A 118254-nucleotide genomic window follows, 5' to 3' on the forward strand; every position below is an offset into this window, starting at 1 on the left:
CTAAAACTCCTCAGCAGAACGGTGTGGCAGAAAGGATGAACAGAACCATTGAAGAAAGGATTAGGTGTATGCTTTCCCATGCCAAGTTACCAAAGTCATTTTGGGGGGAGGCTATGAGAACTACAGTTGATCTGATAAATCTTTCTCCATCAGTTCCTCTGCAAGGTGATGTTCCAGAGAGAGTATGGAGAGGAAAAGATATATCTTATAATCATTTGAGAGTCTTTGGGTGTAAAGCATTTGTTCATATTCCCAAAGATGAGAGGTCCAAGCTTGATAATAAGGCAAAAGCATGTATCTTCTTGGGATATGGTCATGAAGAGTTTGGGTACAGATTATGGGATCCAGTGAACAAGAAGATTATTAGAAGCAGAGATGTTGTGTTTCTTGAAGACCAATTGTTTGATGATGGTGATAATGTTGAGAAGCCAGAAACCTCTGTTTATATTCCTTGGAGTTTGGGTCCAGTTCCTTCACCTGTAGTTCATGATGATCATGGGGGAGATGAACAAGAAGATAGTGGTGAGAATACCAGTGATGATACACCTACAGTTGATGATGCTGAACCAACTGAACAGGCACCTCCACCACCAGTTGAGATTCCATTAAGAAGATCCACTAGAGAGCGACAACCCTCTACCAGATATCCTCCACATGAGTATGTTATGCTTACTGACGGGGGAGAGCCAGAAACTTACCAAGAAGCTATTCTACATGAGAATAAGAATGAGTGGGTTAATGCCATGCAAGAAGAGATGAGATCCTTGCTTGAGAACCACACCTATGACTTGGTAAAGTTGCCTAAAGAGAAGAAAGCTCTCAAGAATAAGTGGGTTTACAAATTGAAGACTGAAAGCAATAGCTCACAACAGAGATACAAGGCACGACTAGTTGTGAAAGGATTCAGTCAGAAGAAAGGTATTGACTTTGAAGAAATATTTTCTCCGGTTGTGAAAATGTCCTCTATCCGAGTTGTTCTTGGTTTGGCTGCCCGCTTGAATTTAGAAGTTGAGCAACTTGATGTAAAAACAGCATTTCTTCATGGTGACTTAGAAGAAGAAATTTACATGGAACAACCAGAAGGTTTCAAAGTCAAGGGAAAAGAAAATCTGGTATGTAAGCTTAGGAAAAGCTTATATGGACTCAAACAGGCACCTAGACAGTGGTACAAGAAGTTTGATTCCTTTATGATGAGCCAAGGGTATGATAGAACCACATCTGATCATTGTGTGTTTATGAAGAAATTTTCAGATGATGATTTTATTATTTTACTGCTATATGTTGATGATATGTTGATTGTTGGTCATGATGTTGGAAAAATTGAAAAGTTGAAAAGAGAGCTAAGTAAGTCTTTTGCGATGAAAGACTTGGGATCGGTGAGACAAATACTTGGCATGAAGATTCTTCGTGATAGGAAGAAAAGGAAGATTTGGCTATCTCAGGAGACTTACATTGAAAAGGTTCTTGAAAGATTCAACATGAGTAAAGCCAAAGCAGTTTGTTCTCCACTTGCAGGTCATTTCAAGCTGAGTTCAAAACAATGTCCTACAAGTGAGAAAGAAAAAGAAGAAATATCCAGAGTGCCTTACTCATCTGCAGTAGGCAGTTTGATGTATGCTATGGTTTGTACTAGGCCAGATATAGCTCATGCAGTTGGAGTTGTTAGCCGATTTCTCTCAAATCCTGGAAAGGAACATTGGGCAGCAGTGAAATGGATATTAAGATATCTAAGAGGTACTTCCAGGTTGTGTTTATGTTTTGGCAGTGATGAACCTGTGTTAGAAGGGTACACAGATGCAGACATGGCAGGTGATACTGATTCCAGGAAGTCCACTTCGGGATTCTTGATGACATTTGCAGGAGGAGCAGTCTCTTGGCAGTCTAAGTTACAGAAGTGTGTTGCTCTATCAACCACAGAAGCAGAATACATAGCAGTTACTGAAGCCTGTAAGGAAACTTTATGGATGAAAAAGTTTCTACAGGAATTGGGCTTGAAACAGGAAGTATATACTGTTTACTGTGACAGTCAGAGCGCCATTCACCTCTCCAAGAATTCAACATACCATTCTAGATCCAAGCATATTGATGTGAGATATCACTGGATTCGTGATGTGCTTGAGATGAAAGAATTACAGTTGGAAAAAGTACATACCAGTGAGAATGGTTCAGATATGTTGACAAAGTCTTTGCCTAAGAAGAAGCTTGAAACATGTAGGCGAAGAGCGGGCTTGGTACAGCCCACCATATGAGCTGGAGGGGGAGAATTGTTGGGTCCAGCCCATATGTGGGCTTGGACAAATTGGGCCTATTGAGCCCAAATCACTAATTAAGGTGAAGTAAGGCAAATTAGGGCATGCAGAAAAATGCAGAGCAGCGTGCAGCGTGCAGCGTATGTGCACAGTGAACAGCGACGACGTGCAGAGAGAAAAAAGAGGAGAGAGAAATAGAGAGAAAGTAAGGTTTCTGAGTTTTCTGCTTGACGATCGGTGGCCAAACGTTGTCAGTTTCGGCCCAAATTTTATGTGGAGAATCCTTGCAGCAAACTCTACAATCCTAACGGTGTTGATCTGCGGTTTACCCTCTCTAAGGTACTTTCCTGCGATATCCACTCTGTGAGACCTAGAATTCTCTTTGGAGGAGATTCACCTATGTGATGAAGATATGGTATTCTTGAGCCAAGATCTATGTTCTTGATATTATTCTGATCCTCTAGTTATTCTAGAGAAGACCTACTGTAAACCTGTTATCATCATTATTGATAGTGGAAGTTTGAGGTGGACTACGGTCCCGTGGTTTTTCCCACATTGGGTTTTCCACGTTAAAAAGATTTGGTCTCACTGTGTGATTGATTTATTGCTCTATTGTTTATGCTGTGCTGATTGATATTTTCATTTGGATATCAAGTTGGTATTTTGATGAGGAACCTATTTTGATACACAAAGAGGGAAAGAATTATTCCGCATTAACAGGTTTCTTCCCAACAGTATATTATAAGAAACCTTTCCTGATTAAAAATTTATAAGACTATTTAATTTATTTAGGGAGATTTCTTAGAGATCTTCTGTGAAATATGGAGAATCTAATCACAAATCTTTAAAATGACAACCAAGATTGTCATCTTTTAATTACTATACTATTTTCAAACCACAAAGACAAACTTAAAGTCCAAAGCTAGGAAGATTTGGGTGGCATCTCTCAAATCAGTCATTTAAATAAGGTGAAATAGAATTGTGCATGTTGTCCTCTATGACTTGACCTCTTTCCTTGGCTCAACTTCTCTCACCTCTCATGTGAAACTTGAACCAGTTTGGTTGGTCCTCCTTGAGGTGGCTAAGTCACTTTAATCACCTACATTGACAAGGAATTCCATGTACACCCACTATGATGAAGGATGGCATGATGCTATTGATTTGAAGTTGGTGTTGGAGCTGAGCCTTATTTGGGTTGGGGAAGGTGGAAGAGCACAAAGTGGCTTACTTGCAAGGATAGAGACTGCCTCACAAATTATATTAATTTTTTTTTATTGCTCTCTCTCTCTCTCTCTCTCTGTTGGAGCTGAGCCTTATTTGGGTTGGGGAAGGTGGAAGAGCACAAAGTGGCTTACTTGCAAGGATAGAGACTGCCTCACAAATTATATTATTTTTTTTATTGCTCTCTCTCTCTCTTTGGGTTTGGTGGAAGTGCACAAAGTGGCTTACTTGCAAGGATAGAGAGTGTACAAAGTGGCTTGTTAGAATGTTCACAAAATAAAGTAGAAGAATGTGTATAAGAATTATAAACCTGAAATAAAAAAGAATCAAACAATTTTTTTTTCAAATTTAAATTCTCTGAGTTTGTTGATCAAAAGAGAGAATCTAAATCTCTTTCATTTCCACGTATTCCCTTTTTCTCTTACTATTTATCTCCTCTCATTTTTCTACCTTTTCACAGTAAAAACTTCAAACCCTTAATGCAAATGATAAATAAGTATATAACATAGGTCGACACTACAACTCCTCGTTTTTATTGAGTCTTCGATATTCTACTCTAGCTGCAATGCATCTCTTGGCTCTCAACTGCTCTCTGCTGCTGTTATTGAGTAGTCGAACTTTTGATCCGTCATGCTGCTTCAACTCGCCAATGACTTTGACTCTAATGTGGGGTTGGTTGAGTTGTGTTTATCCTTATTGGTTCCTGCAGATCCTTCAGATGAAGGAAAAGACCATCCTTTCTATGCGCCAGTCTCTCAAATGCCTCATGCTGCTTGAACGGGGTGGATGTTTGTTAGAGCTTTAACAAGCATCACCTCGTAAATTTTTTAAAGTTTTTGGGTCATTCCTCCATAAAATTTGCCCATCGACTCTTCTTTCACTTAGTGGTGACTTCTAAGTAGGTTCGCACCACTTCCGCTTTCGATTGACATTTTCTTGGGAAATAAAGCGGGTAATCTACTCTCAGTAGCACTAATCACCATTGGTGAGGATTTGACAACTATTGTCTTCCATTTAGTTTCTTCAAATGGTCTTTAAACATTTACAGAGCCCCTTTGCTTGATAGACAAGAGAATTGGGATACTCGGTTTCACCCATTCTTTTAAGGGTTTAGAAGACAAAGGTTGCTTGACTTCTCTACCTCCTTGAAGGTTATACTTCATGCATCGAGGTGGTTACTAGCCTTCGCTTAGTCTTTGCTCACTTCTAAAGTACTTGAAGTGTTTGCACTCCTTGTATTGAGTTAGTTACTATGATTCACCTTCTCAATGTCATCGAACTTATGGAATGCAGGAAGTTTTCACCCCAACTTTGAGCAAGTCTATTGTAGTTTTGGTCGCCTCTAGAATTGTATCATCTTCTCCATCAACCCTACCGCCTACTCCATTGAGTAGCAAAGGTACACCATCGCATACTGCCTACTTCATTCCTTGGTCATGCACTCTTGCACGACTCGAAGTCCTTTACTTTCGACTATCTTGATGAGAAACTCATTGACACTAGTCTAACGAAGTTCCTTGGCCTCTGCCCTTCAGCCTTGTCTCGATACTTAGAGTTTATCTCTGCATGCTTTACCTCCTTGGCCCTTTTCACAACTAAGCGCTCTCCTTCCATGAGAGCAAGGGATCGATGACTTCACGGAAGTTCCGCCTCTATGGTACCATGGTGCTGTCATGCCCATGGCCCTACTATCATTCGCCTCGCATTTGCATCCCTTTTTTCCACGATCAATAAATCTATCTCTGTGGCACTCCTTCGAGACCACCTTCATTCTAACCGATGCTTGGTTTTGGGTAGTTAAGTCCCTCTGGACTCATCGTCGCTTCCTCGCCCCTTTTGACCCCTTGCTTCAACACCTTTGTATTCTCCAAGCAGTTCCCCTTAGTCTATTCTCCTTAGCTTCCTTGGTAGTAACGTTCGCTTAATTGATCATGTCCTCTAACTTGCCATGCTCCTTTAAGCGAATATAGGCTCTGGAGCAGTCCAACTCTCTAGTCGCTTTAATCATATCTCTACATGATTAAGTTTCTTCTATGGGACTCGTTGGTATTTGCATTCAAATTTTTCCCTCGGTGGTACACAACCCTCATATGCTAATGACCAAAGCTTTTATCTGATGCAAAATTCGATGCACGCACGGAAGACCCGTCTCTGCGATACCATGGCCTTCACTCCTTGAATCCATAGCCCTTCTTACCGTTGTGTTGTTCATCGAAGTGGAGCTCCCAATAGCTCCCGATCATACTTCCGTATGATATAGTCTCTCACGGGACTATATTCGTGTGTATCGCATTATCACGAATTGTTCCACCACGATATGCTGCACCATGTCACCTCCTGGTGACATCTCCATTGCATTCTGATATTTGTGGGATGAACTCGAATTGTGATCCTTCCATATGTGTGGCCTTTGCTAACATATCATAGGGTCTCTTCTACCTTCGATTTTATTCGCTTCTTTGACAATCGACCTTCATCCACCCGCTCTCGGGTCACACTCAAATGAAACACAACTCTAGGATAGTTCGTCGCCTAGTAGCTCCCGAAGTCCACCGACTTCGCTGAAATTGGTGGACCATTGTTTATATCCTGGGCCTTTGCCCCTAACAGCATAATCTCCGCTACACACCGCTTCCTTCATGACAACTTGAATGGCAGCACTGTGACATATTCTTCAAGAGTACTTGTCTCCACGTTCTCTTGCCTCGTGCCAAGGCCTTCTGAATCCAACTTTGCCTCCATAAGTTGAGTCTCCTTAGTTCGTTCATCAAATGTTTTTCCGAGATAAGGTGCATGTGCCCAGAAGCTCTCTTCGTTGGTACCATGTAAGATGAGTCTGCTTCATCAGAATGAAAGACCTATGGAACGACATGATCCCGCTCTTGCCTTTGCAAGAGTTCATATCCTTGACCTATATCTAAGGAAAGCTCTGTGCTTCCATTCGATGTTCCATCTTCTATACTGGCTCCCTTCATGCGGCTTGGGTACTTCGCTAAGTTACACCCAAGTTGCTCCGCTTCTCGTTTTACATTGAGTTGAAGGTGGCCCTCGCGCCCACCATTCCACGAGTTAGCCCTCCATTGACTCCGATCTCTATATTGACTCCAAGTGTGCATTCATTTGTGTTGCTTTGGGTCGCTCTCCCACTTGATCTCGTAATGCATCCACCAATGTTTTCTCTCAAGCGAGATCATGCGACGACTCCTCGCTGCTCGCTCGATTCATTGAGTTTCGTAGAGTTGTTATTTTTGAGGTACTCCTCATCAACATATGTGATCTGTTGCACATGATTTTCCCTCTAGAGAATTGAGACTTATCTCTCCTATATATCTATCCTATTAGAGCAACATCTCTCTTCATTTCCTTCCTTCTAAAAGTTTCGGAGACCACCATCCCCTTGGACTACTCCGACTTGTTGAAAAACTATGCATTGTTCTGCCTCATGTAAATACACTTACTAAATTGTGACTCCAAGTCAATACAGCCCCCACTGCACCACTCAAGGCCTAGCAATATGTTAAACTCGTTGCACACTTCGGCCTCCTACGGACGTATCCTTCTCATGCCAAAGAGAAAGTTTCAATGCTCCATGACGCCGAGTTTTGGTCGTCTTGGGATGGCCACAAATATTCTATCATCCGCATACAAGCCCTTGCATGAGTACCGTATTCTTTGAGTTAGTAATTCCCCTCACCTATGTGAGTTTTGCATAACTCTTTCGGTCGCTAAGCAATCAATTCCACCTTGCATGGTTTCATCCTTTACCAAGCACTTCGCTTGCCTTGAGCACCATCAAGTATCGTTATCAACGTCGAGCCGTAGCTCGAACTCAGCCATCCCAATCTTTGTGCGCTACGCATTCTTTCAAGCTTGCATGTTCTCGTGGTGCCTCTTGCGCGAAAGGTTGGCTATTCATCTGAATGTCAATCTCAGATGTCCGCTCCTCCGAGCAACTCCTTTTCCCTACATTTTTATGCATGTTTTCCCCCAAACGGTGCATGTGATGGCTGCCCTCAACGCAGTCCAACTAGGTCTTCTACATTTGTATGCCAAGTGTTTCTATGAGGGCTTGTCCCGCTCTGATATCATTTGTCACAGACTTAGTTGATTTTGCCTAAGTTATGCGGCACCCTTGCGTGTCCGTCCGTAAATATCAACCTTCCCGAAACCTCCTATGATCCTTAGGACATACAAAAGAGAAATCGGGTTAGAGAAAACGCCTCACTCGGGATCCACAAGCAATCATTTCAGAAAACACTTCATAGCCAATGCAAATTACAAACAGACTTTACAAGCTCTAGACAATTACACAATAAAAGTACAGACCGAATATCTCTCGTAAGTGTCCACATGACAACCTTTATTTATGACCATCAAACCTAACTAAAATGGGACAGTTAAGCCTTCGACCGTCTCTCTACATGTTGTACAAAGCATGAACATACTAAAAGATACCGACATACATAAGCATTTCATCAAATATCCTGTTTAGACTATTAATCATGTTTAAACCATAAAGATCTAACTTGCACTATTAATCTCATTTTCATAATTAATATTTATATGATATTCCAGGCTCAGTTTCACATATCAAATATAATCTAATTTAATTGACATGTGAGAAGAAATGTTAGAATTTAATTACACTGATGATATATATATATATATATATATATATATATATATATATATATATATATATAACTCTCCCCAAACCATTATGTCATGATGGAAAGTTGCTTCCATAATGTTTCCACGTCATTATCCTCAGCTCCCAATTCCTTATCATCATCTTATCTTGATTGGGTACTGCACCCCAAGCTTGGCACTCACTTGCTCCTGTCATCGAGGATAAAGTTGTGGTGCCCTCTGGTGAAGCTTTGCTGCCCATAGGTCTTGAGGATGGCCATCTTTCATGAGAAGGTAACAACAATTCTCTCTGAGTAAAGCTTTGATGTTCAAATCGTCAACTAAACTTGAATTGAATTTGATGGCCTTTTTGATTGGTTTAGCCAATGAAAATGAAGAAGGACGATGATGGTTGGAGAGAGCAAGGAGGCCGCAACTTTTGAGATGACCCCTACTAGTTATCCTCCTTCCCCTCTCGCGGCTCTACCCCCGCCATGTGCGCCACCGCCAACGTCTTTCTTGCCGGGAAGATCCTTACCTTCGATGCACCTTCCCTCAGACGAGCCAAAACCCCAGCAGGCTCCCACCGGCGCTGCCGGTTCTGGGGCGAAGTATCAGAGGCAGAACAGGGTTCATGAAATAAAAATATTATTAATAATTAAAGGATTGTAAGTATAATAATAATAATAATAATAATAAAATCATAAATTATTTAGAATCGACTGAATAAATCTTTCACCATCGTTGATATATAAAAACTCATATTTAATTAAGTTTAAAATACTTAAATTTTTATTTATAATTTTTACTAAAATATTTTTAAATTTTTTAATTTCATATATTAATATTAATTATTTCACCTTTTTCAATGATTCTCTTAAACACATGTTCATATCATTTTAAATAATTTTATTTTTTATCTATCTTCTATCGAAATAATACTTTTATATGTTATCTTTTAATGCCTAACACTCAGATCCATAAAATATTATTGATTTTATAATTATCTTATAAAAAATTAATCAAAATATTATAAATAATAATTATTTTATTATATTATCTTTATAAAAATATTATGAATAATAATTTGCTAATAACAAGTTTCTTTTTCTCTTTGGAATACCCAAAATGCTTTCTCATTGAAACATGTACTTTTGTTTTTCATTTCTTTTTTTTTTCTTCCTAATAACATTTCATAATCTCATTAAAGATAATAACGTAAGGCTATTTTTTATTGGCACAGAGAAAGAGCAGAAGAGTTGACCAAAAACAAAGGAATAAAACAGAACAATGAGGTCCGCTCATTTCTGAGGTGTCTTGTTGATGTAGTTTTAGGCTTTATATAGAGATGGAACGGAGAGAAAAGAACAGCAAGAGAGAATGGGAAGCAAGCTTTGGGATTAGACAAGTCGGGATAAAAGAAAACCTCTGAGAGCAGACAGATTCTCTTTCTGTGACTTCCTCGTAGACCACCTTCAAATTAATAGAAATTTGAGAATGGAATTACCCGCTTCTTCTGAATATGATCGTCCACATAGGGCTGGAAACAGGCAAACATTTAGGCGAAGTTAGATAAGAACCCATTTATAGCTACAACTCCCTTAAACCAGAAAAAATTAAGTTAAAACATTTATATAGGAAGATTTGAACTTGAACTTTGTATAACAGTACTAAGGACATAACATCAAGGAAACTGTAGATATGCTTTAACATGAAAACTAAAATACTGAAATCTTTAGGCAAACAAAATCTTCCATAGGTAGCTTCTGAATAAAGTTAATTACCTGTCATCCCTTTCACTTCTTCACACAATATTTTGGCGGCAACATAAGAATAGTTCAACATAATCCACTAATATTTATCACTGCATCTGTTTGTGACAAGCATTTGTCTTCTACGAATGGAAGAGTCTTCCAGACCTTTAACTTAAGGAATTCTTGTTCTGTGCCTGCGGCAAACCAATGACGTAATAAAAATGAAGGTAATTTTGACTTAATTAAGGTGCTTCAATCTCGCATTTACCTGGCATATTTTCATCCTTTTCCATGCAAATTGCAGCTAGATGAGAACCACAGAGTTCAACCAGTGCAAATTGCCAGTTAGCAGTGAGGTTTACAGAATCAGAAGCTGTGTCAATCATTATTCTGAATTCCTGATGTCATAAATGGAGAAAGCATAGATTGCTCAGTAATGGGAATTTTTTCTTTTATAATAACTAAGAAATGCAATTGCAAATAACAAAAAGAAATTATGCATTTTTCAGATTATTTTTGTTACATAATTAATATTTGCCCCACAGAGGATTTGAATAGGATTTAATTGCATTCTTTTGGGGTTTCTAGAGGTATTACTGTGCATAGAAGCATGCATAGGAGCACACATATATGCACAAGAGCACTTATATCCTATGGCTTTGAAGCATTTGATGCTGTGGTGACTCTCTTCCTTCCCTGCCTGCATGAATGCCACATAGTAAGACCTCCAGAAACCTCAAAAGTACATGTTTCAAGCCCTGTTCAAACCCCTTATTCCTAAATAATCATCATACAGTAGAACTCCCAAAAGAAATGCACAAAATCCAAGTTTCTGTTATCCTCACTAATAAAGCAATCGATGCATATGAACAAAAATAGATACAATACTAAAGGTTAATGAAGAAAATTATAACATACTTCTGATTTTGGTCGCTCAGGAACTACTGAGTCTGTGCTTTTTTCAAACCGAATTGTAAAATCCCTGAAGGGTGCACCAGAAAAGCCCCTTCCAAGAGCTTTAACATAGGCTTCCTGCAAGTAAACATGACAAAATTTATAGCTTAAATATGCAGCAAGCTCCGTTTTCTCTCCATGTTCTTTTTCTGTTCTTTCTAAATTCATTTATATTTTTATCAGAATTTTATTGTAGCTTTTATTAACAGAAAATGGCAAGGAGGATCACCAAGGCAGATTCTTTTTGCTCCAATAAGCTTGCTGTAGTACATGTTTTATCTTTCATATGAATTATTTTTCTTATTATTTTGGTTTCAATTCCAACCTTAAAAGAAGCTAAAAAATCAAAAGAATAGTAGTAAATACTAAAAAGCAGAATTAACTACAAACAAAAGTAAAAGACTGAAATATGATAAAAGCACATTAGTTTTACAAAACACATATCAGGCATATTAGCTACAACCAAAACAATTGTCACAAGTATGGATTCGATACCAATCTGTTTGATGCATACAAATTGGTATCTAACGATAATAATTGTTTATTATTTTTTCAGGTCATGTCGGGCATAGATTGATATACGAGTACCATACCAGACCTGTTATTAACAAAACTGGTATTGAACTGAGAACCAAAACAACAATACATCTCTCAGTGAGCAATCGCATTGAAAACTCACCAGACAGCTGTAGCTACAATTCTCGAAGACAAATTTAATGCATAAGCCACAGAAGAAACAAGTTTAATTAAAAAGTCAGATAGCATTGTGGATTGGATGACTAACTAGGATTGGGCATATGAAATACTAGATTTTTAGCATGCGCCACAAGACGGATAAATCTAACAAAATAAAGCATCAAGCCTTTTAGTGAACAGCAGAATTTGCACTTTGATTGCTTGAGGCAGTGTATCAAAATGCCAATATGCTCTCAGAGAGAATCTCAAGTGTCATCTTATCTCAAACTTTAAATTAAAGATTGGTGAAAACATCATCTCTAATAATAAAAAAAAAGATCAAAAGCAGCGTTGTAGCAAACCACCTGAACTACCAACCAAATTTAACCATATGGAAGTACAAATCCGTGAGCAGGAACCATTTATACTATCTTTAAACAGTGGCAAGTAAAAATACTGCCTATCTCCATATTAGTTGTGAAACAAAACTGGCACAACTGAAAATATCAGATACACTTGGATCTTGTTTCTTGCCCTTCTTTTAACATATAATTTCTTCTGTTTGCGCTAGTGTATGGCTAACTTTTGGGCTATTGTAGAAACCTATGTTGCCCTTTGTTATTAACGGATTATTCATCTTCCTTTTGATCACTAATAGAAGTAAAAGCCTCTGCTTCTTTTGTCCCCATCGCAGGACAGATTTAATCAAATTCAGCATCTTAAGATTCTTTTGATAAGATTTTTTAAAGTACATAATGAATCTGAAAGTGTTTCACCATTATCAATTGAGGAAATGACAAACTGATTCTGACCAATTTACTCAAGGAAAAAACAACCCTTGACCGTTGAACAAAAACGAAGGAGGCTTCCAGTTGCTATATGCTCATTTCAGTTGTAGATTAAAAAAATGTCAAATTTGTCAGGGTCTTCTCTTTGAAGATAGGATTTCCTCACAGGCACGATAACAAATCCAATAATACCATTATGCTGGTCAACATAAGAAGTTTTGTATGGTAGGAAACTAGCTGCTAAGATAGCACTCGATAACAATGTGCGGAAACAAATATGTTGTATAAATGTGAAAAACAAGAATAGTCAAACATTTAAGGTCACAGAAGATAGGATTACAGAAGTCTTACTTACCTTAAGGGTCCACAGTCTAAGAAACTCACTTTGCCGACTCTCAGGGTCCATAAAAGAAGCCAAATATTGAACTTCATAAGGGGAAAAATAACGGTGAGCTAGAGACAATATGTTATTCACTGGTTTCCTTCGTTTTTCTTCGATGTCAATGCCAATCTGTAATACAGAAGAAACCAACATCCAAATTTGTCATCTATGACACTACAGAGTAACACAACATATGGAAGTTCCAATAGCAAACTATGGTAAGTGAAAGGGATCAGAAGTTACAGGCACATCTACTGTGACGCCACAAGCAATCATGGAGGATGTATGTGAAATATTAAATTGCAAGGATGGTGGAACCCAGAGACAACCATTTTGATGTTCTACCTGTTTGAGATATTTTTAGTTATGTCAACAACTTAACAATAGTCCACTATAACTAGAATTCTGTTATCACAAAAAAAAAATCAATAAAAATGTTCATGCAGAAATGGCCATAACTTGGCTTACCTCAGGCTTTCCAAATCTGTTCTTCCTGAACTTGAACAATCTTGGATTCACTTTACAATCAGTATCTAATCTAACATCAAAAAGACTTCCCTCTTTAGTGATTGAAAATATATTTATGTTTCTAAATCTGCATATAAAATAAAAGCAATAATGGTTTTCCCTAGAAGCATGCTACAGATTTTCAGATTTAAACAATATAAAATCATAAGAGGTAAAAAGAAGAGCACATAAAAAAGTTCTTGATTTTGTTAATTATAGAGTGTCATGCCAGACACAAAAATAATTGCAAGACAAAGTGAGGAGTTCATTTTTAATTATTCAGTTCATACAGGAACCATGGCATAAAATACAATTTGTGCAATATACATAGAGTAAGGAAGACAAGAGACAGAGCTGTTAAGGAATGTAAACGAAGGTTGTATCGACCACTTAATTGCATAAATTTGTAAATTAGATCAACAGAATAGAATCCAGGACAGAACATGTTCAAGAATGAACAACTTCACAATTGGCATGGTTGATATTTTGATACTAAATAGTGTAATCTCATTTACTTTTTAAACAATAACCAATATACAAGTCAAATATAAGTGACATGGAGTTACTTGAAATCACCAACTGAACAGCTTAACTGAAAATTGAAGTCTTTTACAGATAAAACAATTAGCTCCATGGTACATTGGTCAGTTTACTAATGTCATCATTTGTTGACAGAAAAATGGTTAAAAGATTGGCCTCACCATTCACCGACATAAATATGATCAAATGAGTAAGTAATAAAGCTATGCATTTTTGTTTTATTTTACATCAGTTGGACTGCACCAGAGAACTAAACATATGGAGTATCTCCAGTTTCCCCCTCTTACTTTGAGACATTGACAAATTTATATTTGAGAAGAAATTACATGTAAGTTGTAACTACTCAACATCTCCTACTAGTTAGGCCTCTACTGGTCAAGACTTGAAGAGAGCATGAAAGCATCGAAATCAACAGATTGGAATGACTTCTCAAAATGTCTATCATTTTCATCTTTAATAATTATGTCAAAATATTCCCTTCATGAATCTATGAGTTCTAATTCCTAAACAGGCAACATATGATTATATATATATATATATATATATATATATATATATATATATATAATGAGAAGGTAAGTGACTGAATTAGCACCTTATAGACCTATAACAAGACCAGAATATATTTAGCTCATAACTGAAAGACCCTTAAAAGAATAGAAATGGCTCAAACAGGTGCATTTTTCCCAGGTAAAAAACAATAATTTTATGGAAGAAAAAGGGCATATACATCTTGAAAGAGTGGTCCTGACCAACACACGAGATAGTATAGCACATTTTTTAAGTGCTTCTCCTTTGATAGATAGAACATTTTCTTTTTCACAAGGAGATAGAAGCTCCATATAATCTTGCAGTAAGGAAGTATCCTCTAGCTCATTAGGCACTATATACCAAAGATGTGCCTCCCTGCAAAGTAATGTAAAAAATACATTTCAATGAAGCACGTCCATCGAACTCAACAACATCACTAAATCATTCTCAAAACTGCAATTGCTCATTTTATATTGTATTGATCTCTCTCACTGCCAAAACCACGCTAATGTGAAAATTGAGGGGATAGATATTTCTATGTGCAAATGCATTAATGCAAAAAAAAAATTACCACCAAGCCATCAGAATATCTATTGTGCAAGCCTACATATTTATAAAAATGAATGAAAATCAGCTCATTCACAACTTTTTCCATCTAACCCATCCTAGAGGTTTGAACTTTCATCATACAAATTACTGATAAAAAAGGAGAGTTTTGACCTGATTTCTTCCTGTCTGCATCCTCTTGAACACAATTTAGACTAGCTAACCCCAATAATTTCAGACCTAGTTTCCATCAAAAGAATACTCAAAATCATATTTTCTAATCAGGCACAAATCAATAAATTTGATCAGAATCCATTGTATAGAGAGATCAACTCAAAAATCACCCCAATATACAGACTTATAGAAACCTAAAGCAAGCACAGGTTCAAGCTCATAACTTCCGACGCTTTCAGAGACCAACGATTCTTTCCCTGGAAATTGATAGAGTTTAGACTTTTGAACCGAGCTCATAGAAAGATGCAACAACAAGAGACAAAATTAAAAGAGTGTTGAGCACCTCCGCAATGGAAGCGGCGCCGGCGGCAAAGAAGGCAGAGACGAGACCACGAGATGGCGAGAAACCAAGTTAGACGGTAGGGGCAACATATCCCCGCGGAGCAACCGGCGCATGCACACTACTCCTTATCCTCCTCTCCTTCTGCAACCAATCCCTTCTCGAAAGCAGCGATCGCGGCAGACGAAGAAAGAAGAGGAAAAATCACAGAGAATCCAGAGCAGATCTCAACTTTCCTCGTTGCAATGGAAGAATGGCGAGACAATCGAAGCAAGAATTAGCAACAAAAGTCGAGACTAGGGTTTCGATTTTGATCCGGAGCGGCAACTCGCGCGATCGACATCCGTTGAGCCCAACGAGGGTGAAGTCGAAATTTTTTGATGCGGTTAATAAGTAAGACTCGTATTAGTTTAGGGCTAATCTCGATCCCCTTTATATTTTTAAAAATTATATTTATATTTTCTGTATTTATAAAAAATATTTATTTTTTCTATTTTATTATTAAAAATATCATATGATTTTTATATGACATTTTTATAACAAATAAAAATAATAAAATTAAATATTTTATTGTCATAAATATATAAATCTTAATATATTTTTTAAAAAATAATTAATTATAAGAAGTAATATATAATTAATAAGATTTATATTAGTTTGCGACAAATATAAATGAAATATGCTTCCTCTTTTTCTTTATAAATGTCGGTTGTGTTATCCAATTACACCAACAACATCATCAAATACTATAAAAATTAATTACGAGGAATAAATATGTCTGAAGAATAAGATTAAAAAATAAAAAATAAAGAAAAACTTTTGTTTGAAGATCATGAAATAAATAAGTTATGTGGTCATATGATTATTATATATTATGATGAATTAAAAAAAAATTCCTTAGGACTTTTGAGAATTCTATATATTTTTTAGTAATATCTGGAATATGCTTAACTTGACAACTAATTAATTATATATATATATATATATATATTCATGAATTGGTTCAGTGCTATAATATTTTTAATAATATTAAAAATATTATAATATAAATAAAATTATAATATTTTTATATAATTTTAATAAAAAAATATTATAACTGAATTGATTCACCCTATAAATAGATCCAGAAAAAAAAAAGATAAATAACGAAAGGTATTTCAGGTACTAAAAAGTTTTCAAAATATGATGACAAAAATATTTTTTTTAAATTCACCCTATATTATTTATTTTCATTAATACTTTACTCATACCTCACTATTTTTTTTATAACTCACTTTTTTATTATGAAAACACATATTTAGATATTACTCACCTTCTTTGATAAACCAGCAAAGTTGAATCATTAAACTAATAATTATCTTGAAATATACTCCTCTAACAGCCATCAAAGATTTCTTTCCTCTTTACTTGGAATGAAAAATCTCTCCAAGATATCAAAAGGATGGAAATAAATGCATGGAATGAACATGGATTGCAGTATCTGCTACAGAAAGCACCTGCAAGTTGCAGTGACAGACTAATAAGACAAGCTTTGTTGTTGCAGTGCAGTCATTTTATCATCTTCAAGCCAACTATTTCTTATCATTATCTTCTCCCCACATGCAAGAAGAATCTGTGGACAATGGTGGGTGGCTTCTCTCCCTCCTCTCCCTTTTTCCTTTAATTATGGATATGGAAATGGAAATGGAAATGGTGAGGATTTTGGGGAAGGGGCAGACAGAGACAGGTAGGGGTGATATTTGTATGGTTGGATGATGGTTCCTGGGAGACATGGACATCCACCCTCCCCTCCTCTGCTCCCCTTTAGTGCACAGCCAATAAGCCTGAGCAAAGAGGTGTAGAGCTTCAAAGGTAGTGTCTTGCGGGGTTACCGAGCTGCTGGTTCTCTTATTCTTCTTAAACAAGAGGAGGAACGATGGCGGTCGCCGTGGCTTCTGGGATCCTGCGACTGATCCCGAGCACGAGGGCGGTAGAGTGCGGCTTGCCGGTCCCTCGGTGCTGTTCCCTCCGCTGCTCCCTCTTCGCGGCTCCAATCCCCTCAAAGATCAGGTTTTTCCTCGGTTTCTGTTGCAGTCAGTGGCGTAAAACCTTCTTGCTGTGATTATTAGGATCGAAAGTTATGTTTTTGTTTGATGATTCATGCAAATATCACGGTGAATGTAGCGCTCCTTGATTCCAATTTTTAAGAGAATTGCTTTTGTGCATGACTGCTGGTTATTTGACATCTACTGTTCTATTGGTTGCATCTTTGGCTTCAATTTGTAAGCATCAAGTCTATTCTTCTTGCCTTTTGAGCTATATGGTGTTTGGTACTTTATAAGTGTCTACTTTTGGCTCTAAGCATTAAATGTAATAACTTTGGAATTTTACTGCTAAAATTGTTCCAGATTAGATTCTGATTCAATGCTGCTGATTTTGATATTTTGGATTTCTAGATATCATTCTGATGCTGCTATAACTGCTCCTAGAGCAGCATCTCCAAAAACTGTTGAGGTAAGAAATCTCAGTTCAGTTCAATTATCAAATTGCATCTGCGATCACATAATTTTTGGGTTAACAGGATGGGAATTCTAATGAGACCGACACAGTTCCTACTCCCAAAGTTATCATAGATCAGGACTCAGATCCGGATGCAACTATTGTTGAGATAACCTTTGGCGACCGACTCGGGTCTCTTCTTGACACTGTATGTTACTGTATCCGCTTTGCCCTTAAATAATCAGGACATAGCTGCAGGCATTGGATAGGCAGTATCATTCTTCTTTGTGTTATTTAACGGAAAGCTGACATTTTTTTTTTTCCATCTATCGTGAAGATGAAGTCCCTTAAGAATCTAGGACTAAATGTTGTCAAGGCTAACGTATATTTGGATTCTTCCGGGAAGCACAACAAGTTTGCGATAACTAGAGCGTAAGCTTTCTCATATACCATTATCATTTTGTATTTGAGATTGTGTTCTGAATATTGTTAGATTATTTCTATGCTTTCTTTGCCATTGTTTGCAAACTACAATAGCTGTGGTTGATGAAGCATTGCTGTTGGTCGCAGATCAACATTAGCTTTGGTTCTTGCAGTAGTTTATATGCATCAGTGATGCTAAGTTCAGTGCATGGGGGCTATGTAGGTCTACCGGCCGCAAAGTCGATGATCCAGAGTTGCTAGAAGCAATACGCTTGACAATTATAAACAATATGCTTGAGTATCACCCGGTAACCATTAATTGGTGCTTTGCACTATAATTTTCATCTTCGATTAGTCGAGTGAAATATATCGAAATAATTTCCCTGTTTCGTCTGATGGATACTTCTATTGGTTCTTTCAGGAGTCTAGCAGCCAATTGGCAATGGGAGCAGCATTTGGAGTTGAGCCTCCTGGACAAGAGGTACTCTCATTTCATATGTAAAATTATGGATTCTATGTAGATGGACCAAAAAACATTATTTTCTATCGTTGTGCCAAGTGGCTATATATTCTGGAAAATTTTCACTCTCTTTTTGTTTGTTGTGCTCTCTGACCATGCAAAGAGGATGTTTACACTACTCATGACTAATTTGAACTGTTCATTCAAGTTCTTCACTTATGGTTTGCAGTTCTCCTGTCTAGCATTACACACCCAACTTCCTCTTTTTTGTCTGAATAGCACAATCACACAATTTCATCTTCTGCCATGCTTCCCCAGAGATATTGTTTATTATCATGATCCATTTGTTGTGTCCTTGCTGACTATTAGAGGCAAACAAAGGGTTGAGTTAAGCTGCATAATTATATTCTGTAGCATATATCATGGTCCTAATGGTAACTTGTATTTTGTCAATGAGATACTGAGTCTCTCATTATTTATTTTCCGAGTTTCTGGTTCTCAAAAACCACAATTCTTATGCTTGCTTTACGTGTTCAGGTTGATGTGGATATTGCTACCCATATCGATGTTTATGATGATGGACCTGATCGAAGGTATGCATATTTGAGTTACTGTTTCATTGGATTTGTGATGCATAGAGACACTAGTTTGCGCTCTTATGGTAAAGGAAGACATACGTCCATGTTGTGATACTAGGTTGCTAATATTTTGGATTATCTAATTTTCGTCTCCTTAGTCCTATTAATTTTCACAACAATATCAACAACAAATCGTAATATTCCAACTACTTGTGGTCAATTTCATGGATTATTTCCCGCCGCTAAAGTCTGTTCTGGGCACTAACAATGGCCAACCAAGAACAGTCATATATCTTATTGTTTTCAAGGCCAAATTACATAAAATTCATGATATCTAACTCCAATTTAACCACAAATATCACTTGTTATCTGTATGGAAGCATCTTCGATCCATTTCTTCAATATTAGCTCATTTCTTTTGGTTAGTAGCGGATATTTCATCGACATGCAAAAATTACTTCAGACTACATTTTGAGAAATTTAACTTGTTTTATCTTGTTTTTGCATGCCTTAAAAGTGAAATACATTACTTCTTTGATAGTAGATTGTATCCCATAGGAGTGTTTCGAAGAATGTGACCAAACAATGTTTAAAGCAGAATTGTCATGAGTGTAATTTTGCTTTACTTCTGTGAAGTGAGGTCGTAAGAAACTTTGTTTGAGTATCAGTTATTTGGCCAAATCCTAAAGAGAGAAGAGAACCGAGAATAAACATGATATCTCACTTTGTTTAGCACCTTAATTTGCATTGTTTGACACTGCATAATTGAAGGATCAACTTAACTTTTAGTCATTATACCAAAACAAAGCAAATCATAGTATGAAGCACACTTTGTGATGCATGTGAAGAATACAATAAGCATTTGAAGTCTCTTCATAGGCTATGAAAGATTAAACTAGAAAGCTATCTCCAAGAAAACACTCCATAATTGATGTGCATTCACTACTTTCCATTCAGCTTACTTGTTGTCGAGACAGCCGACTATCCTGGGTTGCTGGTTGATCTCGTCAAGATCATCACAGACATAGACATCGCAGTCCAGTCTGGAGAGTTCGACACTGAGGTATAATCTTTTCAGTTCAAATAATTGTATTCACATACCATGTACTCTATGATATGAACTCTCTTTCTCTCACTAGGGACTGTTGGCTAAAGCAAAGTTCCATATCAGCTACAAAGGGAAACCAATCATTAAGCCTTTGCAACTGGTGATCTTCTCTAATGTTATGTTTCTACTCCATATTTTCCGATACATGTCTAATACAGAATTCACTACTTAGCTGACATCTGCATTTCTACAGTGTTGTCACAATTTGAGAGCTGAACTGATGGCAATCTCCTCTTTGATGTGTTAAATAGGTTCTCTCAAACAGCTTGCGTTATTTCTTGAGGAGGCCTACGACAGAGGAAGCAAGCTTTTAGGCATTTTCAGAGTTTACAGATATATATATATCGCAAATGGAACACCTCTTTCCATACCCAAACAGTTGGTGTCAATGCAGGAGGCTTACAAATCCTATATCGAATCCATCTGTTTTCTCAATCTGCAGCCAATCTTTTCAAGAAGAAGCATAGATCAATGCCATCCTTCCAATGGATCATTGGGAACAAACATCATTTTCTTCTTGAGTTGTTGCAGTAATTCTTCAAGGAGTGATAATTCATCTGTTCGATCTTGTTGTGACATTATTTTTTAAGAAAGCTAATTAACAACGAGATGGTGATCGTAATCAGAAACAATGGTTGAACTGCTGGTTTAGATCTCAGAGAAATGCAGATTGCAGCTGAGAAAAGCACTTCTTTGTTCTTGTATCACATGGTGAAAGCCAGGGAACTGATTGATCACTTGCATAAGTGACATCTTCTTCCTATAAAGCCATTGCAATCTCAAATTTTCTCAAACTAGGAGTTGACTGAGGAAGGTTTATCTGATGACCAGATGATGATCAAGAAAACCTCTCTCTCTCTCTCTCTCTCTCTCTCTCTCTCTCTCTCTCACACACACACACACACACACACACACAATGGGAGTCACAAGAATGCATCAAGAGAGAGCTCTCGAAACCTTCTGGTCTGATTTAGCTGAAGTATCATGACAATGGTGAGATATGTTCCCTTCAATCTCCTGACATGTTAAAGCCGCCAACAAAGAAAAGCTCGAGACCAGATGTTGATCTGGTTGGTCTTGGTATAGTCTTAGAAATCTTTCCTTCTTTTTCCGCCATTAACTTTGGTGAAGAATTGAGATCAAAAACTCCAAACCGATCCTTTTCTGGTTGTGAAAGTTAGCGTGCGTTCTTCGTCCAACTTCCACGAGATTAATCCAAGCTCTGTCCCTGCAGTCAATGTCCCGGAGGCTGCTTCAAGTGCAGATATCCTGAGCGCATCTAAAGCTACATCCAAAACTCCTTGGCGTGCAAAAGTCAACTCAGCAAGATGATGTGCCAGTTCAGCTCAGACTACATCAAATCAACTCGGTCGCAGTTCCAGAATTCTTACTCCTCCTCCTTCACCATACAAATACCCCCCATTGAAATGGTGGCTGTATCTCATCCGTCTCGATCAAAAGCGGACACAATTCACATGTCTCGATCCAGCAGCAACCAAACGCATCCTATCTCGGTAGAACGGCGAAGAGTATCTTAATTACACGCATCTGTTCCATAGAGAAACGTGAACTTTTACATCAAATCACATCATGGATAGTCTCAATCAAACGCAGTTTGAAGTATTTGGAACTCCACTGGGATACGCATCTTGTGCGTAGCTATACCTCGCAGTTTAAGTATTGCCATTGAATTAGAATGAACGGTCCGTCTCAAGCATTGTCACAACTTTCTTTACAAGCATTTGACTTGTAAGGATCACTAGCAGATTTAGTATAAAGACTTGTTCCAAATACAGAATAGTCTATCATATTCAACTCTTTTTTGGTAAGGATATAATTATACTCACATAAAATAATTTAGATAGTAAAGATCTTAGTAATTTAATTGTAAAATTGAGCTTAAATCTCACATTCATCACTTACCTTTGTATAGTTGAGACATTATACAAAAAATTCTTAAAATTATAGGTTCTTTTTGAGAATTTATCCAATAAAAATTAGGAGATAATTATTTATAACCACCTCTAAAAAATTTTAAATTATTTTTTTTATAAATAAATATAAATATCTTTTTTTTTCCTCGAGAGATGATGCATAGAGAGAGATGAAATTAGAGGTTATGAGCAAAACAAAATCCATAATATTGAGATTACAAATAATAAAATAAAATAAAAATAATATATATATATATATATATATATTTTAAGGGATTATAAATAATAGGGATGGTGACTAGTAAATAAGGTGATGTGAATAGTAGGTTTCTAATATATATATATATATATAATAATAATAATAATAATAATAATAATAATAATAATAATAATAATAAAAGCGGGGAGGGAGGCAGAATCGACGGTAGAAAATATCTCGTGTTGGCGCCTAGAAAGAGGCGGTGGTTCTCCGTAGATCCAAGCAAGAGCTCTACCTAGGTTGGCCGTGGAGTGGACGGCGACGGCGACGGCGACGGCGATGGATTCGCTTCTTCTCCGGCCTTTCTCCTCCCCTCCTCGCCTCTCCTTGCCGGCTCCTCGCGCAGGTATGCCTTTGTGACCCGTCGATCTTGGTGGAAATCTCGATGTTTCTCTCAAAGAATGAGTTTTACGACGAGAAAGTCTTGTGGGGAACGGTAAACGAAGGAATGAGGCGTCTAGCAACTGTAATCACTCTCGTTGTGTTTTTTCTTCTTTTTTGAGGGAATGTCTGTGGAGCGCGTTTTCGGCTTGATTCTTTATGAGTGCGTTATTGTCTCTAAAAAGAACTCTTTTTTCTTTTGTTTTCGCGTTCTTCTTTGGTAGAGCATTAGCACTTGACCAGAGATGAAGTCGGGATGATGCTTCTCTACCTTAGATTCACGAATCTGTTGAATGGCTCCCAATGGTCCCGTTACTACGGAATCACTTCAGTGTCCCTTTACTAAAGGTTGACAAATGGTGGTAACTTATATGTTACATCTAACCCTAGCATGACTGCAAAGAGTACCTCTCGATTTACATGGTATGCTGTGCTTTTGTGTGGTCCAGTTGGATGCCCGTGCTACAGAGAACTTGTTTGTGCTGTAGGAAGTCTGACTCTTGGGAGTTCACGAAAGAGAGTTTGGAAACAGGATCAGGTTAGGTTAGTTAATCAGCAAGAGGATACAGGATTTACGTTGCTGGGAGGGCAAAAATACTTAAAGAGTGATAGATCATTGACATGAAAACCTGTTTATCAAACATGTTGAAGGGGTTAAGAGCCAGCTTTCAGATCCATACTGGTGTTTCGACCTAGGCTCGGTACGGTACGGTACGGTGTACCGAGCTGTCACGGACAAATTTCGAAACAGGATGTTTGATGTAATGCTTATGTATGTCCGTGTCTTTTGGTATGTTCATGTTTTGTACAGCATGTAGAGGGACAATCGAAGGCTTAATAGTCCCATTTTAGTTGGGTTGGTGGCCGCTTTAAGCTTGTAAATAAATATTGTGTCATGTGGACACTTGTGAGAGATTTTCTGTCTGTAATGGACTATTTTGACCCTTTGTTGTGTAACTGTTCAGAGCTTGTAAAGTCTGTTTGTAATTTGTATTGTCTATGAAGTGTTTCTTGGAATGTTTGCTTGTGGATCTCGAGTGAGGCATTTTCTCGCACCCGTTTTTTCTTTTGTGGGTCCTAAGGGACCATGGGAGGCTTCGAGGAGGCTGACCTTTGCGGACGGACGCGTAAGGGTGCCGCACGACTTAGGCAAAACCAGTTAAGTCCGTGACAAATGGTATCAGAGCAGGACAAGCACTCATAGAAACACTTAGCATGCAAACATGGGGGACCTAGCGGGGTTGCGTTGAGGGTAGTCAGCATACGCCCGACCGTTTGAGAGAAAACAAGCATGGAGATGTAGGGAAAAGGAGTCGCTCGGAGAAGCGAGCATTTGAGATTGACATTTAGAGGAATGGCCAACCGTTTGCGCAAGAGGCACCACGAGAACAGGTAAGCTTGGAAGAATGCGGAGCGCTCAAAGGTTGGGATGGGTGAGTTTGAGCTATGGCTCAACGTTGACAACTATACTTGATGGTGCTCAAGGCAAGTGAGGCGCTTGGCAAAGGATGAGACCATGCAAGGTGGAATGAGTTGCTCAATGATCGAAACAGTTGTGCAAAGCTCACAGAAGTGAGGGGAATTGTTAACTCAAAGAATTCGATACTCATGCATGGGCTTGTATGCGGACGATGGAATGTTCGCGGCCATCCTAAGGCGACCGAAACTCGGCGCCATGGAGCATTGAAACTTTCTCTTCTACATGTGAAGGATACGTCTGTAGGACGCTGAAGTATGCAACAAGTTTAGCATGTTGCTAGGCCTTGAGAGGTGCAGCGGGGGTTGTATTGATGTGGAGTCGCAATCTAACAAGTGCGTTTGCAGGAGGCAGAATAATGCACAGTTTGTTTAGCATATCGGAGTAGTCCGAAGGGGATGGTAGTCTCCGAAACAAAGAGAGATGTTGCTCCAACGGGACAGTTATCCAGGAGGGATAAGTCCCGGCTCTTCAGAGGGAGAATCATGTGGGACGGACCGCACATGTTGAGGAGTACCTCAACAAACAACAACTCCACGAAGCTCAATGGACCAAGCAAGCGGCGAAGAGTCGTCGCATGATCTCGCTTGAGAGAATGCATTGGTAAATGCATTGCGAGATCAAGTGGGGGAGCGACCCAAAGCAACACAAATGAAGGCACACTTGGAGTCGATATGGAGATCGGACTCAAGGGAGGGTTGACCCGTGGAATGGTGGGCGCGAGGGCCACCATCAACTCAATGCAAAACGAGGAGCGGAGCAACTTGGGTGTAACTTGGTGAAGTACCCAAGCCGCATGAAGAGAGCCAACATAGAAGATGGAACATGGAGCGGAGGCACAAAGCTTTCCTTGGACAGAGGTCAAGGACATGAACTCTTGCAGAGGCAAGAGTAGGATCATGTTGTTCCATGGATCCTTCATTCTGACTGAGCGGACTCATCTTGTATGGTGCCAAAGACGAAGGGAGCTTCTGGGCACATGCACCTTATCTCTGAGAAGCATTTGATGGAGGAACTAAGGCGACTTAACTTGCGGAGGCGAAGTTGGGTTCAGAAGGCCTTGGCACGGGGCAAGAGGACGCGGAGGCGGGTACTCTTGAAGAATATGCCACAGTGTTGCCATTCAAGTTGCCATGAAGGAAGCGGTGCGCAGCGAAGATTGTGCTGGTAGGGGCAGAGGCCTAGGATCTAGACAATGGTGCACTAATTGCAGCGAAGCCGGGGGACTTCGGGAGCTACTAGGCGACGGACTGTCCTAGAACGGTGCTTCATCTAGGTGTGACCCAAGAGTGGGTGGATGAAGGTCGATTGCCAAAGGAGCGAACAAAATCGAAAGTGGAAGAGACCCTGCGATGTATTGGCAGAGGCCACATATGGAGGGATCACAATTCGAGTTCATCCCACAAGGATCAGAATGCAATAGAGATGTCACCAGGAGGCGACATGTTGCAGCGGATTGTGGTGGAACAGTTCGTGGCAATGCGAGACACACGACAACTAGTCCCGTGAGGGATTAGATCATACAGAGGTATGATCGGGAGCTACTGGAAGCTCCACTTCGGTGAACAACACGACGGTAAGAAGGGCTATGGATTCAAGGAGTGAAGGCCATGGTACCGCAGAGGCGGGTCTTCCGTGCGTGCATCGAATTTTGCATCGAATGAAAGCCTTGGTAATCAGCATATGGGGGCTGTGTTCCACCAATGGAAAAAGTTCGAATGCAAGTACCAGTAAATCCCATGGGAGGGACTTGATCATGCAGAGGTATGATCGAAGTAGCTGGAGAGTTGGACTGCTCCAGAGCTCATATTTGCTTAAGGGAGCCCGATAAGTTAGAGGACAAGGTCGAGTAAGCGAACGTTGCTACCAAGGAAGCTAAGGAGAACAGAATCGGTGCAAACCCTACAACGTGATGGCAGAGGCCATGCATGGGAGTTGCAGTCTGTCTTTTCATCGACCAAAAGGAGCTGCTTGGAGAACACAGAGGTGTTGAAGCAGGGGGTCGAAAGGGGCGAGGAAGCGACGACGAGTCTAGAGGGACTTAGCTACCCAAAATCAAGCATCAGTTAGAATGGAGGTGGACTCGGAGGAGTGCCACAGAGACATATCTACTGATTGTGACAAAAAAGGGATGCAGATGCGAGGCGACGGATAGTAGTGCCATGGGCATGGCAGCGTCATGGTACCGCAGAGGCGGGACTTCCGTGAAAGTCATTGATCCCTTGCTCTCATGGAGGGAGAGCGCTTGGTCGTGAGAGGGGCCGAGGAGGTGGAGCATGCAGAGGCAAACTCCAAGTACCGAGACAAGACTGAAGGGCAGAGGCCAAGGAACTTCGTAAGACCAGTGTCAACGAGCTTCTCATCAAGATAGCCGAAAGTGAAGGACTTCGGGTCAGGCAAGAGTGCATGACCAAGGAACGAAGCAGGCAGTACGCGGTGCTGTACCTTTGCTACTCAGTGGAGTAGGCGGCAGAGTTGATGGAGAAGACGGTACAATCCCAGAGGCGACCAAACCTATGAGAGAATTACTCTAAGTTGGGGTGAAAACTTCCTGCATTCCAGAAGTTCGATGGCATTGAGAAGGTGAATCACAGTAACTTACTCAACGCAAGAAGTGCAAACACTTCAAGTGCTTCAGAAGTGTGAGCAAAGAGCAGACGAAGACCAGTAACCAGCTCGATGCATGGAGTACAACCTCGAGGAGGCGGGCGAAGTTAAGTAACCTTTGCCTTCTCAACTCTTAAGAGAATGGGCGAAACCGAGTATCCCAATTCTCTTATCTACCCAGCAGAGGAGCTCTGCACATGTTCAAAGACCCTTCAAAGATAATGGATGACAATAGTTGTCAAATCCTCACCAACGGTGATCAGTGTTACTGAGAGTAGATTGTCCGCTTCATTTCCCAACGAAATGCCAATCGAAAGCGGAAGTGATGCGAACCTACTTGGAAGCGACAACTAAGTGAAAGAAGAGTCAATGAGCAAATTTTGTGGAGGAAGGACCCAAAACTTCAGAAGTCTGCGAGACGATGCTCGTTAAAACTCCAACAAGCATCCACCCAGTTCAAGCAGCATGAGGCATTTGAGAGACTGGCGTAGTAAGGATGGTCTTTTCTTTCATACGGAGGATCCGCAGGAATCAACAAGGATCAATACAACTCAGCCAACCCCACACCAGAGTCAGAGTCATTGGTGAGTTGAAGCAGCATGGCGGATCAAATGTTCAACTACTAAAAAACAGCAGTGGAGAGCAGCTGGGAGCCAGGAGGCACATTGCAGTTGGAGCAGAAGATTGAAGACTCAGCAAAGGCAAGGAGTTGCAGTGTCGGCAAAGGCTTCGACGAGGACGTCGAAGGAATAAGTTGGGGAGAATGTTACGGACAAACTTCGAAACAGAATGTTTGATGTAATGTTTATGTATGTCTGTGTCTTTTGGTATGTTCATGTTTTGTATAGCATGTAGAGGGACAACCGAATGCTTAATAGTCCCATTTTAGTTGGGTTGGTGGCCGCTTTAGGCTTGTAAATAAAGGTTGTGTCATGTGGACACTTTTGAGAGATTTTCGGTTTGTAATGGACCATTTTGACCCTTTGTTGTGCAACTGTTCAGAGCTTGTAAAGTCTGTTTGTAATTTGCATTGTCTATGAAGTATTTCCTGGAATGCTTGCTTGTGGATCCCGAGTGAGGCATTTTCTCTCACCCGTTTTCTCTTTTGTGGGTCCTAAGGGACCATGGGAGGCTTCGGGGAGGCTGACCTTTGCGGACGGACACGCAATGTTGCCGTACGACTTAGGCAAAACCAGCTAAGTCCGTGACTGAGCTGCTATAAGTTTCTGAGCTGGCTATAAGTTTCAGACAATGCACACTTATAATCTATGAATAAAAAGTTTCCTCTTAGAACAGAGAATCTGAGGTGTACCTGGTTTCTGAGAAGAGGCATGCATCTCAAAGTATGTTTATGCATGGGAAACTAACTACGCTTGATCTTTTTATTCGGTCAGTTAGCTTTGTGTACTGGGACTTAGTTTGTTGAATATGAATGTGTCAGCTCATATCAGTTTCACACACACTATCACACAATGAGTAGATGCTGGCTATATAGTCAAAGTAAAGCAGCTTGGGAGACGGATGAATGAATTCGATCAAGGCATAGTTCCACAAGATGAGTTGCCTAAGTAGTAACTTCTAGTGACAGGGGTTTGATCATGTGCAAATCTTGCTGGCAGAGATGGTCTTGTATTTTGTTTTAATTGTAGATAGTCAGTCAGTGGCAATACAAAAGGGGATAACTATAATTTGCAAATAACTCGAGTTTGTCAGTGATATCCGGGATGGTTTTCAGGCTCTGTCATCGTGTTATTTCATTTTAAACCATTAGCTTGTTCATAGGACTGGAGTATCAGTGTTTCATACTCAACCTGTGTGGTTCCCTAGTCATAATATATTGACAGTTCAGGATGGTTAAATTTGCTTTTGTGTTTCAAACTCTGATTGCCAAGTTTATGCAAATAAGGGTACTTTCTTAATTTCTTTGCCCATTTAAGGAATTCAAAATATCATAGAAAATTTAAATGGATGATCTTGTTAATACATACTTTTGAAATTAAAGGATGTATGCAGTGCACGAAGCTCCTGCTAATGCATCTTTCAATGCATGCAAGGCTTACCTCTATATTTAGAGAGGTTGTTTTTGTGAACTCGTCCTTTAGGTCATAAAGGAGCAATCATACCATTGTACCAAGGCAAGGCTAGCTCTTCGCTTCCTGTCCCACTTAAGTGTGCATTGCCTCAGCTATAAGTTTCATCACAATCAGCAGCCTGACTGAGCTGCTGTCTTCTGGTGTTTAACTCCTGAAAGAACATTAACAAAATAGGTTATAAGTGTACATCTTTTGCTGAGGTCTGCCTTTTGGTTCCTTTTAGGGAAGCATGTTATAATAATAATAGATCAGACATCCTGCTTGATCAATGATTGATTTTGTTCTTATTATGTCTGACACACACAATTTCTCTTGACAGGTTGTTGTGTCCCAAGCCAGCACTTTATCCAAAAAACACGCAACATCACGGTTAGATGTAATGTTGGAGGAGTTAAATGGGATCCCAGTGACCATCATCTTAGACACAGTGACAGAAAGTTTGTGCCTGGAACTAGTTATCCATGTCATGTTAATGCCACATCAGGGCACCCGTTTGGATCCCAGCCTGAAGCTTATAATCCTACAAATAGTTGGAAATCAGCATTGGCTTCGGTAGATGCTTTCTACAGATTTTCACGCCCCCACACAGTCATAGGAACAGTTAAGTCACATTCTTTGAGGTGATCTACCGGCTGAGTTTTGTATGCATCCTTGCAATTATCTTGTTTTTAATCTTGTCAATTCACAACTTGTTCTGTTTCTATATGATGGTAGTTGACGAGCATTTATGCCTTAACAGATAATGAGTATAATCTCAGTATCTTTGTTGTGTGTTGAGAGCTCATCCGATATTTCTCCTGTGTTTCTGACTGGATTATTGCAGGTAATAGTGTGAACAACTTGTTAGTTCATTATTTAGTATGTGCTCTCATTGTACCATATAAGTTTGCTGTCTCACTCTTCATCTCTTACATGCAGGCAGTTGTTGCTGCACTTTTTATGAATATTTACATTGTTGGACTAAATCAAGTCTTTGACATAGAAATAGACAAGGTAACCCTCATTCTCTTGAACTTTATCCTTTGTCCCCGGAGGACAATGAAACACCATGTTATGCTGATTTTCCATTAAAATATAACTCAGATGAATTGAAAATTTTATTTGTTATGCTTTTTTTCAGGTTAATAAGCCAAATCTCCCTCTAGCATCTGGGGAATATTCCTTGAGGACTGGAGTTGCAATTATTTGGACTTTTGCTGCCATGGTAGATCCTTCAGTACTTCATATGGTTTAGACTTTAGAGAACCACCTTCTTTCTCTTTTTAATTTAAACCTGAAGGATATAAGTCATGGGAAGTGATTTTAACAGCCAGATACATTGATCTCATTGAAACCTTTAGATTTTTTTTTGTAATATATTTGAATTTCTTCGTCTAGATTTAAACAAATTTAGTGATAATTTTTTTATAAGTATGAAGCCATGGTGATGAAGTCATCAAGTGTTTTCTAATATGACTATTTATGTTCAGCTTGTAGATATCACATCCCAATATATCTTTCAACTCAATCAACGAAAGAGATGCTTCTTTTATTTATATTAGATAGAAATATGTTGATATCTTTTACTTAGATCTTTCCTGATAAAATATTGGCTGACAATTGAGTAAGATCAAAATTGACACTACTCTCAGAACTTGTTATGGACACCAAAGTGCATCCGATATAATGTCCAAGAAGAAGTTGGTATCTTATTTGTGGAATTGTTTTTAAAAGACACAATGGAAAATGTATCTATATAATCTTCAAGCACCAAAAAAAGTTGCTAATTTTCACTATCTTGTTTCAGAGCTTTGGCGTTGCGTGGATTGTTGGTTCCTTGCCATTGTTTTGGGCTCTCTTTGTCAGCTTTATCCTTGGAACTGCATATTCAATCAACGTAAGTTTGTTTTCTTTTATGAACTTGCCTTTTCAGAACTGGAACTATGGGGATGCTTGATGAATTTCTTGCCATGATCTTCAATTACTAGAAATTTATAGCTTAGTGTTGCTTCTGATAAGCAATGGGAATGAGGTAACATCATATATGGGGTTGCAGTAAAATTTGTAATAGTTAAGCAAGTCTGAACAGATTTATTGTTTTTAGCCAAATAAAGACTTCATAGTATATTTGAAAACAGAAATAAATGCTAGAAGCTAGCTTCTCTAATCCTTGATTGAGGCCAATCTAAGTTGTGTCCAAAAACCTTTCTTGATAGGAAAATAATCACAAGGATCTCTAGATGTTTTGATTTTCCAGTGGAAGAAGTAAACTGAAAAATTAGGCTGCCTTAGATTGGTCCTAGTGATTACAAGACTCTTATTGGCCTATGACAAAAACAAGTATTCAAGGCCATCTTAAAGTAGGACACAAATTAAAGAGTCAGAACCAATTCTTATGTAAATCAGCCTCAATTATACCAACTAGTTTGACCTAACTATTGTACAACTTGAATGAATGGTTGCATGATCATATATTTGAATAAACTGATCCTACTTAATAATCTATCTAAGGATTTACTAGAGAAAAATATGACACCTAACGAGTATGGTCTCTAATTTAAGATCGAAAGAACTGTGACTGACACTTTAAAATAGATCACATATTGTATTGCATCTTCTTTGAGAATAATATGCTAAGTTCTTTTGCATCAGGGATCTAATGATTGATCATAATAATTACATGTCTGAGCTCTGCAAATAAGTTTTTAAGTTATTTCTATTTTCTAGTCATTCTGGTAGATAGTGAACCGTTACTGTCAGTCTTACCTTTGGACTCTATTATGTCTGACATTAGAATTTTATCTTTTTGATTTCCCCTGCAATCTTAGGAAATAGAATTTTTTGAAATCATGTAGCTTCTTTACATGCCTATTATAGAAAGAAAAGACTTCTTGCAACTTGTCAGTTATTCATGCCTGTAAAAATATGGCCCGAAACAATTTGTAGTAGATCATAGGCTCCCTAGGTCACGTTTAACCTCTTCGTTTCATATCAGTGTATGTAGTTAATAAATCCTTCTTTCTCATCCTACACTGTGTGATAAAATGTCACTGTGTCCTTACAAGAGGCAAATCCTTTTGGAACTGAATATATTGTTTATTCATTATTATTATTATTATATTATTATTATTATTATTTTGCATATGTAATAAATTTGGCTATTTGAGAAATGACACTTATGAATGAAGTATGGGACAGATCACTGTCTTTGCTTCCTTTTCTTTTCGGAAGTCTGTTGTCCAAACTTTGTTGTGTATATCTACATTCTATGGTGGCCTGACTAGATAGTCAATTTCCATTATGTGGCTCTGACTGTGACTCGACGTGCTGTTCATGCCCTGTAATAGCTATCATGTTAGCATATGTGCGTGGAACTGCCAATGGAATGTGATTTGTGTTGGTATTGGCATAGTAGATGCATGCTGGCACAGACTGACACATCAACATGTGCAAATGTTACTCCTGACTAAATAAATCAGGAGGGTGCTAAAGCAAAAGGATTCTATCAAGCATGTGAAACTTGATAAGGTTGAGTAAATGGAAACAGAAAATGGGCAACGAGGGCATGAGGAGTGTTGTCTCCAATAATCTCAGTGGAAGTCAGAGGAAAAGTGGCTTCAGAGGAATGAAGACTGCAGAATGAGATTGGGAAACATAGTGGACCTCTGGGTTCTTCAGAGGCCAAAAATGTGAATATGAACAATAGGATTTGCAGTTTTTGTCATTTGAATGATCTACATAGGGAAGTTGACTTTCAAAGATTATTTGAAGTTCAGTAGTTCTCAGTGATAGTCTTCACAAGGTAATTTGACATTGGACAAACAAATGTGTGGTCATCCGAACAACTGGGCACCCTCTTAGACAAATTCAGTCGAAAAAATGCTCTTATCATTTTGACCATATAAAATAGTCTTTAGTGAGTTGCCAGACAATTTTTTACCATTATGTGATAAGGGCAACTACTAGTCAGGTGAATTAGCCTCACATGAAGTGAACCTCGACCCATCAGTTTGGTCAGTTTTCCAACTTGAACCTAAGAGTCTTTTACCAAAAGTTGTATGTATCAGTACTTGGATTCTAAAATATAACTTTTGGTTCTGGTTTGACTCTATAGAAAGGTTGCATTTTGTGGCTAAATCTTTATTTTTATTTCTCACTTTTCGCATGCTTTATTTTATGCCAGGGATCAGGTGGAGCTTACTGCTTTTTTTAAAGAAGGTTTTGTATTATGTATGATAGCTCTTCTCATTATTATGTTTCTCATACTTCATGTTTTTGTAATTATGCAACTAATTTATGCTTAATGCATGATTGTATACTCTTTTGCACAAATAGATTCACAAGCACATTGAATGATTGAGGGCAAACTCCGAATGCACAATGTTTCTAATGGGATTGATTCTTGCTGGTTAAGAAACATTATGGCATTACTTCTTAAAGTTTGAATGTGCAAGACAGATACATGGTGTTTGCTAATGATATAGTTATTTTTTTTCCTTGATGGTCTTGATTCTGATTGTTACAGCTGCCTTTTTTAAGATGGAAGAGATTTGCTGTTATTGCAGCACTCTGCATTCTGGCAGTGCGTGCTGTGGTTGTTCAACTGGCATTTTTCCTTCACATGCAGGTAGGCATCAATAGCTTCTTTTGGCATTTTTTGCATAAACTATCATGCATATAATCTGGGCATGTTTATACATGTTGATCCTTTACTTCTTAGTGGTGCTATGTCTTTTCACTGTCAAAAGGTTCAGCACTTATTTCATCTTGTTGATGTATACTGGATCTTGATAAATGTTCCAGACGTTTGTTTTCGGAAGATCAGCCAATCTTTCCAGGCCGCTGATATTTGCAACTGCATTCATGAGCTTCTTCTCTGTTGTTATTGCACTGTTCAAGGTAATTACAAGTTTGAGTGGCTGAAGTTTTTTGAATTTGGACGAGTGCCAGTATTTTGGTAATAGTTTCATTTGTAAGTTACACTATAAAAGATCATATGTGCATTTACATCTGAGGAAGCTCTCTCCTGCTACATACACCCATGCTCTCTTCTCTTACTGAATCAGAAAATCATATGTGCATTTAGATCTGAATGTACCTTCGGAAGGCATTTAAACATGTACTTTTCATGGTAATTCAGATAAATGTGAAAATATGAAACTTCTTTTGGTAACCTCTAATACATTTTTTATGGTATCTTTAGATAAATGCTCCAGATTGTGATCGTGTATATATCAACTTTACTAGTAAAGTTGAGATGTTTATAATGGTTGCCTGAGCAGTGGCATCCTAGTACACTAAAATTATTGAAAGAAATGGAGGCACACAACATCAATTATAAATTTTAGGTTTTTTAGATGAAGATGAGTTGAACAAGTTTTACCAAGTATGATATAACTCCAACAAAATGCAGCTTGAGCTGCTTGTGGCATCTTACTGAGAATATCTTTGCCGAAGTCAAAATTTTCAGCTTCTCATCAACAACCACAGCAATATGCCATGGACTAATGTCAAATTTAAGTGAAGCAATATAATGTACCATAAGGCATGACTAATACACAGTAAAAAGAATTTGTTATTCTGATATCATATAGGAGACCACTTGGGTTAACCTCTGAAACTGAATATGAAAAAAATGTTTCTGCTTGCTGTCAACTATTGTATATTTAATGTAAAGGCTATTTAAAAAAGTCAGAGGATAAGGAGCTGGTGGACCATCTGTTTCCCAGGATTACCGCATGCTCTCCGTGCAACATGCTATAACAGATAAATGTTACAAAAAAATATATGCTCTTGATTATTGTTGATCATTGATTTTCATTGGCAAACCTAGATGGAACTTCTAATGTAATTACCTTCAAATACTGTTAGAACTTAGAACAGTCCATTTCTTGAGTGTACTACTGATCTTATGCAGGATATACCTGATATTGAAGGTGATCGTATATTTGGCATTCGGTCTTTCAGTGTTCGTCTGGGTCAAAGACGGGTATCCTACGAAAGAATACTGATCGGTCCTTTAATTTTAGATTATCTTGTTCATTATCCTGATGACATTGTTTTTGAGCAGGTGTTTTGGATTTGTGTCTATCTCCTTGAGATGGCATACAGTGTTGCCGTGGCCATTGGAGCCACTTCTTCCTGCCTATGGAGCAAGTTTATAACTGTATGTGACCAACTTTTATTCTTCATAATTGGTTTAGCTTCAATTTTGTTCAAATTAAGTTTCAGGTATTAAAAAAAAGACGATACAACTGGTTAATCCCAATTCTATCAAACAAGTTATATTTAAATTGAAATAATCAGATTATCCTCCAAGATAGCTATTTAAATGGACAATCTCTTGCATTATTCTTCCTGCAATCATCAATAAAAAAGAGCTAACTATTATTCCTTTTAAGGAAAAAAATGGAATTTGCAATCTTTTATGATATTGTTTCTGAATGTTGCTGACATTCTGACTGCAAATGCTAGCATATGGGCAGGACTGTTATTGTTCTTTTGATTGCATCTTGCAAATGGTAATTCAATTTTCTTTTGCTTCACACATGCACATCCCCAAGATAAAGAGGGGATATGCGGTAACGATAACAGCAGACACTGGTCACTTCTGGGTTCTAATGAACGTAAAGGTCTGCTTGAAAATTTTTATTTTAGTTAATAGGAATGCTGTCCTTTGCAGATTTTGGGCCATGCCATCCTTGCTTCAATCCTCTGGAATCGTGCTAGAACTCTTGACCTCATGAATAAAGCTGCAATAACATCTTTTTACATGTTTATTTGGAAGGTAAACTATTAGATGTATGGGAACTGTTATGTGACATGAATTTAGAATTTTTTATTGGTAGAGATTTTGGAATAGATGAATTGCATTAGAAAATGTGTTTCTCATGATGCTTTAGATCTAAACCATCACCATCGAGTTTCTGCAGTTCAATGACACGTGTACTTTTTGTCTTCAGCTGTTTTATGCGGAGTACTTGCTCATTCCACTTGTGAGATGATTTTGGGGGTAAACTGGAAGAACAACAAGCTGCTTTTAGGTAAAAGTGATTGGAAGTATAGGATTATGTTCTTATTAATCTCAATTTAATATCCCAAGTTCTTTGGTTTTTATTCTGATTTGTATTCTTTCGTGTTCATTGTCTATCAACTTGGTCCCTTCTTGTTATTACCAAAAGTAATTAATTGAACTACAGGTTCTTTGGAGCAGCTTCCAGGGTATGTGAACTCTGTATAGATTAGGAACAACCTTACTGGGCTTTCGAGTGACATGATTGTAATTTCAGAATTTTGTCTAGTAAGGTACATTTGTATAAAAAACACAATGTAATTCAATAATTCTATTTCCTTGCAATTTAATAAAAATATGTTCATGCGAAGGATGTGAATTTCCTCTCCCATCTTTTTGCCATTGCAAAATCTTCTCTTGTGATTTTCTGTATTTTTGTTGTCTTTATTAATCATCACAACTAAGTTTGAACAGCTCCATCATGTGCTGGAAAAAGTTTCTCTAGTGAAGGGCAGACTTTTCTTATTGAACATATTTTGAGTTCAAGGATTAAGCCTGTGACCATAATTTAGCTTACCATGATCTCCACCTCCAAGTAAAAGTTTCATAGCACTAGCATTTTCTTTTTGTTTCTTCCTTTCATTGTAGTAGGAGAAAGAAATCATAAAGTATTTCTTATTATAAATATTTCAGTTTCACGTATTCTGCACAACTTAGCAACAATTTACATTAACCTTAAGATGAGGGGGATTGTTTTCAGTCATATTCCAAGAAAAATGAACAGCTGGGTTGTCAATGACAGACTGAAGGAATTGGATGATTGCTGGTAGTGGACTTAATGAAATCTTAGGTTTGGCTCTCTAGTCAATGATACATTGAATCAACCTTGGCAATGCCATCTCCGTTAGCATTCATCCATTCTTATAGGTCTTTTAGAATTTTGACTGAGCCATCTTTGCATATTGCTTATGGTCCTTTCACAGTAAAATACAATGTTTTTTTAGCTTCTGGTATCCGAACTATTGATTCAATGATCATATTCAATTCTTACATTGATGAAGAAATACCATATCAGCCTTTCATGATTCATTCATCAGGTCATTTGGAACAATCCTGGATTGTCTTGTAGTCACAAAAGTTCAGCAGGAATATATAGGGACAGGTAGCTAGTAGTCATGTAGTTTTGTTGTCCAGGACCATCCAAGCTTTGTTAAAATGAATGATCCTTTCAATTAGTTCTTGAGAGAAACATGTGTACTACTAATGCTTTAACTCTGAAGCTATATATATATATATATATATATATATATATATATATATATATATATATATATATATATATATATACATAATTTTTCTGAGGAATACTCTAAATCTCTTAGCCTTGAGGGGTGAGCATTTTCCACCATGGCCTGTTCTTGATGGAGACTTCACCTCCCAAGTTGCTCTGCTCTCTTGGCATGCAGGAAACTCATTATTTCTCTTGGACTAATAATGAACCAGCACTGGACTGCAACAGATTCTCCACTTCCACAAAATGGCAAAAAAGACAGGGGGAAAGGTATGAGCAACCAAGTATGAAACATATTATTTTACTACTCTCTAGTGCTATCATTGGAGCCACTACTCTACAGGTCTTAAAGATGCATGGACCTGGAAAAAGGCAGGGAAGATATGTGTGTTCTATATCTAAAGTTGAGCCATCTTTTAGTTTATATGTGTTTGGGAATTCAACAATTGGTGTCTAGTCATACAATGCCTGCCACCACCATTTCCTGTCTTTCTTTGTGACTCTCCAGATTGCCAATAATTTCTTGTGACACTACTAATGCATGTGAAGACCTCTGATGAGTTTGTCCATAGCTTCTCTTTAGCTGAATCATTCCCTTCCCTGCTGATATGTTCTCAGGGTTGAACTGTCATATACATTTGATTGATCACTGCCTTATATTTTTCTTCCACAACATTTCCTATAGAAATCTTATGAGAATTTGGAACTCAGCAACAAATGATCTTGCTAAACAAAACATAACACAAGTTTCTGCTTAACCTGTCAACTTCTTGCAGCAAGAAATGTGGGACTTGAATCTCCATTACCTGTCAACTTCAAGTTGAAGTGTACACTTATGGAGGTTAGCCAACATAGATTAGAACAAAAAGTCCCAGCCAGTGGATACCAACAGTACAGTGATTCTACATCTGGTCCTCAACAAAAGTTCTCTTTGCCACTAAATAGACCAGATAACAATAGTCTTGATTCCATGAACATGAATAGTTATCTCCAGGTCAGTTATTGGTTCTAGGTCATATTCTACCTATTGTTATGATGTTTAACATAAATCATGGAATTCTAGCAGACAGTGGAGCTACAAGATGTGTGTGCACTAAGACTGGAGAGATTTTTCCATAGACATCACTTAGTCCTTAACAATACCAAATATCTCTCCGAGTAAAATTGGGAAGATAGCAATTATTGGGAACACCAGTGTTGCTGTTGTCTAGAATACTAGTAATATCATAAAACAGGATGGCAGTAAAATAGATCATAAAGATCATCTTGGCATTATTGTGGATGCAAATTTAAGCATCAGTGTATTATGCATCCCATATATATCTGCATATTTCTATTTGTCCTCCAAATAGGACATGATCTAAACCTCTTCTTGGTTGGAATCTAATATCATGGCTCTGAACATCTGTCACTCACTGGCCAAGAAATTAATAGAAAAACCATCTGCTAGAGAGAGAGAGAGAGAGAGAATTAAACTACAATAGAAATCATTGGCTAGGCATAATATTCTCTTTTGTCCCTCAAAGATCTCATCCTTGCATCTCCCATACTTCTGGCCTTCCATCAAGTCAAAAGATGGTGAAGAGAGATGAGTGCCATTGGGTGGTACAGGAAAGAAGGGTTTCATCTTGTACTATACATTATGCACCACTCATTCTGCTTCAGTGCTTCAGGCATCTTTGAGACACATAGCACATACCAGCTCATGAAAGTAACTGCTCCTGGAGAACACATCCCTCATTCATTTCTTTGAGTGAACTATGGAATCATATCTGGGAACCATTTATGATCATCTTGCAAAGTACACAGTAGGATAACAACCAATAATGCAAAGGTTGGACTTTGTTGCAAGGCACCAAATATGTAACTCCATCAAAGCTTGCACTAAATACCATTCTTATTTAAGAACACACACACACACACATACACACACATACTCTTATTTCTTTGGCAAAATTTCATATATATTATATTGATTTTTTAACTGTAGATTTAACTTTAATCCCTGTTATGTGTAAAAGCATGATATAAACTAACTAAAATATCCCATGCTTGGTATGACAGCATACTCTGCTACTTTAGGTTAGCTGAAGACAGACAACTGAAGCATTCATCTTTAGTCATCTTTCTTGTTCTTTGGTGACACAAACTCCTTATTGAATTCAGAAGATGATGGTCCAAAGAGGGCCAAAGCTTTTTTGCATGATTGGTAAAGGCCATTCCATGTTCTTGATGCTCTGCAGATTTCTTAGCTTTGTTATCTGCATGCCTCACCACAATATTTTTCATGCAATGGTTGTAGATTTAATTGCACAGTTGACTTGATGCTGCCTGATTGGTGCTGACAGGAACAAATCATATCCTCCTCATTTTGGTACTCAATCTTCCTTTTCATCAATATTTCTGAGATATCTTATTTTCTCAACATTCTCAAATTATTTCTTGGTGTTTTTCCTAATAAATTACATATATTTATAAATAAAGGAAGAATGCTTTATGTCATGTCCTGCCGGGATTTAAGAAAAATAATATTGGAACATATTTTATTTACAAATGTGCTTTTTTTTTTTGTTAACTGAAGAATATATACACATACATATATATATATATATATATATATATATATATATATATATGTGTATATATATATATATATGTATGTATGTATGTATGTATATATTATCATTTTTATGCCAACCCAACCTAATATCATAATTTGCCGGTAGAAATAAAAGAAAAAAATATTGAAATCATGGTAAAGAAGCGAAGGGAAGATGATGAGGAATTGCCAATCAGTCAAAATAGGAATTGTAATGATTCTGATTGAAATCGTGGGTGAAAAAAAGTGTCTCTGTTCTCCTTTCTCTGGATTTGCTGTTTACTTTCATGTCATCTAAGACTTTGTGAGGAAAACTAATGAGACATTTGACTTGGCAACAGGGTGGAGATAGAGAGATCTTCCTCAATTATTTGGCACTCTTCAACACCACACTACATGAAGAAACGCATGCATTGACTAACCACCCCTCATCTTCTTGTTCTTCTGACGCAGACTGTGCCGGCGGTGCTTCCCGTTGACTCTCCGATCGTCCACCGTGGACTCTGAATGCGTTGATGGGAACGGTAGTTCTCATCAGATGGAGAGGGAGGCATTCCCAAGAGTTCGTCAGATACATTATTATCAAGCTAATATTTTAAGTATAGACATATATCAGATAAGTTTTAAATCTTTAACTTTTGATAAATAGATTTAGGACATCACAATTTGAAGATCGACATATGATAATCACATCATAAAAAAAAGATAAAAATCTTAATTGATTGATAAATATGTCATGATAGTAAAATCATGATCGTAAACCTAAGGATTGTCTATAAAAATTAAATATGTGATATACTTTCGAGCTCGAATAGTTTAAATTTACTTTCGGAGTTTAACTCAGTATCGATTAAACTACGTTGGGAGCGTTCTTTCGACACTACACTTGGTGTTTTAAGTACATCGAGAAGTTTTTGACGCAGATCAAATTTGAACTAAGTGGAGCTAATCAATTCTCTTAAATCTGTCACTCATATCAAGTATTAACAGTTATAAAATATGATAAATAAAATTTTAAATCCTCCAATCTTTACTAAAACCTAAATTAGTTACTTTGAATTTTGATTAGCATTAATCTACTTGAGTTGACTATCTTTACTCTGTGTGAACTCTAATAAGTTGGTATTTGGATTAGAAAAACATTTATTTTAACATACATAGGAAAAACATATTTGGATTAGCATATTTTAGATAATTATGATCAGTAATACTTAATTTTAGTTTGGTTTGTTTCATGTAATATGAGAGATATATATGAAGCATTTTAATATTCAGAGGGATATATATAATAATATACTAAAAAATAATAGGGATAAAAATTGATAGTGATAATGGACGGACTAGAGTTAAACTGGGAAGGTCACAGTTCCAACACATCTTGGAGAGGATCCTGTACGCAATCAAATATTGCCATTAATTAATTAGGCAATTTTTTATTTCGTTTTAAATGGGGGCGACATTCCGGCCAATTGCAGGATGCCACGACACGGTAAAAAAAAGATGGGCCCCGCTCGACCTCTCTTTCTTTCACTCTGCGGTCTTTCTCATAGAAGACCAGCATGAACGCTTGCGGGTGTCCGCATCGCAGCACGCATCTCCAGGTGACCGATCATATGCCAGCGTGCCTCTCAAAGCGGGACGGATGCAGATATACGCGATCGTCGTGCGCGCGCGTAGGATCGACTATGCGTACTTGTTTGAGCAGTCGGGGAGGTGAAGAGGCCGGTGGGGCCGCCAAGATGGGCGACGGGGTATTGTGGCGGGGTACAAATATGGAGCGAGGAGGCGCGTCTTCCTCCATTGCCCGCTTCCGGTGATCTTCTGTTCTCGCAGCTCTCCGCTCTTCTCCTTCTCCATTAAGACCAATCTCTTCCTCTCCTCCAAGCGAATATATAGAGTCCGGTGAGATAGTCGCTTCCTCTGAGGCGCGGGTCGGAACTGGAGGGTTCCCTCTCTTCCGCCCGGATTCATCTTTCTTCGTCGTCAGTGTTGTTTGATCTCCGTCGGAGATGGCCGGCAACAAAGCGATCAGCTTGGAAGAGATCAAGAACGAGAACGTCGATCTTGTAAATGACTCCTCGCCCCTACTGAATCTTCCCTTCTAATTTTCTTTCTTTCTTCGTCATTTGCCTGATGATTTTGGCGTTACTCTACTAAAAATCCTCCCTTTTCTCCCCTTTTTGGCTGCTGAAGTGAGGATCCTGAGATGGACTTACATTAAGAACTCAAATTGCACATAGAAGAAAGATTTTTCTACGAATGGATATTCTCTACAATCTAAATTTTCTGTTTGTTTTTTATTTATTTTCTCCTGTATTATGGGATGATGATGATGGAATTAGGATTCGCCTAGGTTTTGATCTTCATTTCCTTCTATTCAATTGGCGAGTCCAATTAAAGGAGGAGTCGAAGAGGAAAGAAACGCAAATAAGAATCATAAATTTTAATTCTCCTAATGCGCTGCTTGCTATTATAGTATTCCCGACATTTCTCCTAATTTTAAGCTCCCTCTTGTCGTCTTCTCTTTCTGTTCTTCTCCAGCGGAAGAATAGAACAGAAAAAGACTCCTTGCGGTCTCGTGATATCAACGACTTCCGTAAGTACTCGTCCGTACCGAAAGATAAAGTCTTTCCCCTTCTCGACCTCTTAATTGTCCCGCCGTAAGCGCAGAGTAACCCAAAGAAATCCTTCAAATCTCTTTTATTTTACGCGTGCGAGGAACAGTGCGAATCACTATATGGCTACCAAGTTCTATGCTCGTTGCACGGCTTCCACTATTTGGCGTGGAATCTGTTCCTGCACGCGATGTCATTACTGGAATCTGTCACCAACATGTCATGAAAAGTTGAAGCTTTATATGTTTTGTCGTGTTGCGGTTTGGACCATTTATTTAATGTTTTCATTTGACATCTTGGTTTTGCTTTCAGGAACGGGTTCCGATCGAAGAGGTGTTTGAGCAACTGAAATGCACCAGAGAAGGCCTGACATCCCAAGAAGGAGCCAATCGGCTCCAAATCTTTGGCCCAAACAAGCTCGAAGAGAAAAAAGTCATATTCTTTGAACTCTTCTCGAAAGATTTCAGTTTTTGGAGTCGATTGCTTGTTCTTTTGCCTGTTTGCTTTGATGAAATCTTCTTGGGCTGAGGAATGGATGGGTTTGGGATCCGCAGGAGAGCAAGGTTCTCAAGTTTCTGGGCTTCATGTGGAACCCCCTCTCATGGGTCATGGAGATGGCCGCTGTCATGGCCATCGCTTTGGCCAACGGCGGCGGCAAGCCGCCCGACTGGCAAGACTTCGTCGGTATCATCGTGCTGCTCGTCATCAACTCCACCATCAGCTTCATCGAAGAAAACAACGCGGGCAATGCCGCGGCCGCCCTGATGGCAGGCCTTGCTCCCAAGACAAAGGTACGTAGTTGTCATTCTGTTCGAGACTTACGTTGAATTCATCCTTGATGCTGTAGAGACATCAATGGTTTAGTCGTTGGTGGTTACAGGTGCTTAGAGATGGCCGCTGGAGCGAGCAGGACGCAGCAATTCTCGTGCCAGGTGATATTATCAGCATAAAACTGGGTGACATCGTCCCTGCCGATGCCCGTCTTCTCGAAGGAGATCCACTGAAGATTGATCAGTCTGCCTTGACCGGAGAATCGCTTCCTGTCACCAAGAATCCCGGAGACGAAGTGTTCTCTGGCTCCACCTGCAAGCAGGGTGAGATCGAGGCTGTCGTTATTGCCACCGGTGTCCACACCTTCTTCGGGAAAGCAGCTCATCTTGTGGACAGCACGAACCAAGTCGGGCACTTCCAGAAGGTCCTTACGGCCATTGGCAACTTCTGCATCTGCTCCATTGCAGTTGGTATGATCGTCGAGATCATCGTCATGTATCCGATACAACACAGAAGGTACAGGGATGGGATCGACAACCTGTTGGTGCTCTTGATTGGAGGTATCCCAATTGCCATGCCTACTGTCCTGTCAGTGACAATGGCCATTGGCTCACACCGGCTGTCGGAACAAGGCGCTATCACGAAGAGAATGACTGCCATTGAGGAGATGGCCGGCATGGATGTACTGTGCAGTGATAAAACAGGGACTCTGACCCTTAACAAATTGAGTGTGGACAAGAACCTGATCGAGGTTTTTGCAAAGGGTGTGGATAAGGAGCATGTTATCCTATTGGCAGCAAGAGCATCAAGGACGGAGAACCAGGATGCCATCGACGCCGCAATGGTGGGGATGCTTGCAGACCCAAAGGAGGTATGCCTAATAAGCTGTTGTTGATGACCCCGTTGGTAATATGCTTTCATTTCTTGCAAGGTCTGATCAACATTTTGTTTCTGTTGGACAGGCTAGAGCGGGTATTAGGGAGTTACATTTCCTCCCCTTCAACCCTGTTGACAAAAGAACTGCTCTTACCTACATCGATGCCACTGGCAACTGGCATCGTGCAAGTAAAGGTGCACCGGAGCAGGTAAATTTAGTCCCTTGAATTTCTTTTCTTTTTTCTTAAGCATACTTTTAATCATTTTTCTACTGTTTGCTGTGCCTCTTAATTTATTCGGCTTCGAGGACAGATTTTGAGCCTTTGCAACTGCAAAGAAGATGTCAGGAATAAGGTTCATTCTGTAATTGATAAATATGCTGAACGTGGACTTCGATCACTCGCTGTAGCAAGACAGGTTTGCTCTCTCTGTCCTCAGTTGGTTTAATTGCAACTATATGAGTGTTCTTTTCGGCTTTTCCTCTGAACAATAGTTTCCTCTCTTTTTGCAGGAAGTTCCAGAAAAGTCCAGAGAGAGCTCAGGGGGGCCATGGCAATTTGTCGGTCTGTTACCTTTATTTGATCCCCCAAGGCATGATAGTGCTGAAACTATCCGCAGGGCCCTCAATCTTGGTGTCAACGTAAAAATGATTACAGGTAAGTCATCTCTGCATTTAGTTCTTAGGTTGCAATTTTGTTGGTTGGTCATCATTTCCTAACAAACATGCCCAGTTCAGGTGACCAGCTTGCCATTGCTAAGGAAACAGGCAGGAGACTTGGAATGGGAACTAACATGTATCCTTCCTCTTCATTGCTTGGCCAAAATAAGGATGCATCAATGGCAGCACTACCTGTTGATGAACTGATAGAGAAGGCTGATGGATTTGCCGGAGTATTCCCAGGTGGCCTATGAACTTACACTCATTCGATAAGTGATGTGATCTCAGATTCGATACTTTGATTTCTTATGGATGACTATCTCCTGGAGCAGAACACAAGTATGAGATTGTGAAGAAGTTACAAGAGAGGAAGCACATTTGTGGAATGACAGGAGATGGAGTTAATGATGCTCCTGCTTTGAAGAAGGCTGATATTGGTATTGCAGTTGCTGATGCAACAGATGCTGCTAGAGGTGCCTCCGACATAGTCCTTACTGAGCCTGGTCTTAGTGTCATCATTAGTGCTGTCCTTACTAGCAGAGCTATATTCCAAAGGATGAAGAACTACACTGTATGAGATAAAATCACAACTATGCTTTTTTCAATTTTCTCACTTCTCTACTGTTGTCACTGAGTATCCTTTATGATGTTTTGTTGCAGATATATGCTGTCTCTATCACCATCCGTATTGTTGTAAGTTTCAATTTAAACCTCAAACCTTCATTACTTGCATGTAAAAATTTTATGCCTATCATTACCATTTCTCTGGAAAAAGTTTATTATTTGCTTTATCTTTTTCAGCTTGGTTTTATGCTGATTGCACTGATATGGAAGTTTGACTTCTCACCCTTCATGGTTTTAATTATTGCTATTCTAAATGATGGTAAGTTCAGTTAACAAACAAATGGTGATTTCATGTTGTTTCTGTTTCTAGTCTCCATCCTGTTCATTCTGACATCTGGGTGTTTCCCTATTGATCTTTGGTAACTGAAGGTACAATTATGACAATTTCAAAGGACCGGGTGAAGCCATCTCCATTGCCTGACAGTTGGAAGTTGAAAGAAATATTTGCTACAGGCGTTGTGTTTGGGAGTTATTTGGCATTGATGACTGTTATCTTCTTCTGGGCCATGAAAGACACTGACTTCTTCTCGGTGAGTTTTCTTATCCTCTTTTTATGCAAAAGGAGAATTTCAAGGAATTCAATCAGATTGGTTATCCATTTTCTCTTCGCATTAACGTATCACCTTGCTTGTTAAAATTTGTTGGTCTATATCATATGTTTCAATGATCATGTCGTGCGCTTTTCTACATGAGAGTAGTTTCCCACCCTTGTCATTTGGTAAATTTGTGAACATGCCATGCCAATATTTAATTGACTCCACAGAAATAAATGGAAACTTAACATAGTTTCTTGTGATTTTTTTGCAGGACAAATTTAAAGTTAGATCATTGAGGCACAGTGAGGATGAAATGATGGCTGCTTTGTACCTGCAAGTTAGCATCGTTAGTCAGGCTCTTATATTTGTCACGCGATCACGCAGCTGGTGCTTTGTTGAGCGCCCTGGACTTCTCTTAGTCACTGCATTTGTCATCGCACAGCTTGTAAGTATTTTTCTTTCCTCACATCTCTTCTCCAGAATTTGACTACCTCTATGTAAGTTTCATGTTCATACACGTATTAAGGGCACATGATAAGTGAAAACCATTAAACTGCTTGAGATTAGTTTTAACTGTTTAGCACAAGATGTCACAAGAATGAGTAAGTCTCAACTATTTTGTCTAGGTCTCAGTTGATACATAGACATTTTCTTCTAGGATGAAGTTGTCTTACACGCACATCCAATTGAAAATTTATTTTTGCCTTGATGAAGCTGGCTTATTTAGTCATTCTGCTCACAAAATCGTGAACTTCCGATAATCTTCTTTGGTGAAGAAGGTTGTATATTTCTCGTGTGTATTTGTAACACTATAATATGTGTATATTTCTCTTGTGTTTTTTCTCAGATTGTTACCCGAACAAGAATGTGTTTCTACATGGAAGATTGCACTTGTAGTGCTCTTATCTCCTATCATTCTTTATTAATGAAGATATCATGTGTTTCTTGCAGGTTGCAACGGTTATAGCTGTCTATGCTAACTGGGGTTTTGCACGAATAAAAGGCATAGGCTGGGGCTGGGCTGGTGTTATCTGGCTTTACAGCATTGTTTTCTTCTTCCCTCTGGATTGTTTCAAATTTGCCATCCGGTACATTCTTAGTGGGAAGGCATGGGATAATCTTCTTGAGAATAAGGTAATCCTATCTATACTTAGCTTAAATTTGATAACCTGTTTTTGGTGTTTAATTAACTGATTTTACTAATTCCTCGAATCTGCAATTCTATCTTTTTAAATTTCAGACTGCTTTCACTACCAAGAAAGATTATGGTAGGGAAGAAAGGGAAGCTCAGTGGGCTATGGCTCAGAGAACTCTGCATGGACTCCAACCCCCCGAGACCGCTAACCTTTTCTCTGACAAGAACAGCTATAGAGAACTTTCAGAAATCGCTGAGCAAGCCAAAAGGCGAGCTGAAATTGCAAGGTATGTCTTCTGGTAGCAATCACACACCATATTCTTCAATGATCATTGCTCTGATATCTTATTAGAATCATTCAAAATTTCAAAATCTTTTTTCTTTTAAACATATTTCAAGGTCCTGAGTTTGTCATGCCCTGATCATCCACAGGCTCCGCGAACTGCACACTCTGAAGGGACATGTCGAATCAGTGGTGAAACTCAAAGGGCTTGATATCGACACCATCCAGCAACATTACACCGTATGACAGCCACTTCGATCAAGGAGTCTAGCATGAAGCAAAGTGGATCGTAATAACCAACACAATGCTTAAGGAGTGATTTGAGACGAAATCGCATCTGCTATCACCCTAAGTATAGTGTCTTCTAGTTTTGAGTCATGTCATATGCCATTTTATGCCTCTTTCTTGTTTTATGAGAGAGCTGTGAAAGTGTCCTCTCCTCTTGAGCACCACCATGTGGATGCAGATGATAATAATACATACTTATGTTGTCTTTCATTTCATTACTTGCTAATTAATATGAGATGTATGAGAAATTTGTATCTTGTGATAAATTTATTCTACATTCAGTCTCAATAGTTTTTGTATGTATGAGTGAAATGCTCAAGCTTTTGTTGTTCAGTATAAAATATGAGTTTTATTTCATCATGTAAGAAATAAGATTCAATGGATAGTATCGAACCGATAGATACTGATCGGATTACATATTTAATTTTAAAGATATAATTAATAAATTTAAATTATATATAATAAAATATTTAATTAATTAAAATATTAGAAAATAATTTAAAAAAAGAAGATCAACCAACATTATATATACATACATATGCTAATTACATTAAACATGATCGGTTTTAATTTATTTCTCATGTCAACCCTAATTTTATGATTGATATATACATCATCTTAGATATCAAACATGTCTTTTGTTGTATTATTAAATTCAAATTAGTTTTATGGTCAATTGATTTATTTATTTTTAACAATAATTAAATCAGATCAATTAATGGCATGGTTCTTGATTTTTCTTCTTTGACTTTTCAGTATGATCGAAAGTTTTAACCTAATTTTTGATAAATTTTTAGTTTTAAGTAATCTTAATTTAGTTACGTTATCTTATTTTTTGATAAATCTATACAACAAATAATTAATCTTTATTAGGTGATTTGAGATGCAAATCTAATCGTGGACCGTTGGATCATTGTCGGGCAGTTGAGATTTAGTGCGTTTTGATTCGTTCCGTGAAATATCCACCGTCGGATGAAGCTTCAGCTGCTCTTTCCCCCTTCGCCTCATAACCCTAACGCCATGAACTACGCACAGACGTATAAAAGCCGGCGGCCGACGCCGTCCCGCCCGCCCCTCCATTCCTTCCTCAGATTCACACAGTCCTGAGCTTCGGGGGTTCGATCCCTTCTTTCACCGCCTCCCCTCGTCGTTTTCTCGTGTAATTTGGATCTGTGCTTTGCGGATTTGTTTACGATCGAGGCTCTTCGATTTGATCTAGGGTTTCCGGGATGGCGACGGAGGAAGCGAAGGCGGTGGTCCCCGAGTCGGTGTTGAAGAAGCGGAAGAGGGAGGAACAGTGGGCGGTGGCGAAGAAGCAGGCGGTCGATGCGAAGAAGAAGAAGGACCGCGAGAACCGGAAGCTAATCTTCACCAGGGCGCAACAGTATGCCAAGGAGTACGAGTCGCAGGTGGGAATTTGGGACAATTAGTCTTGGTTTGAGCATTTTGGTACGTCTTACCTCCTAAAGAATCCATAAAAACTTGAGCTGGGGTTTAAATTGGTAGGAGAAGGAGCTGATCCGATTGAAGAGGGAGGCGAGGATGAAGGGAGGATTTTACGTTAGCCCCGAGGCCAAGCTGCTCTTCATCATCCGCATACGAGGGTAGAGCATCTTCTCATCCTCCTATATTGTTCAAAGAAAATCCTTTCGTCTTCAGTTGCTGATTCGATGTCCCGCGCTATCTTTGTCACCATTGACTGACATTTTATGCAGTATCAATGCGATGCACCCTAAAACACGAAAAATCTTGCAGCTCCTTCGACTCAGACAGGTATACACTGTCACTGTTGTGTTGCAGTTTGCTTCACTTGTAGTGCCTTTACTAATGTGCATTATGCTGTAGATATTCAATGGTGTATTTCTGAAAGTGAACAAGGCCACCATGAACATGTTGCAGAGGGTGGAGCCTTATGTCACATATGGGTACTGAATTGTTGTTTTTCTGTAAATCTATTGTTGTCTATGTTGTTGAGGAATCATGTATCATGCTATTCTGACTGTGGATGTATGCATCAGGTATCCCAATCTCAAGAGCGTTAGGGAGTTGATTTATAAGAGGGGATATGGAAAGTTGAACAAACAGAGAATTCCCTTGACAGACAATGCAATCATCGAGCAGGTTTGTTACAAGAGGCAATTCTTGTGCTCGTTCATTATGCTTCTAGTTATCCTTTCCTTTCTGTAGTTTACATGATGATCCTGGTGGGTTGTAGGGTTTGGGGAAACATGGTATTATCTGCATGGAAGATCTTGTGCATGAAATCATGACTGTTGGTACACACTTTAAGGAGGCAAACAATTTCCTCTGGCCTTTCAAGTTGAAGGCACCACTGGGTGGCCTGAAAAAGAAAAGAAGGCACTATGTTGAGGGAGGAGATGCTGGAAACCGTGAGGATTACATCAATGAGCTCATCAGAAGGATGAACTAATGACTGAGTTTGCTTCTTCAGTGTCTTAATTTTTCTGTAGAAGGAAAATAATTTGAATTCAGTTTTTAGTTAGCATTGGAATAGTATCGAATTTTGCAGTTTTGATGCTTTGAATCAATTACTGGATATGTTCCATATACTGATGCTTTTATTGTGCTTCTTTATAGTACATTAGCAATCATCTCTGTGGTAGCCTTTTATATGATTTTCATTTGTGGGAAATTAAATGGTGTTGTTTACCAACGTAAATAGCATTTTTTATCCCTCTTGTCTGACTGCTACAAATTGTAAGTGAATTATTCTGGTATTCGTGTGTGCACTTCCGCGCCCTGGTGATAGCTACCAAAGCAAATGCATGATGCATGGTGCCACAACGAGAGACAAGAAGGTATGTCAATGTTGCACAAAAATACTTGGGACTCCACTCGATGTTATTTGATGTTCACATACATTTTACATGGAAGAAGATGGTTAGTGGGGACTGAGTTAAATTTGTGCTATGAATGCAGTTCGAACAGAGTCCCAAGTAGGTTTTGTTGGTGCGCTGACATGATGTAGACAAGGTTTGGGCAGATATGCCTGTTCCCCAAAGGGTGATGGGTTTAGTTCATGAGGGGTTCAATCGAGTGTAGGATTAGAATCAGGCTTTTAAAAAACTATGTCAGTAAGATTGTGCCTTCTGAGATGACATTAGTTTATGCATTCTGCCTCCTTGCATGTTTGTTTGCTGATGCTTGAGGTTTTAGAGCTAGAGGATAGTGAAATAAATGACATGATCATTTTTGTAAACACATGTAATCAAGGAGTCACACTTGTGATATGCTTCGAGTCCTGAGTTAAATAGCTTAGGGAGGGCCTGCAAGCAGGAGCCATCTTTTTTTAGGGTTTCCTTGACCAGATTGTTCTAAACATGTTTCATGTACAAGATGACAATAAAATAACAAACTTCTTTCTAGCAGGTGTATTCTCTTATATTTTGTGTCTTTCTATGTTTCCTGTTGACTGTTTTTTTGGACTCAGAATCAAAGTAGATGTTCATAGTAGATGTTCATGAACAATAACCTCAAAAGGTGTCTTTCTTTCTAGCCTCAAAAGGTGTCTGCCTATGTTTCCTGTTGACTTATTTCTTGTAGTTAGATTTTCTTAACATCCTGATTTTTAGATTTAAAAATTTTATATTAAAATTTTTATAGTTATGAAAATGAAATATCTAGTTTTATTTATCATAATACCTTCGGTTTTATCAATGAAAAAACAAAGATAAAGGATAAAAATATAATTTTATGTTTCAGTTGGTGATAGCGGACGACGTCGGTGGCGGTGGATGACAACACCGTTGGGGGTCACCGGTGGTTGTTGTGGATAAGGAGAGCAACAGGGAGAGACGAGGGTCGTTCTGCATCTGCGTCAGCGTCGACATAATTGCCAATTAGCTAAAGGATTGCTCGACATCTGCATCGATAACCCTTTCGTCGCTTGACAATTATGTCAACGTTGATGTAGATAGAGAGCGGTGAAAGGGTTGCTCGGGTGGTTGTTGTGAATGAGGGGAGCGACGATGAGAGGTGAGAGTCATTTTGCATCTGCGTTAGCATTAATGCAATTGTCGAGCAGCGAAAGGGTCGCTCGACATCTACATCGATGATCCTTTTGTCGCTCGACAATTGCGTCGATGTTGATGCAGATATAGAGTGGCGAAAGGGCCGTTGACATTTGTATCAGTGGCGATGCAATTGTCGAGCTACAAAAGGGTCGTTGATGAAGGTCGTTCGACAATTGCATCGTCGTCGACATAGATGTAGAGCAGCCCTCATCTCTTGTCCTTACTCATTCACAACAACCACCTGAGTAGCCTTTTTGTCGCTCTGCATCTGCGTCAACGTCGACGTAATTTTCGAGCGACGAACGAGCCACCGACGTAGATGCATAGTGATGTCGCTCGATAACTATGTCGGCATCGACGTAAATGTAGAGTGGCCCTCACCTCTTATCGTCGTTCTTCTTATCCACAAAAGTTACTCGCGACTACCAACGACATCATCATCCATCACCATCGACATCCGTCACCACCGACAGTGTTAGGATGAACATAGATAAATATTTTACTTTTATAACTATAGTGATCTAATATAAATTTTTTAAGTCTAAGGATCAAGATACTAACAATGTGTAACTACATAACAAATTTAGCCCTATTTTGTATCTTGGATCAGAAGATACAAAAATGATGTCTTTTCAAGTTGAGCTTTGTCATGCATGAGTGTAGATACTAATCACACCTTGGGATCCTTCTAATGAAGTGGCTGCCTCAGTTTTTGCTTGAGTTGTAGAAACTTCAAACAGTTGCCTTTGCATAGATTTCAGTTGTATAAGCAATTTGTTTCATTTTGTTTATCCCTCTGCATTGGCTTCTCCCTTTTTTTTTTGGGTATTACATCTATGCTTCAGAATTGGTTCATGAGAACTCTGGATGGTACTTGTCAGCAGATTATTTCATGAATGTGAATGGATGGTTGGATGCTGAAAGCAATTATAGGCTCACTGGGCCAGTCAAAAGAGAACCCTTTTCCATTTTAGCTGGATGGCTGTTGGATGCTGAAAGTAAAATGAAGTCCCTCTTAATCATCAACCTCTTCCAAGTATCCTCTCTTCTTGCACAACTTGGTTCATTTGAATCTGAAAAGTATTGGAACAATACAAGATTGCAGTATATGTACTAATTACACACTTTGTAATTAGTTATGTTTAGTATTTCGATTTATATATTTTAAAAAAATATATCGATATTTTTATAATTATAAAAATGAAACATTTAGATTTATTTATCTTAACGTTATCGATTTTATCAATAAAAATATAAAAATAAAAAAATTAATATTTTAGTTAGTGATAATGGATACTGTCGGTGGTAATAAATGATGATGTCAATATAATTTGATAATAAATAATGATATCAATATAATTATTGAGTGATCCCTTCGTTACTCTATTTGTATATATGTCGTTCCTTTGAGCTTATCCCCTACAAAACAAAGTTGTCCTGCCGCTGCCAAATAGTTGTATCTTTAAGATATAGAAAGTGTTGGCAGATCATGAAGATATTTCCTCAGTCTAATTTCTCAGTCCATCCAAACTGAGAGATTGGTGCAGAGAGAGAGATAAAACAAGTTCATCTAAAACGCTTCTGTAACAAAAACCCTGAAAACAAAAAACAGAGCTAAAACGATGACAATGAGAACAGAAAACTGCCGACTAACGAAGCAAAAAGATGTGATCTTTCACAGAGAACGGTGCCAAAGCCACGATTTTGAGAGGAAAGGTCGTCGGATCTTGAGAGGATTGGAGGGTGGCAGCTACGGGTAGGCGACGAGGCGGCGGGAGCAGCAGGTGCAGGAGAACTTGCGCTTGATCTTGTGGCAGAGGGGGAGGAAGCAGAGCCTCCACGCGCTCTCAACGTAGGTGGCCATCACCGCACCGCCGCAGTAGGGGCAGCTCCCCGGCGCCTTGTGCGTACCCAACACCTCCTCTTCCTCCCTGCATAGGAACACCACGCACATCTCCGCCCCCTCCCTGCAATCACATCCGTCTCCCCCCGTGGTGGCTCTTTCTATATATATATATACATATATAGAGACAGAAAGAGAACGAAGGAAGGAAGGGGAGGAGAAACGAAAGAGAGATTTGACGGCATGGTGGTGGTGGTGGTGGTGGTTGTGTGGAGGTAGCGATTTAACCCGCACACCAAGGGAAGGAAGGAGGTGAGAAGGAGACGTCTTGCACATGCATACCTACGCAATGTTGGTTATTGTTTTATTTGCTTGGAGAATTTTTATTGAAACAATATTTTAGATTACATATTTTTATCATATTTTAATTTAAAAATGTCAACAGAATTCAACAACTACTTAGATTCAATTCCTACATGTGAGAGAGGGGCTAATTACATATTAACCCCTAGTTAGTTATTTTTATCATCTCTATCTTTATATTTTAATAAATTATATTGATATCTCTATAGTTACGAAAGTGAAACATCTAGATCTATTTATCCTAATACAATCGGTTTTACTAACGAAAATAAAAAAATAAAAGGTACAAAAGTAATTTTAATATTCCAATCAATGGTGAAAAATGACGATGCTATTGAGGGCCGTAAGTGGCTATTATAGATGAAGAGAGTAATGAAGAGATGAGGACCACTTTGTATATGCATCGATGTTGACGCAGTTGTCAAACGATGAAAAGACCGTCGATGCAAATGCCGAGCAACATTGCTTAGCAACTACGTCGACTCCAATGCAGATGTAGAGCGACGTCGCTCAACAACTACATTGATGCTGACGCAGATGCAGAGTAGCACCACTCAGCAATTACGTCGATACCGACGCAGATACAGAACGACCCTCACTTTTCGTTGTCGCTCTTCTCATCCACAACAATTATCTGCGACCCCAACAATGTTGTTATTAGAATAAATAGACCTATATGTTTTACTTTCGAAACTATAGAGATGTCAATGTAACTTTTTAAAGTGTAGGGATCGAGATGATGCTAAAGGTAACTAACTAACTACATAGGATAATATGTAATTAACTCGTGAGAGAGTGAGATATATATAAATCACAATGCACTATAAAATATATAAGTCCCTTATTTTTATTTTTATTTTTTGGTTGGCATATCCTTTTCATTTATTCTTGCATAGCATTATTTATTTTCTAAGAGAAAAAATTGTCCTTGTCCTCCACTCTATCGATTATCACCCACCTCAATAAGGTATTGTTATGTAATCTTACGTGCCCTCATCACTCGTCTCGTTGTGTGCCCTTCGCCTTGTTACTCGTCCATGTGCCCTTCCCATGCTACTCACTTTCCTTTGTCAAACCAAATTTACTCCTGCAACGCATGGATCTATTGGGTGTCGCGTAATGATACGGTAGAGGTGTAGCTAGGAGCAAGGCTGAGTTCGAGGCCAAAGTTAACTCCTTCGTAACCAACATATTCACATAGTATTTGTCGGAACATCGATGACAATAGTCATAAAAACTTGTGTTGAATCAACGAGGATGACGATAAGAGCCAGAGTCCATAGATGAGCATGGTGGTAAGGGTATGTAAGTGAGGCAAGCAGAAGATTAGGGATAATTTTCTTTTTTAAAAAATAAAGAATATTATGCAGGAATAAATAAAAAAAGACACTAATCCGAAAAAAGTGAAAATAAGAGATATATATATATATATATATATATATATATATATATAATTTCCTCCATATCTTCTTAAAATATTCATCTTTGGATTTGATGACAAGATAATTGTTCTTATTATGCACGTGGTTTCTATACATCTCACTCTCTCACCGGTAGGAACTGAATTTAAGATTTGTTTTCTTTGGCATTTTATGTACGGAGAAAGAGCGGCTTTTGTTGAACACGTGACGCCGACTCCCTTGACGGCCAAAGGAACACGTGATGCTGACCAGAATCCACGGCGGACGGATCTCGGATGCACGTGCGGCGAAGCCGCCGGTAGTTGCTGCTCCTCGCGCTCGCACGTGTCACCTGACGACGGTCTCTGAAAGCGAAATCTCTTATATAACAATTTCCTTGGAATATATATACCAAAGTTTTTTTTTTTCTTTTGAAGCAAAAAAAAAATTCTTATTTTGTTCATCAAGTGGAATTGAATAATCCAAAGTAGACAACAATCTATCAAAAATCATATACTCGCCAATTGTTAAAACTATTAAATACATTAGGTCATTTCCTAATAATGAAAGAATAATAAAACCTCTCAAAGATGATAAGAGAGCAAGGAAAAGTATGCTGTAAGAGGTTTCATAAACAGAAAGAGTAGCACCTACAAAAGAAGAACATTTACATCGGATGGCAACACCCATCCATATGCGAATGACATGAAGCAATGGAATTGCTCATTTATCCGTCAAGAAAGATGCAATATTTGTAAACCAATCACACATTTCTAAATGTGATCTCATATCCATCATTCTGCAGACGATCCCACCTTTCACAATGAACATGCCATGAAATCATTCTGTCAGATGTGCTCCCCCATTTCGGTCAAGATAAATTGGACTTTTGAGGTTGTAATTAGTTAATCAGATTAATAAAATCCACTCGAAACAAAATTTGATAAGGCCTCAATTCTGTTCTTCATTTCCTTGCTTTCTTCCAAGTGGCTTAGCGACTGATATCCTTGTTGGTTCCGTGTCTTGTCCATCTTTTCTCGTAACGATTCGTAAAGGATGAGCTTCGGTGTTGAAAACCCACTCATCGAATGAGATGAGTGATGGTGGTGAGAACAAGAGATAGAGATACTTCAGTGTTTCTGCAAGAAAGAAGCTTTGCATCATGTTGTCCTTCTCACCTGTTTTGACCTGAAGACAACATGAGAAAATTAGTCCTGGAGAATTGGAGGGATGCAGAAGGTATATTTCAATCAACTATGTTTGTATAGCAAGGAAGATAACATTTTTAGCAGTAGAGTAATGCACAACAAGAGAGAAAACCACATCAACAAGTAAAACCAATTATATTAACAAAGATGGTGAAGAAGAAACATAAAAAGAATTGCTTCACAACAAATTAGTCTCCATAAGCATGTCGATGGACAAGGAAAAAAGGGAAAATAAACAGCTTGTGAATAACACCAACCTTCGTATCAAACCACACTCAATGGCAGCAACATTTTCGCTTGAAACATAGAAGAGTTCTCTGAGATTCAAGGCTAGCTCTTTCCTCAAGATCCAACATTCCCCTCACAATTCAGCTTCACAAGTAGGATAAGAATGGCCATCTTTAACCATTGTTCCCCAGAACATATCCTAAATAAGCTAGTTACATGACTAAGATATTCCATCATTGCCTGCTCAAACATAACTGATCTGATCTAACTGGATAGGGTTATTTGTTATAAGCACTGTCTGGTCCAGTGAACGAACTAGGAACTAACTGGCTGTGGAATGGTTGGTGACAACACACTTGAACTTGAGATTTGTTATATTTTAACGAGTGACACAAGTAAAACGAATTAAAGGTCCCACTACAGGTGCAAGCCAAGTCACCAGCAAACTATTATCTCCCACAGAAATAATGTGCATCCATGAAACTTGGTCAGTAGTCCCATAGAGACAATGAGAAGTATTTGTTTGTACTTTGGCAAAGCAATTTTAATCAAGCACTTAAATCTCAGTTACTAATCAGATGAATCTTTATGCATATAGAACAGGTAAGTAATATCCACAACACTAAGCCAACATACATGTTGAAAGACAAATATCATTTTATCAACGGGAATTCAGAAGGAAAGTACCACTTCCACATAAACCATGAACAACCCAGAATGAATGACATTGAGGGAAAAGGTCATCGATAGTGTAACAAGAAACTTACATCTCTTAGTCCAACATAACCAGAATCGATACGACAGTTCTTTTCGAATGCCTGGAATATGTTCCAACCCCAATCTTGGTAAGTTTTGTTTCCAGTGAACCGCCAGAGATACATAAGTGACTCCACAGTCTCTGGTCTTAATATATTCCATGATGTGCCAACATTCATATCCTGAAGTAATGCATGGAATAATAATTATTTAGCAGTGGTATGACTTATGTCGAAGATTTGCAAGTTAAGTTTATCTGACCTCTCCACCATTGAAGTAGTAGTTTTCTCCAGCTAATTTTGTTGGAGTTGATTGGTAGAAATTATAGCAAGTCCAAGCAAGCTGCATAAGAAATTTGCTGACTACAGATAAGGGCAGAAGACAAATAAAAGAAGGATCTGATTTGCAGTCATTACAGGCTAACAAGTAAGAGAAAGATATTTTCCAATTGCACATGTTCGAATAAAAAGAACAAGGAACAGAGGAAGGACTGTGAAAATTATGTACCCAGATTGAAATAGTTTGTGACCACAAAGGAAATGCTCATAAACATAAAATCAAACAAACAAGATCAATGATCAAGTAGTCATATATTATTATGTAGAATGCTCAAACCACGAAGGAATTGAAATGATCAAGTAGCAGATCAAGTAGGGGTGCAAGATCTTTGTTAGGTGTGACAGTTAAGGTAGAAAATTATGCATTGAAAATGTAACTAAACACTCTGTATTTGTAAACACCACTTGTGATGAGAGTAGTGATCATTCAGATCAAATGCTCAAATCAAAGAAAGCGGAATCATCAAGAAACATGTTAAATGAAAAAGAAAGACAGGTACAAAATCTTGAAGATAGATTTTTGTCCAGTCATTTCAAATATTTGTGGAAACGACATACTAAAAGTTAATTTACAATGATAGGACAAAAAACAAGGCGTTGAAGAATGAATTGGAATCAAATTAAAGAGTACTAGCAGGGGTGACATTTTGGCAGAAGATTTTGGTTATAATTATATAAGATTTTTCTGAAAGCCAGTTATTAATTTAGATTATCAGACTTGACTATTTCCTTCATGCCAGTGCAATTCAACAGCTTAGCTGTCTTAAAGATATGATTGGATATATTACAGGCATGCAACCTCATACACCAATGTACGTTTAAACAAAATCAAGTTCATTATCAAGTCAGAAGCATAAAAGAGGAAATAACAATGCAGTCTGAACTCTGAAGAAAGAGTACCTCTTTTGCAAGTGAGAGAAATTTCTCTGCTTTCTCTGGGTCATAGTCTGAGGAACCCAGAACTAACATGCCTGGAACAAAGCATGCCAATTCATCCATCTGATTAAATTTGAAGCCAAGGGCAATCAGAAGGGTTGTAGATTTAGAAAACCATTAAATAGGAAATCTCTTAATCACTTCAAAGAAGCATACCTTGTTGGAGAGAGAATCACCAGTTTTCTCACAGATATATGACAAAGAAGATTGAGTGGTTTTCCGTATCAAGCTCAATAGACCTTCCATCGAAATTTCCCACATTTCTCTGGAGTGGAAGTTCTCCAAGTCAATAGCATGACAGAAAAGAGGTGTTCAACAGTCAAGCATCTACGCAAAATAACTTCAGGGTATTCACAGGGCAAAAAAATACACACACAATTCACCAACCGGTAATGCTTCACTGTTCCAGTTTTGTTCCCTTGTATCCAAACTTTGAGTAAGTATTCATAGTAACTGTAATAAGTTAACCTTCCAAATCATTAGATGTTGACAAGGTTATTTTGTAAGACATAATAGAATGAGCTATGCAATAATGATTATTTTTATAAGACAGCATAAGCTGACAGATACAGGGTAGACGAACAACAGAGTTCCAGATAAACCATAATGTGCCAAGAAAATATCAACTCCACAAACTAAAAACGCCAACATTACCTATCACCCATAGCGCCAAATGTTATGCTTGAGGAGGATGCTGCCACACCTGAATGAGGGTTAATATAGATGGGAAGTAAACCATCACTTGGATATGTCTTCTGCAGCTGAGTGATGACCTTCTCCGCCTGGGCAAGTAAAGATTCATAGAAGGATCAACATGACATTAAATATTAATTTTGTGAATGGCACCCGACTTAAAGTCAACCCTCTAGGAGTTGTATCCTTAATCAGAATTTACCAGCTGCCTTTTAGAGGTGTCTTTAATAAATTAACAAAACTCCAGTTAGAACCTGATAAAATTACCTTCTGCTGGTATCTGGGGTCTCCCGTTCTCTGAGATAAAGCTATAAACTCAAGCTGCTCAGTCCCAGAATCTGCAAGAATACTTTGTCCCTATACATCATATAAAAATGTAGCATGAAGTAATCAAGTTATAATTATACCATTTTCAGGTCAGAGACCATCTAATATTAAAAAGACAAGTTAAAACACAATTGTGTAGTTTGAACAGAAAAAAAAATTGTTAATGGAAGAATTTAAAGTAAATTAACTGTAGAAAGTTTTAACAACATTAGTTATCTAAGAGAACAACAATCAAGGATTGCATGTAGAACTGCCGATTAACTGATAAACTCTGGTTCAAATTTTTTACTGAACAACTAATTGAACAAGGCTAAATAGCAAAATAACATAACAAACTCTGTAATGGAAGTTCAAAATATATTTAGTATCTACAATAGATATTGCTGCCTAAATAGCAACAGGACATAACTGATTCTGTATTGGAAGTTCAAACTATAAAATTAGTATCCACAATAGATATTGCTGCCTAAATAGCAACAGAACAGAACAGATTCAGCATTCTCTGGATTAAAAAAAAAAGGATTTTCATATTTTACCCCAGTCCATCCAAAATTATGTGCATGACCATGAGCCAAGTTTATTCTGTTATACGGAATGCCTGTTGGTGTATCCCATGCAGGTAACAATCTATCAGCAATGTCTCTAGCCTTCTCAAGAAATATCTTATCACCAGAAAGGTCATAAGCACTAAGTAGTCCACCAACAACTCTGAAATTAGAACAAATAGAAAAGAAAAACACATGAGAAGGGAGAACAAGAAAAAACTAATGGACTCAAAGTTTCACTCTCTAATGACCTGTAATAACTAAAACTAGAATATGGGAAATACTATCACCCAATTATGCCAGAATTTAATAGGCACAACACTAAGTAAACCTTATAATGCAACCTTATGGTTGTCTCAAAAACACTTGCTTCATAATCCTTGTTGAAGTCTAATGAAGTTGCAATCCACCTGCCATTTATGAGAAACAAAATCTTAGCTAAACAAGTATACTTTCAGCATATAGTAGCCCAAGACTAATCTCCAACTCTTGGACAATTCTAAATAATATCAAGTAAACTGACAATTTCTTAGGGCATCTATTTCTAAAATGATGAAATGATATAGCAAAATAAAGCAGACAATTTAATGCTAGAACCCCAAGATAGCCATCTGTACAGATCACATGTGGTAGGCTTAGTTTGTTTGTGCTCATCTCAACTTAGATTAAACTGCACAAGAAACAGCAACATATCCAGGAGCATAGAGTCATGATAAGAAAACATCGTGTAGCTTCTCAGTCCTCACTAAGGAAACTCATCGTTAATGCAACAAGTACATCAACAAACATTGTAGATACCAGCACAGCACATAAGAAATGCGGAGACAGATTCAAGACACCAATATGACACAAAACTAATACACAAGAATGTCAAAACTTGGAAAAATAGGATACAATTCAGCATGGAGATCCAATAAAAAAAAATTCAAATCTATCATAATATATGACAGTTTGACGTTTACCATGATTCATTATAAATAATAAGTATTCACTAGCATCCCTGATATATTCATGATTCATGAATATTGCTTAGTAATACAAATTGTCAAGAATATAGGTAAAATAACAAGAATGTATAATAAATAAAACAAAATCATTCTAATAATTTACCGAACAATTGATGTTATATACAAATAACAATCTATTGAGTCATATATCGATCTTCATAATTAAATAAACAGTTCTCTAAAGAAATGTCTACAGGGACAAGCTTTGGTGCTCTGATAAGGTTGCTCATTTGCAACCTTCTCTATACCCCACATTGATGGGAACCTCTTGCACTGGACTTCCTTTTTTTTCTCAAGAATTATCCATGAAGCATCCAACTATCTGTAAAGTATCATAAAAGAATTCACTCTCTTTAAATAATTATTTAAAACAAATATTTCAAGGAATTACAAAGTAAATTTCTGAGAAGTATCTATTATGCAGATACAGTAAGCAACTCGAATAATCTGCACTTCTCAGATCAGTACCAATACCAAATTTTATTTAACTGAGACAATATGAACTGGTATCTCTGCAGTTTCACCTTGGTAAGGATTTTAAGTTTTGATTGGAATGGAGAGTTCCACACTATGTTGTGTTGTCCTGTTCAATTGTTGAGAATCTTTATGCTAGAACAGGGGGCACATTGCTCATATTTTCTTTAACCATATCACAATGAAAACATACCAAAACCTTGTAGAACAGTAAACCAATAAAAAGAACTCACAAAAGAATTTTCTATGTAGATACTAACTGCTATAGCCGTACAAAGACACACTGATTTGGTAAGGTTGGTATAGTTGTTGTATAGCATGTGAAATCATGCATCAAATACCATTAAAAAAGTTGCAATTTTTATGGGATAAACATCAAATTGTCGCAAACTATAATCATAATAGAAGTGCACAATCAAGAACAAAGAAATCAAAGAGCGGGCAGTGGGTCATGTGATAAACAACCCATTTTTAGCAATTCTGCTAATCATCGTTCTTACACGGTCATTGATATATGACATAGAAGAATAAGCAGTATGCATCCCAAAGTGATTTGAGTTTCAAAAACATGAATGAAATTTATATATGATCTCACTTAATATTAAGACTGAACAAGGTTCATAGAAACATTTCCTAGAACTGTATATGAATAGAAAGACAGTCGATCGAACATAGTTGTAGAAGGATTAAGCCCTCTATCCTCTCAAATAAAGATTAAGGATATACCACCTAAACCTAAAATTCTCCAATTTAAGCATGTTCTATTATGGCAACTAATATGCATAAAAGCAATTTGAGATTCTAACAGTTGCCTTCCTATCATTGTAAAAGTTGCAATGATATACAGGAAATATTGTGCCCAATAAAATACTATCGGCCACAGGTTTCAGAATCCTTATCCATGCAATAATATCTAGCCAGCATTCGAGAAGCAGACAGCACAGGCAGCATGCAAGCTTGACTATGATGCACACTTGAGTAGCAAATTATGATCTAAATATGAGAGTATGTTTGCAAGGATCTGGCATTTCTTTCACATACTGATGACAGAAGCATTGTCTTCTAGGTATGACAAATAAAATCTAGATTCAGAAAAAAAAGGAGGCACTAAGATGATAAAAAAGGAATGTAAGTGAAATAGATAGTGCTTATTGTTAAAAAAGCCTCATGGAAATAAGTTACTTTCATTAATGGAGATAAAAGCTAAGCTACGGAAGCCATAACAATACAGAGCAAATGGGTTTATTGGAAAAGCAAAGGTCCATATATGACTTCACAATTAAAAGTAGAGATTGTTTGTCCCGAATCCAGCAAACTCTTGGCTATTCCAATAGAAAAAGAAGTCTGCAATATCAGGTGGAATTCAGCAACCTGTACTAGATTCCATTTTTACAGTTTTCTTATTATAGAATGCTATTCATAGTAATCACCTGCATGAATCTTAAAGATTTCTGGGAAAAAGAAGAGCATATTAAATAAATTAGAATTTTTGTATGAATCTATTAGAACCCTTGCGGATTCTAAGCTTGGGGTTGATCTCTTTAGGGAATCGGCCTCCTTGGAACTCTATAGGAGTTCCTTTCTCCAAGTTGCTGCTCAAAGGCTGCTAAAAAGATTCATCTATTTCTTGAGAAAAGAGGATGAATACATGAATATTTATAGAGCTTCTAAACCCCAACTCCTAATATGACTCCTACTCAAGACTCCTACTTCTAATAGGACTCTCACTTCTAACCAACTACTAATGCTTCTCTAAGAAGCAACCTCCAAACTAATCCTAACCTTAGCTGGTCTCTTCTCCTCTTTAATAGGGGTCGGCTAGGTAGGTTTTACATGAATGCCTCTTTCAATAAAACTCAATTAGGACTCTCCTAGCTAGAGTCCTATCAGACCCGCCCTCTTCAAATCAGTCTTGTCCTCAAGGCTGACGATCCATAAATTCTAGGAATTTAATCTTCAAGTTGTTATAGTTCTCCCAAGTGGCATCTTCTGCTGGTAGATTCGCCTACTGTATTAGTACTTCAATAGTGGGTCGTCGTCGTCGAGTCACGATCCGTCGATCAATAATGGCACTCGGCCGGGTCTGGAGTTCTCCTTGGGTATTTATATTTGGTAGATGACTTTGGGTTATCTCGTTTTGTCCCAGCTTGAGCTTTAAACATGACACATGGAAGACTGGATGGATTCAGGAGTTGGCAGGTAAGTCCAATCTGTATGCTGCCGCTCCGATGTGCTTCAAAATTTGGTAGGGTCCATAGAACCGAGGTGAAAGCTTCATAGATGCTCTGGTCTGGATTGATATTTTCTTGTATGGTTGGAGCCGTAGGAAGACCCAATCTCCTACTGAAAATTCTCTTTCGCCTTTATGTCGATCATATTGATGTTTCATCCTTGCTTGAGCTGCAATGAGATTATGTTTTAGCAACTTTAGCATTCTGTCTCTGTCCTATAGTTCTCTATCTACTTGTTCTACTTTAGAGGTGCCCAACATATATTTTGGGATCACAGGGGGAGGTCGGCCATACATAGTCTCATAGGGAGTACATTTTGTGGATGAATGATAAGTTGTATTATACCACCACTCGGCCTAGGGAAGCCACTTTGTCCACTCTTTTGGTCGGTCACTGGTGAAGCATCTGAGGTATATCTCCAAGCATTTGTTCACCACTTCAGTCTGATCGTCGATTTGTGGGTGATACGCCGTACTCATTTTCAATTTAGTGCCCTGCATCTGAAATAACTTTGTCTAAAATCTACTCGTGAAGACCCTATCACGATCACTTACAATAGATCTCAGCATCCTATGTAATTTTATAATATTCTCCGTAAAGATTCGAGCAATACTAGAAGCAGTATAAGGATTACAAACAGTGCAGAAGTGAGCATACTTTGTAAGGCGATCATGTAACATCCCATTAGTCCCATATCGAACGTGCGCAATGAGTATGATTGGCTTATATGGGCCTGATGAGTATACTACGTTAACTCCCGCTTAAGTATTTTGGTCCGTGGTTGAAGGACCAAAATGGAGTTGTTGGCCAGTTAGCTTATCAGACTCGGGTCGTGACAGATCAACCACGATAAGAATTGTACCTTTTCTTTGTGATGAGGGAAGCCCTTCGATGAAGTCTATTGATATATCAGTCCATATTGAGTCTAGGACGGGTAGAGATTGCAGCTTTCCGGGACTTGCTACTGTCTTGCTTTTATGTCGTTGACATACATCACATTGTGCCACAAATTTAGCAATAATATTTTTATCCTTATCCAATAAAAAATTTGCTTAATTCTCTTATAAGTTCTAAGGAACCCGGAGTGCCCAGCTATAGGTATGGAATGCATCTCTTGAAGGATAGTCTTTATGCAAGTAAAATTTGGTACAAGCATAATGCGTCCCTTATAACGTAATTCTTTTGAGTTCCAATTGTAATGAGCCATGGAGCTTGGTGCTTCCTCCAATTTTTTTATGATCTTACTGGTTTCCAGATCTTCCTGTCGTTCCCTCTTAATATCCTCAAGGAAGTCGTTGGTCGAAAGTGAAATGACCGAAAATTTAGCTTGCTCGGGTAGTCGCGAAAGCGCATCTGCAACAATATTCTCTTCCCCTTTTTGTAGATTATTTCATAATTATATCCAAGAAGCTTTGTTACCAATTTTTGCTGCTCGGGAGAAGATATCTTCTGCTTCAAGAAATATTATAGGCTTTTATGGTCGATCTTGATTTGAAAGCATTGCCCGATTAAGTACGGTCTCTATTTGGTCATCGCATGCACAATCACGAGCATCTCCTTATCGTAAATAATCATCTTGAGATGGGAAGGAGATAATGCCTTATAATATAAGCGAGGGGGCGGCCATCTTGCATTAGTACAGCACAAATTCCGACTCCGGAGGCATCGGCTTCAATAACAAAAGTCTTGTCGAAGTCGGGTAGCGCTAGTACGGGCGTTGTCGTCATTGCAACTTTAAGTTCGTTGAAGGCGGTGGTGGCTTTATCCAACCATTGAAAAGCATCTTTTTCAGCAAGGAAGGGATGCACTGATCTTTCCATAGTTTTTCACAAACTTGCGGTAGTAGCCTGTTAAACCGAGAAATCCGCGTAGCGATTTTATGTTCCTCGGGGTCGACCAGTTCTGCATTGCTTCAATTTTCACCGTCAAACCTTCCTCTGATATGATATGCCTAAGATATTCCGTATTCTGTTGAAGAAAGCTGCACTTCGATTTTTTGACAAAAAGAACATATTCTCGCAAAATCGTCAAAACAAGTCGTAAGTGCTAAAAATAATTTCCAAGAGAAGGGTTGTAAATAAGGATATCGTCGAAGAAAACCAGCACAATCTTACGAAGATAATTCGGGAAAATATCATTCATAAGACTCTGGAAGGTAGAGGGAGCATTGGTGAGACCAAAGGGTATTACCAAAAATTCGTAGTGGCCGTTGTGTGTTTGAAATACGGTTTTTGGTATGTCTTCTTCGCACACTCATATTTGATGATACCCGGATCGAAGGTCCAGCTTTGTGAAGACTCGTGCTCCCTTTAATTCATCAAGCAATTCATCTACTACTAGAATAGGGTATTTATCCTTGACGGTAATGCCGTTAAGAGCTTGGTAATCAACGCACATTCGCCATGTTTCGTCTTTTCGTACGAGGAGCACCGGTGAAGAGTAGGGGCTGAAACTTGGCCGAATAACTCATGTTTCGAGCATCTCTTTTATAATCCTTTCTATTTCATCCTTCTGGAGATGTAGATACTGATATGACCGAGTATTTGCTGGAGGTTTGCCCAGAAGAATTGGTATACAATGATCATGCCGATGGGTAGAAGGTAGGTTGCACGGTTCGTCAAATATATCTGAAAATTCAGCAAGCAAAGGAAGTAGGTTTGGATCTTCAAATTTTGTTGGCTCTCCCTTAGTTTGCTGCTCAAGTTATACGAAAATGCCGCTACATACTTTGTGCAAAACTTTCTCCATTCGTTGTGTGCAAATCGTCGTTACATCACCCCCACATTTCCCGTACAGTATCACCTGGTTTCCCTTACTGTAAAATTTCATAATTAGTTTCAAAAAATTCCAGAAAATATTACCTAATGTCGTTAGCCATTCGATGTCGAGCACGACCTTATAATCATCAAAAGGGAGGAGGAAGAAATATGCAATTATCTCTTGGTCTTGTAGCAATAATTTCACCCGTGAGCACCTATAATCACACTTCAAAATTCGTCCGTCGGCAACCTTAACGTCAAATATGTTGCAATTCTCGATAGGTAAGGTCATCCGGACGGCAACCTTATTGTTCATAAAATTATTAGTGCTCCCGATGTCAATAAGAACGGTGATAGGTTATTGCTTCAGAAGTCCTCCCACTTTCATCGTTTGTGGGTTCGCATAACCGGCAAGGGCATGCATCGTAATATCAATTAGCTGCTGTTCTTCATCCACGACCTCTTCCTCATACTCTTGTACCTCCTCCTCCATGTCTTCAAGAGGTTCAATCAGTAGGAGGTGGCCCATTTTGTAGCGATGATCACGATTCCACGGCTCGTCGCAATGCCAACAAAGACCCTTTGCTGATCGGTCATGTAGTTCTTTTGTCAATTTTTTTGGTAGTGAAGGACGGCTGGGAGCAGAAGGAGGTTTATATACCGTAGGCCTAAGAGAGGTTCTCGTCCTTCGAGCTGTCATGGTACGAGGTTGTCGCACCTTCACCTCCCCTTTTATCTCTAGCTTAAGTCCCTCGATGAATATTCCTAACAATTAACGGTCAGTCCAATCACGAGCAAGGTAGGATAGCTTCTCAAACCTGGTTTGGTACTCTTGAATCGTAGAGGTTTATCAAATCTTTGCGAGTTAGCCATCGATATTTTCATACTCTGTAGGTCCGAAATGATTCAGCAATACGTTCTTAAATTGATTCCACGTCGGAGCCCCATGATTGTATTCCAGTCAATTGTATCATTGAATAGCATCTCCTTCAAGGTGGATGACAGCAATTTCCACCATAGCATTATCCGACGTTCTGTCACGAACGGTCGTCGCGCACCCGCAACAACTCCGTTCAACGAACCGTTCGTCGCTCACACCCGCATGTAAAGCTGCTTGACAGCATGTTTTCTTATGGTTTTGGGTCATTTTGCTTGTAAATATGTAAGTTCGAACAAGCTGCAGCGTTGCAAAGCGACCGTTCACCGAACCGAGCAAAACAGCCCCAAAACAGCCCAAAACGGAGCCATTTTCGCGTGCCGTGGGAGGTGAGCGGAGAGCTGCCTCCGCTCACCAAAATGTCAGCCAGCTCAGACCCCAGGAACCCCCCGGGTGGCACATGGCTGGATGGGGCTTCGGTTATATACCGGGCGTTGAACACTCTTTCGCAAGTTCGCACGTGACCTTTACGGGAACTTGGTGTTGCGTCCGGGACCAGGTGAGCGGCTGTTTGTGGGCTTGCAGCTGTTCGTTCATCCTTGAAAGCCTTGTTTTTCTCCCTCTCCCTCTTTTCTCTTGTGCACACAGGGTGTTCGTCGAATTGCTTGTAAAGCTTTCCGTTTCGTGAGACTTCGGGACTTGTCCGTTGCTCGTTCTTTCGATCTAACTTTCTTTCTCTTTTACAGGTCCTTCGGGACCTGCGAGAGGTTACAAAGTGGCTGATCCTTGCGGAGCAAGATCGCAAGGGCGAAGCGCGACTTAGGCAACGCAAGCTAAGTTCGCGTCTTTGCGACGAGGGTGACTCGCGACTTAGGCAACCCAAGCTAAGTTCGCGTCTTTGGCCGCAAGGGTGCATCACGCCTTAGGCAATTCCAACTAAGGTCGTGACATTGTGGTATCAGAGCGGGTAAGCTCTTCGACCGAACAGCGAACGAACTTCGCAACTTCGCCATGGCAAAGCATCGTGGCGAATCAAGCAAGACGGGGCAGGCCGAACCCTTGCCCCAAGCAGCCGCAGGTGGGCTGCATGTGCACACTCGCTCTCATGCTGTTGGAGCCGCTCACGAGGATCGCGGCAGCGAACAGGATGAGCGAGAAGTTGGCAACTCTCCGCGAGCGGAGGAAGCGCAATCTGGTGCGCTAACTGGGAAAAAGAGTCATAAGGAGAGACTCACGACGGCGGAAACCCGCCTGGATGTTCTGGAAGCGAGCATGGAGGAACTCTACCATGGCCAACAAAGACTTGTTGGGGTAGAGAGCTCGCAAGAGGAAGCGGAGTCCAGGATCGACAAGGTCGAGGCCCTAGTCGACCGACTGTCCGATGACACCAAGGACTCCGTGCTGCACTTACAAGACGTTGTGGCGGAACTCACGGCAAAGGTGGCTATGCTCACAAGAACGCTAAATGCGGAAGGAGGCAACACCCGCGTTGCACCGCCACAAAACTTGAGGGCACCTGAGCCCTATGGATACGGAGGGGCCAGAGATGCCAAGGAGCTCGAGAACTTTCTGTTCGACATGGAGCAATACTTCAGAGCTACGAGGCCCGATTCTGAAGATACCAAAGTTTCTATAGCAACAATGTATCTGAATGGAGATGCGAAACTTTGGTGGCGAACTCGTTGGGAGGAGATCCAACAAGGTCGGTGTCGAGTCGACACATGGGAAGACTTGAAGCGGGAGTTGAGAACTCAGTTCCTACCGGAGAACACAGAGTTCGTCGCAAGAAGGAAGTTGAGACAACTCCGCCAAAGTACCACCATCCGAGACTATGTAAAGCAGTTTTCTGCACTGATGCTGGACATACAGGACATGTCCGAGAAGGACAAGTTGTTCAGCTTCCTTGATGGTTTGAAACCATGGGCTCAGCAGGAGCTGAATCGAAGGAATGTTACCGACGTGGTCGGGGCAATTGCAGCTGCAGAAAGGCTCACCGACTTCGTTTCCTCTGAAGACCCAGCGAGAAGGAAACAATCTTCAAGCAATCGCCCTCCAAAACATTCTCGAGGGAAGGAGCTCGGGGGCGAACAGAAGAAGAAGAGCTCCCACAAAGGGCCGAACCCAAAAGGCAAGGCCTCAAAACCTGGAGGATGCTTCTTGTGCGGAGGACCGCACATGGTAAGGGAGTGCCCACAGAAGCAGGCACTCAACGCTTTGACAGCTTCCATCCACCCTCCCCGATCGGACAAGGGCAAAGCTGTTGCCCTTAGCTCAAGCAGTTCTGAATCCAGCAGCGACGATGAAGAGTCGCAAGGACCCCGAATGGGAGCAATGCGTTTGTTGAACGCTATGCGGGGTCAAGTGGGGGAGAACATGAAGACGAAGGCACAAAAAGCAGGAAGTAGTGAACTGATGTATGTGGACATCAAGCTGAATGGCCAAACGACCCGTGCAATGGTGGACACGGGCGCTACCCACAACTTCATAGCCGATCGTGAAGCACAACGACTTGGGTTGACATTGGAGAAAAGCCCAAGCCGAATGAAGGCGGTGAACTCGGAGGCCAGGCGAATCTCCGGGTTGGCGAAGGGAGTTCCCATCAAAATCGGGACTTGGAGCGGGAACACCAACATGATGGCCGTGCCATTAGACGACTTCCAAGTGATTCTTGGAATGGAGTTTATGCACGCGGCGAAGTTGGTGCCGATGCCGTTCTTGAATTCCCTATGTATGATGGGAGGCGATGATCCCTGCGTGGTTCCCGTCTCTCGGAGAGGAACCAAGGAGCCCCAACACATTTCGGCCTTACAATTGAAGAAAGGGGTGCGAAAGGGCGAACTGACATTCGTGGCTGCTATGAAGCTAGAGCCACTCAACGAAGAGGCCATTCAAGAACCTGCTGTAGTGGCGAACGTCTTGAGGGAGTTCAAAGACGTTATGCCACCCGAGTTGCCGAAGACTCTCCCACCACGCAGAGGCGTGGATCACAGTATCGAGCTGGAGCCAGGAGTGAAGCCTCCAGCGAGACCACCCTATCGCATGCCCCCGCTAGAGTTGGCAGAACTCAGAAAGCAGTTAGGTGAACTGCTAAGCGGTGGTCTCATCCGCAGCTCAAAAGCACCTTTCGGAGCTCCAGTTCTCTTCCAGAAGAAACAAGATGGGAGCCTCCGATTATGCGTCGACTACCGAGCCCTCAACAAAGTGACAGTGAAGAACAAGTATCCCATCCCGCTCATCGCGGACTTGTTCGACCAATTGGGCAAGGCGAAGTATTTCTCAAAACTCGACCTTCGGTCGGGGTATTGGCAGGTGCGCATTGCTGAAGGCGACGAAGCAAAGACTACATGTGTGACCAGATATGGAGCGTTTGAGTTCCTGGTGATGCCTTTCGGCTTAACCAACGCTCCGGCAACATTCTGTACTCTCATGAACCAGCTATTCAAGGAGTATTTGGATAAGTTCGTGGTCGTCTACTTGGACGACATCATCGTCTACAGCCAAACGCTCGAGGAGCACGTCAAGCACCTTCGGACGATTTTCAAGGTTCTCAGGGAGAACACTTTGTTCGTAAAAAGGGAGAAATACTACTTTGCTCAAACTGAGATCCTGTTCTTGGGGCACCGAATCGGTGATGGCTCCATCCGGATGGACAAGTCGAAGGTGCAAGCAGTTGCGGAATGGCGAACTCCAAAGAAGGTGCTAGAGTTGAGATCCTTCCTTGGTTTCGTCAACTACTATCGACGCTTCATTGCGGGATATTCGAAGCGGGCAACCCCACTAACGGAGTTGCTGAAGAAGGAGCAGCCTTGGAAGTGGTCTGACAGATGTGAGATAGCATTCCAAGATCTGAAGGCTGCTGTTCTGGAAGAACTAGTGCTCAAATTGCCAAACTATGGAGAGCCCTTTGAAGTCCATACAGATGCTTCGGACTTTGCTATTGGTGGAGTACTCATGCAAGAAGGTCATCCGGTGGCCTACGAGAGCCGCAAACTCAACGAGACCGAGAGGCGGTATCCAGTGCATGAGAAGGAGATGACAGCGGTGATCCACTGCCTACGAGTTTGGCGACACTACCTCCTTGGGTCGCGATTTGTGTTGAGGACAGACAACATCGCCCTGAGTTATTTCCAAACTCAGAAGAAGCTCTCCCCAAAGCAAGCACGGTGGCAGGACTTCCTGGCTGAATTTGATATGGCAATGGAATATAAGCCCGGGAAGGCAAATGTCGTGGCCGATGCGCTGAGTCGGAAGGTGGAGTGCGGAACTCGCCAAGAAGATCGTCGTGAACTCCAGGAGCTTACCGGGAGTCCGCTGGAACATTGCCAAGAGATCGTTGGAAGTTCGTCGGAAGATCGCCGGAAGCTCGTTGGAAGAAACCAAGACCTAGGAACTTGTTTAACTTAAGGATGTCTTAGATTTCGTAGTTAGCACGTAATTAAAATTGGATTTGGGCCAACCCAATTAGGAGCCAGTTGGGCCCATGTAAGGACTGTGTTGGGCCTAATGAGAAGCCTAAACAGTGACCCAAGAAGTGGCACTATCGTGGCACAGTCTTCTAGACTATGTCAGGCGATGGTATCGCTAGTCTGGGCAGTGATACCACCCTTGGTAGGGTGCCAAGCGATGGTATCGCTAGTCTGGGCGGTGGTACTGCCCAGCGTAGTGTTAGTGTCAGACTGACACTGGCGGTGGTACTGCCCAACACAGGTGGTGGTACCGCCCGAACCTAGGAAACCCGGGATGAGATGTTTTTAGGCTCCAAGTTTGAATCAACTTGAGGCCTATAGATACCCCTCTCATCCCTGGTTAATAAACACAAGACTTGAGAGTAAAAATAGAAAGAAACGTTGCTGCAATCTTATGTGAACTCCTCTCAAAAGTTCTAAGTGTTAGAATAGTTTGAGAGAGGAGTAAGTGGGGGTGTAAGGGTTATCTCCTAAACCCGGTAAAAGGAGAATCGAGTTGTAAAAGGTGGTTGGTCTTCGCCTATTGAAGGAAGACCGATAGTGAATGCCGGTGGCCTCGACGAAGGAGGAATCGGCGGAGTGGATGTAGGTCATGACGACCGAACCACTATAAAAATCTGGTTTGCTTTACTTTGAGTAATTTACTTTAAACTGTAAACTGCCTTCTCATTACTTGCTACGCTCCTCTTATTGCTTTCAAAGTTAAGTATTTCCAAAATCGATTTTATCGTACGAAACGAAAAGGTTTTTGTAACCAACGTGATTTGACCGCTGCACTAATTCACCCCCTCTTAGTGCCAACTCTGTTCCTAACATCTCGAACATGCTGCAGCCACGTATGAGGGTGGACTTCCTGCGATGGGAAGGAGACCCGGCGGGATAGATTTCGCGCGCCGAACGTTACTTTTGCTACTACCGAACTGTCACGACCTTAGCTGGAATTGCCTAAGGCGTGATGCACCCTTGCGGCCAAAGACGCGAACTTAGCTTGGGTTGCCTAAGTCGCGAGTCACCCTCGTCGCAAAGACGCGAACTTAGCTTGCGTTGCCTAAGTCGCGCTTCACCCTTGCGATCTTGCTCCGCAAGGATCAGCCACTTTGTAACCTCTCGCAGGTCCCGAAGGACCTGTAAAAGAGAAAGAAAGTTAGATCGAAAGAACGAGCAACGGACAAGTCCCGAAGTCTCGCAAAACGGAAAGCTTTACAAGCAATTCGACGAACACCCTGTGTGCACAAGAGAAAAGAGGGAGAGGGAGAAAAACAAGGCTTTCAAGGATGAACGAACAGCTGCAAGCCCACAAACAGCCGCTCACCTGGTCCCGGACGCAACACCAAGTTCCCGTAAAGGTCACGTGCGAACTTGCGAAAGAGTGTTCAACGCCCGGTATATAACCGAAGCCCCATCCAGCCATGTGCCAACCGGGGGGTTCCTGGGGTCTGAGCTGGCTGACATTTTGGTGAGCGGAGGCAGCTCTCCGCTCACCTCCCACGGCACGCGAAAATGGCTCCGTTTTGGGCTGTTTTGGGGCTGTTTTGCTCGGTTCGGTGAACGGTCGCTTTGCAACGCTGCAGCTTGTTCGAACTTACATATTTACAAGCAAAATGACCCAAAACCATAAGAAAACATACTGTCAAGCAGCTGTACATGCGGGTGTGAGCGACGAACGGTTCGTTGAACGGAGTTGTTGCGGGTGCGCGACGACCGTTCGTGACATTCTCCCCCACTTAAACTGTCGACGCCCTCGTCGACGCTTGTTGATAGCTGTTGATGACTTCTTCTTCATGTCGCAGGGCGTCTTCAGGCTCCCAACTGGCTTCAGTTCGGGGAAGCTTTCGCCACTTCACCAAGTACTCTGTCTGCTCCGCTCCGTTGGGTAGCTTTATCTTGCGATCCGCCAGAATGGTTTCCACTCGCTTCTCGTAGGAGGCTGTGATGGGAGGTAGCCGAGTTGGAACACTTCGAGAAGCATCTTGCGGATCTGAATGGTAGGCCTTCAGGTTGCTGGCGTGAAGAACGTTGTGAATTTTGAACCACGCCGGCAGCTGCAACTTGTAAGAAACATTGCCTACCCTGCTGATAATTGGGAAGGGCCCTTCATACTTGCGCACCAATCCTTTGTGGACTCTTTTCCTGAAGAATTGGAGTGATGCTGGTTGGAGCTTTACCAACACCAAATCGCCAACTTTGAACTCTTGTGGTCGCCTTCCCAAGTCTGCCCACTTCTTCATCCGTTTTGCCGCCTTCTCCAAGTAAGCCCGCGCAATATCGGCATTCCGATGCCACTCCTTTGCGAAATGGTAGGCTGATGGACTACTCCCAGTATACCCAATTGCCATAGTGTGCGGAGTCGACGGTTGTTGTCCTGTGATAATTTCGAAGGGGCTCTTGTTGGATGCAGAGCTCCGCTGCAAGTTGTAGGAGAATTGGGCGATGTCCAACAGCTTCACCCAATCTCGTTGATTGGCACTCACGTAGTGTCGGAGATACTGCTCTAAGAGCGAATTTATTCTTTCAGTCTGACCATCCGTCTGGGGGTGGAGGCTTGTAGAGAAGTATAACTTTGACCCCAACAATTTGAATAGCTCGGTCCAGAAACGTCCCAGGAACCGAGCGTCTCGATCACTCACGATATTGTGTGGGACTCCCCAATACTTCACTACACCCTTCATCATCAGTCTGGCCGCCTCTTCAGCTGAACAGTGTAGGGGAGCAGCAATGAAAGTTGCATACTTTGAAAACCGATCGACCACCACAAGTATCGATCCAAGTCCCCCTACAGGTGGCAAGCTTGATATGAAGTCTAAGGAAATGCTCTCCCATGGCCTTTCTGGTACAGGCAACGGCTCCAAAAGTCCCACCGGCTTCCGCTGCTCCACCTTGTCTTGTTGGCAAGTAAGGCATGTTCGAACATACTCCTCCACATCAATCCCCATCTTCGGCCAGTAGAAGGCCCTCTCCACGAGAGCCAAAGTTCTGTGAATGCCGGGATGTCCAGCCCAAAGGGAATCGTGACACTCTTTTAAGAGTTCACGCCTTAAATTGTCCACTCGGGGAACATAAACCCTGTTCCCTTTTGTGTAAACAAGTCCCTCCTGGACCCAAAATCGTCGTGCCTTACCTTCTTTGATGAGCTGCATTAGGATAACTGCCTGGGGATCACTATACAGTCCATCTCTGATTCGGGAAAGGAAGTTGGAGTGTAACTGACTTGTTTGGCCTCTGCCCTCCAGTTGTGCAGCATTCTATCTAAGAGAACTGATCATGTAAATAATGCAGGTTGCATATTACTGGCTGGCGTAAGTTGGCTCACCTCGGCAGATCCTGCCACTGGGGTGTTAGGCGCAATCCCAAGATTGAGTTGATGAAGGAACTCAAGCTGCAAAGACCATCCTTTGTAGGTGAAGCTCTTGAGAAAAATGCAGCTCTGGAGAAGGAAACTTCCTCTCATGAGGCCAATAGCAGTGAATTTAGCTATGATAAGCTTGACAATGAACTAGAGTCTTTAACAAATAATATATGTCAAGATGATCTCCATATTCAACCATCATCAGCCTGGTTGCAGCATAAGAAACTTTTGCAGTTTTGCCAAAATCATAGGCCAGCATACTATGGTACTTGGCGCAGGAAAAGGTAAGCCTTTATTTCCTAAATTTACACTAACATTTTTTTATTTACATTTCCACCAAAGCTTTGATATTCTTTCTTTTAACTGCAATGGTGCTACCATAGTGGTGTTGTTGGTCCGAGGCACCCATTTAGGAAGGACCCCAAAGTGGATTATGACATTGATAGTGATGAGGAATGGGAAGAGGTACTTGTCATTCAAACCTTTTGTATCTGTTACTGAGATCAACAGTCATGACTTGGTATTTGCTTTTTGCACAGGAGGATCCAGGTGAAAGTCTTTCTGACTGTGACAAAAATGATGAAGAAATTTTAGATGCAGAAAATTTTAAAAATGAGGATGACACTGAAAGTGAAGATAGCTTTGTTGTTCCTGATGGTTATCTATCCGAAAATGAGGTGCAGATGAAAACAGACTATAAATAATGTTCTATATGTGTTACTTCGCTCATTAATTCTTCATTTCCCAAACTCGTGATTCTACTAATTTTACTGCATCTATTTTCATATATTTTGAAAGTTTTCTCTTTGCTATTATCAATTCTGAGTTATTTGTGAGGTTCTGACTTTTGTTATTTACCTTTTGTGCTCCACTTGGATAAGTGCTTTTCTTTTGATAATGCATATGTTTATGTTTGAAAGCATATTTATCCAACCTTGTAACCGATCAAGCTTTTGTCACTACTAATTGAAGGTATTGCACTTCAAAATGACTGCAAAAACACAAATGCTGATTTTCTGGCAAGCTCCGAGACTTCTCGGCCAATTCCGATAGAATTTCTGACGAATGTCCGAACTTCCGACGAACTCTCGAACTCTCAACGAAATCGCGTCCTTGACTCCGGGACTTCATTTTGCTTTATGTTTTGCTATCGTAGTTAATCCTGCATATGTAAAAAAACACTTCGATCTAGACAATTAATACTAAGCATGAATCATGTTGTCCGACATGTCATTGGTCCCTTGACGCTTCGTCCGATTCTTCGGCGCATCGTCCTCTCTTGCGGCCTATTGCCCAATAGGCCAGTTGACTATGCAACTCTTATATCCTTGGCATAATATCCGCTCTTCTTGGCCCGATGCCCGAATCCATGGCCCGAAGCCTTCTGTCGATACGTCGACCGATCCTTCGACTCGACGTCCAATCTTCTGACATGATTTCCCCCAGGCCCAACATGATTCTTCTTGCTTTAATTATCTCATCGTGATCGAAGTATCCTGCGTCACTCATAACGTAGATTAAATCATAAACACTTATCAATTGGTTTCATCATCAAAATCCGAGATTCAACACGAGGGTTGTCCCTCCTTCTCTAAAGGCCTCTCTGAACTCTCTCCTCACTGAAATTTGGTTGGACTCGACAATTGTCCAATTCTGAATTCTGCAAATAAAGCGTGCAATTTGTCCTCCAAGCGCGATTCAAGCCGCGATTCAATCTGAGATTCCAATGCTTCAAATTTGGCATTAATTGGATCTTGAGAAGCTATAGCATATGTCTGTAGATCAGAGATGTTTCTGTCTTTTTTCTATTAACGGGTTAATGACATGGGGTGGTGGAATATTCAAAAAAACTAAGGATCACAAAAAGGTACTGCAGCAGATTTTTACGTCCAAAGTGTAGCAGTTTGGACGTAAAAAATCAGTGGTGAAGAATTTTTTGACGAAACCAAAGGGAAATCTGCTGTTAGGAAATATCAAAGCTGTCGTAAAAATTTCGTAGAGATTTGGACAGAAAAAACGCAGTAGCAAGATGAAACAAATTGTGCTATGTGACTGGAATTCTGCAGTGCATCTTTCGTCGTAGAGATGAAAACTTTACGATGAAAAGTTTATGCAGCAATATAATAACATTTTTTTTTTTTTGAATAGGGATAACTAAATTGCAACAGCAGTAAGGTAGGAAATCAGAACCTATTGCAATTCACATGGAGATCAAAGGATGATCCGCGATGGTGGAGATGACGACGGAATTCAACGACGATCTTTTAAGCAATTGTGGGAATTGCTTTAGGCGGTTGTGGCGGGCTGATGGATGGCTGTGGAAGGGCAACGAGACGCCAAGAATGCTACTCTGATACCAAGTGTAGAACCCTTACGGATTCTAAGCTTGAGGTTGATCGCTTTAGGGGATCGGCCTCCTTGGAACTCTATAGGGACTCCTTCCTCCAAGTTGCTGCTTAAAGGCTGCTAGAAAGATTCATTTATTTCTTGAGAAAAGAGGATGAATACATGACTATTTATAGGGCTTTTAAACCCCAACTCCTAATAGAACTCATACTCAATACTCCTATGTCTAATAGGACTCCTACTCAATACTCCTATTTCTAACCAACTCCTAATGCTTCTCTAAGAAGCAATCTCCAAACTAATCCTAACCTTAGCCGGCCTCTTCACCTCTTTAATAGGGGTCGGCTAGGTAGGTTTTACATAAATACCTCTTTCAATGAAACTCGATTAGGACTCTCCTAGCTAGAGTCCTAATAGAATCCTCTGGATTCTTTGTTAAATTTTCAATTAGTTCACTTAGAAGAGACATATGAGTAGAAATAGCCTATAATGTATGAAAACATTATGTACCAATTCAACCATCATAGCAGCTGTTATTCAACCCAAGCCTAATACACTGAAAAAAATATAAAAGTACATAAAAATGTCCAACTATTTCAAAATAAGTTTTGTGAGAATAGAATTCTGTCCACATATTCAATATTTAAAAAAAATCATATCGGCAAATAAGAATAATAAATACAATGTTCAACAATATGCAGAATTTTGTTGTTTATTAGAAACTCACTCTCTTGCTTTCTGAAACTCATCTTCCAAGCCCATAATGTATAGTGTATCAAGAGAATCCACAAGGGTTGCTCCAAGGCCACCAAAACTATTGACACCATTCATTGACTGTGGCTGGATATAGAAGTAAAATGCTGTAAATTCTTGTTGCACGAATTAAAAACAAAAACAACAGGGAACATCATGATTCTAGCATAAATCTTATGTTACATTTCAGAACAAACCTGAAGCTCATCTTGTCCCCACGCATATTTTACATAAGAGTTCCAAGCATGTAGCATAGCCTCTTTAACTTTTTCCCTCCGTTGGCTGTTAACCAGATCAATTTCAGCCTTCCACACATTATTATTCTTGGCCATTTCCTCCTTTGTACCAGAGAGAATTTCAGTCCCATCACCCAAATGTCCCCCGACTTCCCTCAACTATAAGAAAAAAACAGAAATTTAAAAAGATACGTAACGAAGGCAAGTCATTTTCACAACATTGACGTGAAAAATGCACAAAATTGTCAGATTAGAAACATGACAGAGGAATGGATTCTTCAAGTACCTGATGTTGCAATTCGTTTAACTCATCGTAGAGTCTGGAAACCTCTGCCTGCACATTGACGTCGTATTAAACTTCCTACGACTTCGTTCTACATAAATGAAATGAATGTATCCTCTCGAAACAGCAACACTCGACATTGAAAATTTTAGTAGAAAAGAGAACGATTTTTTTGTTCAAACTATTGGCAAGAAGATTACCGATAGGTTCCAATTCTATTCCTGAAAAATATCAATTACGTTGAAACTATTGGCCGAAAATAACCCTTCCCCCTTCCCCAAAACACGCAAGACTCATAGAACTATCAAAAACAAACAATAGAAGAATAACGAAAGACTCCCTAGACCATTCAAAAGATGATGTTTTTACTAATGCCAAACAGATCTACCGGCCCAAGAATCGAATACGGACTGGAGCAGCAGCAGTCGGGCTCCAGTAAAAGATCCGACACTTGGAACGAGAATCAAAGAGGAAACCCAAGTGGATATGAACGGATCGTCGCCGACCTCGTGGTCCTGGAGCAGGGAACGGCGGTCCCATACGACGAAGGTGGTCAAGACGAAGGCGGTGAAGACGGCAGCGAACCGCACCGGCCTCTTCATGTAGTATCCGGGATGGAAGTGCCGCCACCGGCCCGACGAAGAGCCCCGCCGCGCCATTGGTGCCCTCCGCCACAACCCTAATCAGCACCCACCGAATGGGCCTCCCCAGTCCTCCTCCTCCTCCTCTTCCTCCTCCTACGGCGACGAGTCGTCCCGATCGGGAATAACGACGGCTTTGTGAAGCTGCTTATATCTGATCCGAACTGTGAAGAATGAGCGTTGCTCCCCTCCTCTCTGCGCTCGGGCCCCCACCAGCAACTGCCAATAAGAAAGGCCGGCCTCATTCGTGACTCCTTTATTCTTGTATCCCATAATACTCCGTAGTACATTAAAAAAAAATTGTAGGGAGATTTTCTAGAAAATATTTATATTTTAAGTATTTTATAATCGGTATCTCTTATTTTGATTTTTTTTTCAAATAGAATTTTAATAAAAAATATTAAATACCCCTAAAAAATTATCATTTTTGTTGCTCATTTTTTAATCAATTTTTAGTGATTATAATATTTGATTGATCACGTTTGAAATCATCAGAGTAGATCTATACCAATATGACAAAGGAACTGATTTATATCAGGGTAATTTCTCAAAAAAAAATTTCAATGTTTTCATTTTTTATGCATAGCGCCTTCTTTTTGTTTAATTCTTACTCATACTCTTTATTTTCCAAAAAAGAGATTATCCATGCAATTCTTCATCTCCTACTCGTCTTCACCTTTTGCTCCTAAGATGACCTACGAACTTATTAGACAACAAAGGCTACCTTGTGAGTAGGAGGCGGAGGCCATCTTTCGACTAAGAGGTAGAGGGCAATTTAGCGGTATGTAACATGGTTGAGGCGAAGGGTGAGAGCAAGGGCCTTACGATAAGACCTTTGTAAAACTTCAATAGTGGCAAATCAAGGCTTTAGCGCCAATTGTGGTAATAGTAGTGGACAAGAGTGAGAGCATACTCAAGGGTAATGGATGAAAGCGAGGGTGAGCAAGCGGACAACGGTGCAAGAGCAATGACGGACGAGAGACAAAAGTGACGATCGACCTAACAGAGGTCAAAAACATTTTATCTTTTAAAAAATAAGAGCTACTCTATGAGAATAAAGCAAAAAAAAAAAGTGTTTCGAGAAAAAAAAAAAACTTAAAAGAGTGTTTTAGGAACTTACCCATGATAATATGGGTGTATAAATATTATTTTTTTCTCGGAAAAGTCTCTCTTTCATACGTTCTCAATGTGGTTGAAGAAACAGAAGGCAAAAGAGAAGCTTTCATGAATCATTCACTATCATCAGATCAGTGCGGATTATCTCCAGAAATAGGAATAGAGTCCATAAAATAAATCCAAACAAGTCATCCACTTGACCAATACAAATCTAATTCACATTTACTTACAGGCATACGCTACATCATTGCGTATTATCATACAAACATGGGACAAAGAAGAAGAAAAAGTATGGATAGAGGCGAAAAGGAGAGAGACATAATTAGAATCGAATTGAAATCCTCCAACTCAACATTTCGAACATTTTAGAACCTTCGTTCAACATACCGATCGGTATGTAGGACTGTTCTTCAAACATATGTAAATCTCATACCGTTGTGTCCCGAACTTGACATTTCGCACCATAGCTTTCAAACTGTTGTTCCATGTGATAAATGAATCAAAGTTGGTCATGTAGACCAAATCGTATGGCATGCATTTTCCATGTCGCAATCAAGGAATGAGAAACACATTGTCGATTGTCCCCACATATACACATTAAATAGCACTTTATTCTTTTATTTTTCTTTTTTTACACTTTTAAATATTTATATATGTATGATAAATCAGATTATGGTTGTCATATATACGAGGGATTTGGATCTATCAATCTACTTCCGTGCCTATATCAAGTTGGGTGTCACGCAGACAAATGTATAAAATTTCATGAAGAACGTGTAAAAGATTTAGATGTGATTTAATAGATGATCCTGTAAAAGTTATGTCGATTGACAAAGACCCTTTCGATCATTAATTATTGAAGAATTCATATGATTTAAAATTATGACTATACACTTTCTTGGATAGAGACACTGATAGGTCGAAATAGAGAATATTTATACAGATTATTTGTGAGTTATCATCCTTGTAAGATGATGATTCGAAACATACAGCTCAACATGATGTGTTAGAACCATTATATAGATATATATATATATATATATAATTTAGTGCAAGCAACTTGAATTGTTGCAAGCTTAGATGAGATATCAGATGATGACGGCGACGACGATGATGTGTTTTGAGAAAATGCGTGAAGGTGCAGCTGCTTGAGACGTTTGGACACTGCACCGAGGGGCAGACACATCGACGGATGAAAGCAACGTCGATCGACCTTGTTCATGTACGAAATCCATTACGTCAGAGGAAGAATCTTGTCTCGGTTTAGCCCATGGGCGACTGACTGGGAAGAACACCGGCCACAACGTTGAGAATGCTGGCATCTCCACCTTACAGTTCCCAATGACTTTGCCTTCTTCTTCTTATCCTTTTGTTGACGGGAGTGCTCGCTGGTATTTATGCGGGCGCAGGGTGCCATTGAGCATGCATGCCTGCGTTTGATCCCATGGAACCCTATCATATCGAGTACGCCAACTACTGGGAGACCGAAAGTTTCTTTGACGCTGTGGAGTTCTGCAGGTATATATCCATGGCAGACATCTGTTTACTCTCGGAAGAAGAACATGCATTTTTTATTGCGTTGTTATTTTGCATTGGTTGTGAAGTTTTCGGAGGCAAATATTGCTTTCTTGGTCTCTCTCTCTCTCTCTCTCTCTCTCTCTCTCATCTCTCCCCGTCTTTTTTGATGTCTCGACATGGAATGAAGCAGTTGGGACGATGAGAAAACCCTGTCAAGCTCGCCAGACATGGCTGCTCAGTCGACGTCGTCGACGCTACCGAAGAACATCATGGCGGAGCGGGAACGGAGGAAGAAGTTCAACAAAACGCTCTACGATCTCCGAAGCGTAGTCCCCAACATCACAAAGGTGAGAGAGGCAGGCACACATGCATGCGTGCAATCGTTTCATCCGGTCAAAACCACTGATTTTGTTCGGTTTGGAGTGCAGATGAACAAGACGTCGGTCATCCTCGACGCGATCAACTACATCCAAGAGCTTCAAGAGCAAGAGAGGTCGCTGGTGGAAGAGATATCAGAGCTGGAGTCGCCGAAACAGATAACTGCACCACCTCATGGCATAAAGGACGAAGACCTTCTCCATGCACAGATGCAAAGGAGGAGAGCAGCATCGATGTCACCAATCGAAGCGATGGAAGTACGTCAACTTGCATTAGAACTTAGAAGAGCGCTTTGAAGTACTGTCGACTAATTTTGTCTCTGGTTGTGTGCAGGTTAGCGTTGCAGAGATGGGCAATGGCATCTCGTTGGTTAGCATCACTTGCAACAAGAAGTGGAATGCCATTGTTATGGTGCTTGAGGTTATCGAGTCTCTTGATCTCAGGATCATCACAGCCAATATCACTTCTAGCTTCGGAAAAGTCTTCCTCTCTCTAGTGATTCAGGTCTCTCTCTCTCTCTCTCTCTCTCTCTCTCCCTCTCTCTCCAGTCATTATAACCGAGTGATTGACATGTTCAGGCTGATGGAAGACCGAGTGCTTATTTGAAGGAAAGGATCGAAGCCAATTTCGTACGTCTCGAGGCCACATCTCGAGGCCACAAGAGACCCTTCACTCGGTAAAGATCTTCTCATGATGAAACATTGATGGGTTCAACTATTATACTATGTTTGGGCATATCATCATGCAGCCATCCATCCATCCATCGGTCAACCCTGTGTTGTCCAAAGTATGAAGTGGAGATCAAGAAGCATCATTTACATTTAGGAGATGTGTGATAGTTAGTTCTTGGCCTTGTTATTGAGGTGTTTGGAAGAATAAGATAAAAATATGTGCTGCTCACTCTGTTTACCACAATGTCAGGAAAAAGATACAGGAAACACTTCCATCGAAGAGATATTAAATGATCAATATAGGATAAAAGCATACCAAAAGCTTTGTGGAATCAGAGGTTTGCCATGACCAGTAAATGTTGGATGTCAACCATCAGATTTACTGGAATGATGGTGCTCAGATTCAAAGTGGAGTGTTCAAAAGATTAGTGATAAAAACCTACTCTGTGAACTATGATGAAGCTTGCCAATTTAAACCAAAACCACCAGTCATGTCTAATTTACTCACAACAGCACCAGAATATAACATAATACCAATGACAATATTTTTCTGCCAAGTACCATTGAAGAATATAAATTTCTGTAATCAAGCCATTCTTCAGGCCATGAAACAAATTCTGGGGTTGACATATTTGATCAGCTCCAGGAGAAAACATCTTAATAAACAGAAACTTGTGGGTAATTTGTTTATGATGATGTAGTTCTCAGTCCTTGCACAAAAATGAACAGCACAACTGCATCCAGTGACATTTTTTTGTCTGACGAAAAAGGACCCATAATATTTTCATTCTACATTTCATTCTGTTGAAGAATGTGTTCACCAGACGGCAGAAGAAGGTACAGGCTGAATGCCACTTAATGTGTCTCACAAAGAAACATAGACTCGGTTTACCCTTCTTTCAATCAGCATCATGTGATCTTAACCGGAAAGGTTGAAATTCCGCAGACAAGTCCCTGTTTAGATTGATATCCAGCTTTTACCTCTCAACCCAGATTGGAAATCTGAGATACAAGAGTCCACCACATGCCTCTGCAAAAGTTTCAAAAGTTCTAATGTATAAGATTAAGATTGAACTTTCTAGTTGAGAGGTAAGATGATCCTCTGGCTAAGATTGAACTTTGCCAACTAAGAAAAAGCATACACAAATAAGGGAGAAAAGCTACATCTAATTCTCCTTTTGGAATTGCTCAATTCATATTGATACAGCTAATTCAAACCAGATTTCCACTTTCCTGTGGTCTACTTTTTCTCATATATATATATTCAAGAACCTTGCCTGCTTAAAACCTTTTCATTGAATTATGTAAGTAGATCTTTGTCACCTAAAGATGACATGTGACTAGTTCCTCAATTCAGCATAGGATCAAAATAGGATTTTGGTTCTCATACATTAGCATGGGCAATTTTATGTCAGGAACCAAATTTGGCAGAGTTCCTTGAGTTAAAGTTGATTAATTGTGGGCCATGCCGCCATGGTGTCCGAAAAAAGAATAAAAAAGAAAAAAGAAATAAGGTCTATGGTTATTGCTATGATGATTTATCAATACATCACAAACTTCCGATATGGGCAACTTCATAAACTGCACATGTATATGCTTCTGACTGAAGCTTGTTGTTCCAACAGATGCTTTCCAGTTTATTACCAATGTAAATTTTAGGTCCCAAAATTTGACAATCATGAGAAAAGCTCAAAATTGAAAACGATTCTAATCAAATTACAGTAAATGCCAAGACAATACCAATTGTAGTTTAGAGTAAAGGCCAGCATAAACACTCAAAATAGCAATATTTGGTAGATGAATATGCAAAGACATACCTGCAACCCCTGGCGAAAGCTATTAGGGTTGAATTAAATGTGGCAAAATGAAAAATTAAAACAGATGTTCAGAGCAAAATAGGACAATAACTCCTTGCCACCTGTAGAAATTTGATATGCTAAACTAGATTTTAAGAAATAGTTTAGTGCATGTCTGATGCAACACATAGGCTTCATTTTTACTCAATATATGCTTATAAAACTCTTCATAGCATAAATATAATATCCGATATTATATGGTTGGCCTCAGTTAACTTTTACCTAAATGCTAACTTGGTTTAATAGTAATCCAAACCTTAGTTCTGTCTCTGCTTAAAGAAATTCATCTATTTTTCTGTCATAAGCAATCTGAATGAGCAAACTTTCTTCATCTATTTTTCTGTCATAAGCAATCTGAATGAGCAAACTAGAGTGCCGGTCTGTCTCATGCATCTTATTTGTGTACTTACAAGGATATTATGATACTGAAACTTAAAATACTTCTATATTATGTCAATCCATATTTAAAATCATTTTGCAGCAGTTGTCTACCACCAAAATTAGAACTTGAGACTCTTGATAATGAGATGCAATAGACACTGTCACAGACTTAGCTGATTTTGCTTAAGTCGTGTGGCATCTTTGCGTGTCCGTCCGTAAAGTTCAACCTTCCCGAAACCTCTCATGGTCCCTTAGGACCTACAAAAGAGAAAACGGGTTAGAGAAAGCGCCTCACTCGGGATCCACAAGCAAACATCTCCGAAAACACTTTCTAGTCAATGCAAATTACAAACAGATTTTACAAGCTTTGAACGGTTACACAACAAAGGGTCAAAATGGTCCATTACAGACCGAATATCTCTTACAAGTGTCCACATGACACAACCTTTATTTACAAGCCTACAACGGCCACCAAACCTAACTAAAATGAGGTTATTAAGCCTTCGACCGTCTCTCTACATACTGTGCAAAGTATGAACAAACTAAAAGACATGGACACACATAAGCATTACATCAAACATCTTGTTTAGAAGTTTGTCCATGACAGCACGACCAGTCCAAACCAATGGAAAAATGAACCTTAAGAAAGAGAACATTTAGTCAAGGTCTGCTGTACCGAAGCGTATCGCTCGTACCGGTCCGACAGGTTATCGGTACGCGGACCGCCCGATACCGCTACAGTGCTACAGTCCTATACTGTAGCACTGCTATAGTATAAAAATAAAAAAATATTCGATACACCAGGGCGTACCGCTCGATACGTCTTGATGTACCGCCCGGTACACCAGTACCGTACCGTACCGAGCCCGGGTCGAAATGCCGGTACGGGTACGGTACAGCGAATCTTGCATTTAGTAATACTTGATTCATATTGCTACAGCTAATTCAAATCAGTTTTTCACTTTTCGTGGTCTCATTTTTCTCATAATATTATTGGACTTCACCTCCATTAAACCTTTTCATGAAACTACAACTCAATGATCAGCACCTAAAGATAATGCATGACAATTGACCTGTTCAGCCAGAGGAACAAAATAGAATTCTGATTTCCTTAACCATTAGCATGCACAATTTTATATCAAGAAATACATTTGGCACAGCTCATTCAGTTGAAGTTGGTAAGGTTAATTATGAGTCTTGGTGTCCAATATAGAAGAGTCTTGGTGCGAATTTTAACAGTCATGAATAAAAGCCCAGAATTGAAAATGATACTAGTCAAACTACTGCAAAAGCCAAGATAATGTAAGACGATGTAAGTTACAGTTCAGAGTAAAGGCCAACATAAACATTTAAAAATATATAACTTTGGTAGATGAATATGAAAATACATACCTGAGCTCATGGCAAAAGTGAGTGTGATAGAATTGAAGATGGCATACTCAAAACCCAAAAAATGAACAATTAGAACATATGATCAAAGTAAAGTAGGATAATCAAGCTCTTATAAATGGACTTATACGGAGATGAACAAATGAGAATTCCTCTATGATCCATTGAAACACAAGATGGCACTGATTGACAAGTAATAACATATGAAAGCAGCTCTCAACTAGCCAGTGTCAGTGACCATCGTCTAAAAGCCAAAACTTGGGTACTGCTGTCAAGAACTCTTTTCTGAAAGACATAATGCATAAGAAAATCTTATCATATCTTGAGCTAATTTATATGTAAAGAAATACAGAGAGGTAAATAAGTATGAAACAATGGTGTATGCAAGCCATCTATTTAGCACTGTGATTGCTGAATAGATGTCAGGAAAAGTTTGCACGATTTTTTTTGTTTGAAAAGCAGCTGATTTTCTTGCTCATGAAATCAGAGGACAGATTTTGACTGTGTATCCACCTTTTTCACAAATAAAAAGAAAAAAAAACCATTTTTGCTTGTAGCTGAAGAAGTTATTGCAGATATTGCTGGTCTACGCTTGTTGCATCAGGTACAGCAACTCAGCGAAGGAGGCCTCATCGTCCCTGTGGAAGGTATCGGGCATACTCCGGAGCTCGTGAATCCTCATGACAGTGGGATCGGAGGCATCGTCGGCGATTGCCGCGGCAGGAGGAGGAGGAGGAGGGTCTTGAAGCCCTAGGATGCGATGGGGGCTCGATTACTCCGGTAGCTTAGTTCCGCTATTTCTCAGGGCCAGGATCTCTGGTTCCAGCAGGGACCTCACGACCGTCCAAACCGCTCCCTCATCGTCCCACGCCTGGTCGACGGCAACCTCCTTCGGGGGCTCGATCTTCGGCGTTTTCTTGATGCCGGGAGCGGCGCCGTGGCCGTACTTAGGGAGGCGGCGGATAATGCGGACCACCTCTTTCCGGTCCATCGTGTGAAGCGAAGGAGTTGGCGGCGACGTTGGTGGGGCAGAGGGTGGACAGCTCGGAGGCCTTCTTGACGAAGCAGGCCCTCCTCTTCTTGAACGCGGTGCGCTGCGCCGTGCCCTAGGGTCGGCGATGAACTTCACCGGCCGCTTCATCTTTGCCCGAAGAGAGATAGAGAGAGAGAGGAGGGCACAGAGGAGGATTGACCGCGGACGGCGACGCCAAACACGTCGAGTGGGAGAGAGATCGAGGAAGGAAGGGAGAGAGAGAGAGAGAGGAGATACATAAGCCGCGTCGGGAAAGGCAATCGTTTAGTTCAACTGGAAACGGATCTTCAAGTGAAGCAGATCCGAAACATGTGCGATCCGACACCGACTTCAAACGGATCTATAAGTGAAGCAGATCGAAAACATGTGCGACTCATGATCGATTCAGTGACCGAGTCGATCACCGAGTTGACTCGAAATCTGAGCCAATTATAGGCAGGACTTAAGAGATGGCATCGAGTAAAGGGATGATTGACCGAATTGAAGTCAAATTAGACGCGAAATCAATCAAACTTCGTATTGAGAGAGAGTGAGAGGGATAAGATCACGACCGTTCATCACATGCCCCCTTCCCTCCCCTTCGTTCTACTACAGTGATGCCTTCTTTTCTATGGCCCGTGTGAGAAGATAGCGTTGGCCCGGGGAAACTCTATTTCGAGGGAGACGAACGGTAGTATCGGCGACGCGATGCTCTTATCCGCGCGGGAGCTACTGAGCGCCCCTTCCCATGGCATTCCCTTCTCCACCTTCCCTTTCGCCCGCTCTCGAGCGGCTTCCCTCGCCTTCGCGAGGTCCCGGGGCGGTCCCTGTAGGGCTTCCTCCTCCGGAGCGGCGGACGCGGAGCCCCGACGGCGAAGCGTTTCCTGGGACACTCTCCGTTTGAACTTCAGCGACGGCTCCAGGTGACCCAATTCGTTTTCATTGCGGATTCTTTGCTTGATTGTTGAAGCTCTGATTTTGCGCCGCTGTTTCTTCGTCCGGTTGTTTGAGGTCGAATTTAGATGATTATCGAAGCATCTGATGCCTATATTTTCTTAGCTTTGCATGGAAGTTTGATAAAGCTGCAGTCCTGGAACTTGGTTTTCGTGGAAGTTCGAAAAAGTTGCCGTCTTGTTTCCGTTCTGATGTGTTGCTTGATGAATTTGTCCATTTTACTCATACTTATATTTTCCTTTTGATTTTGTTTGCTGATAGAAAGTTCTTGATGTCCAATTCGCTTCTGAAACATCAAATTATATGCATGAGATTTTGCCCCAAAATCATGTAAGCTTTACTTTTTGTACCCATACATCCACCTCTAGCTGCAAAATACCATCCACATTATTATGGGTTTCTTGAAGGTTCCTGTTTAATAATCTACAAATTTAACTTATGTTGCATTGGAGTGATCTTGAATTAGTCTTCAATTTCTTGCCGTATAATCTCTGTGTATTGGGAGAAGAATAATAATGATCTTGAATTAGTCTTCAATTTGTTAACCTTTCTTGTACCTTTTTATCGATGTTTCTAACCAATGAGGATATCTCAGCCTCTCAGGAATTGCAAGCAAGGATGCACCTAAAACCTCCAATAAACTTTAGCAATCCTTTGCTGGTAAGGTCCAATTTGATGATAAAACGCAAATATAAGTAGTGACAATATAATTGGGATATTTTTATTTTTGTCCATATAGCAATGTGATGGATCAAATCATCTTGGAACAAATTCATATTTGAATGGTTTGCGCGCAAATATTCTAATTGGATATGATCCAAATGCCTCCAACTTTTCACATTCTTCTCCTCCATGAACTCAAATAGTGAGAGGGTTATGGCTAACCAAGGATATTAGATGAAGGCCTTCAAACATGCCTTAAAAAGGCAAATATATTCTTTGTACCATGCAAGAAAAGCCACTTGCTTTTTGTTGCTATTATTTGCCTTGAAAGGAAACGTTGTGCATGAATGTCTCAGTTTTCTTATTTGCTTGAGGATATGCAGTTCTATTCTAGAATACCATTTAGCTTGTACCAACAGCTGGGCTTGCCATGGTCCAAGCCATATAAGGTCCTGTTCTACTTGTGTTGTGATATGGTGATTTGTCCATATTTTGGTTCAGAATTAGTGTAGCGTGTGAGCTTTGTCCTCATGGTAGGTTGCTCCTTTTCACCTAAGTGCCGAAGCTTGACGTATAGATATAGTCTCTCAGGCAAAACGTGTGAGGGTGCAACCTCACTGAACCTCCTTATACCTTGGTAATACATAATCGGAAATCACTTCTGTTTTTTTGTACTGTGAAGTTTTTTTAGATAAGCAGTCAAACAAGCTCTCATTTGCTGTTGTTGTTGTTGTTGTTTTAATGATGATAGCTATATCATGTTAATTCAAGCGTCTACTTGTGCACTGGGTTGGAACTTTGCAGCCAATTGGAACCTAATATATCTGATTTATTTTGTTGGGTCTTTGTAGCTTTGTTCTATCCAGCTAATCAGAGCTCTTTTCAGGTGCATTCAACCATCTGATTTCTCTGTCTTTGATCCGTTGGGTTTGAACAAGGAGAGCTCTTTGGGCCTTGGTGCTTTGTGGGAAAGTGTTCTTGATTTCTTTTCCCAAACATTTGAAAGTACAGCAAGTTCAAAGAAGGATAAATCTTCCTCAAAACGAGGAGTGGCAGGTTTTTTTTTTCTTAATTAGTAATTTTCTATCATAGCTATTGTTTATTTTATATTAAAAGTTAAAAAAAAATGATGATGTACTTGACTGGATTATAAAGAGAGACACTTAATGCTTTGTTTTCTTCAGTTGAACAAGTAACTAACTCTAGACTGTTGCAACAGATTTAACTCGTGTATAGTTCAGCTCAGCATATAGCCTTTTGGGTTATTTTATCTCTGATTTCTACGTAGACACACTTTGCCTGTAGAAATATATCTAGATTTTGTGATATTTGTAGTGTGCTAATGACTGAAAGAAGAATAGTAAAGAACCTATGTCAACATTTTTAACCTTTATCTGTCTTTCTCTTCCGAGTAGATGTTCTTCCAGGATGTAGAAGAACATGGTCAATGAGCAAAAGGAAATACTAAAACAGTTATAGATATTTGAGCAAGTTGTTCCGAAACACTCTTTTGTTGCAATATTTTATCATACACTGGTCTTGAACTTCTAAATTCTAAGCATGTGAATTTAGAATTCTGCTTTACCTAATTGCTTATTTTTATATCTCCAGCTGCAATTGAGGATAGTTCTATTGACATTGGTGACTTCTTTAAGGGCCCTCTTCCAGGGAAATTCCTAAAGCTTTTAGGATATTTAACTTTATCTCGGCTTGGAGTATATGTACCTCTAGGTGGAGTGAATCGAGAAGCTTTTGTTGGTAATTTGGATCAGAACAGTCTATTGAGCACCTTGGACTCCTTCTCTGGTGGTGGAATTGGTAGACTGGGTGTCTGCTCCCTAGGTATTGTTCCATTTATCAATGCACAGATTGTCTTTCAGCTTCTTACACAAATCTATCCAAAGCTACAAGATCTCCAGAGAAGAGAAGGAGAAGCAGGAAGGAAGAAAGTTCTTCAGTATACACGCTATGCTTCTGTAGGCTTTGCAGTGTTCCAGGTGAGAGCCACTGGAACCTTGAAACTGATGGATTCGGTAGCAATTTCATCTTGGTTTAGTTGACTTATCTTTCTTTACATGAACTCTTTCATGTCTAACTTACTCCATAATCAGCAAATGCTTGTTGCCATAGTTGAAGTAGAGAAATTCATCATAATTTTGGTATTCTCACTGTATCTAATATGTTTCCAGCTGAACTGTAGACAGTGGAATAATTTTTTGTGATTTCATTGTTTCTTCTTTCTCAATAGGACATGTTATCAAGAGAAAATGTCAAAAAAAAAAATTATCAGATAAGGTACCTATTTTATCACACAATACCTGCAGTTCATAATTACAAAACCTCGTTGTTGTTAGGTGCCAGACTTTTGGATTTATTGAAGATAACAAAATGCCATTTTTGCCTCCAGAAAATAACTCCCACAATTTCCATTGTAGGTTCTAAGGTTTTCTTTATTTTGAGAAATTTGAATAGAGCACCAAATCTGTCTACCTACTGTGGCTTCATTCTGCTATATAGTATATACAACAGTATGATCTCAATTAATCCTTAATTGCTTCCCTTGCAATGCAACCGTGTCTCTACCATGTGCTAATTCTTCCTTCCAAGTCTCAATACACATATAAAAGACTTTTCTTGTTTATCAAACTCGTTTAGTGTTAATGAACATCTTTTACAACAGTACATTGAACTTTGCATGCTGGTAAATTTTCTTATGATTATTTTGGACATTACACCAAGATGCCATGTCAGTTCATCCCTGCACCAGGATGCTTTAACAAATTTGTTATTTAATTCTTTGATAACTACTGCAAATGATTTATTCCATTAGAACAAATAAACGCTTTTCTAGTATATATCCTTATATATCATATTTATCTACATGTTAATAACTTCTCTTAATAAATGCTAAATTGGTGATCCCATGTTTAAAAAGTGGGTATTCGTCTAACAGAAAAAGAAGCTAAGTTTAAAATAAGACAATTATCAGCTCAAAGTTCTTTTGAAAGGGAATAAACATTTGTTGTATGTCTGATAAAGAATGACATGATATTTATTTTAATGCAATAACCAACAAGGCCAACCTTGAAGACTATATCCATCTCCTTGCTGCTGTAAGAGAATGTGTAGAAGGATTAAATAGGTTAATGAAAATGATTGATTGTCATGGATTTTCTAGGTGGTGTGTAACGCTGGAAAAAATGTGTAAGCCTTTGAGTTTCGATTGGTTGTTCTCTTTTAACATGTCTATTAAATGTTAATGAATTTAGCTATCCTGAAGTTTCTGCAAGTGTTGTGTTTAAAACATATGGAGTATAAATAACTTGATTTTGAGTGGAATAATTTTGTGTTTCCTCCCTAAATATACAAATTATACAAGTTATATAATATATATTCCTTTAGTGGAAATTGACATTTCTTTTCATGGTTGAGGTACTAATCTTCACTTGTTGCTGCAGTTTTTTACCACAATGAAAACTTTGCGAGTATCATTTTGCTTCAGCATGACCTTTCACAATTTAGAGATTATGCTTCATTCGTATGTTGTTCAGACTACTACATTATCCATGTTGCTGGTTGGCTACATGAAATTAATGTTTAATGTGGATCAGTGAGCAACATTGCATGATTTATTGTGGATTTGTTATTAATTACATGCTGAAGCCTTTGTATTTCTTATCACAAGGCCATTGGGCAAGTAGTTTACCTTCGCCCATATGTCAATGACTTCAGTACGGAATGGGTTCTATCATCAGTGGTATTGTTGACACTCGGATCAGTATTTACAACTTACATTGGTGAAAGAATATCCGACCTGAAACTTGGAAATGGAACCTCTCTTTTGATATTCACCAGCATTATATCATACTTGCCTGCATCATTTGGCAGAACAATTGCACAGGCATTTCAAGATGGAAATTATGTTGGACTAGCTACGATTACCTTGTCATTTTTCCTATTGGTCCTTGGTATTGTGTATGTCCAGGTAAACGCTTTTCAGCTGATCTAATTTATAGCATATCTTTTATGTGCTAAGAAAAGCTTGATAAATGGTTTCTAGGAAGCAGAAAGGAAGATCCCACTAAACTATGCTTCAAGATACAGAAGTGGGGGCCTTCAAAAATCTGCATATCTTCCTTTTAAGGTTTGTTATATTTCTTGTTGATCCATTATTCTGCTCCAAGTATATTGCTTGATACTTTCAAGTTTCAATACAGTGTTAGTTATTTGCTGTTATAGTCTTCAACAACAACAACATTCCATGAATCTTTTCTTGCCAGTGAGCTTTGTGTTATGCAATCTTTCTAATAAATGAAGAATATTCATTTTCTTTATTGTTCTTAAGTAGATCTATTTATGTTTCCCTTTACCTCTCTTGACACCATTAATCATAATTGAGTTATACGGTCTAATCACAATATCTATAGGTCTCTTTTGAACCTGTTCATATCATAGACAATCTTATGGCATTTTATCCTCTATGAAGTAACACCTAATTATTCTTGAAATGAATAATTCTTATTTTTTTATAATAACTTCATACATCAATCTCAATAGTCTTATTTCAGTTACACTATTCTTTGTGCTTGTTTTTCGCCACCCAACAACATGATTTGCCCAACATTATGGTTTGGGAAGCATTTTGAACTTATATTTGTTTGTTATAAAAATTTCCTTTCAATGTAAGGACAACTCAATGATCACATAAATTCTGACATCCATCTTCTTTTTAAGCATTTGACTTTTACTGAAGAATATCTTCATCAATCCAGTTGAATAATAAATTAAAGATACTTAAGACTTTTACTTGCATAAACTTGTTGTTCATTCATGTTAATTGTATCCTCATTTCTTTTGTTTTAAACTACATTTCATATATTTGAATTTAGTTTTAATTTAATACTTTTAATTTCCAAGACTATTCTTCATAAGTTTAGAAGTAATCCGAACTAAACTTTCGATAACCATGACAATATTGTCAGCCAATAATGAACACCACAGGGGTCCTTGACATGACCAGTAAGTTCAACTCCTATCCCTGAAAACACCCTTAAACACAAAGACCCGAGAAACATGAGCGTTATTGCTTATTGCCACGCACCTGCTGACTTCAACACAAACTTGCAGTTGCTGATCAAATTTTAAGGCAACTGCAAGACTTGTTCAATTACTTTAAAGTGTTGGTTTTATTTTTTTGCGCTGGTTGGGTTTACTTCAATTCTACTTGAAAATATCTATATGATTGTTCAGTATTTCTTTAATTCTTTCTTTTTTCTATAAAGCTATCATCTTCATTTTGCAAAGTGCATTGGCTGTGTACTAATATTCTTAAGCAGGTGAATAGCTCCGGAGTGATGCCCATTATATTTTCAACTTCTTCCTTGGCTTTACCTGGCACTCTGGCACGCTTCACTGGTTTAACTGCTCTTAAAAAGGCTGCAGTTGCTTTGAACCCAGGAGGTAAGCTTGTTATCTGATTAGCCACTAAAAGATCAGATGAGGATTATGTAGAATAGATCATGTTAATGTATCATAACCAAAGTCAAAAGGATATTTTACCTTAATCATGTAAATAAAATGCTTCATCATGTTTTCGTCAATAGATTTTTCTTTTCTAAATTCAGACTTCTAATAAGAATATATCTTGCAGGTCCTTTATATCTTCCTACTAACGTCCTACTCATTGCTTTTTTCAATTATTATTATACTTTTCTACAATTGGACCCTGACGATGTGAGCGAGCAGTTGAAGCGCCAGGGGGCTTCAATACCACTTGTTCGACCTGGAAAAAGCACAGCTGCTTTTCTTAAAACAGTAAGGATGTTCATTTTTATTATGAGTTAATATGCTGTATCATATGCATAAGATGTTCCTTTTTTTGTTATAGAGATAAAATTCACATGGCATGTTTTGGTCTAATAAGATTCCAGTATGGTGTTGAGAGTGGTATTCAAAACCTTGAACCTTATAATACTTGCATACTTCTAAACAGATTCTAGCATTATTCTGTCCCATGGCATGATTGATATTTAATCAGTACTCTGCTCTCTGCTGTAGCACTTAGCCTTTTAAGTATCAACTTATGTTCGTTATATTAATAGTGTTCTGAGAGTAAGACATCTGGGCTTTTGTCCAGTAATATCAGCTTGAACTTGTCAAGTGGGCTGTTAGGTACTTTCTGCTTTGGATAATGGATACTCTCCATTTTGTGAGGACAGGGATTTTACACTTCTAACATCTAATTATATGAATTCTTTCCCAATGGGGTTTTTCTTAGTCTGTTACAGACTAAGAGATTCAAAGTGATTGCAAGTATTGCAAATGATATAGTATAATGCTAATTACTTTGAATTTTACCTGGAAATCCCTAAATAGATGAAGAATGGTTTATGGATCCAGTGTATCTACTGATAAACTAGAGTCAGAATTGGTACTTGCAACTCCATAATAGCTGATATAATTTGCTTATATATTGCTTCTGCAGGTTCTTAGCCGGATATCAGTACTGGGTTCAGCTTTTCTGGCAGTGCTCGCAGCTGGCCCGTCTGTTATCGAACAAACAACACACTTGACTGCTTTCCGTGGATTTGCTGGTACATCTATTCTAATTCTCGTGGGATGTGCAACTGATACAGCAAGAAAAGTTCAGGCAGAAATCATATCGCAGAAGTACAAGAACATCGAGTTTTATGACATCAACCAGTATGGCCCTTGAATGTAATCGACAAAAATCATGCACCTTCTTTTCGAGCACACCGTGCTACCAAATTATCAATGTTGTCATTATTGAAAAGGGAACTAACACGCATATATTATGCCCCACAGAAAAAATTGTTAGAGGTCAAGAGGCTGTAAGTTTGCGTCTTATCGCCGTTATTTGACCGTGTTGGTCTATAAAGTATCTAGAGTGTAGATATCTTCTGAAGAAAATTGAACTTAAATCATTCTTTCTTTATGTGATGATCAAAATACTAATGATATGTTCTTTGTTGATTGCATCTTGGTAAATCAGTAAACGGTGATGTTTAATCTTGCAGATATGTCTGTTTATTGAGGTAACTAAAGAGTGCTCGAAACACAAATCCTAATGGAGTTAATGCAGAGGTTCCTGCACTTTGGCGATATTATGTTATTGCCCCTTATTTGACAGAGATATTGAGATTGTGAATAGCATGTTAGTCACTAGGGTGTGAACAGTGTGCTATTCCCCATAATTTTGATTCCATTTATTAGTTAATTTGGGATTGTATCCTATCTAAACTGTTTAACCTAATCAAATATCTTTATCAGAACATGTTATGAGTTTTAAACTTGCATCAGTCCATTTCTATTCCTGTTTGGTGTTTAATTAATGTTTATACAATGACTTTTTCTCTATTTGAGATAACAAACCAGCTTGCATGTGAGAAGGGATGTCAGAGTAGAAAGCATGGATACATAGTTCATGATTGAGATGAAACCTTCAAAATAAGATCTGCTAACTAATCCAACAAGAGTGTCAGTCACACTGTCTAATACTTAAATAATATATCCATTTAATCAAGCATCACTGTAATTGCCATGAAGTAAGACATTGTTCCAGCAGAATTCTTTGGCAGATCAAGATCTTTCAGCAACAGATAGAATTTACAAAAAGTTGTCATAAAGTACTGGTTCACAATGCTTAGTTCTTCATGATTCATAAGCATCATCAGTTGTTGCTCAGCTTGTGCTAGTGGAGTTACTACACACTTCAGTGGCTTTAACACCATATACTTCCCCATTGTGATCCAATCTTCATGTAAATTTCTCACCTAGGAAAAAACAATAAGCTACAAGATCATGTGCAAGCAAGACAATGACATTTGATGTGTCTGCAGTCAGTACAGATCTACAGCACACTCATTCAATAAAAAGATCAGCAAAGTGAAGGATCAATTACTAATGTTGTAGCTCAAGGCTACCATTTTATGGCTCAAGACCTCTTGACACAGCCATGGGAGGACATATTAGCCATGGGAGGACATATTGGCAGCTTCCCAAAAAGTTCCCTGTCCCACAATGTTAATGGGACATTGTGGGACAAAGTGTTCCTCTCACTTTACCTGAACTCATTCAAGGTTTTAACCAAAGGCTTCACCTCCATGTCCTTCAGTTTTGGCAAGGAGACAGGGATGGAACATGGTGTGGGCCAACCCTTCCTTACAAATATGGCTTCTTGCTTGGAAGATGAACCAACCCATCATGAGGTCAACTCCATGAACAAGAACTGCTGCTAAGCATGAAGTGGAAAAAGCTGCATTGAAGCATGTACTTGGCAAACTTGTCTGAGATGAACCATGTTACAGATCTTACCTCTCTGCACTTTTCTTTTACTTGAGATGCAACAAAGCAATAGCTGTGGACTTGGAGGATTCCAGCAATGGAAGAACAGAGCTGAGTTTTTGAGATCCACACTTGACACACATCATGTGTAACTCAGTCCTGTGGCCCCCTGTTTATACAACACCTGGAATCTTTCTTTCTCACCTTGTACTTGTTTGTACACATCCTGTATGTATTCCTCTTGCAATAAATGTGGGAGTACTATTTTCCTTGAGAAAAGAAAGATGAGGAACAAACAAATAGTGTCAATGTGACTTCTTCTCCCAAAAAAAAAAGCTGAGTTTTGCTTATGATGTTTTAAGCCTTCATGCCTAACCAATCACCAAATCATATGGGCAACCAATTTATTTGCTAGACCATATATGCATCATAAACAGCAATTAAATCTTTTGATTTATTAAAGTTTTGGAACTTTTCATGACCGCATTACCTACTCAAAGAAAGTTTTTTGTTACAAACAAAAAGCAATGAGTATAAGCTACTAGACATTCGAGTTACCGAGCAATGAAAGACAATAAGCAAACATCAAGATTACTTGAAATAATTCGTTAATACTGAAGTAACACAACAGAACAAGGGGTTCTCAAGTCAACCATTCATACATCAAATTGATGAGCAGCTAAAGTAAGATCCTGAATGTCCTAACTTGACAAGGACCCTTGATACAAGATAAGTATGCATCCTAAGCTAAGACCAGTAGCTGAGAAAAGTCCATGTACAAAAAGAAAAGAAATCAATAACAGAGACAGAGAAGAGGGAGGAAAGATAAACTCTAGAAGCCAGATGCCCTTCCTAGCGTGTCATTTATATCTGCGGTGATGGTTGTCATCCCGGTTGTTCCTGAAGGCGCAGCATCCAATAGAGTAGACAACAACAAGGAAGATGAGGAAAATGATATTAGCTACGGCAACCTTCTTCCAGTCATGCTTGAGGTTGGCGAGAACCCCTGCCTTGCAAGATTGGCAGTCATAGCAAAGAGTGGATTGGCCACTTTGCCATGTGTTGCAGTCCGTCACATCAGATGAGTTGAAGCCAGGAGGTTTATTCCATGCAGTTCCACTCATGTAGGTGAAGTTACATGCACTGGGAGGTTTGCAGCATCCAGACTGAACCGACAAGAGATAAACACAACACAATAAAAGTCAAGATACAAGCAGTAATGCCTACATGATACATTGCCAGAGTGCTACTCGTGGACACTTCTACTTTCGCATAACCTATTACAGGTTGTGGTACATACTTCTGTTTCTCCTCCCTAACATTATGCTTTTAGATACTATTTTATCTGCAGAATGAATTTGATCAGGTGTTCCATTTTAAAGGTTTAGCCATAAACCAAACTATCTTCACTATCTGAAAAGAGAGTTCAAGCAAGGCACCAAGTTCATCTGTGCGTGGCTACTTGCAGCCAACTATCCATATTCTTTGTGGACTGGGAGCATTCTATGTTGATTGTTAACCAGTATCGAAGGAATCAGACTTTACAAAGAAGGTCAACAGTAGTGTAATAAAGAAAGACCTGCATGCTCATAAAGAAAGGGATACACATGGAAGAAGACAATCATTTCAAACAATAAAGTCACTTAAAACCACTCGAGCTGTACACATGTTGATTCAATGTGGTGCTTTGGAAATTTTGCCTATTGAAGTGCTCAGAAGTAATTTTAGATTCATCTTGTGAAAAAGGTGAACATGAATGTAATGAATCAGAGGTCAAGATGTGGACTAGGAGAAACCACACAACAAACATATTTATGTAGTCATTATTTTCTTTCAGCATAATTTCGAGTTTTTGTCACAAAAAGACAACCTGTTCAGTATGAACAAAAATATTAATGTAATAAAGAACACAAATATAGTTTACTGAGGAGAAGCAACCAGTGCAGTATGAGAATTGAAGCTGCCAACTAAGATTCACAAAGAAGACACAAAGTTTGAAGTCTAGTATTGAGAAAATGCCATGGAAAACAACAAAGCTTACACCACATAAGATTCTTCCATATCTATATGTCTATAACTCAAAAAGGCAGCAGCAGAAGATATGAAACGTAAATTTCATACAGAAAAAGATAATGAGGATGATGATGATGATAACAAATTACTAACACAACAAGTATACCAGCAAAAGGGTTAGGCTTGCACTACACCTTGAACTTTCATAAGAATCACACAATCCCACTTTTAAGTGCAGCAGGTTTGGGCCACATTAATCATACTCAAAGAACTGTTGCAACTCAAAACAACACAAAAACTCGTAGAAGACAAGAGAAACAACAGAGGTTATAATTGAGGAACCCATCTTCCATACCAATTAGATTTGACAAAAAAGAAATTCCTCATATCTAAAGAATTCATGCTAGCAACCAAAAGCAAAATTTAGACAAACATTACACGTACAGGATGCACCACCACCAACATAAATAGAGAGAGGAGATGCCCAAACAGAAGCCAACATGTCACAGGCAGTAAAGAAGATCAGAGCAATGTGCGGAGTTGAATGTCAAAAGAAGATATGCTATAGAGAAAATTTTGCTCCAGAGGACAATTTGCAACGGCCAAACTTCTAAAAGAGCAGACCATCTACCGATTTACATGCCCCATGGACACATGCTTCTCGAAGATCGAACCTTTACAGCATAATATCGTCGGAGAGCGTCTCAAACGGGAGAAGCAACGCAAGCAAAAGACAAAAAGATGCCATTTTCAGTTCTCAAAACCAAAACCTTGCGGGAGAAAACAAGAAAAGGGGATGACCAATGCAAGCCAAAAAGATGCGATTTTTAGCGTCACAAAGCACCGACCTGTATAGGGGAGAGGTTATCTTTGATGAATTGGTCCCAAGTCTGGTTCTTGTTCTGCAAGCTCTCGCACACCTTGCCCTGCTGCAAGCAGCTGCGGATCCTCCTCCAGTTACTGGCCTTCTCCACCCTCCTCTGGAGCCAGTCGGAGTAGTCCCCCAGGCGGTACTCCTTGAACCCGCGTCCGGAGACGACCTCTCCGGCGCCCTTGTTGGTGACGACGAAGGCAAAGACGGTGAAGCAGACGAGGAGGAGTATGAGGAGGAACATGACGACCAGGTACAGCCAGAGGAGGCAGGAGTTGCGGCAGCAGGCGCCGACGAAGCCGGCGAGGGATACAAGGAAGAGGAAGACACCGAGGGCGACGAGGGGCCGCTCCAGGAACTTCTCGCAGTCGGTATTGGCACGCTGGCTCAGCCAGATGCCGCCGCCGATAATGGGGATCGACAGCACCAGAGTGATGACATTGAGCACTCCGATGAGGCTGTTGCTGAACCGCACCATCTTCCTCAGGCGGATTGCGGTCTCTCGCCGTCGCTTCTTCTGCACGCACTGGGGAGGGAGAGGAAGAGACGAAGATGAGAGAGATGACGGCAGAGCGAACACTGTGTGGGAAACAAGCATCAAAGTGAAAGAGGAATAATATTTATAGGGGAATTATTATTATATGGTTTTTTATAAACCAATAGAAATTATAACTAAAACATATTGACATTATTTACCAAATAATATTGTGTTTGGATATATTTGCACCATTATGTGATGTGGGCCATATATATATATATATATATGTTTTAGTCAAAGTCATTAATTATATTTATATATATAATTAATGACTTTGACAAAGTCATCCAAATTTAGGTTACAATAGAATTAAAATGCATCAATCACCTCTTAAAGCCAAATTAAGCAATTAGTAAAAGAGGGGTAACCGACTCAGCCATAAAAACCTTAATTTGAAGGCATTTGTCCGGTAAATTACACATTAACAAAGCTTAAATAACCCAATAAAAATATCTCCTTTTGGCCTTTTGACGAAAAATTTAGTCAACTCGGGAAGACATCTTCTTAAGCACTCTTTTGGGTAACTAAGTGCACGAGATCATCCAAGGCCGCACACGCGATGCCATGTAATCGTATTATTCTTTACGACTATGAACGGGTATTATGTGGGGCTCAATCACATGCGTCTCTGTTGTTTGCCAATTCCATGTCAAATGATACTATGCGTCAATCATATCCGTCGAATCAAAATTTTGATGGCAAATCGATCGAGGATAGACACACGAGATCATCTTACGCGCGCCTTACGTAGTGCACATTTTTTTCCACGTAATCGCGTGATCTTTATGCCTAACCTGTATTGTGTAGGCCCATCAATAGTCATGTTAACCATAGTTAATTATATTGCCTTTTGTAACTAGTTAGTTTTGGCATATTGATCCCTATACTTTAAAAAATTATATTAACATATTTATAGTTATGAAAGTGAAACATTTAACATCATTTCTCTTTGTATCATCGGCTCGATGAAAAATACTATCAGTGCAAAAATAATGCTAAAAAGAGAGATAAAAAATATAATTTTATTATTCTCGTTGTTCAAAAGATATTAATTTCGCATATGAATAACTTATGTGACAACTTTACTATCCTTTCTCTGGTTTTGTCCTTTCCTCCGGCTTCGCTATCCTCCCAGAAGGTCTACCCAACGATGATGTCGATGGTGATCATCATCTTCTATACCGACCTTATGTGAAGTTGAAAGTATTGGGTAGGATAACGAAGCAAGAAAAATGAGATAATGTAGAAGATGAGGATCACTAGTAACACCGTCGTTGGGTAGGTCTTCCATGAGGATAATCAATTAGAGATTAAAGGATAGCCCATGCGTTAATCATATTCGTCCAATCAAATATCGAAAGTTCTACCGTATAATTGAACTTAGATTTGTGAACTTAGGATTAATGCGTTTGCAAGAAGATTAGTTCTTCGATATAGTGATAATGCTTTGCGAGTTAACTTACTACATACTAAAATACTCGCACATATAATATCATTCCGTTGATTCGAATTTAGCATCATATTGATTTCTAGAATATTAATATAAATTCGAGTTGTAAGTAATAAACATAATCATAAATCTGTTTATTTATTTTTTTTTGCCGGTCGAAATAATAAGGGGAGTCGATAGGGGTATAATTGTAATTCGACAAGACTCCGAACACACGTGCGCGGCTACCCCGCGGCACGTGTACGGCCGCCCGATACGGACGACGCCCGGCTCCTAAATGTTAACGTGTCTGTATCCCCAAAGTCGGAGAAGGACGAAGTGACCTCGGGAAGTCCTCCGAATCCTCTCCGCCCTCCTCGCCAAATCCGGATTCGGGCTCCAACCCCTAGTTTTGCGATTAGACCTTTTGGTTCGTCGGAATCTAGAGTGGAGGAGGCTGACAGCGTGGAGAGGTTGCCGGGATCTGCGATCTAGGGCTTTCGGGCGGCCTTTCCCTTTGCTGGATTGTTTGATGGTTCAGTTGAGGAGTTACGAGAAGCTGCGGCCGGATTCGGGGCTGCCGATTACGAAGCCGACGCCGGCGCCTGCGGCGGCCGGGGTGAAGTTGGAGATTGAGGACCAGTTGGAGGACGAACATGGGCCGCTCGACAAGAGGCCCAAGATGGAAACTTCTCCGCCCCAGCCGGTGGATCTATCTTGTTCTTTTTCTTTTCTTGTTTCAAGCGAAAGCCTCATTCTTTGGCATTCTCTGGCTTTGATTGCAGATGATTCTCGAGTAATTCCAAAAAATAGTTTGATCTGATTTATATATGTCTTCTAGGTTGGTTAATGTCGGGATACATGGTGGATGTGATTTAAGAAAGATGTGTCTACAGTTCAAACAGTTAGAAAAAAAGTCATCTTTTTTTTCTTTTTGTTTTGCATTTTTGGAATCTTGAAGTACCAGATAACTATTGAAACTTTGGCAGTTCTGTGAGAGGCTTCCATCTTTTACATCTTTTATACTGCATTTCTGTTGAATTATTGGTGGTTGGCTGAAAAGTTTCGTCATTTTGTCTTCCCTGGAACAAACGGTTAAGTGTTGAACTTGTGAGGCCGATGCTCCTTTTTCATGATAAAAGAATAATGTCGAGCTTTGAGAATCAAGCTTTTTTATGGAGAATGTTTGTTTTGCGTTCTCCCTTATTCTTCTTAATATGCTGAATGTGATTTCAGCCACGCGAGTCACAAGTGAGCTTGGATGTTCTGTCCTGGGAAATTTGTTATGCTTTCTTATTTCCAAAATCTGTTTGTCAAGACACATGTATTATCTAGTTTTGGAAAATTATTTACTAAGTTGGTGTCTTATTGCAGTGGGGAATTGGTGGAAGTATGCCTCCAACAGAGCTCATTCAAAACAATCTGCTAAATGAGCCTAGCCCATTGGGTCTTCACCTGCGGAAGAGTCCATCACTGCTGGACTTAATTCAGATGAGGTTGTCCCAAGCAAGTGCGAGTGTGAAGTCATCTGTCATGAGGAATGAGAGCTTAGAGGATGTGAAAAATGAAGATTTTAAGTCTACTGGTGCTTTAGCCAACATTGAGAAGATGAAAGCATCAAACTTTCCAGCTTCCCTTTTAAGGATTGGAACGTGGGAGGTAATTCATTTGTTTCCTTTGGAATCTTGTTATTTTCTTTGCTCTTAACTTAGTGAACGAAAATTAAAGAAATACTGCACTAATTTATTTATTTATTTTTTGAATCTTTTTATTTTCTTTGTTCGTAACTTAGTGAATGAAAGATAAAGAATAATGCACTTAGCATCATATGATTACTTTGGAGTTTGGTAAGTTTTTTTTTCCCACTTCCTTAGCCGAATCCAGTCACACAGATATTACTTTTGTTTTCTGTGGATGGTAGTTATTATAAATCTGAAATCTAACCGTGCATGATTGCAGCAATTTTCTGGTGATGGTTTCTTGAGTTCTGTGCAATTAGTTCAGAACTGTAGAATCTGAAGGAGCACCTCTTTCCTTCTTTTCGACATCTAACATGCTAGAGGATTTAGCTGTGTCTTGCCTGTGTTGGGAAGCCACAGGCATGGCTTTCCAATCTATGAAGGAGAGTTGTTGTCCATTTCCATGCAATTATAAGCATGACTACTATATATTATATTGCTGGCTTAATTTGCAGCATACAGCATGTTGTATTTTTGTTTGCTATTTTTTAGAGGATGGGCAATTTGTTGACTCTGTGGTTTTCGGGTTGGTGGAATTAGAAATGATTAATCTATTTCCTTTTACTATAGTATGCATCAAGGTATGAAGGAGATTTAGTAGCCAAGTGCTACTTTGCAAAGAGGAAGCTTGTCTGGGAGATTCTTGAAGGTGGTCTTAAGAGCAAGATTGAGGTCCAGTGGTCAGATATCACAGCCCTTAAGGCAACTTGTCCAGAGCATGGTCCAGGGACTTTGGATTTAGTGGTAACATTATTTTGGTGTCAGTAAATTAGTGTTAGTAAATTTCATTGATTTTCTAAGATTTTATATCTTTTGTGCAGTTGGCTAGGCAGCCTCTTTTCTTTAGGGAGACTAATCCACAGCCTAGAAAGCATACCCTGTGGCAGGCTACTTCAGATTTCACTGATGGGCAAGCAAGCAAACACAGGTAAATGAGATATTCTTTGTGCTGGTTAATTGATTGTGATCAGGACTTTACTGTTGCTACAGTAACTGAGAACACAATTTAATTTCACGGTTTAATTTGTTCCCTTTCTTGAATGTTCCTGCGTTTAGAAATCAATTTCGAAGTTTAATGATGCCTTTTTCTGTCTGCTTATGGATTTGGTCAAATTGGTCACAAGTGGGATTTTACTTTCCCTATCGTGATTATATATCAATCTTATGCCTCGTGGTGTACATGCCAATTAATCAGTAAATTGGAAGCGAGCTTGCAATTTGAGGTTCTTTGGGAATTTTGCTTCTTTTTTTTTATTGGTCTACACTAGTAGCAAGTTCTGATATACTTGTATTCAGGAGGCATTTTCTGCAATGTCCGCAAGGTTTATTAAACAAGCATTTTGAGAAGCTTATCCAATGTGATCCACGATTATATGCACTAAGTCAAGAACTTGATATCATTTTGAAAAGCCCATTTTTTGAACCAAAGATCTCTATGTTTGAGGACCCAGATGAATATAAGTGCCACCCATTTGATAAGCTGAAGGATGAATATGGATCTGCAATTCAAAATTTTCAAGATTCTGCATTGGCTTGTGCTGGCACATCAATTTCTGCCAAGAGTGAAATCAGAGAATCTACTGGTGCATTATCTGATATTTCTATCGGCAAAATCCACTCACCAAGCTCAGGTAGCTCCGCATCCCATTTCTATAATAGTTTATCTGTGTTATGATAATTTAAGAAAATAAATATGTTGCACTTTCTACTTTATTAAGTGCTTGCCGTTGTTACTTACCAATGAAAACTTAGTTGAAGCACATTGTTCCTTTAGTTACCAGTAGGCTTCTCCATTTTTACGAGGCACAATTTTTCTGCTTATCTTGTTTGGTTCTTTTGGATGATATCTAGCATTTGTTATTTGAACCCCAAAGAAAGAAAAATACACACTAAATTTTACTTGAAATAAGATAAATCTGAAGTCAGCATTCTGACCCATGTGTTCCAACATTAGTACCAACCTTTTCTTTGGCATAGTACAATATTTTGCATGTAGTGAGGACATCTAAATTGTCTCTTTATCATTCTTTGGATCTTTAGATGTTTCTCTATGTTAATTTATCAAATCTTCTGTGCTTCTAAATTTATTCCTATATAGTTCATATTACTAGCTTCTTATTTACTAGGAAATGATACTTGCTAGTACTCATTTGGATTTTGGAGTGTCTAAACCCCATCTCTGACTGCAATGCAATATATTGTTTGCAAATTTTCATTGTTTTATGATCTTCTACTTTGTGTTTCAGTGATGGATCATATTTCAGTGGAAACTGATGAGAGAAAGAACCATAACTGCTGGGATGAGTTAAAGTACGCTGGACTCAAGCCTTCGATGTCAATTAGTGACTTTGTAAGTCAAATAGAAAATTGCATTTCGGAGCAAATCAGTTCGGGGAATCCACAATTACCTGGTACTATACCCGACAAGAAAATGTTGGAAGAGTTGGCTCAATGCCTCTTCAGCGATTCCCAGATGCCCACCTCTGATGAAAAAACTGTCATGACGAAGGTAAACTCGTTTTGCTGTCTTCTTCAGAAGGATGCTGCCTCAGTCCAAAGCCATCAGATGAATGCTGGTGGCACTTCAGCTGATGATAGTGGCTCCCAGGATGGTGTGTCAGAGAAGCACACACATTCTCTTGAAGATGAGTTCGACAATACCTCAGGTCTCAAGACACTGGCAAACATCTCGAGGAAAGATTCGTTCGGGGAGCTGCTGATGCATCTCCCTCGTGTCGCCTCATTGCCTCAGTTCTTGTTCAATATCACAGAAGATGAAGAAGATAGCTGTCCATCAAACTGACTTTCTCCCAGATGAACATTTAGACTGTATCTTTCCCTCTTTTTCTGTATAGAAATGGTATAAATAAATATTAGGGTTTCAGAAGTTGATAACAGGATGAAGTTCCATCAATGTATATGTGCTTTCATGAAGTGTATGTATATGTGTATTTGGTCATGTTGCTGGATAAGCTGTGTTGGAAGCCCAAACTTTGGTGATGCTATTGGCCAAACCGGCTGAAGAATTGTACTCAGTCACCTTTGTAAGACTTCAATCGTACTTTTCAATGTAGGCCTCATTTTTCTTCATCTTCAAGAAATGCTCATTGCACAAAGTTCATAGTGCCATATGCTGCAAGGATGCCTCCTTGTTTCTGTGCCTCCGTGAATGCTATGGAAAATTTCTTGATTATTAGGCCGTGCTCGCAGAACTTAAAAATAGTTAATGAGGATGTTCATATAAAGTTGGCAGAGATTTGTACATAGAAAAATTCTTAAAGATAGGTATGGATTTTATAGTAGTTTGCACGGTTTTCTAAACATAATTGGCAAAAGTTCTCTTCACAATTTATATATGTTTTTTAAATAGCAAGCAATTTATGACTAAGGTCTTTTATATTTTAAAGGATGAGATTATCTTTCATCTTATTATGATTGTCTTTGCCTCATCGTGCTATGGGTTATCGTGGTCGCTCCAGCGTCTTTTAGGAATCACCCCCATAGTGATGTCGTTATATCGACCTTTACTTCGTTTTGTCATGACAAAAATCGTCGTTGTGATGGGTAATTGCCCCCGAGTCATTCCTCGATTCTTTCAACGAAGGTATGAATGACAAGGTAGAATCAATCACGACGAAGGAGGTCCCAATCATGTTACGAAACCTATAGCACACCTATTGCTTATTTTGTAACAGTAAATTAGTGAGCTTCATAATGAGATTCCGCAGCATGATAAAATATTTATTTCTATTTTTTTTTATTATAGTTCAGCTTGGCTGGCTGGCTGGATAGTTGATTCCCTACGTTGACTGCGCCACCACGTTTCGTTTTGTTTCATTGTGGACATGCTTTGTGTTAGAAGAATTTTATCAAAATAATAATAATTTATGAGCACTTACACTTGCTCATTGTTAGGAAATGCTTAATAATGAGTACAATTATATAAAGGGCCATATGACCATTTCACTTGCTCAGAGTTTATTTGCTAGATCAAGATGCATGATCCTGGTGTTTTAGTAAAGAATACTATTCACATTTCAAGCATGACAAAAAGAATTGAAGATTACAACCATCAAAACAAAAGAAGCCATATGCTCTACCATCATCTGCTAACCACTCAAAAAGAGAAAAAAAACAATGAAAACTTCTATCTTCCTTCAAAAAGAGAACTCCAAGAAAATTGTAAGACACATTTTCCGCATATCAACAGCAAATCACATTAAGCAGAGGAGCAAAAAGCTCAGGTAGCATAGTGTCTCAGTTTAGCAACAAAACTCTTCACTGATATATGATACATTCCATTTTAGACACAATAAATGTAGTTTTACACACCATTGATCCTATATCTTCTTGAGGGATTTATTGTGAAGCCAATCTCTTAAGGTGCTGGAACATCCGATGTTTGATCCACAGCCGATCGTATGGTAGATAAGCCTGAATTGAGTGGTCAAAGCTGCAAGCAGAAAACAAAAGGCACAGTTGATTAAGTAGGTAAAATAAAATGAGTGAAGCAGGAGAGTGTAAATGATACACACATCAACGCGCTAAGGTCTGCCAGGCCGTCGATGAAATTATAAAGATCAGAAATGTCATAAGTGATGTTTTGGATGGTTGGATTTATTTCCTTCAGTTTTCTTTCGTACAACCCACAGATCCCTGTGAATGAGAAATAAGGTGGGTGAAACACTTGAGACTTCAATCTTCATTAAGAACAAAAGCCAAGTCATTAGGAAACAACAAAAGGTGGAATGACTACCAACTAGGCCATCAGGAAGAAAGCATATAACCAAGGCATTAATTAGGGCATGCCACAAAACTTATCTTGAGACGTAGATGTTACTATCATCCTAAGAACTGTGTCCTCGCTATATAAAGAATTTCAACCAAATTAAAATACATCAGTATCTGAAAGAACCAAGGAAACATTTTCAATGACTTCCTTACAAATTGCATTGACTTAATATAACTACCATGTTGTTTTAAATTTTAACCAGCTTGCTGTGATAGTTAAATAGTTGTTTCCCCAATAGTAACTTGAAACTGTAGCCAATTGCAGTTCAAATAACAAAAAATATCCCAACTTCTATGGATGGGCGATAATAACCCTCACTCGAGTCCATATATCTGCAATGTGCTGCAACAAGGATTCAACACAATGATATCAACCATTTTTTAATTACATAAATTTGATACATTTTTTGAAATAAAATAAACCAAAACAAACTTAATAACTTGAAAAGACATTGTAAACTGTTCCTGACAATTTCTGATGGATAGTGCAAGAATTATCTGGCAGGATGAATTTACATAAATTATGTGCATATAAATTTCATGAATTCCTACGTAAATCAAGCATATTTCATGAATTGAACATGTGTTATAACCTTCATTACATGTCAATTTCCATTTTATAAATATATTAACCACTGAATCCAAGTGAAGGTGAAATCATTAATTTCCTATGAATAACAATGACATGAAAATTTAAGAACTCTCTGAAATAAACAGAATATCACAGATAAGAAATGTCCAGTGATGCAGCTTAAATGAACAATTTTGAAAATTTCAGCATCTTGAGACATAAGTGACTGTACCATCCATAGCCTGACTAATAGAACCATAATCCATGAAAGTTCTGGTTGCCCTGTTAGGAGATGACTGCATCAGAACAATGGTGTGTCTATTTGCCTGCATATTTGGCAACCACACCAACCATTATATATCCAAATATCTTCATTAGAGATTAAATTTAGTAAACTATGAAGCATAACAGACAACTGAAACATGAGTAGTAAGAATCCCTGTTCTGAGTTTCTGTCAAATCAATAGTTTACCGCTTTTTTACAGTTGATATATGGCTATCCTACTATCTCAATTTTGAACTCAGTTACTCAGCATACGTAAATTGGTACAATCAGGAGAGATCTCCAACTGAAAACATCCAGCCAAACAAGTTTTGGATGATTCAGGAAAGAAAAGAAAATTTAACTTAGCTCAGACATCTACATGCGGCTTCTGACATCACCATTGAGCTGGGCCAGTTTTTAATGATGAAGGGAAGAAGTTACATGCAGCTTGCAAGATAGGGCATTGAGCTGGCCCAGCATAATGCTTATCATTACAAATAGCATCACACATATTGGTAAGACATCGAAATAGAGTTCAAGACTTGAAACATGAATATCATGTTGATAAAATCTATTTATATGGACCAAGTAGCCCCTGAAAAAATTCATAGCTGCTATCTCTTCTCAGAGATCTAATGTATGAAACCCACAGAAGTACCACACAATATAATGTATCAATGCTTAGAATGTTCTTTTTAAGATATATGATGAAATGATTCCATATCTGAGCTTGTCTCGATGCAAAACCGCAAGGATGTCCAAGCAACAAATGCAGATCCACTGTGCAATGGCAAATTACAAAATTCTTTATGCAGTACTCTCCCAGTCAGTAGACGTTGGTATACATTCGCACCTGTTTTTGTGAAGCTGTCAATGTAGAAAATATTTCTTCCAAATATGCATCAAGAAGCTTCCTAGCTTATCCTAAGTCTATAAACACTACTTTATATCATAATTTGCTGACATATAGGAAATAGGAGACAATGAGAAGATACTTTTTCACAATTAGAAAGGAAGCTTTAGCAAAATAAGATAATGAGTGAATACTTGTTTGCCATTGTTGCTATGTAGAATAGCAATAATAGAAAACAACAGAAGCTTAAGCATGCAGCCAGGCAAATATCTAGTTGCAAAATTAAATTCAGAGTATCAACATGGCAAACATCCAAATGTACTTATAGTGGCAGGCTGCTATTACAATTGCAATTCTGATATGAAAACTCATACTGCAGCTTGGGTTAAGGCTAATCAAGTAGGACTAAGTAGAGTTCTAGGTTAAGTATATTTCGGCCACCAAATTGGATAAAGCTAAGTCTACAATTAGGTCAGATTGGTCTGCACCTCAACAAGAGCCGCAACAGACATAAGTTGAGAACATTCCCAAAGCCTGCCTCCGCCTTCATGTTCAAAGCCAATCCAGCCTGTTCAAGATCGAATTGCACCATAATTGGGACTGAGCTGATTGGTCTAGTCAGCAGTTTTCATCAGAATCTTTATGTCGCACTTTAGCTAATTATAGTCCTATTTGATTCATGTTCAAGTTCAACAAAGGCATAAATTTATTATAGGAAAGCAGTAAAACTTAACAGAATAAATCAATTTAGGTTGTCTGGTGGTGTACAAAAAGATTTCAAAGGGAAATTATGTGTGTATGAAAAAATGCTGATGGCATCAAACATATTTTACTTTCTAATACATTCAATGCATGTTGTATCGGCTTCTTCTTTACATTCTATATCTAATCTTGTCTGCTACTCACTTCTCCCCCTCTGTAAACTTTCCTAATTTACAAATTGTGAGTTCTTAACTTCAGGTTACACCATATATGTAGGTCCAGCTAATCAAAAGCGCACACAAAGGTATATACTGCCAGATAAATTTAACCAAAGTTGGTTGGCGATACATAAAGTTTAGACTTCTTTGGATACCAAACAAGAAAACAAACATAAAAAACAAACAAGTTTTGAAGAATACCAACAAGAAACCAAAACATATAATATGCATGTTACAATGAAACAAAGATGATAATATCCATGTGAATTTCTTTAGTCCAAAGGATTTAAAAGGAAAATAAACAAAAAGAATTTGTCGGTCTTATTTGTTGTTAAAGTGAAATGATACAACGACAAACAAACATCTGGACACAAATATCCTTTTTATAATTTCTTGTAAAAAATTTTACATGATGAAAACAAAATGTCGACTAAACTATCAGATCTAATCCTTTTCATACTTTTTAAACACAATTTTAATGAGAAAAACAAAGCACATTCTATTTCAAAAAAAAAAACATATAGCAAGTCTAACTGTTGAAAATTTCCTTTCACCCAATTAGAAGAGGTAGTGAGCTTTGAAGGTTCATCAACTAAAACCTATCAGCACTTTGATAGGGTCTAGCAGCAACCAGATGGAGGAAGTAGTGTCTTCCATAAAGAAGCTAATCTACGTAATCAATTCATTTTTATTGGCAGAAATTGGAGGGCAAATGTCAAAATCTCGTCTTTTTGGCCAATCAATAAAACTAAAGATTTATACATCAAAGTAATCCGTTTTAAAAATCACTTCACAGAATCCACGAGATCAAGCTGCTCATCATATTCCCAGACAATCTTGTTTCCTCTTTACCATCACTTCCTAAATCAGTGTCGATCGATCTTACTTTCATGCAATTCTTCTGGATCAACAAAAGAAAGAAGCTGGGGTTCAAAGATCCTCTTTTCCTCACACATCATATGGAAAAAAACGATCGAAGGTCCCCCGGAGACCTAATTTTGACTTCGAAACGACGCAGTTTAACGCAAAAAGAAGCTCGACATAGCGAAAAAAGGCGGTCACTCACCATTTTCCGTCGCAGACGCGCAGAGAGACACAGAGAGAGGATTTTTCGTAAAGGTGTGATTTTTTGGGCGAGGGCTATACTAGTCCGACTTGTGGTGACCTCGCGGGACACTTTTAGGGTTTAATTGGTACCCCTTCAGTTGTCCTTGTCTGAAAGGTTTGGGCTCGACATTGCAGCCGTTCAATTAGTGGGCCCCGTCCGTGTGATTGTGCTTTGATCGGTATACATCCTCTCCACTTGTCCATATCAAAACCGTCCATCACAGATGTGCCCAATCACCAACTTTGAATAGGAACCACCGTCTGATTGTGTGAACATATGATGCTGATGATGATGGAGAAGAACGACCATTCGCGTTGCAACCACGCTTTTGCGGGTCCATCGTCAGCCAACTGCTCCACAATCTAAATCTTCTGTTCTCTCTTTGATGTTGGATTCTCCTCAGTGGTTGCATGAATGATCCCCAAAAAGTTTGCATCTTGACGCTCTCAGAGCCTTTTGCCGAGCTTCACATCAATCTCTACCAATTTCTATCTTGTTTGTAACTAAAGCTGTTTTAATGTGTTTATGAAATGTAAAATATCACTTGCGTGTAGAGGAGATGATAGATAAATCAGCAAATCATAGATGCATGCTGATCTCTGGAAGGACTTCAGAAGTAGAACAGCAAGCTACCAATCCACAAACGCATGGAAGCCATCCAGCTTAACTGCGTGTGTGTCTCAGAGTGGATGATCCATGGTGCTAGAATCCTCACTCAAATGCAGATCTCCAGTATGTGAAGTCTCCATGACACTTGCTTTGGCATGGCTTTTGGATCTCTTGGTGGTGATGCTTAAAGGCTGTTCTACACACGCTGGACTGAACAATCTTGTCTCAGATTAAATCCTGTAGAGTGAAGTTCGAGTGTCTGCTTGCCTTTTGATCTTTTTCACTGATGTGGTTTTACTGAAAAGACTTTGGTAGGTGAGAGTAAAGTCTGCTTGATGTTCCAAGTGCCACCAAATGCATAAATTCTAGTCCAACTTAGGACTTTTGAGTCCAACATATTAATCACAGTGCTAAAGCTGAATTGGTAAAGATAATTCAAAGAGCTGTATTACACTTTTGCCAAAAAAAAAAACTTATAATGTATGAAGAACATTCATTGGATCACAAACTCTTTTGTCTTTCTCTATTCTCCTTAGGATCACACAATGAGACAGAGAAAAGATTGCTCATTGACCTACATTTTTCTTTGTAATCAATAACAAGTGATGAAGCACTTCTCAGCTGCTGCAAACTGAAAAAGAGTCAAAGAAAAGAAGAAAAGGGTGATAATGAGTGCATGTCTTCCTGTGACAATTACTTGCATGATTAGGATCAATATAGAATAGCAAAATGAGAAGCTTATGCAATGATGAACAGCAATAACTGAACTATATCAATCCATTATTAGGTTGCTCCCACTAGGAAGGTTCAGTCTCAGTTTCTGGCAGTCAATTTGTGCATCATATTAAGATGCTAGCTTTAGCTGTAAAAGGTTTGGTATATCTGTACAAGATCTTGGGACCAAAGGATTGGTGACAGAACCACACCTTCCACATTATCACAGAGGTATATCTTTGATTGCTGACTGATTTAGGAGATGATTGGTAGGTAATAGAAGGTCTTGTATTCAACTACTTGTTTCAATCATTTGGTTGACTGATCCAAGAAAAGAAAACCTCAGCGACTGTGATTAATGTGGGTCACCTAGTAATTTTCCTTGTCATTGTATATAACATGGCAAAAATTTTAATGTAAGTTGAGAATAGAAACATTCTGTGGACATCCTGTCCTAGAAGTTCTGAATTATAAGTTTTAGCAAACATTCCTTTCCCTGAGAACAAATATATGATAAATTGTAGGATGTGTGAGGCTTCTAAAAATCAGATATAAATTTATTTAAGATTTATTTAATTATTAGGAGTACAAATCCTGATGAACTCAGGCGTGAAACTCTATAAATATGAATATATCTGTTTCTTTTCATCATCTATCAAATATTATTTTAGTCTTTTGATAAATCCTAGAAGATCGATCACCTCGAAATGATCAAGAAGGTTTTATCGTTTAGTATCAAGCAGCTATCCTCGACGTTCTCGTTATAATTTCTCAAAATACTTTATCACAGCTAGTAATAAAATAAAAATTAAAAAAAAGGGCGGGAGAAGAAGAATTCGTAACCTTAATCCTCGGCGTCTCGCTGTAGTTCCTCATCCCATCTTCCGCGTAGTCGCCCTCAGCAGTAGCCTCAGCCCTCGGCCACTGGCCACCCCTAGGAAAAAGCCGACAGTCGCCCCATCCCGCTCGAGCGAGAAAGAGCCATCGTCGCTGCTCCTAATCCTCGGCGTCTTGCTGCAGTTACTCATCCCGTCTTCCGCGCAATCGCCCTCAGCCGCAGCCTCAGCCCTCGGCCACTCGCCACCCCTCGGCGCCACCTGCATCTCACCCACGCAACGATAGAAATAGGGCAAACCCCCCACCACCTCCTCACACCTTCTCTGTCGGAGCCGTCGATCGTCGTTGTTTCCTCCCTTCTTCACTACCGGCATCGATAGCAACCATCGCAGCCTTAGCCCTCAATCGCTCGCGATCCCTCGGCGTCGCCAGCGTCTCCTCCCGCAGTGCAACAGAAATAGAGCAACCTCTACACCGATCGCCATTGTTTCTCAACCACGCCGCCATCGCTGCTCTCAACCCTTGGCAACGCTGCCTCCCAGCCATGCCCTCGGCCTCGGGCCGACACCAGCCTCCCAACCTCGGCAACTACTCCTAGCTGCACTATCGCGCGATCATTACTGCGTCCCAGCTACGTCCTCAACGCTGCCTTGGGCCGACACCAGCCTCCCAGCCTCGGTAGCAATCGCGGTAGCTACTCCCAACCGCGCTGCCACGCGACCATCATCCTCTGTTTCAGTGTTTTCCTCCGAGACAATTTCGCAACGGCACTCCACGCATTCACCGCTACCAATAGGCCGACATCACCATAGCTACAAAAATAGGCAGGGTTGATGCCGTTGACTAACACCAGAAACAAGAAATTGATAATTGATAATCTACGATCCTATGCAACGAATACCGACAACTACATGAAAAACTAGAAGTTTTGGAAGCTAGAATTGAGAATAGATCATAGGAAACTCTTAATGATTTCAAAAGAAATCTATTGGATTAAAAAATATGACAGATCCGACTAGTCGGATCTCTAAGGCAATTTTTTTTTTTTCGTTTTTACATAACTCCAAAAGAATCTAAGGTGAAAATAACTTCAATCCAACTAGATGAAAATGTAATTCAATGATTTGATTGACATGAAACTTATCACGATGTCTCCTCATCCAAACAATTCAAGAGAGGATTTCTTGTTCATTTTGGACTATCTGAATACGAGAATATTGATGGACAGTTGATCAAAATTTATCAAACTTCTACGGTGTTAGAATATCATAGCAGATTTAAACGATTGTCAAATCGAACAAGAGATTGGTCCGAACGATAACTGGTACGAACATTTATCGAATGACTTAATCCAGATGTCCGGTGTGAAGTCAAATCTCGCCAGCCCCGCACTATGACAACCATAATCTCATTTGTATATTTACATGAGGAAAAAATCAACATGGAGAATCATCGAAACAGAAGTGACAACAAACAAATGATTAATAAGCCGCCAACTACATATATTCCCAACCGAAACCCTAACACTCGAAGACTAACCCGAGAAGAACTCAAGAAAAGATCAGCGAAAGGTTTGTGCTAGCACTGTAATGAAAAGTGTAGTATGAAGCACCAATGTAAACAAGGGCAATTTCTGATGATTGAACCAATTGGGGAGGAATTGAAAGCTGACAATGTGGACTTCGACTATGAAGGTATGGATTCTGATAAAGATGTTGGACCTATCATACATACAATGCATGTATTAATCGACTACTCTAACCCGCAAACTATGAAAGTTGGAGGAACTTTGAAATATCAACATGTTACAGTTTTGATTGATACTAGTAGCACTAATAATTTTATGGACAGTAAGGTTGCTGGCCGATTGTCTTACCATATTGAAGGATATAACAAATTTGAAGTAAAGGTCATTGATAGATAGATTTTAACTTTGTTGAATCTCGGATTTAGATGATGACATCAATTAGTGAATTAATGATCTAATCCATGCGTTGAAATAAGTGATGCAGGACTAACTACGATCGTGAGAAAGGCAAAACGATTAAAGAGGAATCGGAGTTGGGCCGGAGTCAATGATTGGGCATCGTGTCGGATGAATTGGGGGATACACCAAAAGATCAGACGATGCAGTGAAAGCTCACAGGAAGTTTGCCGAAAGTTCATCGAAGGTTCATTGGGAATTTGCCAAAAGCTCGTCGGAGGTTCACCGAAAGATTGCCAGGAGTTCGCCGGAAGCTCACTGAGAGTTCGGTTGAACCATTGACGTGCAAGTAGAGTAATTGTTTTAGCCTTAACTATCATAGTTAAGACTTTGATTCGAGTTAGTTTTAGGAGAAATCATACTAAAGGCCAATTAAGCCCAATTGGATAGCTCATTCAGCCACTTGAAGTCACGTCAAGTGGTGGCACCGTCGGAGCTGGCAGTGGAACCGCTTGAGGCTCGGCCTCTCAAGTGGTCTAGGCGGTGGTACCGTGGGCAGTTATTATTGCCAAGCGATGGTACCACCAGAGCCCGATCTCCGAGGCTCTGTCAGGCTGTAATACCACCAAGTATCAGTCTGCATGCAGTAGTACTGTCAGTATCTCAAAAACCGAGGATTAGACACTTTTTAGCTCTATTTTTGAAGTCATTGGAGTCATTTGTTCTCCTTTTCCTTTAGCTTTGTGATCAATCTAAGAGATCTGTGAGACATGTAAAAGGTTGTGTCCTAAACATGTAAAAAAAAGAAAGTATTGTAAAAAGATGGTTGGTCTTCGCTCGACCAGTGATGGACACTGGTGGCCTCAACAGAGGAGAAATTGGGAGTGGACATAGATCGAACCACTATCAAATTGATGTGTACTTTCTTCATTGCTCATTATTATTGTTTTGTGCCTTAATTGGTTATCAAGCACAGTTGGGTATA

The 118254-nt window shown here is 39.3% G+C and overlaps 12 protein-coding genes and 1 long non-coding RNA gene across 28 annotated transcripts; 8 read left to right on the top strand and 5 right to left on the bottom strand.

Annotated features, from left to right (window-relative positions):
- The first annotated feature begins 8154 nt into the window (after window positions 1-8154).
- Window positions 8155-8800, top strand: LOC135609911 (uncharacterized). Its single transcript, XR_010485964.1, has 2 exons — window positions 8155-8393; window positions 8483-8800. It is a non-coding gene; the product is annotated as an uncharacterized LOC135609911 (long non-coding RNA).
- Window positions 8562-15689, bottom strand: LOC135609910 (uncharacterized). 8 transcript variants are annotated; one of them, XM_065103706.1, is made up of 11 exons: window positions 15294-15689; window positions 15145-15207; window positions 14951-15016; window positions 14430-14605; window positions 13121-13185; window positions 12896-12997; window positions 12626-12781; window positions 10772-10885; window positions 10122-10251; window positions 9884-10047; window positions 9304-9639 (listed from the first exon to the last, which is right to left on the bottom strand). In XM_065103706.1, the coding sequence occupies exons 4-10, from the start codon at window positions 14539-14541 to the stop codon at window positions 9938-9940; spliced, it is 789 nt and encodes a 262-aa protein (XP_064959778.1). In that variant the 5' UTR covers window positions 14542-14605; window positions 14951-15016; window positions 15145-15207; window positions 15294-15689; the 3' UTR covers window positions 9304-9639; window positions 9884-9937. The 8 variants fall into 8 exon arrangements, with proteins under 8 accessions (XP_064959774.1, XP_064959778.1, XP_064959777.1 ...); XM_065103705.1 differs by having other exon boundaries at window positions 15135-15207; XM_065103704.1 differs by having other exon boundaries at window positions 15121-15207.
- Window positions 15690-16928: 1239 nt separating this feature from the next.
- On the top strand, window positions 16929-20959 carry LOC135583396 (ACT domain-containing protein DS12, chloroplastic-like). 4 transcript variants are annotated; one of them, XM_065103710.1, is made up of 10 exons: window positions 16929-17339; window positions 17678-17783; window positions 17851-17976; window positions 18106-18200; window positions 18415-18499; window positions 18613-18672; window positions 19189-19244; window positions 20187-20292; window positions 20369-20452; window positions 20589-20959. In XM_065103710.1, exons 1-10 carry the CDS (start codon window positions 17206-17208, stop codon window positions 20649-20651), a joined length of 915 nt encoding a protein of 304 aa, XP_064959782.1. In that variant the 5' UTR covers window positions 16929-17205; the 3' UTR covers window positions 20652-20959. The 4 variants fall into 4 exon arrangements, with proteins under 4 accessions (XP_064959782.1, XP_064959783.1, XP_064959784.1 ...); XM_065103711.1 differs by having other exon boundaries at window positions 16956-17339; window positions 20369-20437; XM_065103712.1 differs by having other exon boundaries at window positions 16961-17339; window positions 17726-17783.
- A 1735-nt stretch (window positions 20960-22694) lies between these two features.
- On the top strand, window positions 22695-37939 carry LOC103981284 (probable homogentisate phytyltransferase 1, chloroplastic). Of its 2 annotated transcripts, XR_010485965.1 has the most exons (14): window positions 22696-22876; window positions 29408-29688; window positions 29828-29911; window positions 30007-30081; window positions 30209-30292; window positions 30875-30964; window positions 33593-33694; window positions 33871-33966; window positions 34985-35056; window positions 35138-35233; window positions 35750-35854; window positions 36030-36110; window positions 37546-37640; window positions 37714-37939. XR_010485965.1 is itself a non-coding variant. In XM_009397959.3 (13 exons), exons 1-12 carry the CDS (start codon window positions 22810-22812, stop codon window positions 36069-36071), a joined length of 1194 nt encoding a protein of 397 aa, XP_009396234.1. In that variant the 5' UTR covers window positions 22695-22809; the 3' UTR covers window positions 36072-36110; window positions 36267-36449. The 2 variants fall into 2 exon arrangements, 1 of the variants encoding a protein (XP_009396234.1); XM_009397959.3 differs by lacking the exons at window positions 37546-37640; window positions 37714-37939 and adding an exon at window positions 36267-36449 and having other exon boundaries at window positions 22695-22876.
- Window positions 37940-41756: 3817 nt separating this feature from the next.
- LOC103981285 (plasma membrane ATPase) lies at window positions 41757-48043 on the top strand. The gene is made up of 16 exons (XM_009397960.3): window positions 41757-42035; window positions 42897-43016; window positions 43139-43375; window positions 43465-44226; window positions 44318-44440; window positions 44544-44648; window positions 44743-44887; window positions 44968-45132; window positions 45222-45460; window positions 45550-45582; window positions 45691-45772; window positions 45883-46043; window positions 46321-46494; window positions 47001-47183; window positions 47290-47471; window positions 47617-48043. The coding sequence occupies exons 1-16, from the start codon at window positions 41979-41981 to the stop codon at window positions 47711-47713; spliced, it is 2865 nt and encodes a 954-aa protein (XP_009396235.2). The 5' UTR covers window positions 41757-41978; the 3' UTR covers window positions 47714-48043.
- Window positions 48044-48735: 692 nt separating this feature from the next.
- Window positions 48736-50367, top strand: LOC135609912 (large ribosomal subunit protein uL30y-like). Of its 2 annotated transcripts, XM_065103714.1 has the most exons (7): window positions 48736-48871; window positions 48975-49164; window positions 49262-49359; window positions 49471-49528; window positions 49601-49680; window positions 49774-49876; window positions 49971-50367. In XM_065103714.1, the coding sequence occupies exons 2-7, from the start codon at window positions 48985-48987 to the stop codon at window positions 50184-50186; spliced, it is 735 nt and encodes a 244-aa protein (XP_064959786.1). In that variant the 5' UTR covers window positions 48736-48871; window positions 48975-48984; the 3' UTR covers window positions 50187-50367. The 2 variants fall into 2 exon arrangements, with proteins under 2 accessions (XP_064959786.1, XP_064959787.1); XM_065103715.1 differs by having other exon boundaries at window positions 48834-49164.
- Window positions 50368-53354: 2987 nt separating this feature from the next.
- On the bottom strand, window positions 53355-53950 carry LOC135608998 (uncharacterized). Its single transcript, XM_065102090.1, has one exon. It carries the CDS (start codon window positions 53741-53743, stop codon window positions 53540-53542), a length of 204 nt encoding a protein of 67 aa, XP_064958162.1. The 5' UTR covers window positions 53744-53950; the 3' UTR covers window positions 53355-53539.
- A 2047-nt stretch (window positions 53951-55997) lies between these two features.
- On the bottom strand, window positions 55998-79954 carry LOC135609913 (mannosyl-oligosaccharide 1,2-alpha-mannosidase MNS1-like). The gene is made up of 14 exons (XM_065103716.1): window positions 79711-79954; window positions 79208-79255; window positions 78883-79080; window positions 78660-78772; window positions 60771-60836; window positions 60418-60589; window positions 59822-59911; window positions 59516-59643; window positions 59249-59314; window positions 59018-59126; window positions 58826-58924; window positions 57849-57929; window positions 57599-57769; window positions 55998-56583 (listed from the first exon to the last, which is right to left on the bottom strand). The coding sequence occupies exons 1-14, from the start codon at window positions 79861-79863 to the stop codon at window positions 56347-56349; spliced, it is 1731 nt and encodes a 576-aa protein (XP_064959788.1). The 5' UTR covers window positions 79864-79954; the 3' UTR covers window positions 55998-56346.
- A 2752-nt stretch (window positions 79955-82706) lies between these two features.
- LOC135608689 (transcription factor bHLH35-like) lies at window positions 82707-87908 on the top strand. Its single transcript, XM_065101714.1, has 4 exons — window positions 82707-82826; window positions 82908-83114; window positions 83191-83361; window positions 87759-87908. The coding sequence occupies exons 1-4, from the start codon at window positions 82707-82709 to the stop codon at window positions 87906-87908; spliced, it is 648 nt and encodes a 215-aa protein (XP_064957786.1).
- Window positions 87909-88802: 894 nt separating this feature from the next.
- Window positions 88803-96781, top strand: LOC103981290 (preprotein translocase subunit SCY1, chloroplastic). Of its 2 annotated transcripts, none has more exons than XM_065103717.1 (8): window positions 88803-89089; window positions 90670-90839; window positions 91395-91780; window positions 93469-93768; window positions 93844-93927; window positions 95120-95243; window positions 95529-95597; window positions 96268-96407. In XM_065103717.1, exons 1-7 carry the CDS (start codon window positions 88875-88877, stop codon window positions 95591-95593), a joined length of 1344 nt encoding a protein of 447 aa, XP_064959789.1. In that variant the 5' UTR covers window positions 88803-88874; the 3' UTR covers window positions 95594-95597; window positions 96268-96407. The 2 variants fall into 2 exon arrangements, with proteins under 2 accessions (XP_064959789.1, XP_009396241.2); XM_009397966.3 differs by having other exon boundaries at window positions 88806-89089; window positions 95434-95597; window positions 96268-96781.
- A 1926-nt stretch (window positions 96782-98707) lies between these two features.
- Window positions 98708-101543, bottom strand: LOC135609914 (tetraspanin-7-like). Its single transcript, XM_065103718.1, has 2 exons — window positions 100949-101543; window positions 98708-99253 (listed from the first exon to the last, which is right to left on the bottom strand). The coding sequence occupies exons 1-2, from the start codon at window positions 101447-101449 to the stop codon at window positions 98948-98950; spliced, it is 807 nt and encodes a 268-aa protein (XP_064959790.1). The 5' UTR covers window positions 101450-101543; the 3' UTR covers window positions 98708-98947.
- A 1709-nt stretch (window positions 101544-103252) lies between these two features.
- On the top strand, window positions 103253-107767 carry LOC135609915 (uncharacterized). Of its 2 annotated transcripts, none has more exons than XM_065103719.1 (6): window positions 103253-103734; window positions 104313-104597; window positions 105248-105421; window positions 105499-105605; window positions 105974-106308; window positions 106924-107767. In XM_065103719.1, exons 1-6 carry the CDS (start codon window positions 103471-103473, stop codon window positions 107478-107480), a joined length of 1722 nt encoding a protein of 573 aa, XP_064959791.1. In that variant the 5' UTR covers window positions 103253-103470; the 3' UTR covers window positions 107481-107767. The 2 variants fall into 2 exon arrangements, with proteins under 2 accessions (XP_064959791.1, XP_064959792.1); XM_065103720.1 differs by having other exon boundaries at window positions 103255-103644.
- Window positions 107768-108869: 1102 nt separating this feature from the next.
- Window positions 108870-113217, bottom strand: LOC103981293 (enhancer of rudimentary homolog). 2 transcript variants are annotated; one of them, XM_018824479.2, is made up of 5 exons: window positions 113144-113217; window positions 111646-111725; window positions 110272-110365; window positions 109213-109333; window positions 108870-109130 (listed from the first exon to the last, which is right to left on the bottom strand). In XM_018824479.2, exons 2-5 carry the CDS (start codon window positions 111667-111669, stop codon window positions 109037-109039), a joined length of 333 nt encoding a protein of 110 aa, XP_018680024.1. In that variant the 5' UTR covers window positions 111670-111725; window positions 113144-113217; the 3' UTR covers window positions 108870-109036. The 2 variants fall into 2 exon arrangements, with proteins under 2 accessions (XP_018680024.1, XP_064959793.1); XM_065103721.1 differs by lacking the exon at window positions 113144-113217 and adding an exon at window positions 112964-113048.
- Window positions 113218-118254: the final 5037 nt, after the last annotated feature.

Source organism: Musa acuminata, chromosome BXJ2-4 (assembly GCF_036884655.1).
Source record: "Musa acuminata AAA Group cultivar baxijiao chromosome BXJ2-4, Cavendish_Baxijiao_AAA, whole genome shotgun sequence".
Lineage (NCBI taxonomy): Eukaryota > Viridiplantae > Streptophyta > Magnoliopsida > Zingiberales > Musaceae > Musa > Musa acuminata.

Bases quoted from the DNA above. Each gene is read 5' to 3' on its own strand.
- LOC103981284 (XM_009397959.3), top strand. From the start codon at position 22,810: ATGGATTCGCTTCTTCTCCGGCCTTTCTCCTCCCCTCCTCGCCTCTCC. The intron at 29,912-30,006 runs GTAATAGTGTGA...TCTTACATGCAG, and splicing joins TTCTGACTGGATTATTGCAG to GCAGTTGTTGCTGCACTTTT. The intron at 33,695-33,870 runs GTAGGCATCAAT...TAAATGTTCCAG, and splicing joins CATTTTTCCTTCACATGCAG to ACGTTTGTTTTCGGAAGATC.
- LOC135608689 (XM_065101714.1), top strand. From the start codon at position 82,707: ATGGCTGCTCAGTCGACGTCGTCGACGCTACCGAAGAACATCATGGCG. The intron at 83,115-83,190 runs GTACGTCAACTT...GGTTGTGTGCAG, and splicing joins CACCAATCGAAGCGATGGAA to GTTAGCGTTGCAGAGATGGG. The intron at 83,362-87,758 runs GTCTCTCTCTCT...TTGTTGCATCAG, and splicing joins TCCTCTCTCTAGTGATTCAG to GTACAGCAACTCAGCGAAGG.
- LOC135609914 (XM_065103718.1), bottom strand. From the start codon at position 101,449: ATGGTGCGGTTCAGCAACAGCCTCATCGGAGTGCTCAATGTCATCACT. The intron at 99,254-100,948 runs GTCGGTGCTTTG...TTGTCGGTTCAG, and splicing joins ATAACCTCTCCCCTATACAG to TCTGGATGCTGCAAACCTCC.
- LOC103981285 (XM_009397960.3), top strand. From the start codon at position 41,979: ATGGCCGGCAACAAAGCGATCAGCTTGGAAGAGATCAAGAACGAGAAC. The intron at 45,461-45,549 runs GTATGAGATAAA...GTTTTGTTGCAG, and splicing joins AAAGGATGAAGAACTACACT to ATATATGCTGTCTCTATCAC. The intron at 47,472-47,616 runs GTATGTCTTCTG...GATCATCCACAG, and splicing joins AGGCGAGCTGAAATTGCAAG to GCTCCGCGAACTGCACACTC.
- LOC135609910 (XM_065103702.1), bottom strand. From the start codon at position 15,406: ATGCGCCGGTTGCTCCGCGGGGATATGTTGCCCCTACCGTCTAACTTG. The intron at 13,186-14,429 runs GTATATGCCCTT...ATGTTAGATTAG, and splicing joins CAGGACCACTCTTTCAAGAT to ATACTGATTGTAAAGTGAAT. The intron at 12,782-12,895 runs GTAACTTCTGAT...TCTGTATTACAG, and splicing joins GCGTCACAGTAGATGTGCCT to ATTGGCATTGACATCGAAGA.
- LOC135609913 (XM_065103716.1), bottom strand. From the start codon at position 79,863: ATGGCGCGGCGGGGCTCTTCGTCGGGCCGGTGGCGGCACTTCCATCCC. The intron at 60,837-78,659 runs GTGAGTTTCTAA...CATAAATGGCAG, and splicing joins GAGTTTCAGAAAGCAAGAGA to GTGGATTGCAACTTCATTAG. The intron at 57,930-58,825 runs GTACTCTTTCTT...TTTCTTATGCAG, and splicing joins TTCTCTCACTTGCAAAAGAG to CTTGCTTGGACTTGCTATAA.
- LOC135583396 (XM_065103710.1), top strand. From the start codon at position 17,206: ATGGCGGTCGCCGTGGCTTCTGGGATCCTGCGACTGATCCCGAGCACG. The intron at 18,673-19,188 runs GTACTCTCATTT...TTACGTGTTCAG, and splicing joins TTGAGCCTCCTGGACAAGAG to GTTGATGTGGATATTGCTAC. The intron at 19,245-20,186 runs GTATGCATATTT...CTTTCCATTCAG, and splicing joins GATGATGGACCTGATCGAAG to CTTACTTGTTGTCGAGACAG.
- LOC103981293 (XM_065103721.1), bottom strand. From the start codon at position 113,036: ATGATGTGTGAGGAAAAGAGGATCTTTGAACCCCAGCTTCTTTCTTTT. The intron at 110,366-111,645 runs GTGCAGACCAAT...CCAAATATGCAG, and splicing joins CTGTTGCGGCTCTTGTTGAG to GCAAATAGACACACCATTGT. The intron at 109,131-109,212 runs GTGTGTATCATT...TTCTGCTTGCAG, and splicing joins GCAGACCTTAGCGCGTTGAT to CTTTGACCACTCAATTCAGG.
- LOC135609912 (XM_065103714.1), top strand. From the start codon at position 48,985: ATGGCGACGGAGGAAGCGAAGGCGGTGGTCCCCGAGTCGGTGTTGAAG. The intron at 49,165-49,261 runs GTGGGAATTTGG...TTAAATTGGTAG, and splicing joins CCAAGGAGTACGAGTCGCAG to GAGAAGGAGCTGATCCGATT. The intron at 49,360-49,470 runs GTAGAGCATCTT...CATTTTATGCAG, and splicing joins TTCATCATCCGCATACGAGG to TATCAATGCGATGCACCCTA.
- LOC135608998 (XM_065102090.1), bottom strand. From the start codon at position 53,743: ATGTGCGTGGTGTTCCTATGCAGGGAGGAAGAGGAGGTGTTGGGTACG.
- LOC103981290 (XM_009397966.3), top strand. From the start codon at position 88,875: ATGCTCTTATCCGCGCGGGAGCTACTGAGCGCCCCTTCCCATGGCATT. The intron at 95,244-95,433 runs GTAAGCTTGTTA...TATATCTTGCAG, and splicing joins AGTTGCTTTGAACCCAGGAG to GTCCTTTATATCTTCCTACT. The intron at 95,598-96,267 runs GTAAGGATGTTC...TTGCTTCTGCAG, and splicing joins CAGCTGCTTTTCTTAAAACA to GTTCTTAGCCGGATATCAGT.
- LOC135609915 (XM_065103719.1), top strand. From the start codon at position 103,471: ATGGTTCAGTTGAGGAGTTACGAGAAGCTGCGGCCGGATTCGGGGCTG. The intron at 103,735-104,312 runs GTAATTCCAAAA...GTCTTATTGCAG, and splicing joins TGATTGCAGATGATTCTCGA to TGGGGAATTGGTGGAAGTAT. The intron at 105,422-105,498 runs GTAACATTATTT...TCTTTTGTGCAG, and splicing joins CAGGGACTTTGGATTTAGTG to TTGGCTAGGCAGCCTCTTTT.